This window comes from Miniopterus schreibersii (genome assembly GCF_964146895.1).
Source record: "Miniopterus schreibersii genome assembly, chromosome: 13".
Lineage (NCBI taxonomy): Eukaryota > Metazoa > Chordata > Mammalia > Chiroptera > Miniopteridae > Miniopterus > Miniopterus schreibersii.
This window is the reverse complement of record NC_138113.1, coordinates 61,844,669-61,988,847: the sequence shown is the minus strand read 5'-3', so window position 1 is coordinate 61,988,847 and position 144,179 is coordinate 61,844,669. Positions and strand designations below refer to the sequence as shown.

The following is a 144,179-nucleotide window of genomic DNA, read 5'->3' as shown; positions in this document are numbered from 1 at the left end:
AAACCCATTACACTTTTATTTTATTAGACTGCTTGCTCTGCTCTCACCCACTCGCCAGGACCCCTTTCTTCCAAAACCTGTTTGGTCCCTGGGGGATGGGGATCCTCAAGGCTACTCAACCCCCCAACTGCAGCCTCAAGAATCTCACTTTTAGTCCTGTCTTTCTAAGCCTCCAGATAATATAATTAAAGAAAAACTTATAAAAATAAGTCTCTGAAATGCTCCAAATCCTCCCAGAAGACCGGAGTTGCACAAGCTGCAGAAGCTGCAAAGAGGGAGGAGTGCCGCCCTCCCCTGGTAAAGGAGAGAAGTGTCAGCTTTAAATCCAAAGTGCAGGAGGCCTGGGAGCTGCAGCTCTGGGGACAAGCTGCCTGCCGGGCCTGTCTGCTCCTCCTCCTGCCTTTTCTTAATTTTCCAAAGTCTTTGGTAACTTAAAAGCTTTGGAGCATTGCTGGGTTAAATAATAAAAGTTATGAAACATCTAGATATTTTAAAATAACTGGAAATACTGAAACATTGATTGCTAGACAAGTTAAGTTCACCTGCTTTTAGCTTTTATCACACAAAATCTAAATGGATTTGGAACTGTTGATGTAATGTCTTGTGATTTTTTAAAGGTGTGCTTGAAAATAAGAGTATGTTTAAGTGTATTCATACATGTCAATCTGAGAAATGCTGGTTGTTTACTTTTTGGTTATCATTGGGAAATTAAGGTTTCTAAAAATTAAGAATTCAAATTAAATGGGAAACATTATATGAATTTAATAATAGAAGGCACAAAATATAAAAACACATATTTTCAGGACAAGGATTGAAATTAAGTTATTCTAATGATGGTTATTTCTGAATGGGTAAAATGTTTGTAAAAGGTTGTGAAGATTGTAAAAGTTTATGAAAGTTTGAAGTCTGACGGAAGACCCCAGTCAGGCCCCAGTCCCCTCCTCCACCTAATTTCTCTCTGGTGGACCTAGAGTTGCTTTCATTGCACTTTCTCTCCCACTTGTTGGTGTGGGGAAAACTTACCTGTCCCGCTATGGAGTAAGTCCTTTATGAATACACATGTCATCAATTTAGAAATGAAAGAAATCTGCCCTCTGGACATAGAGTCACCAGCCTCCATGACTGACACCTGGGTGACGAGGTCCAGTGAGCCAGGACCTGATCACCCCTGATATCAAAGGGACCCCTTCTCTCCTCGTATTTCTAACAGCCCCACTCTTGTCATGTCACATCTTAGGTCACTAGGGCTCTGACTTGTAAGTTTCCAAAGCAGCCCTGCCCGGGCTCTCTCCTGTTGCTTAAGGCCTTCGATTGAAGCCTAGACTTTCTTTATTTCCACTGCTCATTCACAGTGCTTTACTCTTACACTGAAAGTCTCAACAGGTCTTCCTGCTTGGTATTTAGGAACTTCTCTCCCCTTTTCTAGCCTTCTTAAATGTTATCGAGGCAAATGGAAAATCTTATGTCTTCTCTACAAAAATTAATAATTTAAATCATGTGTGTGGTCTTGGTGTATTTGTCTGTATGTGATATGTAATGTGTTTTCTGCCTCCGGATGGCACCACTAGGGTTTAATGTTTTATTGGCCTGCAGAGATTAAATACTTATATAAATTAAATAGGATCCTGTGGTGTAGACAAAATGTTTAATATTAAAACCAGTTTAAGTGTAATTATATCTTTTAAAGTTATTACCATAATATATATACATGTGTTTTACCTAGGTTTACAAAAGATTTATAATATAATCTTTTGGTTAAGTATATTTGACATCCTTCCTAAAGTTTAAATTTAAAAAGACATTTTTAAACAGAGAAATGACTTTGAGTTATTACAAAGGGCCCTGAAATGCCTCAAGGATTCATTCTCTCTCCTACATTTTTAAACCAATTAGGCCTATTTAATGTGCTTGAAAAATTACCTGGAAAGCTTTGCCAAATAAGAATTAACAATGATAACAATAATAATAATGATAATAATATATATATGATGAATATTCTAAAACTTCCAGTCTGCTCTAGGAAGGAACTTGCAAAGATTCAGAGCTGAGCTCAAAAAGGAAATTCTCAGGAGTAACAAGTATCCTGTCAGTGACGCCGGACAGGCCTAGGGCAATAGTTCCTTCTGGAAGGCATCTGGCAGTAGTTCTCCAGATGTTTGTAAACTACACATTGGGGTGTTTATGAATCATTTTCCCTGCTCAATACACACTTCCAATGAGCCATGTGCAATGTTTTAAAATCTTACATATTGTTTGTTCTTCATATATATTTTAGAACTCTACATTGAATCTAAGAGGATAAACTTTATATTTTTTCTTTATGTCATTTAATAATAGTTATTACTTACCAAGAAATTGTTATCTTGGAATATTATATCTTACAGAAAAGCAATTCTAAAACCATGTCATTTAACTTCGTCACTATCAGACCATCTTTGTTTTGCTTTGATGCATTTACAAATATGTGAGTTAAGTCTTTGAAAAATTCATAACAAGGACTCTGACTTACTCTATATTACAGGTTTCTAAGCCGGTCATCTCTTTAAAGTAAGTAAAAATTTATAGAACTCTGAAGAATGACTGAAAACATAAAGTACTGGCAAATATCAGGGGCAAACAAAAGATTAGTCACATGGACATCTTTCTTTCTTCCAGATATAGAAAAACTTGTTTTTATTTCCTTAGAACAGTTTGGTAAATTATACCCTATAAGCACTCTGGAAGCATTTGTAATTTCCTCCCTACCTGATCCCTCCAGAACTTGGCAACTCTTAGTGAACAAGTATTATTATTTTCCTGGCAACTTATTTCTTGGCATGAATTCAGTAAGACCAGTTTCCAGTTGAGGTTTTATTCACCGATATTTTGACTGAACGTTATGTCTGAGAGAGACATGTCCAGACTCTGGGTGTCACCAGAAAGCATTGTCAAAACTGATCAAAGCCAATCAAAAGCCACTGGCAAGAAGTGGCCTGATACGTTGCTTGGTCAGTGGTCACAGCAATTTTTCCACGTAAGGAATGAAAGTTGCTTTCCTGGAAGATGGCAAGGGAAGGACCTTGAGACATTTTGGGGATCACAAGAACTTGAGGAATTCACCTAAGTCTATAGGTATTGTAGGCAAACCTGGTGGCAACTAGGTGGCTCAGCTTTTTTGCCCTGAGGGGCTAATTAAAGCTCAACCATGAGATTCCAGCAAAGCAGATTTTTAAAAAGCCTATATAATCAAATGCTCTTCTTATTGTGTTCATGCAAACAATCAGACCAAATTGAAACTAGACTTAATACAGTAAACATATTGGTCTTAATTTGGCTCATTAATAAATATGAGGGTAATTTTAGGGGTAAGATTGTGTTTCAGTAGGCTCCATATACACAGTTGTAAATGTTAAATTCTATTTCAGTTCATTATCTTCAAAGTTTTATTTTCACCCCTGAGCTAAACTAAACTAGATCCTTTCTGTTTCCCAGCCCGGATAATCTTATATTAACTATCTCTAACTTTTTTGATTATTTCCTTAGCCAGTTCACATCTGCTGTTGAGTCCCTCTAGTGAATTTTTCATTTCAATTATTGTACTTTCAACTCCAGAATTTCTGTTTGGTTTTCTTAATCTTTTAAAACTAATTTCTATATTTTTATTGGTATTATCTATTTGGTGAGACATCATTCTTATACTTTACTTCTTTATAAATAGTTTACTTTAGTTCTTTGAACATATTTATAATGACTAATTTAAAGTCCTTGTCTAGTAAGTCCCATGTCTGGGTTTTCTCAGAGACAGTTTCTATTGATTGCTTTTATCTCTGTAGCTGGGCCTGTTTCTCTGCTTGTCTCATATACTTTTGGTTGAAAACTGGACTTGAAAATAATATAATGTGGCCACTCTGGAAATCATATTTCTTCCTCTCCAGGTTTTGTTCTCATTGTTGTTTGCTTGCTTTCCTGAACTGATTCTGTAAGTGTGCATTCTTTCTTGGGTGGGCCACTAAATTCTCTATCAGTTAGCTTTATGGTCTGTTAATGACTGGCATGAGATTTTCTTAAATGTCTTTTTTTAAGGTCTTTTGTTTATTTTTATTTTTAAATATGTTTTTATTGACTTCAGAGAGAGGAAGGGAGAGGAAGAGAGAGATAGAAACATCAATGATGAGAGAGAGTCATTGATTGGCTGCCTCCTGCACTTCCCTTACTAGGGACCAAGCCCAAAACCTGGGCATGCACCCTGACCAGGAATTGAACAATGACCTCCTGGTTCATAGGTCGATGCTCAACCACTGAGCCACACTGGCTGGGCTGTTTGAGTCTTTTTTTATTTATTTATCCTTATTGTTGAAAGTATTACTGGTGTCCCATTTTTTCTCCCTTTGACCCCCTCCATCTCGCCCACACCCCCTCCCCAGGCTTACACCCCATTATTGTCTGTGTCCATGGGTCATGTATATATGCCTATAACTTCTTTGGTTACTTTCTTCCCACCTCCCAACCCCCTTACTTCTTCCCTCTGAGATAGGACAGTCTGTTGCATGCTTCAATGTCTCTGGGCCTATTTTGTTTGTCAGTTTCTTTTATTCATTAACTTCTTAAAGAACACCCTTCAATATTTCATGTAGTACTGGTTTGGTGGTAATGAACCCCTTTAGCTCTTTCTTATCTATGAACCTCTTATCTGACCTTCAATTCTAAATGATAGCTTTGCTGGGTAGAGTAATATTGGTTGTAGGTTTTTGCTTTTCATCACTTTGACTATTTCTTGCCACTCCCTTCTGGCCTGCAAATCAGCTGACAGCCGTATGGGAACTCCCTTGTAGGTAACTAATTGCTTTTCTCTTGCTGCTTTTAAGGTTCCCTCTTTGTCTTTAACCTTTGGCATTTTAATTATAGTGTGTCTTGATGTGGACCTCTTTGGGTTCCTCTTGTTTGGGACTCGCTGTGCTTACTGGGCTTGTAAATCTATTTCTCTCTCCAGGTAGGGGAAGTTTTCTGTCATTATTTTTTCAAATAGATTTTCAATTTCTTGCTCCCTTTCCTCTACTTCCAGCACCCCCATAATGTGAATGTTGGGCTGCTTGAAGTTTTCCCAGAGACTCATTACACTATCTTCATATTTTGGGATTCTTTTTGCTTTTTGTTCTTCTGATTGGGTATTTTTTGCTTTCCCATATAACAAATTGTTTATTTTATTCTCAGTTCCCTCTATTCTGTTGTTTATTCCCTGTAAGTCATTCTTTATTTCAGTTCATGTAGCCTTTCTTTCTGATTGGTTCTTTATTATGTCATTGATGATCTCACTAGTTTCCTTAATAGTCTTATTAAGATCCTTGACCATCCTTATAACCATTGTTTTGAACTCTATGTCTAGTAGCTTGCTTGACTCCATTTCATTTGATTCCTTTTCTGGAGATTTCTTCTGTCTTTCATTTGTGACATGCTTCTTTGCCTCCACATTTTGGCTGCTTCCTGATGTTTGTTTCTATGTATTAGGTAGAGCTGCTATGTCTCCTAGAAATGGTAGAGTGGCTTTGTATAGTAGGTGTCCTGTAGGGCCAAGTGGCTCAGTTTCCCGAGTCACCTGAGTTAGACCTTCTAGGTGCTCCCTTGTGTGTGCTGTGTGCACTGTCTTGTTGTAGTTGAGCCTTGGTTGCTATTGGTGTCACTAGGAAGGAAAAACCCCCAGGCCAATTGGCTGTGAGGACCAGCTGCAACTACAGCTGAAGAGCTGCTGTGCTGGAGACTCCCCTATGGAGCAAGATTTACTTCAGTGGAGCTTTGGTGTTCACCAAATGCATCCCTTGAGTGTGTCACTCATGGATGTGGTAGGGTTGTAATCCAGCCTGGTCAAAGCTGACTGCTGTGTGCACTGTCTCTAGGGCTCCGGGGAAGTGCAAAGTCAGCCTCTGCCTGTGCCTTTCCCAGGGCCACCCAGCATGAGCTACACAGCAAGGTGTAGATGGCTGTTTCTTGTTCTGGGCTTAAAGGTGTCCAGGAGAGGCTTAGCTATGAACCAGTGCAGGCTGCCACTATTGGGGTCACTTATTGGGAGATATGGGGCATGCTGAGGCCAACTGTTACTTGTTTGAGAGATTTTAGGAAAGTCCTAAGCATGAGGCTATAGAGGCCACTGCATAGAAAAGCTACTGGAAATGGCTTGGATGAGCTTGCAGGTGGGGAGGGCAGGGTTTCTGGGAATCACCAGAGTGGGTTGGAAGGTGTTAGTCAGGTTGATGGAGATTCAGAAAAGGCACCTGCCTGCCAGCTCTGTGGGGGGAGGGTTCATGAAAGGAGCAATGGCCTCTGTCAGCTCTTCTGTGAGAACGCTGCCCTTCCAGCTCTTTCCCTGATTCCAGGCATGTTAGTACCTCCCCAAATGTCCCAGGTTCTTTTGAAGATGCTGCCCAGTGCTGGAGCTCAGAAGGAGCATGTCTGAGTTAATCCATGGGCCGGCCCTTTAAGAGCAGCTGCATGGGGCTCCCGCAGCCCCTGCTCACTCAACCACAATCTCCCCTGGTGTTCACAGCCTGCAACTGTGGGGATATCTCTTCCCAGTACTGGAACCCTGGGCTGGGGGGCCTGATGTGGGTCTAGGACCCTTTGCTCCTCCAGGAAACCCCCACCGGGGAGATAGCCTTCTGGGCCTTACCCCAGGGCAACTGGTGTGGGACCTGGGCCATGTCTCCACAATTCAGCCCTGATTCTGCCTCGAGTCTCTGCCCCTCCTACCCGTCTTGTTGCTTCTTCAGTTCCCTCATTGTAGAACTTCTGTGCAACTAGATTTCAGGAGGTTCTGAATGATAGTTGTTCTGCATTTTAGTTGTTATTTTAATGTGGTCATGGGAGGCAACAGGAACCACGGTTACCTATTCCGCTATCTTGTTCTCTCCACACTGTTTGAGTCTTTATAAAATAAAATCATCAGCTACTTTGAAGAATGTCATCCACATAGATGAATACAATAAAAATAATTGTTATGCTAAAACAAACAAACAAACAAACCCCAAACACTCATACTGTTTTGTTGTTCTCAAACACTTTCAGGTCAACTACATAATCCTTTCAAATGTACCTATTAAAAAGTAGCATTCATGTAAGATAGATTCAGAACATGTTTAGAAAAGTAATTAAAATGTTATATGATAACATGGGAAATATGAGACATAGTTGTGATAGAACAAATTCCTTTTAGCTCATGAGAAACTAAGAGATCAATGTCATGAACATTTCTTTTACTTTAGAAGGTATGACAGTCAGTGTCCAACTGGGAAAACAGAAACACTCTATACATATCAATTACAGAGGAACTTAAAACAAGGACTTAGCTCCAAAGACACTAAAAAAGCTGGAAGAGCCAAAGTGGGGTGGGGGTGGGGAGGATTGCAGAAGGTCCTGCTGCCTGGTTGGGGTCCGTGACTCCACACTTGAGGTATAGTTCTTGTAGTACCAAATTTAAATGAAAATTTGAATCACAATTTGATACTGAAAAATACATAAGCCTGTTCAGAGCATGGAAGCCTGGACTCCTAGTGGGGTGCCATGATGACCAGCTGGTGACTTTGGGCAAGTTTCCTCACATGGCAAAGAAAATGGGACCCCCCCCCCCCCCCAGGCTGCTGTGAGGACTCACCAGGCTCAGCTTGTGAAAGGCTAACATGGGCCTGTCACTCAAAATGTCTCCACTGCCTCAGAAGGTCCTTGGGTCTGACACCTCCTGCCTAAGTCAAGGCCATGCCAGTGACTGTCACTCATCTGAAGAGATTGAAAACTGTATGGATGTGACTGGGTTCTTCTTGAAACCCATGTCGATGTAAGAAACATTCAAACCTGTAGAGAATTTTTATGAGTTTATTTGAGCAAAACTGATGACAATTGCTGGGAAGCAAAATCTCAATGGATTGAGAAAATGCTCCTGAGAATGCCAGTTTTGCAGCTTATTTTATACATTACAATCAGAGGAGGAGCTGTAAAGAGTTACATGAAATCCCTGATGGTAGACTAGGGGGAGGGAGAAAGCAAAGCTGGGAAATCTCTGAGACTGGGTAAAGAGTAAAACTAATCAGACACACACTTCTTTTACATTGGTGGGTGCAGGGTAGTTAACAAAATTCACAGTTCACGGAGGTGGGATTTGGGGAACTAGATAACAATGGGGCTCTGTGGCCTCCTCTAGTGGGAGATTGTGCCCTGAGGGGTCTGGGGAAGGAGTAACTCTGATGTTCCAAAGGCATGTTCTCCTAGATGCAGAAAGACAACAGACAGGCTCAGTCAAGGTACAGACTGACCTTTGTCAGGGAAGGTACTGGCCTAGGACATGACTACTCACCACGACTCACTTTTACTTAGGAAGTTTTAATTTCAGATCATCTTATGTGGTGACTTTCAGCCTCTGAGTTTGTGAGGCTTCCCCTGAGCTGTCAGGTTTAGTATGTGGCCCCTTTTGTCCACACCTGTTAAAGAACAAAATCCAGCTGAGTAAATGTGAAGATCTAATTGGCTTCATTAAGTGATTCCTGAATGGGGCAGCATCCCATCCAGCAAGTAGAAGGGCGCCCTGAGAGGTTATACAAAATAGAAGGTTTTTACTGGAAAAGGGTGGGGCAAGGGAACTGTAGACAGAAGAAAAGAAAGAATTCTTTTTAGACCAGGACTTCTTCTTTCTGGGTAGAAGAGAATGGCACTGGGCTTTCATCTCGCCTCTTCTTTCCACGGGGGATGGGAAGAGTCCACAAGACAGATGACCTCATCGATATTGACTGGAAGAGTCCAGCTGGTGGATGCTGTTTCTGGGAGAGGCTGGAACAGCAGTCGGGTCAAGTATTAAATCCAGGCTTAGTGTCATGGACTTTTAGCACAAAGGTAAAGCCATTGTTGGCCTGCGGTTTTCTCTTTAACACCCCAAAGCATTAAGAAGAGGGAGAAGTTGGAATGAAACAGCCCTGGGTTTAGTCCCTGCTGGGCCTCCGACCTGGTCCTGCCCCCGGGGCACAGGTCTGAGAGCTTGCTGACCACAGGTTTCTCACATGGGAAACTGAACATTTCCTTCCTCGCACTGCAGATGTGAAAACAAGATGAGATTTTTTTTTTTAAGTATGTAAAATACTTAGGTTATTGCAGTTCAATTATAGTAACTGCTGTAATTAAATAGTTATGTGGTCATTTATCGATAATTCAAATATAAATAAATAATTTAATATAGCTAATTGAATATGCAATAAAAGTATCACTATCAAAATGTAATAAAGTTGTTGAGGAAAGAAAGTCCAAACCTATAGAAAAGTGTTATGAGTTTATTTGAGCCCGTGAGGGAGGACATGCCTGGAAGCAAGAGATCAGGGACTGAGAGAACCCTGTGGAGATGGCAGCTCTTCATGCTTTCAGCTGAAGGAAAGACGTCAGGGGTTACGTGGGAAAGGCTGGTGGTGGATTAAGGGCACAGGAGAGAGCAAAGGGGGCAGATCTTTAGGACTGGGTAGTAGAATGGAGAGCCGCACACTCCCCTACCCTGGCGGCACAGGACAGGTGACATTTAACATCTGCAGTAACAATGAGGGTCCAGGGTCTCCTGCTCTGGGGCCTGTGCTTGTGCCTCAGAGGGGTCAGAAAAAGAAAATTACTCCACTATTTCTCAGGTGTGTTATCCAGATGCATAAGAACAAGGGACATGGCTCGCTTAAGGCAAATGGTGACCTTTGCTAAGGACTCTATTGACCTGGGTCCCTACGACCCACATGACCTGCCCAGTTAGACATTTATGACCAGATCAGCCTCTGAGGTTCCCTTCAGCCACTGGGCTTGTCAGACCTTCCCCATAACCCCTTTTTCGCTCACAACATATTTGTGTTTGTCCTGTCGTGTGCTGGAAAACTTCTATCTGTGTACACTCTCGAAGGGGAGAGCTTGATGTGCATGTGTGTCCGATATGGAAACTTCATTAGAGGCGGTTCCCGGGCCCACAGATTCTGGCCTGGATGCCGGGTTCTGAGGAAGGTGAAGTTCCAGGGTGTAGCCACCAGGGGCGCAACTCTCTGCTGCGGCTCCAGTGAAAAATTGCCAGGTTTGGAAACCAGGAGGTTCTCTCAGGAGTTCAGGGAGGGTCAGCTCTCTATCTGGAAACGGTCAGGAGGGTAGAGGACGTCGGTGAGAGGAAAGGAGCCAGGGAGAAGATCTCAGCAGGAGGAAAGAAGGAAAAGTGCCCCTGAAAGGGGCCCACAGGGAGCTGGGAGGGGCTCTGGCCCAGAGCCCACGGTAACTCACCCATTCTTGCCACAGCCATTGCCCTGCCCTTACCATGAGCTCAAAAGCGAGGAAACTGAGAGTCAAAGGATTTACTGATTTCCCAAATTCACAAAGCTGAGAAATCCCAGTCTACCTGAAGGCCATGTTAGTGTTTTATAATCATGGGCCCGCTAGTAAAATGAGAGGAGAAAACCAACACGGCTCCTCTAAAGCTCATGACTGTCATTAGCGGACATGGTCCCAATCAGCCTCCCCCCTCCTCCTGTGTCAGGCCCCCCTCCCTGTGTCAGCCTCCCCCCTCCTCCTGTGTCAGCCTCCCCCCTCCTCCTGTGTCAGCCTCCCCCCTCCTCCTGTGTCAGCCTCCCCCCTCCCTGTGTCAGGCCCCCCTCCCTGTGTCAGCCTCCCCCCTCCTCCTGTGTCAGGCCCCCCTCCCTGTGTCAGCCTCCCCCCTCCTCCTGTGTCAGCCTCCCCCCTCCTCCTGTGTCAGCCTCCCCCCTCCTCCTGTGTCAGCCTCCCCCCTCCTCCTGTGTCAGCCTCCCCCTCCTCCTGTGTCAGCCTCCCCCCTCCTCCTGTGTCAGCCTCCCCCTCCTCCTGTGTCAGCCTCCCCCTCCTCCTGTGTCAGCCTCCCCCCTCCTCCTGTGTCAGGCCCCCCCTCCTCCTGTGTCAACCTCCCCCCTCCTCCTGTGTCAGCCTCCCCCCTCCTCCTGTGTCAGCCTCCCCCCTCCTCCTGTGTCAACCTCCCCCCTCCTCCTGTGTCAGGCCCCCCTCCCTGTGTCAGCCTCCCCCCTCCTCCTGTGTCAGCCTCCCCCCTCCTCCTGTGTCAGGCCCCCCTCCCTGTGTCAGCCTCCCCCCTCCTCCTGTGTCAGGCCCCCCTCCCTGTGTCAGCCTCCCCCCTCCTCCTGTGTCAGCCTCCCCCCTCCTCCTGTGTCAGGCCCCCCTCCCTGTGTCAGCCTCCCCCCTCCTCCTGTGTCAACCTCCCCCCTCCTCCTGTGTCAACCTCCCCCCTCCTCCTGTGTCAGCCTCCCCCCTCCTCCTGTGTCAGGCCCCCCTCCCTGTGTCAGCCTCCCCCCTCCTCCTGTGTCAGCCTCCCCCCTCCTCCTGTGTCAGCCTCCCCCCTCCTCCTGTGTCAGCCTCCCCCCTCCTCCTGTGTCAGCCTCCCCCCTCCTCCTGTGTCAGCCTCCCCCCTCCTCCTGTGTCAGCCTCCCCCCTCCTCCTGTGTCAACCTCCCCCCTCCTCCTGTGTCAGCCTTCCCCCTCCTCCTGTGTCAGGCCCCCCTCCCTGTGTCAGTCAGGCCCCCCTCCCTGTGTCAGCCTCCCCCCTCCTCCTGTGTCAGGCCCCCCCTCCCTGCGTCAGCCTCCTTCCTGGTCCCCCCTCCCTGTGTACTTCCACCTTCTGCTCACCCTTCACTCGCTGACCATGGCACCTGGCTCACTCCGAGCACCATCTTCTGGTCCCCTCGACTGCCATCCTCACAGCCACGGCCTTGTCATCACTGACCCTTGGCTCTGGAGACTGCTGGGCCCCGGCACAGCCTGCTCCCGGGTTGCTCGGGTACCCGGCTGCCGCAGTCCTTTGCTTGACTGGGTCCCCTAAGGTCCAGCCTCTCCTGGCATCAGCCTCTCTGCCTTCATTCATTTCTTTCCTTCTGCCGCCTTGTTCCCAGGACGCAGCATGTGGCTCACCCCGAAAAAGACACCCTGTCCTCCAGCTTGTCCCGCGGCTCTCCACCGCCCCCCTTTCCCTCCGACAGGCCTCGCCTTGCTCACCAGCAGGAGAGGAGGAGGACGGGGCTGCTAGAGAAAACCTGTGGGGCGCAGGGGCTCCTCGAAGGCTCTCCTTCCAGCTCCCTGAGAAGCACTGTTGCTGAGGGGCATGGGCCTGGGTGGGGGTGAGGCAGTGGAGAACCTGGAAAGGGCTGCTGAGGAAAGGGGGAGAGCCTGCGAGGGACCCTGGGTGGTGAGGAGGGCGCTGGGGGACGGGGGCCCGGGTCCGAGGTGAGACCGGTCCTGTGGTCGTGGCTTCTGTCTGTCGTGGTCTGGACATGAGCACTGGGTCTCCCAGGGCTGGGGCTGGCCTTGCGCTTCCCCCGGGGGGGGGGATGCTGAGGATCCCGGCTGCCGGGGCCAGAAGAGCGTGCGAAAGCCTGTTGTTTACTCATCGCTTACAAAACACAGACTTCCTGAGGGAGGACCTGGTCCTCCGCGCTGCTGTGGTCCTTGAGATAAACTTCCAGGCCCCAGACGGGGCCGCCCCGTCCAGCAAACCGAAACAGGTACCTAGGTGTGTCTGTAAACGCTGCCTCTCAGCCAGACGGCAGGACACCCGGCCAGCCAGTCCCCAAGGCCACGTCCACTCTGGGCGGTCGCTCGCCCCATTCGTCACTGTCCTACGCAGGCTTCCTGCCTTCGCCCCAGGTTGCGCTTCTGCGGGCTCTTGGGCACAGAGGCTGTCCCCGCATTGCATGTTTCCCTGTTATTGAGCGTATTGGGGTGAATTGGCGAACAGCATTAGGCAGGTTTCAGGTGCTCAGTTCCACACCTGAGGGGTAAGTAGCGTCGGTGTCACCTAAACTGTTTTCTTCGGCCACTTGAACACCTTTAGCAAGTGAATGGGATGCTGAGGGTGGGGAGCTGGGCTCTGGGTGGGTTGAGAGTTGTCTGGATCGCAGGTTCCCTGTGGTCAGCTCTGGGGATGACCTGCTAGGACACGGGGCCTGAGGTGGAGTGGAGGTGGGGTACCCAGTTCAGGCCTGTTTGCCGGGACTTCCCTGACCTTGCCCCTGAATGTCTCGTGTCCCAGAGCACCCTCAGCCCTGGGGAACCCGGCCCGACTGCCCTCCAGTTGGAGGAAAGAAGGCCCCTGGAAGCCAGTGTTGGCGGGTGGCTCATGGAGCTGCGGGGCTGATCACTCTCATGGGCGTGTGTCATTTTTTGCCATTTCTGTGACATCCTTGGCATGTTTTCTCATCGGTGAAATAGAGCTTTTTCATAGCCCTCAATTCTAGGAGTAACAGCTATGTTACAAATGGCAAATACTCGCAGGAGCGGGAACAGCACCGTGTGGCCAGGTCAGCATTTTCAAGCCTTCAGATTAAGTGCGTTCGTTGTACTCAGCCTTAAAAAAATCTTTATCAACGAAACTTGCCCGGCTAATTCTTTCAGTCCTGAAGGAAATTTAACTGCTGATTCATTGTAATAGTCTCAACTTTCTTAGAAATCCAATAATGTCAATTTGTAATATTACATGAAAGGACTGTATATAAATATCAATTTTATTTACTCGAGCATGGAAATCGTATCAGGAATGAAAGAGTCTTTGGTTAAACAAACAGACACATCTGATTGTGAAAGCAGATTCTATACTCAGCACAGACAGCTGACGGCTCCATCACAGCTCACATTCTAGAGGAACCGACTTGCTGCAGGAGCACTCAAAGGAGCCTCCATAAGCCATTCCAGAGAAGGGCAGTTTCAGAGCAATGTCTGGTGGCTAAGTTATTCAGCATGAAAGGCAGCCTTTCTGGACGTATTGCAGAAATAACATTTCAGCCAAAGAAGTAACTCTTCCAGGGGCAAGTCCGTGTGCACAGGCAACCCGAGACAGTGGAGTCAGAGTGACTCTCCCTCGGCCGCACGACGCCTGCGGTCACCCTCACACCACCTGGGGGTCAGGGGGTAGCTCTTTCACAGGAAAAAAGAATCCTCTCTCCGAATGGTTAGGGTGAGAGGACTGGAAATATAACGATCCACGGAGAACTATTATGCGCAGGCTCGGACCCTATGTACACCTGCTTGTGTCAGAAATGCGACGATATGGTCCCCTTCTAAGTGCCCCACATAAAATCCATGCAGGAGGTTTGCCGAGTTCTCATTACTTTGTGTTCAGTACTGAAATGGATGCCTTGAGAAAGCCCTTGAAGAAGCCTTCCCTCTCCTCACATGCGCACGTTCATGGCTAACAAAGAAAACGAATGTTCTCTGTTCTGCTACCTTGTGGCACAGAGCTCAGCTCTTTACTTCATTCCATCAGGAGCCAACAAGATCGGGCCTTATTAAGAGCAGCCTTAACTTTTGTTTACATTCAGCTTTTTACTTTGAGATAATTGTCGATTCTGAGATAATTGCAGATAATTGTAGATTCACATGCAGTTGTAAGAAGTAATACAGTGAGACCCTGAGTGACGTTTACCCAGTTTTCCCCGATGGCAACACCTTGCCAAACTATAGTCCAGTATCACGACCAGGATTCTGACATGGACCCAGTCAAGGTACAGCGTAGTCCCGTCACCGCAAGGATGCTCCTGTTACCCCTTCATGGTCACACCAACCTCTCTCCTCCACCCTCCTCCCTGGCAACCCTTAATCTGTTCCCCATTGCTAGAATTTTGTATTTCAAAATGTATGTAAATGGAATTATACAGTATGTAACCTTTGGGATTAGTTTTTTCACCATCATTCTCTGGGGGTGCATCCAGGTGTTGCTTGTACCAGAACTCATGTCTGTTGCTGATAGCAGTCCATGGCGTGGATATGTCACAACCTGTCTCACCAGCCACCCGCTGAAGGACATCTGGCTGTTTACAGTTTTTGAATATTATGAATAAAGCTGCTATAAACATTTGTGTACAAGTTTTTGTGTGAACATGAGTTTCTATTTTTCTGGGATGAATGCCCAGCAGTGCAACTGCTGAGTGGTATGGCGGTTACGTGGTTGAGTTTTAGGAGAAACTGCAGATGGTTCTCCAGAGACTGTTCCCACCTTGCCCTCCTGCCAGCTCGGCAGCTCTGCTCCGCGTGCTGTGCGTTCTTGCCAGCATTGGTGGTGTCGCTGTTTCAGCAGTTTGGGTAGGTGCACGATGGGGTCTCATTGTGGTTTCAATTTGCTGTTCCATAATGACTAATGATGTCAACTATCTTTTCACGTGCTTATTTGCTGTTTGTAAATCCTGCTCAGTGAAAGGTTTGTTCCTGTTCTCTATTTCCTAATTGGATTAAAAAATACCCTGTTGATTTTTAAGAGTTCTCCATGTATTCTACATACTAGTCCTTTGATGGAAATGTGCTTTTCAAATATTTTCTCCCAGAAGGTAGCCCATTTTTTTACTCTCTTAACATGTTTGTTTTTTTATTTGCAGAACAAAAGTTTGAAATTTTGATGAAGTCTAATTTACCAAATTTCCTTTTATGTATTGTGGTTTTTTTTATGTCAAGCCTAAGAACTCTTGTCTTATACTTAGGTCCCCCAAATTTTCTATGTTTTAAAAAAAGCTTTATAGTTTTATATTTTAAGTTTAAGGTTATGATCCATTTTGGGTTAATTTTTGTATAAGGTATGAAGTTTAGGTTCTTTTTATTTCCCTGTGGATATCCAGTTGCTTCAGCACATTTATTAAAAACTCTTCTTCTTCCAAAGAATTACTTTTGTACCTTTATAGAAATCAATTGCGGCCCCCCACAACCACATCAAAATTTCTACTAAGCCACGGAACAACTGTCATTCAGAACCTCCTGAAATCTGGCTGAACAGAAGCCCTAAAGCTAGAGGATTAAAGAAGTCACACTGAAACTGGTAGGAGGGGTGGAGGCGAGGAATGGCTGGTTAGACACCCACATGTGGCATTTTTTTAAATCAGGAGGGATACCTCAGCTGCATTGGTCCCCCATGAGGAGCAAGGGGTCCCAGCCCCACACCAGACCCCTTAGCCCAGGGTTCCAGTGCCAGGAAGAGCAGATCCTGTAACTTCAGCCTGTAAAAATCAGTGGAGATTGTGGCTGAGTGAGACGGAGGCTGCTAGAGTCCCAGGCAGCTCCTCTTAAAGGGCCCGTCCATGGTCTAACTCAGACTCACTCTGAGTTCCAGTGTTGGGGCAGCAGCTTGAAAGGATCCAGGGACATATGGAGAGGCAATAAAATGTCTGACATCAGGGCAAGAACTGAGGGGCACCTTTCTCCGAGACAGAAGAGCTGGCTGAGACCTCCCCCATAAAGTCGGCAAGCAGGTGCCATATCTCTTTCTATCAACCTGGCTAACACTGTTTGCCCCACCCTGGTGATTCCCTGAGATCCTACCCCACCCAACTTGCAGCCCCACCCAAGCTGTTTGCAGTGGCTTTTCCAAATGAATGTCCTGTCCTGGCTCAGTCTTCAGACTTTCCTAAACAAGCAGCAGCTGGCCTCAGCATGCCCCATACCTCTCAATAAGTAGCCCCAGGCCTGGCACTAGCAGCAGCTGGCCTTGGTTCAGAGCTTGGCCTCACCCGGGCACCTCCAAGCCCAGCACAAGTAGCAACCATCAGCAGATCACTCTGTAGCTCATGCCATGTGGCCCCAGGCAGGGTGCAGGCAGGCAATGGCTGACTTTGCACCTCCCAGAAGCGCCAAAGCATGTACATTCTGTGGTCAGCTTTAGACCATGCCAGATTAAAACCCTACCACATCCACAAGTGACACACACTCAAGGGGCGGACTCGGTGAACACCAAAACCCCACTAAAGTAAATCCTATTCCATAGGGGCGTTTCCTGCACAGCAGCTCTTCTGCTGCAGTCGCAGCTGGTCTGCACAGCCAGTGGGCCTTGGGGTCAATCCCTCCCAGTGACTCCAACAGTCAAGGCTCAACTACAACAACACAGCACACACAGCCCACAGAAGGGCACACCCAGAGTGCCCAGCTCAGGTGACTGTGGGGACTGAGCCACTGGGCCCTACAGGACACCTACTACACAAAGCCACTCTACAGATTCCAGGAGACATAGCAGCTCTACCTAATAAATAGAAACAAACACAGGGAAGTAACCAAAATGTGGACACAAAGAAACATGTCACAAAGGAAAGAACAGAAGAAATCTCCAGAAAGAGAACTAATTGAAATGTAAGCAAGAAAACTACTAGATACAGAGTTTAAAACAATGCTTATATGGATGCTCAAGGAACTTAATTAGAAATTCAAGAAAGTGAGAGCTTCAAGGAACTTAGTGAGAACATCAATGACATAAAAAAGGACTAGTCAGAAATGAAGGACACACTAACTGCAATAAAGAATAATTTACAGGGAATCAACGGTGGAATAGAAGTCACCAAGAATCAAATCAGTGATATGAAATATGAGGAAGCAAAGAACACTCAATCAGAACAGCAAAAAGAAAAAGGAATCCCAAAATATGAAGACAGTGTAAGGAGTCTCTGGGACAACTTCAAGTACACCAACATTCACATCATGGGGGTATCAGAAGCAGAAAAGAGAGAGCAAGAAATTGAAAACCTATTTGAAAAAATAATCACAGAAAACTCCCCTTACCTGGTGAAATAGTCATACAAGTCCAGGAAGCACAGAGTCCCAAACAAGAGGAACCCAAAGAGGCCCACACCAAGACACATCATAGTTAAAATGCCAAAGGTTAAAGATGGTGAGAGAATCTTCAAAGCAGCAAGAGAAAAGCTATTAGTTACCTACAAGGGGGTGCACATATGACTGTCAGATGAGTTCTCAACAGAAACTTTGCAGGCCAGAAGGGAGTGGCAAGAAATATTCAAAGTGATCAAAAGCAAGGACCTATGACCAATATCACTCCCCAGCAAAGCTATCTTTTAGAATTGAAGGTCAGATAAAGAGCTTCCCCCACCTCCCAGACAAAAAAAGCTAAAGGAGTTCATCACCACCAAGCCAATGTACATGAAGTATTAAAGGGTCCTCTTTAAGAAGAAGATGAAGGTTGAAAAAAAGATTAAAAATGTGAACAATAAAATGGCAATAAATACATATCCATCAACAATTAAATCTGAAAATAAAAATAAATGAACAAGGAATCTAATGAACAAAATAAACTGATGAATAAAATAGAACCAGAGGCATGGAAACATGGAACAGACGAACAAATCTCAGAGGGAAGGGGGGGATGCGGGTAAGAAAAGATTAACCAAAGAATTCATAGGCATACATGCATTACCCGTGGACACAGACAATAGTGTGGTGAAGGCCTGGGGCAGGATGGGATGTGAGTGGAGGAGGTCAATGAGGGGAAAAAGGGGGGGGGGGGATCTGTAATACTCTTAACAACAAAGATTTAAATAAAAAAGTGAATTGAGCATATTTGTACAGATCTATTCCTAGATTCTCTATTCTGTTCCATTGATCTGTGTGTCTATGCTCCAACCAATACCCAGTTGTCTTGATTACTGTGGCTACATAATAAGTATTTATATTGGGTGGAATAATTTCTCCCACTCACTCTTCCTCAAGAAGATTCTTTTAGCTATTTCAAAGCTTCTGCCTTGGACCTTTTAGAATAAGTTTGATTATGCATACAAAAACCTTGCCAGGATTTTTATAGAAATTGCATTAAACCTATAGATGAATCTGAGGAGAATTGGTATCTTTACTATTTGGTTTCTTCCAAACCATGAACATGGTATGTTATGAACATGGTATGTTTCTTCATTTATTTAGATCTTTGATTTCTTTCATTAGCTTCTTTCAATGTTCAGCATATAGATTCTGTACATGTTTTGTTAAATTTATACCTAAGTATTTTCTTTGGAGTGATTGTAAATGGTATTGCGTTTTTAATTTTGGTCTCCACTTTGTTCATTGTTAATATATAGAAATACAATTATATTTTGAGTGATGATCTCATATCCTGAGACCTTGATGAACTCACTTAACTAGTTCTGGGAGGTATATATATATATATATATATATATATATATATATATTCTTTAGAATATATATATATTCTTTAGAATATATATATATTCTTTAGAACATGGAAGAGACTGGCAAATCTCAGAGGGAAGGGGGGAGGGAGACAGGAAGACATTTACCAAAGAACTTATATGCATATATGCATTGCCCATGAACACAGACAATAGTGCAGTGAAGGCTTGAGTGGTGGGGGACAAGAGGGAAAAAAGGGGGGGCATCTCTAATACTCTCAATTATAAAGATTTAAAAAGAAAGAAAATGCATCTGTTTGAGGCTGATGGGCCCTTGCCTCAAATAGTTTTGGAAAATCTTCAGAAATTTACGTTGATGAAAATTTTAAAGGCTATATAGGAAGTTCTAGACATAGCAATAAGGCAAGAAAAATTTTTTTAAATGAATATAAATTTTCAACCTTCTTCTTAATCATCAAACCTGTTCAGATTTAATTTCCTGTTATTTGGATAATTAACTGTTAACATTCCTCAGGGGTTATTAATGGTACCCACACTGCAAAGCCCCTTGGGCCAACAGAGTGACCTTTATGAGCTAAGTGGAACCTGATTATAAAAGCAAACCTAGCACAGGAATATTATCCATAGGACAGGACCAGGAGGCAGTGATAGTCAAAGAATACAGCTTTGAGGTTGACTTGTGGAGTACATGGTTTGTTTTTCCAGTTTTTGCTTCTTACCTCTTAAATGGGGTTAGCAATAATTTTAAACTCTAAAAATATGAAATATTCTCAGTTACCTTATTCTTATATATTAAAATTGCTATTGTTACGAATTCTTGAGAACTGGTTTTTGATAGAGAATTCTGGGCATTTTGTTATGCTTTTATTAATAAGCACTTAAAAATATTTGGGGAACTCAAACTCTCTTCATGTCTCAATTTTGTAAAGAAAAGTGTAACCATTAATAACACTTTTATTTACTTAAAAAATGTATATTTCACATATAGAGTGATGTGATGTTTTATTTTATACAACATACCTAACCCACCAAAACAGTTTATAGCCATTGTAGAAAGACAGAAAACTGGGTACTGCTAGATGCTTTTTCGATGCCAATATAAGAGGTCTTAGATGTGTACACACAGGTCCATGTAGGCCTTAGATGTGTACATAGGTACAATGTAGTTTCTTGCAAACACCAAGTGCTCCTGCATATAATTTGTAGAAAATTTAAAATTTGTAGCAAGAATCAAATTTCACCGGCCGGGGGTGGCTCAGTGGTTGAGCATCAACCTAGGATCCAGGAGATCAAGGTTCGATTCCCAATGACTCTCTCATCATTGATATTTCTGTCTGCCTCTCCCTCTCCTTTCCTGTCTCTCAAATCAATAAAGATATATTTTTTAAAAAGAATCAAATTTCAGAGTCCCCCCAGACACCTTTAATTTTTTTTCCTGAAAGCAGAGTCCAGTCATCCACTGGCAGGTTAGTCATCATTTCGCTGATTTTCCTGGTTCAGTGACTACCTGTGCACTTCAGCAACTCTTGTTCTTAAAGCTGGGAACCTGCTAGGTTCCACTCTGTTCATTGTGATTGGTGAGGTCTGCAGTCAGACCTCAGGATGTTGACTTAGCCTCTCTGAGCCTCAGGTTCCTTGTCTGTTAAGTGGCAATGATAATATGCATCTCACTGTTGCAGGGCTTAAATGAGACGAACCTGTCAAGGGCCTGGCGAGGCCGGGCAAGGAGCATGCTTGCAGTTACTGACTTCTTTCCTTCTTCCTCCTACATGTTGCCTTTGCTTCCTTCCCAGGTTCACCTTCTTCTCCTGTGCAACACAGAATAAGGTGCTTTTTTATTTTGGATTTCATTCCTAGTGCCTAAGAGAAAGGAACCCTCTGTCAGAAGCATTAGCAGTGGGGACCCAGGGAGCTTGCTGCCGAAGCTGCCCCTCCTCACTAATGTACCTCTATGGCCTGTTTCGTAGGGTAGGGCTGTGGCAAAGCTCCATGTGTCCTCACGCGGCTCATCACACTACAGTGGGGCAAAAAGTTTCCTAAGTGACCAATACATTCTAGCAAGTGTGGCTTAATAATGCATTTGCAATCCAGTAGCATGATGAGGAATCTGTAGACAAACAGCCCTGCATCCTCACTGCAGGCACGAGACCATGGCTGCGGGATGCATGTGTAGTTCCTTTGTGGTTGCTGTGAGCTTAGAACCAAGGCACAGTTTTTGGCACAGCAAGCAACAAAACTGCTCTCACAACCCAAAGCCATCACGTTGTACATACAGGCCTTGTCTTGTCTTAAAGAATGTAACAGCGACTGTCTCGACATGTCACTTTGACAACCAGCAATGATCCCCAAGTAGGTGAGTCTGGTTGACCACAACACAAGCAAGGACAGTCCATGTGAGTCCGGGATTTGCAAAAGGCCTTAATCTGCAGGCTTGGCACAGGGTTCCCTGGCCACGCTCCCACTCTGCTGGACTGCTGTGAACCTTCCACAAAGAGACAGCAGTCAGCAGCTGTCTGGTGGCATCACTCCTAAGATTTCATTTTTCACAAACACGGAGGCTTCTTCTCAGGTCATCAGGTCCTCCCTGGAGCGGCTTTGAAATATCCCTCCCTCGACATGCCCAGTACTCCTCCACACCACTTTTGAAGCCAGACATGTTCTACCTTCATCTTCATAAGGAACCACTTGTGTTGATGAGGCCGCTTCCTCATAACCAGGTGCCTGTGAGAGCGAAGGGGAGAGAGTGTGACGAAGCTGCTCTTACCAGAGGCTGCAGCCTCTCGGAGCACCAGTCAGGACTCCAGTGTGCTTGGCCAGGTCACACGGCCCTCAGACTTCAGACCTCATTTGGTCTGAGACCTGCTCACACCAGCCAGGGGCAGAAGCCAGGGGGCCAAGGACGGGGTCTGGGACAGCCTTAGAAACGCAGGAAACTGTCCTTCCCTAGGGTGGCAAACAGCTCAACTCCGGAGCCAGGCCCCTTGGTTTGAATCCCAGTTTGACTGCTGATGAGCTGTGATGTGTGGTGGGTGGTTTGCCCTCTCAAGCCCTGGTCCCCTTCCCTGCCATGTGGGATGACAGCAATGGTGCTGAAACCCCAGGGCTCCGGGGAGCAAACAGCTAGGCCCACCTAAAGCACCTGCGTAGAGGGAGTGCTCAGCAACTGCGTCAGGAAGCAGGAGAAAGGCTTCATGCATCTCTGGACGCAATGTGGAAAGAAGTGGGAGCCGTGAGACAAGTCCGCTCATGGGAAGGTTTCCGTTCCTGCAGCCGCGTGGGCATGGCCGCCCCCCTCCTCCTTCTGCTGTTTACTGACTTGGCTTCCCCCACGTACGGTCCTACACACACACCCTTAAGGCGAGGGCTGTGGCTCACTTTTTAAAAACTTCATAAAAATATAAATTTTGTTTATATCTAAAAATCTTGTAAACAATCCAAAGTCCAAGTGCAAACTGGAAAACACACTGAGACAGCCAGTGTGTGGGTGGCCACACTGCCTCCCGAGGGCAGCTCAGACCTCTGCTCCTTACTGTGCATTTCTGGGCAAACCAACGTGAAAGCGCTTACAAACCTTGAACACATGGCTTGTTTGGCAAACTCTACTTCTTCTGAAGACACTGCAGTCACCTGGCAGGTGAGTGTTAACCGGGAGCATTGGGGCTCCTCTGGCTCCACGATATTTTTTCTGCATCCAAAGGACATTTTTCATATGTTAAAACAATGACACAACATCACCTGGAAATACTAAGGATTTTATTAGAAATTGAAGACAAAATAAAATAAAACCAGAGATTCCAATTGTTAAACGTCCCTTGATTCTGGCCTGGGCCACTGGAGCAGCTGCCCTGGCTGTGAGGAGTCGGCAGCGTGAAGCTTCTCCTGGCGGGGAGGCAAAGGGCCCCTCGGCCTCTGCCTTGGGAGCGAGGGGCGTGCACAGAGGCCCAGGCCCCTCAGGAAGCGGAGGGTCAAGGTTGGCTACTGTGCACTGGACTAGGGCCTCCTCGGGGGAGCAGGGGTTGGAGGCCATGGCCAAAGGGAGGTGCTATACTTGTCCCCTGTTACAGATGAAGGGATTGTGCCTTAGATGGTTTATGTGACGTGCCCAACATCACCATGAAGTTAATGGCGGCTGACCCTGCCCCAGCTTGGAGGCTCCACAAGCTGTGACCCACCAGCCCTCAGCCATCTGAGGTTCCCCCACCTCACCCATAAAACTCAGTCTCCAGGGCCTCTCAGCCCCATGGTGTCCAAACCCCAGGTAAGAGCACCCCTGGTCCTGGCGCACTCTCCACTCCTTGCCATGGTTTTCAGAGTGTCCCTTTTCCTCAGAAGCATAGTCATCCCTCCATCCACAGTTTTACCCTCTGTGGCTTCAGTTACCAATGGCCAACCATGGTCTGAAAATATTAAATGGGAAATTCCAGAAATCAATCGATCATGGGTTTTAAAGTGCAAGTGTATGAGTAACATAATGACATCTCGCACTTTCCTGCTCTGTCCCGCTCTGGATGTGACTCATCCCTTTGTCCAGTGGCCCCATGCTGTGTGCCCCTCCTGCTAGGTAGCCCTCTCAGTTCCATATTATCTGTGGCTTCAGGCTCTGTTGCAGCCTCAGGCGTCCCCTGAGGTCTTGGAACACATTACCCTAGGAACTGGGGACTGCTGTATTTAAAAGATTATTTTTCAATAAATTAACAAGGGCATAGTGCACAGAAGAATGGAAAATATGTATTCATTTTTAAGTGAAATATGAGGGTGGTCTTGGGGACTCGTGACGCGGTTGGCCAAGTGGATGCTGACAGACCTTGGCACGGACGGTGCACGTTATAAACGGGCTGCTGGGACGCACGACTCATTAAAACTCACTCTCACCCTTGTATTGTGAGAGTCCCGAGAAAGGTCCTCTGCCAGGCAAAGCACCTGCTTTGCTTATACTTAAGGGCTTGTTTTCACCTGCCTGGAAGTTACACATCCTGCTGAGTTGTAACAAGGGAACCTGAGGACGTGGCCACCTCGTTAAGTAAGTCGCTTCATGTGAGAACGTCTTGTCCTCTTTGAAAATGCCATCGTCGGCTGTGTTTTTGACATTCCAGAAGTGTAGCTGCGGAACTGAGGATTTTTCTTGTGAGCTAAGATGAGAGAATGATGGGATGCGACCCACATAAGAACTATAAAAAACCCGAGACAGAAAAAACTACCGAAAATAGTGAACGGAATGAAATTACGTGCACTAAGCAGATTGGTGTCAGCTGTGCCCAGTTTACTTCTTCACTGAATTGCTCTGTTGTGAAAGCAATGAAATTAGCGTTCAAAAAGCGAGACGTTACAGAATAAAGAATAACTGTACATGGGAAGCATCTGTTTCTCTACCAGTGGTGCTCACATACACCAGAAAAAGATTCTATATTTAAATAAGTAAACAGAAAACTTCATTTACACAGTGGGCAACCCAGCTAAACTCAGGGTCACTTCCTTCCCACCTGTGGTAGACATGACGGTGCCCCCAAGATGTCCCCACCCTAAACTCTGGAGCCCGCGACCGTGTTACCTGTGGAAGAGGGAAACTGAGGTGACACGGTAGCTAATTAGCTAGTTTGGGATCGGGAGATCATCCTGGATTACCCCGGGCCCAAAGCATTCACAAGGGTCCTTCACAGTGGGAGAGGGCAGCCGGGGAGCCTGCGGGCGGGACGGGATGTGAGAGGCCAATGCCAACGCTGGCTTTGAAGGTGGAAGGGGCGCAAGCAAGGAATGCAGGCAACCTTCGGAAGCTGGAAAAGACAAGAAGACGGATTCTGCCCTAGAAAGGAGCGCAGTCCTGCCCATACGTTGGTTTTTACCTAGTGAGGCCTGTTTGGACTTCTGACCTCCAGACTGTAACATAATTAATTTGAGTTGTTTTAAGCTACTAAGTTGTGGCCCTTTGTTTCAGCAGCACTAGGGAACTAGTGCCTTCAGAAGGGAGTTGGACTTCAGTCCCACCCTTAATTATGTGGGTGCGACATACCCGAGGGTACCCGAGGGGCTGTTTCACAAATGGTCAGTAAAGGCAACGGCAACCAGGACGGAGGACACCGCTTCCCCTGGGGACCCTGACCAGTGGCCTTTGACTTAGGGGGGCCCACTTGGGCGAAGAGAGGCCCTCCTCGTGGAGTCTTCTTTAGGCGTCCACTTCTCCATCACACAGCTCAGGGAACCCTAGCCTGTCCCAGGCCCTGAGGGCTGGGGTCACCCAAACCTCACAGCATATTCTGCTCCTTGGCATAGCGATGGGCTCAGGGATTAGCACAAGGGCAACGCTGGTCATGGAGGCTCAGGAAGCTGCACGCTGGGACCTCTGGGATAGCAGCCCCCTTGCTCTCCTTGGCGTCTACCTAGACAGGCGCTCGCTTTTGCTGGACACAAACAGGGAAGGTGCTGGCACCGCACTGGACCACAAGCAGGCCACCCTTAGGGTGAAGCAGACACCGGAGAAGGCAGCGTCCTTGGACGTGGCAGACTAACACGTTAGTTACGACCAGCGAGGCTAACTTGTTTGCCAATAGGATAAAAGCTTAGATTCTTCACAGTCTTGACACCACCTAAAAACATTAAGTTTGGCTGGGATTGAATTATTTTGGAATCAGTGAGGTAAACATATTTATAGCATGCTGATAAGAAGCTCTGGTTTGTATATATCTATCATCTGTCTATCTGTCTATCAAGCATTCATCGATCTATCATCTGTCTATCTATCATCTATCTATCCATCTATCTAATTTTTTCAAGTAATAAAAATGGGGATAAATTATTTTTAAAATGCTATAGAGAAAAATAATGAAAGAGGCCTTAGTGGTGCAAAGTTTGAAATCCGTTGGGCCCACGGGTCCATCCCCAGACTGGGGATGTGAGCAGCACTGGCACAAAGGGAGATCCCTCCCCTACCCGACCCTCCCCCAAGTCTGTCTGCATCCCTTGGTCTCATTTGGGCATAGCTTCCCAATCTGAACACCGCCTGCCGTTTCCTTATCTCTGACTCTAGCTTAACTCCATTCCTTGGCTCCAGATGGAGCCAGAAAAATATGCTCTATTAAAGAAACAATGACGGACTGCAGCTGGTTCTGAGTTTGGGCATCTGTGTGTGGTTGGGGTCGAGGGGGTGGTAGTGGGAGAGCTGCTCTTTTGTTTAGGAAAGCACTTTAATGAGCTTGATTATTGGGGCCAGGCCAGGTCCCCTCCCCCGTGCACCTCAGGCCAGGGCTCTTCTCAAACTGGAGAGGTTTCTTCCCCAGGGACCTGGAGAGAATTATGCTGAGCGAAATAAGCCAGTCAGAGAAAGACAAGTATCACATGACCTCACTCAGATGTGGGATCTAATGAACAAAATAAACTGACGAACAAAATAGACACAGAGACACAGAAGCATGGAGCAGACTGAGGGACCTCAGGGAAGGCGGGAGTGGGGGAGGGGTGGGGAGCGATTAACCAAAGAATTTATATGCTTATTTGCATAACCACGGACACAGACAATAGTGTGGTGAAGGTCTCAGGAGGGGGTAGGAGGGGGCAGAGTGGGTCAATGGGAAAAAAATGGGACATTTGTAATACTTACAACAATAAAGAGAAATTAAAAATATAAAAAAATAAAATGTATTACTTTGATAAACACATTAAAAACCATTAAAAAAAAGCAACTGGAAATCTATGGAGCTTCTTTAGTGTCACAACAACTGGGCTGGGGGCTCGACTTGCATTCAGCGGTCAGGGGCAGGGATCTTGAATATCCCGCAGTGCATGGGGCTGCCTTGCAGTGAACTGTCCCAACCCCACCCCGGTGAAATGCAACAGAGCCCCTGGACACCTGCTGAGCTCTGCCACTCTCGTGGGTGTATCCAGTCAGGTAGTGCACAAGGACAGCCCACACAGATCAGTGTTCCCTGCTTAACACTGGCACTGCGGACACCCATGGCTGGATGCCTGCGGCAGGGCCGCCTGTACACTGTAGAACATTCAGCAGCTTTCCTAGGCTCTACCCATAAGCTTGCAGTAGCACCCCCTGCCATCAAGTTGTAACACCCAAAGGTGTCTGCAGACATTGCCTAGTATCCCCCGGAGGAGGGGTCATAGGCCCCCTGGTGCAGATGCAGGGACATTCACAGCCTTAGTGAGGGAGAGGAGTGAGGTCCCTTAGTGGGTGTCCTAAGCAACTGAGAGAATGGAAGTAGGTTTGGTGTGAAATGACAGGGCGTAGGCATGAGACTGAGGCCCAGAAAGAGGCCTTCCTGGGAAAATGAAGGACTTTCTAGCAGTGTTGACAATGTGCGGGAGGATTTGTCATGAATTTAAAGTGCAGCGTCAGCCTGGCCGCAGGGCTGTGGCTACAATGCTGAGCCATCTGGGTGCAGTAACCGAGGGGGTGGGCACAGGGTTTAACAGGATTGGTGTAGCCAGCAGGAGCTCCAGAGGGAGGGGGCAGAGGAGGGGAAGATGGTCTCAAGGTGATTACAAAGATAGATCCCGGAGTTCAACCTGGGCAAGGAAAAGGGGGAGCTAGGAGGTGCTGGCAGGGGTGAGATGGTGACGAGGCAAGATTGACCGCATGGCCGGCTCCATGTGGTCCACGCATGTTGCAGAGGGCTACTCAGGCAAGAAGAGTATGGGGTGGGCCCTGGCCAGAGTGGTCAGCGGGTTGGAACTTCATGCCCTACACTGGTAGGTCGGGGGTTCGATTCCTGGCCAAGGCACATATCTAGGCTGCAAATTCTGTCCCCGCCATGATCGGAGCATGTGCGGGAGGCAACCCACCGATGTTTCTCTCTCACATGGATGTTTCTCCCTCTCTCTTCCTTCCACTCTCTCTAAAATCAATGGAAAAAATATCCTCCGGTGAAGATTAAAAAAAGTAATAATAATAATAAAAAGAAGAATAGGGAGGAATCTCAGAATGGAGATCTGGATGCGGTGCACTGGCTACCGAATCTGGGATGTGGCCATGGGAGCGGGTGGTGGAAACTTGGCTGGAGAAGCTAAGGTGCAGGATGGGCCATCCGCATGCTGCTGAGGGTGGGCAGGGGGCAGCAGAGAGGAAAAGGGGGGGGGCTCTCTAGCTCCCACCCACCAGTTTGCTTTGCCCTCCAGGGTAACCCAGAGCAATGAGAGCTCCCCTTGTCTGGGCTAGCCTTTCAGCTATCTGCAGGAAGCACTCATGTTGTCCTTAGGACTTTTTTCCTCTCAGCCTGGCTGCCTTAGGCTTCCTAGTTAGCCAGTATCCCTGTTACACGGTGGTGGGCGACCTGACCGCGATGCTCTCCAGGAGCGTGCGAAGTGGAGGAGGGCCGTCTTGTCTACCGCCCTCTACTCCATCTTGTAAATATTATATTTCAGAAGCATCTGTATTATAAATAAGTGCAATCACGGGTCTCCCAAAATGCCAAAAGAGCCTTAGCATATATTAGAATAAATTACCATTTCTATTTACACTCACAAATGCATTTAAACCAACACATCCGTCTGTTGTTGGTTGAATATGGCCCCCCAAAGATGCCCACGTCCCAGTCCTCAGAATGTGTGAAAGTTACCTGACATGGCGAAAGGGACTTTCAGATGTGATTAAGGGAAGCGTATATGTTATTTCATTTTAAATTTTATTTTATTCTTAATTTAATTTTAAATCATACCAGTATAATGCCTCATACTGTTCCAGTTAATTTTTTTCTTAGTTTTTTCAAACTTTCTTAGTACCACTATCCTGGTCATGGCTTTGGCTCCTCTTAACAGTTTTTCTCTATCTCCCAAACAGGACTCACTGCATTGTGCTCCCAGGCAGTGCAACCCAGAACCCCGCCCTAGCTCCCAGGTACCCCCACTTTCCAGCGCATTGCAAACGGTCAAGGAACCGGAAGCATCTTGCTTAGCATTCAGACTGAACCCGACCCAACTGCGCAACCCCTTGGGGCACTCAGCCAGCTGTTCATCCATCCACAGGTTCACACTCTTTGTGAAATCAGGTGTCAGAGAAACAAACAAATATCAGTCTACCAGCATTACTCTCCCCTGGTTCGTATCACTCTGCCCTGTTGAGGAGAACGTCACACAGTTTTTTTCTTCGATGCTCAGGGAAACCCACATACAGTGAGTACACCAGTTTCCTGGTTTACCACCAGAGCGAACATATCAGAGAAACGGGTGGCCGTTCTGATGTGACATGATCCCCAACCAGTATTGCCTGTAGCTGGTCACTTCTTCCTATTTTAAGGGCACGCAAACAATTTTTTAAAACAGTATATTCCAGAATAACTATGAAAGTGATTTGTGCTTCTCTACAGACCTCCCAAGCCTCTGATTCTTGTGATTCTGGACAGATTCGCTCATGTTCATGCCGTTGAGGCCTCTTCTACTCCTCAGGTCAAAGGTCCGATCCATGGATTCTCTGAGGCCCTTAGAATGAAATCTGTGCCGTGCAGGGGCCATGGATATATTTATTTAGAGGAAAGAGTGTTCCATTGCATTTCTTTCTTTTTTAATTTATTTTTTTCTGTCACCATGTATCCCCTGCATGCCCTCTTCCACCTCCATTGCATTTCTTTCCTCCTCCTGGACTGGGATTTCCTCTTATCCAGCATCAGATCTGTGATTCCATAAACCTGAGCTGGTCACACACAACTGGCAGGACACGCAGAGCAGGAGCTGGGAGCGGGAGCGCGGCCCTCTCCCAGGCAGGCAGACGCGGGGTGCCCGGGGCCGTCCTCGCCAACAGCCAGGCAGCTTAGCACCGCAGCTCCACTTACAACACTTTCTCTGCGGTTTTCACGCTTCTCTATCATCTTGATATGCTGAGAATGTTAAAATTTACAGTCATTAGTTGAATATCACATGTTTAAGCCATTTTAATATCTATATTTTAAAAACATCTATATTATAAATAAGTATAATCATGACTCCCCTAAAATGCTAAAGAGAGCCATAGCATACCTTAGACTAAATTATCGGGTTTCAATCTACACTTACAAATGCATTTAAATCGGTATATCCACCTGTGCTTTGTTGAATAATGTCCCCTCCCCCTTAAGATGGCCACATCCTAATCCCCAGAATGTGTGAATGTTACCTTATATTGCAAGAGGGGCTTTGAAGGTGTGATTAAATTAATGATCTGGAGATGGGGAGATTATTGCGGATTATCTGTTGGGCGCAATGTAACTACAAGGGTCCTTACAGAGAGACTCAGAGGACCAGAGTACTAGGTATAGGACAATGAAAAACAGGTAGAGTGATGCAAGGAAGAGGTGACACTCCAAGGAATGCGAGGATGCAGGGGGCCTCCAGGAGCTGAAAAGGGCAAGAAAGTGGATTTTCCTGTCAGAGTCTTCAGAAGGAGCCAGCCCTGCCCGCCCATGCCTTGATTGTAGCCCCTTAAGACTCATTCGGACTTCTAACTTCCCGAACCATAAGAGAAGAGATTGCACTCTCCTAAGCCACAAAGCCTGTGGCAATTTGTCACAGCAGCAGCAGAAAACAAATATACCATCCCTCAAGGGCCAACTCAAATACTGCATATATTCAGCCAATAAACACTTAGCCTCATTATGTTCAAGGCTCTGTGAATGGCGAGGGCCAGGAGAGAGGGAGGCCTGCGCTCAGAGGAGGAGGCAGACATCGGATGCCAGCCGGCCAGCGAATGCTTACGGCTGGGTATCAGGACCTGAAGGCTGCCCCTGCTTCCCGGCCCACAGCACAGGCCGGCTCCCGTGTTATCACGTCCGCCCGACAACCCGGGACAGGAGCGGGAATCAGTCAGGTGAAGGGGGCAGGGGACTCACCCCGACACAAGGACAAGCACCGGCAAAGGCCCCCAGGAGAAAAGAGCCAGAGGACAGCTGAGCCCGGGACAGGCCGGGGTGGTGGTGTCTGGGAGATGAGAGCTGGACACGTTGAGATTTTTAAATTTTATCCTAAGAGCAATGGGAAGGCATTGGAGAGTTTTAAGCAGCATGGTAAAATGATGAGACGTGAATTTTAAAAAGACCCCTCTACTTTAAGATGGAGAGTGAGTTGGAAAGGGGCAATCGGGGACCCAGGGGGACAGGCCAGGAGTACTCAAGAGCACAGGTGAGCAACAGTGAGTGAGGGACTGTGACACCACAGGCGGGCCGGGCTGCGGAGAGAAGCGAGCTGGAGAGACCAGCCAGCGGGCGAGCCGTGTGGGCGGCAGACCAGCTGAATCTTGCTGACCTGCTGTGAGGTGTGAGGAGAAGGTGTCACCTGGGGGCTGCTCCTGGCCAGTGGACGGAGAGCCTGCTGGGGAGGGGAAAGGCTGGGCTGGAGGTGTCCTGGAGATGCCCAAGCGGAGATGTCTAGGAAGCAGCCGGATTTGTGGTCCAGAGCTCAGATGAGAAGTCTCAGTTGGGAATGTACGCTTGGGGTCCCTTGGCACATAAGGTGGTGTTGGGGGTGGATGGGATTGAGCAGGGGCAACGTGCAGGGTGAGGAGACACACAGGCTCCCTCATGAGTTTCTCTCTCTCCATCGACTGTCCCCGGCCAATGTCTCCTAGAGGCCTTAGCACGCTCAGCTTAGGAAGGAGGCCCTTCATGTGTGTCCCACCCTCTTCCTCCCCTCAGAGGGGCGCTGGCACCTTGCATCTCCTCCTTGGCGGTGCTCAGCACGGTTCACTGCGCAGCTGATGCTGGAGCCGATGCTGTGCTGCCCACCCGAGTCTGTATGAACAGTTAGAACAAGGTTCAGGTCCTGCCTCCAGTGCAGCTCATGTGACGGAAACTGTGTTAGAACAACTTAGAACCACCTGGAGCGTGCCTCTGCTCTGCGTTCCGCGGCTTCTGGCTCGGTTCTCTCTGAAGGTGATTGGGGGGGTCGCTGCGCCCAGTGCTCGGCTCAGACAGGGAGAGGGGTGCCGGCAACAGCCTGGGCCGAGGTCCCAAATGGGACTGAACCCCAGCCCCATTAGCATTTGGACTGTGGGACCTTGTGCAAGTTCCTCACAACCTATTTGCCTCAGTTTCCTCATCTGTAAACAGGGCTACCAACAGCACCTGTCCCGTGAGGCTACTCTAAGGGTTGCACGTGCTCCCCGCAGTCGTTGGGAACGGTGCCTGGCACAGAAGACACGCCAGACAAACGGCTGCTCCTGTGCTTCCGAGATGTGCATTGTACACGGGCACTAGCAGTGCTCAGCGGCTCTGCTCGGAGGAAACGCCATTTATTAGTCCCGGCCCTGTGCGGGAGCCTCGCACCCACTGAAACAGGCATTCCCCAGCTCCCTTCTGAGCACGATTCCTCCCGCTTGAGGAGTAAAGAAACTGAGGCCCAGGCAGACTAAGCACGTTCTTCAAGGCCAGGCAGATAGGAATTGGGAGGCTGAGGACTCGAACCATGAGCTCGGAAGGTCTTTCCTCCAAGTCGTGGTTCCCACACTTAAGTGCTGTGCAGCTACCCGGTTGTTCCTCGACAGTGCAGATTCCAAGCCCCCATCTCCAAAAACTGCTGGAGGCCCGGACCTGCATTTATAAGCAGACCGGAGCTCTCCTGGTCGCAGGCTGCCCCCCGACATGGCTGAGTTACACTGCTGCCGCCAGAGGGTTTGGGAACACACTTCGGCCATGTGCCCAGGTCCAGAGCCAGAAGGCAAGTTGGGGCTGTGGGGCCATCAGGTCAATCTGGGGGCCCCCTTGGGCCATCCCCGTGATCTGGTGATCTTCTGGGCTGGGGCACGGGTGCCCTGGAAGCCCCTTACCGCCGGCCTGCGGGTCTCACAGCAGTGCTGGCCTCTGATTGGGTGCTACCTTGGAGCCAGTCCCGAGTTCCAGCCAAGCCCCCTCTGCCATTCTGCTGCCAAGGATGGGACCTTGCTGCTCAGCGCTGGCTCTGTCACAGCCCGATGGCATATGTCAGAAACGGGCCAGCGGCTCCCTGCGAGGCATGCAGAGACCGCAGGGAGCCCGCTTGCTCTGCCTTCTTCCTCATGCTGGCCTGCCACGTCTAGGAGTCATCTCAGGGTGACATGTAATACACACACTACCTAATGACGCCATCTGGCACGGCACGCTCGCTGTCCTTTCCAAAATCCTCCTGGGTTCGTACTTGGAGAAGCACTGCAAACAATGAACTGGAAAAGGGGAGCTGCCTGGGACTCAACTGCTTCATTCATTTGAAAGGGAAGGAGGGAGGGCAACAGACGGAGGGAGTGGGCCTGAGTCAGGGTCTGAGCTGTCTGCAGAAACCGTGCATGGAGAGAGCGGACGGTTATGGAAACTAAACACTGGACGAGGCCCTTTTTTGTGTTCCAGCTCTCAGCCCCTCTGTTTCCCGGCTGTGAAATGGAAGGCAGGGCTCTCCCTGGCTGCAAGTACTCCCACGTGGGGACACTGAGTGCCATCTTGGCTCCCAGGGAACGCTTTGCTCTTCGTGAGTGAAACTGCCTGCAGCCCAGTTAGCCTCAGCTGCGCCTGATCTGTGGGGAGCTGGGAGGAAAGGGCAGAGGGAAGTGGTGAGCGAACCAGGACCATCAGGGGGAGCATACAGACGCCCCTGTCCTGCAGACCAGGGCTGAGGTTTTCTTCTATCACTCAACGGTATCTTTTCTTCTTACAGGAACAGTTGTTTGAAAGATGGATGTGGGGAGATGAGTGCCTAAGAGGCATTTATATTTCTGGAATCTATTTTTCACACAGAAGCAGTGATTCAACTCAGTACCTAGTAATTTAGTTGTTTGTGCTAAGTGTTTATCCTGTACTCATGGCACAAAGGCAAACCAACCCTCCTTCCCGCACCCTCCCTTAGTGGTCCTGTCAGTGTGGCTATAAAATGCAGGGGTTTCTATAGGTCTGGGCAGGAATGGACGTCCAAGTGCACTGTCCCAAACACCCGGTGTGAGGACTCCTTTGGACGTGTCATTCTTCCACGCTGAGTGGCCGTTGCAATGTGCCTCCCTCCGCGCACATCATGCTGAGAGGTCGTGTTGAAGGGCTTGGATTCGATGTTTTATACCCACACTGGGCTTCAATCTGTTTACAGTCTGGCACCTTCCCTTCAGAAACTAGATTCCTTTGTAAACTAGTTAGTCTGTCCTCTGATGCCAAACCACACCAAGCTAACTGTGGTCAACTAGCTCTGACCAGAGCTGCTGTCCACTGTTTGGGCAGAGATGCCTTCACCCTGGGAGAGTAAAAGCGACTGTGACACGTGGCACTGTTCATGACAATCTTCATTAAAAGCCCTTTGGGGAAGAGGGAGAAAGTGTTTTCAGATCCCCTTTTCTTGATAATCAGCTAGATCTACCTAGAAACCCAGCATTTGTCCAAACTATCAACTGAAACTTTCTCATTTCAGGAATCCCTTTTGGTTCCATTTATTTCCAGATCTTCAAAATGAAAGTTGATCCAATGCCATCGAGCAGAATATCACTTGACAGAGCCTCCCCTGGTCTCAACAGCTTGCTGGGAAGATGAAAACCTAAAGCCCATGGTGTTCAAGCTCCGTAAGGAAAGACGTTTCAATGGAAGAGAAATTTCTTGGTGGGTTTTCTTTGTCAGTCGATATTTACTGAACGCCCATACAGCTGGGTCTCCAGTCTGAGCATAAATTCACGTAGTCAAAGGAGCACTGGTACATGCTAATGTGTGTTGAAGGGAGAGGAAAATGAGGGAGGAGGGGTTGCTTTTGTAAACTGAAATGTTATTCTCAACAGGTCATCTCAACCTGAGCTAGGAACAGATTCCCATCCCTAATTCATCTAATTAACTAAATGAAGTCACAGCACCCAGGAGTAAACAGAACAAGGGAATGAAACTGACTTTAAACAAACTAACAAAAACTAGGCAAGGCACATCTGTAGGTTCTGGTTGGGTGGATGTCGTGTCAGATGAGATGGAAAAGCCACTTTCCTATGTTTCTCAGACTGTAATTTTGACTACATTTGACAAATGGCACCAGCCAGTTCCCAGCAGGCCTTCCCTGGAAGCCCAGGCGACGCACAGAACACCCAGGAGATGTGCTCATCCTCCTGAGGCCGTGTCAGAGTCAGCCAGAGGCTCCTTCAGCTACGAACCCTGATTCCTTAAGAGGTCGGGTCCTTGTGCTGGGGGAGGGGCAACACTGTCCAGGTCATTATGATATGACCCTCTCACCCTGTCTCCAAGAAACTGGCAGTCCTGCACCACTCTGAATTTGGAGAGTTCCACTTAATAACATTCCCATAGCAATCCAGATGTGCTGTGCTCACCTGCTCTGTCTTATTCTTGGAGTGTCCTGTCTCCAATAAACCTCAGAGACAGGAGGTCCTCAGATGGTGTCCCCTTCCCTCTCCAGGTCACCAATGGCAAAAAGGAGGCACTGAGTGGGTCAGGTAGTTCACTATATTCCAGAAACTTCTCGTGGTTACTTTGTCTCATGGAAACCACTAACCTAGTCATTTTCAGAACTGGAAGGCACCTTCTACTTATTATCTGTTCACATTTGTTTTCCAAGCTCTCTCCTCCGGGAAGAAGGGAAGAATAATAGCAGCCAATTCAGTATGCCCTGGGATGTGAGTCAGGACAATTGGGTCCAATTAAACCCTAGTAAAAAACAAACAAATGGGACTACATCAAACTAAAAAGCTTCTGCACATCAAAAGAAATCATCCTCAAAATACAAAGGAAACCCACAGTCTGGGAAAACATATTTGCCAGGGATGCATCTGATAAGGGGCTACTTTCCAAAGTGTACAAAGAGCTCATTCTACTCAACAAGAGGAAGACAAACAACCCAATTAAGAAATAGGCAAAGGACCTGAGTAGACACTTCTCCAGAGAGGACATACAAATGACCAAGAGACACATGAGAAAATGCTCAACATTGCTAATTATCAAAGATGTAAATTAAAACCACAATGAGGTGTCACCTCACACCTGTCAGAATGGCTCCATCAACAAATCAACAAACAACATGTGCTGGCGAGGGTGTGGGGAAGGGGAACCTGGTGCACTGCTGGTGGGAATGCAGACTGGGGCGGCCACTGTGGAAAACAGTGTGGAGGGGCCTCAAAAAATTAAAAATGGAGCTGCCTTGTGACCCAGTGATCCCACTTCTAGGAGTATATCCTAAGAATCTCAAAACACCAATCAGAAAGAATATATGCACCACCATGTTCTTAGAAGCATAATTTATAAATAGCTAAGATCTGGAAACAGCTCAAGTGCGCATCAATAGATGAGTGGCACATTGACACCATGGACACTACGCAGCTGTAAAAAAGAAGGACCCCTTACCCTTTGGGACAGCATGGGGGACCTGGAGAGTATTAGGCTGAGTGAAATTAGCCAGGCAGAGAAAGCCAAGTATCACATGATCTCACTCATATGTGGGATCTAAAGAACAAAATGAACTGATAAACAAAATAGATCCAGTGACAAAGAAGCATGGAGCAGACTGACGAATCTCAGAGGGAAGGCAGGGGTGGGGAGTGGAGGGGAGAGATTAATCAAAGACTTTATATGCGTATATGCATGACCCACAGACACAGACAACAGAGTGGGGAAGGCCTGGGCGGGGAATGGGTGTGGGGTAGGAGGGGTCAATGGGGAAAAAAGGGGACATCTGTAATTCTTTCAAGAATAAAGATATATTTAAAAAACAAAACAAAACAAACCCCTAGTAACCTTATCGTGAATTTTAGGGAAAGTTCAGGGACTAGAGAATCAGGGTAATGAAAATTTTGGGGGAAAAAATCTAAAACTAGGTGGGACAGACTATCCCAGGTTGAATTTTACAGATTCACTTAAAAACTCTTTTAAGTCCCTATAATCCTATAGAATATGCTGAAATATTTCTTCCTTTCATTATTCTCAAGATATTGGCTTCTCCCAGCTTTAGTTAAGGAAATGACACCTGCTGTGTTTCCTTCCTCCCAAAACTTTTTCACCCAAATCGATTTGGATCTAACTTCCTCCTGAATACACTGGCCAGTTAATGGCCCTAAATATCATTTTGAGGAGACATGATACGTGTCAATATACATGTTACTTAGTGTAAAGCTTTTCTTATACATACAATGGAATGTTACTCACCCATGAGAAAGACAGAACTCCCGCCATTCATGACGACGTGGATGGAACGTGAGGGCATTGTGCCAAAGCAAGTCAGAGGAAGCTGAGTTCACATGATCCCACTCAGATGTGAAACCCAAGAATCCTGGACCTGCTCAGTGAGTTGCATGGCAGTCGTCAGGGCCGGGGGTGGGGAAATGAGGAGACGCTGGTCGAGCACAAACTCGGTGGCTGGAAGAGCAGAATCCTGCAGACCTGACGCACAGCGTGGCGATCAGTCAATAGTGCTCCATCTGAAATGTCCTCACCACAGAAAAGGAATTGTAATTACGTGGCATATAGAGGTTTAGCGGATGTGACTGTGGTAATCACATCGCATTATACAGATGAATCAAAACAATACTTAAACTTATATAAAGCTCTACGTCGATAACTGGATCACAGTAAAAACAGTATTTCTGAACTACGTGCAAAGCACATGTATCAGCTTGGACTACAAGCAGCTTTCCAGCTAAAGCTCCCAACTTAATAAAACCAGGGCACAAATCAAATATTAAGTCAATCAGCAAAGAGTCAGGTGCTATTATCTATTTTGAGAGGGGGACAGGCACCCTGGGGTGCAGCCCCTCCTAGACCATATTAAGGATTTTATTTTTCCTAATGAAAGAGTTGAAGCTAGGGAATCCCAGAATCTGACTTGGGTTTTGAAAGATTACTTCACTACTGGATTGAGGACAAATTCAAGGCGATGAAGAGTGGAGCAGGATCAGGTGGGGGCAACTGTAGTCTGTGTTCTTGAATAAATAATAATCTAACATGTGAAAACACACACACACGCACAAGTCTGTCATCCGTCCATCCATCGTCATCTGCCGCTCTGCGCATTAAACACACACACCACGCACGCAGCTGTCCCGGACGCCCAGTGAGGCTCTGGGGTGCAGAGGCCCGTCCAGTGGGCTCTCACAGGCGACCGAGACTTGCATTCCTCTCCCCCATGGGCCTGAATTGTGTTTGGCCCTTGTTTATTGGGGGGCTTCCTTCTCACGGCTGGGTGCCCAGGCAGGTGCTTGTTGGGGCAGTTCTGAGCCCCGGACATTTCTACCTGATGCCGTTACCCTCCGGGGCCAGAGCCGCTCCTGCGTGGCCTTGCTCAGGGCCCTGGGGTCGGCCCCTCTCACTGGTTACGTCTCTGTGCTCAACATTATCAAGATTCTGGAGGGAAACCCAACATGTAGTGGCGACCTTGGAATGTGAGCCTCACGTAGGCGAAGCCACCTGGGCTTAAGCGGCACATGGAAACTGGTGGGCTCGGGGGAGCACAAGCCCATGGTCTGGGAGCCTCCGCTTTGGTGCTTACTGAGGCTAAGCTTAATTCTGTAGCTATTTAAGTTATATTTTAACACTTCAGAAGCTTAAACAGTGCAAGGGGTTGGAAGTTCTGAGAAGCAGAGTTTCACGTGAGGATGTAGACACTGGGGTGCCAACAGGCGGTGGCCCATCCCCCCTGTTCCGGGGCAGGATGCCAAGTGTGCTGAGACCCTAATGCCCTCGGCCGTGGACCTGCCCCAGCATGCCGCACCGATGTCGGTGCTTCCTGCGTGTGGCCACGAGGGCAGCTCACACACGGCTCCAGGCTGCAGGCGAGCAGGCCAAGTTCTCATGGATCTGGCACCCTCCAGAGGACGCCTGACAGCTGGATGTCCCCACTCCCAGCCTCCAGCCCCTGCAGCCTCGGCCGGACCTTGCAGCAGACAGTTCCCTCTACGACGCGCGCCGCGGCTTGGTTCCCTGCGCTGTCCTACAGCCCGTCTCCAGGGCAGGCGCGCTCTGCGCTCTGGGGCCAGCAGGCTCCAGCAAGAAGGCTGCTCTTGGACACCTGGATCAGGAATACCTCAGGCATCCGGAAAGGTAGCCTGGGAATACACTTCTAGTGACAGCAAGTTCGACTGGCCAAGAACAGGGGAAATATTCCATGAAAAAGCAAGCGTTCCCTTTCCCACCTTCTTACCATTCCCAATAGAGCTGGGTCAGTGGCACCGTCTCCAGCCTGGTGGAGTCTCTCATCATCAGCGTCCCAAGGGTCAGCGACAGTGTTTTCCCAGCCTGCGGTTCACAGGGCATTGTTACTCTCATTGTACCACATCCTTCTCAAAGAGCAAATAGATTTGTTTGCTTAACATGTTCTTCATGCTTTGTTTAAAACATATTAGAATTCTGGAGCTGGGATGAATCTTATGCAAGTGTCTAAAGTGTCACTACATTTTACAAGCGAGCTGACTGTGGGGTTAAGCAGCTCACGCGAGGCCACCGGCCGCCTCTGCTGCTCCTGCGCGTGCGGGGAGGCCCACCCGCAGCCCCACAGCAGCTCAGGACAGACACCTCCCTGGCAGGATTTGATTTCAAGCTCTACATTTTAAATTTGGATGAGAGTGTTGGATCAGTGTTCCATTTGAGCTGAAGTATCTTTTCTTTCAGACAGCTTTTGAGAGAGTACATTAAAGGAGTCCAGGTCTTTATTGCACATGTCTCTCGGGGGGGGGGGGGCAAAGGGGCACAGGCAGTAATTTGAAAAATACTGCATGTGCCTCAGAGAAAACTACTGTGGCACTTCCTTCAACAACCTCCTCGCCAGCCCCGTCCCCACCCTTTCCTAATAAGAGCTGCCAGTTACCCACCAGGTACTGTCCAAGACACTTTGTAAATATTTCCAACCCTCATATAAAAAAGTGATAATAATAAAAAGAACCACTTAAAATAGAGCCGGAGCTGCTGCGTCAGAGGAACTGCCTTTAACGTCTTCAGTCTCAAGTTTTTAATGTTAAACAGGGGAAATCGCCTTTGGACTGGACCTAAAGCAACACTGTCCCAAAGAACTGTTTGCAAAGATAACAAGAAAGCAGATATGACAGCTCCTGGGCTGAAAATTAAAGACATTGTTTAGAGTTGGCACCTCTGTGCTGTGTCACCTGCACCAGCAGGAGTGTCTTCCTTCTCCTGACGCCACTGCTCCCCTTCCCTTCCTCCTCAGTCCCCACTGCCTCTGTCACCTGCCGGAACACAACCTGGGCTGAATCAGTGCATCCAAGTGGCTATTTTTATTGATCTCAAGAAATGCTTCTTGCCTTTCACTTTGAAAGTCCGTTTTATTTTTAGGTTAACACTCCCAATAACCCTATAAGGTAGAAATTATTAGTCCCATTTTACAGATAAGAAAATGAAGACTCCCCAAGGTAAATACATTACCTGACATCACACAGTTTGGTGACTGGTGGAATTCTGACCTGATTTCAAGGGCACCGGGCGCTTCCCTCCTCATGTAGGTGAGGACATCGCTTTGCATCTCAGGGCCCTATTAAAGTCACTGACCCAGAGTGCCCCCCCCCAGCCTCTCTGCTTTATGCAGAGGACCTGTGGGGGGGAGGCCAAACCCCTGTCTACCTGCAGAACTCTCCTTCCAATTCCAGCAGCAGGAGAGACGCCATGGGGTTCTTCATCAGATCGGCCACCATGGGGTCCTTGGGTGTCACACAGAAGAAAGAAACCCAGTGCCGTTGTTCAAGGGGCCGTCACTGATGGGCACACAGCTCCCAAACGGCAGTCCCAGCATCTAATGAACACCAAGAAGAGGCATTTTCAATGCAGGGTTGCGGACCGCCCTGAGCTGAGAGCCGAGCCTGTGCCTCTGAGCAGGAATTACAGGGCCGGGGATGTGAAGGGAGCCTGCATCACCCTGTTCTGACGGGACAGCTAAGGCACAGTGGTACCCATCTGCCCAATTCACTAGTGATGCCTCCAGAATTCCTACAGAGGAGCTTAGCAGTGACATTCTGTTTGGGGGGGGGACGGTCAGGAGGTTAGCCTTGAAGCTGTGAGTACATAGCAAACACACTCACTTTATTACATTGGCAGTTATTTTGGGAAGGGGAGATGACATTTATGGAGGTTCTACTAAAACCCTTCCCACAAGCTGCCCCTGGGAACCCCACTGACTTCACTGACTCCCCCAAGTTTTCGGCAACTTTGGGGAAAGGATTTAAGTCTCAACTTTGACGTCTTACCTGGTCTTTGGATTGCAGGAACTTTCTGTTATTGTTCCTTTTAGGGCCACACCACTTTCTCAGGGATTAGTCATATTTTTATTTTAATCAATAATATCTCATGGCCCCACCGGGGTAGCTCAGTTGGTTAGAGTGTCCTCCCAATACACCAAGGCTGTGGGTTCAATCCCCAGTCAGGGCACATACAAGAAGCAGCCAATGAACGTGTAAATAAGTGGAAAACAAATCAATGTCTCCCTCTCTCTCTCTCTCTCTGTCTCTCTCAAATCAATTTTTTAAAAATTTAAAAAATTGGTTTCTCATCCTTTTTAGCTTAAAGGAAGTCACAGGACTGTGCTATGCTGATTTTTATTCATGATCACCTAGCAGAGTGGTGAAGTTCTCAGACATACATAAATATTCCTCAGGTCTTCCCCGGCTCTGCTGGGTCCAGCACCCCCATGACTCCCCCTGACTCAGTGTTCTCATTGCCCCTTACCTCAGAGCTGCGGACAATGGTGTGTGAACTGTGTTAAGGGATGACTTGACTCTTTAGGAAAACAAAACGTTAAAGGGCCCTTCAAAAGGGCAACACCAGTCCATTCACAGACTGTGTTTCGGCTGGGCACAGGCTGCCTAGCATTGCACTCTGCACCCATGGCAGGCCCTGGTAAACGTTCTCTGAGTTCACTGTTTGGATTAAATATCAATGTTGGAAAGGGCACTTCTAATGAAGCTAAGAAAAGGGATGTCAAATGTCAAAATGTCTTTAATACACTGGCACCAGATTTAATTGCTTGAAACGATCTGTGTTTTAAACCAAGATCAGCTTCATACTTTAGCTTCGTATCTCCCTAAGGTGTCTCAGGAGCATAACATATACCTGTGGAGAACCACCTGGGTGCTGTGAAAGAGGGGGGCTCGTTGCCATAACCAGAATGAGGCTGCCATTTAGATAACGTTTTTAAGCCAAACAGGACCTTCAAAACTACCTAGTCAACCACTTAAATCCATACATGAGGAAAGCAAAGCGAACCCAGTGGTTGGCCACAGGCGCAGAGCCGGTGAGACCCCCGCCTGGGCCAAGAAACTGCTCTCTGGACAATGACCTGGGAGCTCCACACGCGGTTTTTTTGGTCACCAAGTAAGTAGGAGTTCACATTAGCACCCTGCAGAAAACCGCTCACATCCCTCAGCCCCGAGGGCCTTCTGGAGAGCGTGAGGATGGGGCCTGGGGACGCTCAGCCCTCTCACCCCGGCACTCCAGCCTCAGGCGCTGGGGTGGGACCGGTGAGCGCACAGAACCGGGCAGGTAGCAGGCGTCCCAGCCTCCACACGCTGCACGATAAGCTCCTTCCCAGAAAACTTCTTGGGTTCCATTTTTTGTTTGTTTTTCTGTTTTTTAAATGTAACTTTCCACCCGGCCCAGGCGACCTCTCCGTCCCAGGCTACTTGGCTCTGCGCTGGGAAGTGACCGCGCTGTGCGCCGGGGGCTGGTCGCGGCTGCTGGGTGGCCGACGCCGTCCAGCGGTTCCTTTCGGCCAGGCCGCTGGCCAGGCGCTGGCTGTTCGTCCCGGTGACTGCGCTTCCCGCCCCGTCCTGGCGGGAGGCCTGGCTGCAGCGCCGCGCCCCTGCTCTGCCAGGCAGACCCAAGCACAGCCCCGTTGGTTCCGTGGTGCCCGCGGCGCCGACGGCCAACCAGCCCACTGGGCGCGGCGTTAAACCTGGGTCCGAGTGCCAAGCGGTCGCCAGCGCCCCCCGGGAACCCCTCCCCCAGGGCGCACGCGGCGGCCGGGCTGCGCGGGGCCGGCGGGAGCGGCGGCAGGCGCGGGTCCTCCCCACGCGCCGAGGTCCGAGCTCCGCAGCCGGAAACCGCCGAGTCCAGCGGCGCGGGCAGCGCCCCTCGGCGGACGCGCGGCCCAGGCCCCGCGCACCCCGTTGGGGACGGCCCGGGACCCGTCCTAGGATCACGGAGCAGCGGCCGGGACGGCGGGGCCGCCGCACAGCAGCCGGGAGACGCGGGTCCCGGGCCGCCCGCCGCTGGCCGTGGCGCGCACATCTCGCGGAGTGGCCGGCGCGAGGGCGGCAGCTCCGCGGGGGGCGGGGGCGGGGAGCTGGGGCTCGCGTCCCGGCCCCAGGAGCCCCCGCCCGGGTGCCCTCCCCGCAGCCGCCGCCGCTGCGCGAGGCTCCGTCGCGCCCCAGAGCCGCGCGGCCCCGGTGCGCTCCCCCCCCCCGCGCGCGGCCCCGGTGCGCTCCCCCCCCCGCGCGCGGCCCCGGTGCGCTCCCCCCCCCGCGCGCGGCCCCGGTGCGCTCCCCCCCCCCCGCGCGGCCCCGGTGCGCTCCCCCCCCCGCGCGCGGCCCCGGTGCGCTCCCCCCCCCGCGCGGCCCCGGTGCGCTCCCCCTCCCCCCCGCGCGGCCCCGGTGCGCTCCCCCCCCGCGCGGCCCCGGTGCGCTCCCCCTCCCCCCCGCGCGGCCCCGGTGCGCTCCCCCCCCCCGCGCGGCCCCGGTGCGCTCCCCCCCCGCGCGGCCCCGGTGCGCTCCCCCTCCCCCCCGCGCGGCCCCGGTGCGCTCCCCCTCCCCCCCGCGCGGCCCCGGTGCGCTCCCCCTCCCCCCCGCGCGGCCCCGGTGCGCTCCCCCTCCCCCCCGCGCGGCCCCGGTGCGCTCCCCCCCCGCGAGGCGCGGGTCTGCCTGGCAGCCGGGCCCTGGGCGCAGCGCCTCCGGCGCTTTCCCGCCGGCCACCCGGCCGCGTCCCCGTCTCCGCTGCGCCCCAGGTCCTCCCTGGAAGACGAAGAAAGGCGGCGTTTACCTCGCGGGGGTGACGGGCAGGACTAAGGGAGTGAGCGTGGGGAGCCGCTTAGAGCAGCGCGTGCACGGAGCGAGCTTGTCCTCTGGAGACGAAGGTGGGGACCGTCACCTCACTCAGCAGGGCAGGGCAGGGAGCCCGCGCCGGTCCCCGAGGACACGCCGCCCCGCGCCTCGCCGGGACAGGAGGCCTGGCCCCGGTTCATCCAACAGCAGAACCAGGATCTGCATTCAAGCTAAATAGAGGCTAACCGACCGGGGTGAAGGGGACGAACTGTAGAAATGCACCGCAATTTTCAAGTCTTATTGATGGAAACTGAGGCTGTTTCCAATAGCGAAGTTCTATAGATATCCACATAATTTTAAAGAATTGATACTTTTAAACCTTTGCTTGTGGTATTATAACCTGGCCCACTAGGAGACATTTTCTGCTCTAGATTTTCTACCTAAAATGTAATAGTCCTACCTCAAACTTGTTATGGATGAAAGTAACTTGAACTCGCACTAGAATTTTTTAGGTATTTTGGCAAGTGTTACATTCCGAGGGGCCAGAGGACCCAGCCTGCCCCAACCCCACGCCACCTGGCTCCTCCTGGGCCCTGGATTCAAAGCCATGTATCTTGAGAAAGTCTACTTACTCCTCTGTGCACTCCTGGCTGGTCCCGGTCCCAGCCCACTGCCCTTTCCAGGATGGCCTTTTCCGGGATGGCCTCTGCCGAGCTTTTTTCTTACTGGAGCCTCCCACAGCCTTCCCTTAGCGACCTTGCCCCCGTGGGGCCTTCTCTTCGGGCGGCTGCACCTGCCCAGTCTCCTCCGGAGCCCCTCTGTCTTCCCCGAACGTTGATTCTCTGAGGGCGCCCTGTCTCCTGCCTTTCTCCTTGCCTTCTCTCTCAGTGATCTCATTGGCTCCTTTGGCCCTACCTTCCTTTTACGCTGCTGAGCTGACAGCCTACATTTCCCCCAAGTACCTGTGCTGCTTTCTCCCTGACTCGCCCCAGGACGGTGTGTCCTATAGTGTGGGAAAAGCCGTCTAGTAAATCATTAAAAACAAGGGCTCCTGAATCAAGTGAGTCCAAACCCTGCTCTATCACCTATGATCCGTGTCTGTAAAACAGCTCAGTCGCGTGTTTCCTGGGGGCCTAGGAGGAGCAGTGATGCTCACCACAGACCCGTCCCTTCATGGGCTCTGTGGGTACAGGGAACCTGCCACTGACTGCTTCCCCCCAGGGCTCCGTCCTTGGCCCTTGGCCGCTGGAGGTCACTTCTTCCTTGGAGGCTCTGGTGGAGGTGGCCGTCCTCTCTGCCAGGCCTGTAGCTGGTATGAACAGTTAATGTCCATTTTTGCTGTTCAGGTTTCATGTGGAATCACAGGTGCAGTGAGAGGTACTTGATCAGGGTTTAGCAGGTTTAAAATGAAGTGCACACTCTTTCATTATCTGGTTCCATTAAAAGCAAACTAAACAAACAAAACGAAACAAGAAACCCCCACAGCCACCAACTGCACACAAGTTTCGAGAGGAACCCAGCCTGCTGTCTCAGCCCTGCAGGCTCTTTTCTCTCCTGAGTGGCCTGTCCAGTGGCCCTGCTGCCTGCTGAGCTGCCTGCCCCCGAGGACGAGAGCGCTTGCTCTGGTCTGTATGACTGAGGAGGTAAGTTCCATGGCAGAACCCAGCAGGGGCCCTAGTTCATCAAAACCATACCAGTTTATCTTAAGCTCTCCGATTCTTGTGCTTTATTTCCCAATAAGATCCAAAGTCAAGGGGTACTTAAGAGGGTGAAGATTAATCCCTCCAAACCCATCACATAACATGTGCAAGAGATAGTAATATCTAAGGGGTCCTTCATGCTTAACTTTTGGAAGACACTTCTCTGGATTTCTTGCATTCCTACAGAGCCTGAACCTGTTTGGATACTCCTGAAAAGCTAGAGCTAGCGTGTGCTTCTGGAGAGACTTAGCGGCCTATTTCCCCCAAGACATCCCAGGTAGTAAAATAAAGCCCTTCCCTTCCTCTCCCCAGACACATTTGCTTACGTTTCAGGGTAATAAACCTCGAGGCACCTGGAGATTCGCTTAAGTTGCAGGGTATGGCCAGGCGCCCTGGGAAAAGCTCAGCATCTCAGCATCTCAGCGTTCCTCGCCAGGCACGGGGGCACGCAGGGCACAGCCTCGTCGCCACGTCCTGCGGCAGTCTCCGGCTTTTGTACTCTGAGTAATAAGTGGGCCATCTCTCTGACCCAGGAATCCTGAGTCTCCTCTGCACACACGCACGCACACGCACACACACGCCTGTGCAGGTGGAGGTTGGTTTGCCCCTTCAGTGCTGGGCGCCCTCGCAGTCATGTCCTCCTTCCCAGGCACTGCTCCTCCCGCAGCACTCACCCCCATGCGTGGCTTCAGCACCAGCCATGCACCTGGTCCTGCAGAGCAGCCTCGTGGTCACCTCGTGGTTGAAACACGTGACCTCACTCACCCAGCCATTCACCGGGCCTGAGTGTTTTGTCTCTTCAATACTTTTAATCTCTTAACATCTCTTCTTTTCTCCATGCTTTCTCCCACTAACTTGGCCCAATCCCTACATTTTCTCATTGGATTTCTCATTCCCATGCTGTAAATTCTTCAATGGCCTCTCAAAGCCAGCAGGAGACGCCAAGCTCCTTAACTCAGCATACAGGCGCTTTGTAACCGGGCCCCTGCTCTTTTTCTCTATCCCATCTCCTAAATATTACACATCCCTAAATATTATAGATTAGTTGTATCTATTTTGAACTTCATGTAAGTAGAATATCTATGTATTTTTGCGTCTTTGTACTTTCAGTCAAAATTACTGTGTGAAGAATCATCTCCCTGTGTTGTTTGTGGTGGGGGCACAGTTGAGTACTTATATTTCCCCCGTGTCTGTCAATGTTGAGCAGCTTTTCATGTACTTACTTTTTGTCTCTCTTCTTCAGCAAAGTATCTATTTAAATATTTGCCTTAAAATATTTAAAAACTTTTAAAAATTTAAAAGTTTTAACACTAATTTGAAAGACTATATGCACCCCTATGTTCACTGCAGCATTATTTCCAGTAGCCAAGCTTTGGAAAAATCTGGCTGCATGTCTTCTTGTAATTGAGTTGCCAGTGAGAGTTATTTTGTATACTCTGCATATTAGTGCTTTATCAAATGTGTGTTCCACAAGTACTTCTCCCCAGCCTGTGGCCTGCATTTTCCCTTCTCTCGCTCTTTCTTTTCCAGCATCACCCATCCCCGCTATGCTCTCTTCCACCTCCACCCATCCCCCTTGCCCTGCAATCACCACGCTGTTCTCCACATCCACAAGCTCTCGCTCTTACTTTTACTTTTTTTGCTCAATCCCTCCACCTCCCTAAACCCCCACCCCCACCAGAGCTGTCTGCCTGCTCTCTATCTATAAGTCTGTCTCTATTTTGCACAGTAGTTCAGTTTTCCCATTAAATTCCACATATGGGTGAAATCATTCGGCACTTGTCTTTCTCTGACTGGCTTATTTCACTTAGCATAGTGCTCCCCAGGTCCCTCCATGCTGTCTCAAAGGGTAAGATTTCCTTCTTTTTCACAGCTGCGTAGTATTCCATGGTGTAAATGTACCATGGCTTTTTTATCCATCACCTACTGATGGGCACTTGGGCTGCTTCCAAAGCTTGGCTACTGTAAATAATGCTGCAGTGAACATAGGGGTGCATATAGTCTTTCGAATTAGTGTTTCTGGTTTCCTCAGATATATTCCAGAAGTGGAACATAAGGCAGCTCCATTTTTACTCTCTTGAGGACCCTCCACACTGTTTTCCACAGTGGCTGCACCAGTCTGCATTCCCACCAGCAGTGCCCTAGGGGTCCCTTTTCTCCATATGCTCACCAACACTTGTTTGTGGATTTCTTTTTTTTTTCTGGTGAAAGTGAAGCGTATCACTTTCAGCTAGAAACCTGTATTTATTTATTTGTATCTTTATTGTTGAAAATGTTACACATGTTCCCTTTTTACCCCATTGATCCCCTCCACCCCACTTCCCCCCACCCCAGGTCTTCCCCAGACCAATGTCTATGTTCATGGGTTATGCTTATAAACATATAAGTTCTTTGATTAATCTCTCCCCATCCACTCCCCCCTCCCCACCTTCCTTCTGAGATCCCTCAGTCTGCTCCATGCTTCTATGTCTCTGGATCCATTTTGTTCATCAGTTTATTTTGTTTATTATATTTCACATATAAGTGAGATCATGTGGTATTTGTCTTTCTCTGCCTGGCTTATTTCACTCAGCATAATACTTTCTAGTTCCCTCCATGCTGTGCCAAAGGATAAAAGATCTTTCTTCTTTACGGCTGCATAGTATTCCATGGTGTGAATGTCCCACAGCTTTTTATCCACTCACCTCCTGATGGGCACTTGGGCTGTTTCCAGATCTTAGCTATTTATAAATTATGCTGCTATGAACATGACGGTGCATATATTCTTTCTGATTGGTGTTTTGAGATTCTTAGGATATATTCCTAGAAGTGGGATCACTGAGTCAAAAGGCAGCTCCATTTTTAATTTTTTTAAGGACCCTCCACATTGTTTTCCACAGTGGCTGCCCCAGTCTGCATTCCCACCAGCAGTGCACCAGGGTCCCCTTCCCCACACCCTCGCCACTATGTGTCATTTGTTGATTTGTTGATGGAGCCATTCTGACAGGTGTGAGGTGACACCTCATTGTGGTTTTAATTTACATCTTTGATGATTAGCAACTTTGAGCATTTTCTCATGTGTCTCTTGACCATCTGTATATCCACCTTGGAGAAGTGTCTATTCAGGTGTTTTGCCCATTTTATAACTGGATTGTTTGTCTTCCTTTTGTTAAGTTGTATGAGTTCCTTATATATTTTGGAAATTAACCCCTTATCAGATGTGTCATTGGCAAATATGTTCTCCCATACTGTGGAGTTCCTCTGTATTTTGAGGATGATTTCTTTTGCTGTACAGAAGCTTTTTATTTATTTATTTTTTTAATATATCCTTATTGATTTCAGAGAGAGGGAAGGAGAGGGAGAGAGAGAGAAACATCAATGATGAGAGAGTCATTGATCGGCTGCCTCCTGCACCACAACCCGGGCATGTGCCCTGACCGGGAATGGAACCCCGATTGCCTGGATCCTAGGTCAATGCTAAACGGCTGAGCCACGCCCGGCCGGGCCAGAAGCTTTTTATTTTGATGCAGTCCCATATGTTCATTTTCTCCTTTGTTTCTCTTGCTCTAGGAGATGTGTCGGCAAACATATTGCTAAGAGAGATGTCTAAGATTTTGCTGCCTACATTTTCTTCTAGAATTTTTATGGTTTCACATTTTACATTTAAGGTTTTTATCCATTTTGAGTTTATTTTTGTGTATGGTGTAAGTTGGTGGTCTAGTTTCATTTTTTTTGCATGTACTTGTCCCATTTTCCCAACACCACTTATTGAAGAGACTGTCTTTACTCCATTATATGTTCTTGCCTCCTTTGTAAAATATTAACTGACCATAATGGCTTGGGTCTCTTTCCGGGTCCTGTTTTCTGTTCCACTGACCTATATGTCTGTTCTTGTGCCAGGACCAGGCTGTTTTGATTATAGTGGCTTTGTAGTATAACTTGACATCTGGTATTGTGATCCCTCCAACTTTGTTCTTTTTAAACAAGATTACCATGACTATTTGGAGTCTGTTTTGGTTCCATGTAAATTTTTGGAGTATTTGTTCTAGATCTGTGAAATATGCTGTTGGTATTTCAATAGGGATGCATTGACTCTGTAGATTGCTCTGTGCAGTATGGACATTTCTATGATATTAATTCTTCCTATCCGTGAACATGGTATATTCTTCCACTTGTTTATATCTTCCTCTATTTCTTTTTTCAGTGTCCTATAGTTTTCTGAGTACAGGTTTTTTATATTTTTGGTTAAGTTTATTCCTAGGTATCTTATTTTTCTGTTGCAATGGTAAATTGTGTGTTTTTTTTTCAGTTTCTCTTTCTGAGAGTGTATCATTGGCGTATAAAAATACCATTGGTTTCTGCGTGTTAATTTTGTTTCCTGCTACCTTGCTGAATTCATTTATTAAATCTAGTAGCTTTTTGGTGGAGTTTTTAGGATTCTCTATGTACAATATCATGTCGTCTGCAAATAGTGATAGTTTTACTTCCTCCTTTCCAATTTGGATGCCTTTTATGCTCTTTTCTTGTCTGATGGCTGTGGCAAGGGCTTCCAGTACTATGTTGAATAAGAGGGTGAGAGTGGACATCCTGTCTTGTTTCTGTTCTTAAGGGAAATGGTTTTAGTTTTTGCCCATTGAGTATGATGTTGGCTGTAGCTCTGTCATATACGGCCTTTATTATGTTGAGGTATGTTCCCTCTATTCCACTTTGCTGAGAGTTTTTATGAAAAATGTGTGTTGGGCTGGTTGTGGCTCAGCAGTTGAGCATGGACCTAGGATCCAGGAGATCATGGTTCGATTCCCTGTCAGGGCACATGCCCAGGTTGCAGGCTCCATCCCCAGTTAGGGGCGTGCAGGAGGCAGCTGATCAATGACGACTCTCTCATTATTGATATTTCTGTCTCTTTCTCCTTCTCCCTTCTTCTCTCTGAAATCAATAAAGATTGTTTTTTTAATGGGTGTTGGATTTTATCAAATGTTTTTTTCTGCATCTGTTGATACGATCATGTGATTTTTTTGTCATTCATTTTGTTTATGTGATGTATCACGTTTATGGATTTGGGAATATTGTACCAGCCTTGCATCCCTGGAATAAATCCCACTTGGTCATGATGTATGATCTTTTTAATATATTGCTGGATCCGGTGATAGCCATTCTGACAAATGTGAAGTGATATCTCATTGTGGTTTGAAATTTGCATCTCTGACGATTAGTGACATTGAGCATCTCTTCATATGTCTATTGACTTCTGTATCCCCTCTTTGGAGAAGTGTCTATTCAGGTGCTTTGTCTGTTTTTAAAATTGGACTGTTTGTGTGTTTTTTGGTGTTGTGTTGTATAAATTCTCTATAAATTTTGAATATTAACCCCTTATCAGATGTATCATTGGCAAATATGTTCTCCCATTCAGTGGGCTGCCTTGTCATTTTGTTCACCGTTTCCTTTGCTCTGCAAAAACTCTCTGGTTTGACATAGTCCCATTTGCTTACTTTTTCTTTTGTTTCCCTTGCCTGAGGAGATGTACTAGAAAAAATTCGGCTATGATAAATATTCAAGACTTTACTGCCTATGTGTTCTAGGATGTTTATGGTTTTGAGTCTGACATTTAATTCTTCCAATCCATTTTGAGTTTATTCCTGTATATGGTATAAGAAGGTGGTCTAGTTTCATTTTTTTGCACATATCTGTCGAATTTTCCCAACATCATTTATTGAATAGACTGTCTTTACCCCATCGTATGCTCCTGCCTCCTCTGTCAAATATGAATTGACCATAAAAGTGTGGCTTTATTTCTAGGCTCTCTGTTCTGTTCCATTGATCTATATGTCTGTTTTTCAAACTCATTTTTATTTTTAAATTATAGTTGACACACAATATTATATTAGTTTCAGGTGCACACCCTGGTGATTAGACATTATATAATTTTCTAAGTGGTCATCCTAAGAAATCTTGTACTCATCTGACACCATACATAGTCATTATAATCTTATTGACTATATTCCCTCTGCTGTACTTTACATCCCCGTGACTATTCCGTAACAGATAATTTGTACTTATTAATCCCTTCACTTTTTTCACCCAGCCCCTCAACCCCCTCCCTTCAAAATGTTCCCTGAATCTATGAATCTCCTTCTGTTCTGCTTGATTGTTTATTTTGATTTTTAGATTCAGTTGCTGATAGATTTGTATTTATTGACATTTTATTTTTTAAATTTTTTATCCCTTTTCCCCCTTTCTTCTTCTTAAAAAAGACTCTTAACATTTCATGCAATAGTGGTTTGGGGGTAATGACCTCCTTTAGCTTTTTCTTGTCTGGGAAGCTTGATTATATGTCCTTTGATTCTAAATGATAGGTTTGCCTGGTCAGTGTGGTTCAGTTGGTTGAGCACTGTCCCATGCAACAGGAAGTCACAGGTTGGATTCCCAGTCAGGGCACATGCCCAGTTGAGGGCTCTATCCCTGGTCGGGGATGTGCAGGAGGCAGCCAATCCATGTTTCTCATCAATGTGTCCATCTCTCTCTCCCTCTCCCTTCCTCTCTCTGAAATCAATAAAAACATACTTTTTTTAAAAAAATTAAATGATGGCTTTGCTGGATAGAGTAATCTTGGTTGTAGGTCCTTGCTTTTCATCACTTTGAATATTTCTTGCCACTCCCTTCTGGCCTGCAAGGTTTCTATTGAGAAATCAGCTGACAGTCTTTTAAATATATATCTATATCTTTATTGATTTCAGAGAGAGGAAGGGAGAGAGAGAGAAATGTCAATGATGGGAGAGTTATTGACCGGCTGCCTCCTGCACACCCCCTACTGGGGATTGAGCCTACAACCCTGGCATGTGCCCTGACCAGGAATCGAACCTCTATCTCCTGGTTTATGGGTGGATGCTCAATGGCTCAGCCAGGCTGAGTGGGCTCAGCTGACAGTCTTATAGGAGCTCCCTTGAAGTTCACTAACTGTCTCTCGCTGCTTTTAAGATTCTCTCTTTGTCTTTAACCTTTTGCATTTTTTATTTTTTTACTGTTTTTTTTTTTTTTATTGATTTCAGAGAGAAGAAAGGAGAGGGAGAGAGATAGAGATAGAAACATCAGTGATGAGACAGTCATTGATGGGCTGCCTGCCTCCTGCATGCCCCCTACTGGGAATCAAGCCCGAAACCAAGGCAGCATGTGCCCTGACAGGGAATCAAACTGCAATCTCCTGGATCATAGGTGATGCTCAACTGCTGAGCCACGCTGGCTGGGCCAACATTTTGCATTTTAATTTTGATGTGTCTTAGTGTGGGCCTCTTTGGATTCATCTGTGTGGTACTCTCTGCACTTCCTGGACCTGTATCTCTGTTTCTATCACCAAGTTAGGGAAGTTTTGTGTCATTATTTTTTCAAATAGGTTTTCAATTTCTTGCTCTCTCTCTTCTCCTTCTGTTACCCCCATTATGTGAATTCTGAAACTCTTGAAGTTGTTCCAGAGGCTTCCTGCAGTATTTTCTATTTTTTGGATTATTTTTGCTGTTCTGATTAGCTGATCAAATTGCTGATTTAATTTTCAGCATCATCTACTCTACTGCTGATTCCCTGTAAATTATTCTTTATTTCAGTTAGTGTAGCCTTCATTTCTGACTGGTCCTTATTTATGCTGTTGAAGTTCTCACTATGTTCTTTGAGCATCCTTATAACTTTTGTTTTGAACTCTGTATCTGGTAGTTTGCTTGCCTCCATTTCATTTTGTTCTTTTTCTGGAGATTTCCCCTGTTCTTTCATATGGGACCTGTTTCTTTGTCTCCTAATTTTGGCTGCTTCCCTGTGCTTGTTTCTATGTATTAGGTAGAGCTGCTCTCAATGTTTCCTGAGCTTTGCAGTGTGGTCTTATGTAGTAGGTGTCCTGTAGGGTCTGGTGGCATGGCCTCCCCAATCACCTGAGCTGGGCACTCTAGGTGCAGCCTTTGTGTGGGCTGTGTACGCCCTCCCCTTGTAGTTGAGCTTTGATTGATGTTGGCACGTCAGTGGAGGGATTTATCCCCAAGCCAATCACCTGCGAGAACTGGCTGTGACCACCAAACTCCTTGGAAATTATCTGTACAAGGGGCCACCCCACAGAGCAGGTCTTACTTCACCAGGGCAGTGGTACCCACTGAGTCCACCCCATGAGTGTGTTGCTTGTGGAGGTGGCTCGGTGATGCTTCCACATGGTCTGAAGCTGTCCACTGGGTGGCTGGCTCTGGGGGCCTCCTGGGAGGTGCAGGCCAAGGTCAGGCACTGCCTGTGTTCTGCTTGGGGCCACAAAGCATGAGCCACAGAGCGATCTGTAGATGGCTGCTACTTTTGTTAGGCTTGGAGGTGCCCAGGTGTGGCTAAGTTGTGAACCAATGCAGGCTGCTGCTAGTGCTGGACCTCCTGCTACTAAGTGAAAGGTACTTGGCTCACTGAGGCCAGATGCTGCTTGTCTGAGAAACTTTAGAAAAATCTGAAGCATGAACCAGGACTGGAAACAGGTTGGGTGGGCCAGAAAGTTAGGTGGGTCAGGGCTCTGGGAATCACTGGGACATGGCAAACAGTGTGAGCCAGGTTGATGGAGACTCAGTTATATTGTCCACCTGCCAGCTTTGTGGGAGAAGGCTCAGCAAAGGAACAATGGCCTCTGCCAGCACTTTTGTCGGGAGAAAGCTGCCTGCCTTTCCCTTGTCTTGAAGCTAGACAATTTTGTTCCTTCCTGTATGTCCCTGATGCTGTTCGAGGTGCTGCCTCAGCGCTAGAGCTCATAGGGATTGAGTCCCAGTAAGTCTGTGTGCTGGCCTTTTAAGAGGAACTGCCTGGGACTCCAGCAGCCTCCTTGTCACTCAGCCACAACCCCCACTCATTTTTACAGCCAGAAGTTACGGATTCGTCTCTTCCTGGCACTGGAACCCTGGGCTGGTGGGCCTGGTGTGGGTCTGGGGCCCCTCACCCCTTACGGGGCACCTCTGTAGCTGAGATAACCCTCCCGATTTTAACCACTACACATGGAAATGGGACCAGTCTATTCTGCATCTCTGCTCCTCCTTAATTCCTTAATTGTAGAACTTTCATTCAGCTAGATTTCAGGAGGTTCTGAATGATGATTGTTCTGTAGTTTAGTTGTAATTTTGATGTGGTTGTGGGAGGATTTGAGTACCATGTTTACCTACACTGCCATTTTGACTGGACTGAAATTTTTTTTTTAAAGAAAAATAATTCAAGCATTTGTTTTGTTTTTCCTCTATGAATTATATGTCAGGGTAACTAAATCATTGATGAGGGAAGAATTTGCTTTCTAGAAGAATTTTAACTAATATATCTAGAAGGAATGATAAAATTAGAAAAATAATTATTTTGCAAATCCTAATGAAATAATCAATATAGGCAACAACAATCAATACATAAAAATACTATATAAAACATTGACGTGGAGTCTTATAATGGATAGATCACCTGAGCCCACTTATCAATCTCAATTCTTAATTTCACCAAAAGTGGGACCAAGGACTCTTGTAGTCTGTTTGGGTGGCTGTAACAGGGTGGTGTCAACAACAGACACTTATCTCCTGGTTTGGGGCTGGGATGTTTAAGGTCCAGGTGCCAGCAGGTTTGATGTGTGGTGAGAGCTCTCTTCTTGGCTTGTAGGTGGCCTCCTTGCTGTGTTCTCACTTGGCCTTTTGTCTTTTTCTCATTTTATAAGGACACTAATTTAACCACAAGCGTCCCATCCTCATGACCAATATTAATTTTCTCTCAGAAACCCCCCTCCAAACACCGTCACATTGGGGCTTAGGGCTTTAATATACAGATTTTGGGGAAAATATAAACAGCCCATTACAGGGACTTTAGATATTTCCTAATGTGATGTAGTTGAATGTGATAGGAAGTGCACACATAAAAGGCTTTTACAAAAAATTCAGCCTGAATCCACCCAAACTTCTAGGTTTAACTTTAAGTGCACAGAAATACAGAACACAATGGAAAAGTTATATGACTTAGAGTACAGTACATTCCATAGCACAACAAACCCAGTTTCTTCAATATATAAATGGTATTAAAAATCAAGGGCATAGAGTTGCAGATATGAAAATATTTAGGATACATAAGATAAAATGCAATTATCTCATTATTGAGATAAGTAAAGAAATCTGAATACAGACCAAGAATGTTGAAACGTTAATTAGGTGTGAGGAAGGAATTTTGGTTAGGAAAGTAATTCTGTTACAGAGACATACTGAAGTATTTACCTTTACAATTTTTGCAAATCATGTACCTGACAAGGGACTTGTATCTAGAATGTCCAAAGAACGTTTGCAATTCAGTAACAAGAAAATAACCCAATTAAAAATTGTACTAAGGACTCAAATAGACATTTTTCCTGAGAAGTTATGCACATGGCCAGTAGCACATGGAAAGATATTCAACATCATTAGTTATTAGGTAAATACAAAATTAAAAGTGTAATGTGATGCCACTTAACACCTACTAAGAAGCCCATAATCAAAAAGGCAGGTGATAAAAATTGGTGAAAATGTAGAACCTTCTCACATTTCTGTGGGAATATAAAATGGTGCAGCCGCTTTGGAAAACAGTTTGGCAATTTTTGAAAAAGTCAAACATAGAGTTACCACATGAACCAGCAACTTCACTCCCAGGTGTATATTCTGAAGAGAACGGAAAACATACGTCCACACAAAGCCTTGTCCACAAGTGTTTATATGTATAGACATCACTCAAGCGGAAATGGCACTATTCATGTTTTCCATTATGTGAAAACAGCCTAAAGGGCCATCAGATGATGAATGGATAAATAAAAAGTGGTGTATCCGTACAACAGAATATCACTTGTGGGTAAGAAGTGGATGCCGGGGGCTAGAATGACAGCTGTCCCCTTACTCACACGCTCAGCAACTTCGTTATTCCTGGGGGTGGGGAGCAGGAGCACCTCGCTTCTGCTCCCCCTTCCTGAAATGTGCAGCCCTGTGGGTATCTCAGTTTAGAGGTCCCACCCTAGATGGGTCGGGTGTTTGACTGTTGTCCCTTTCACGTTAGGAGAAGTCATCCAAATTGCGTGGGTCGGAAAGAGTAGCCTTGGTGCTTGGTCCATCTGGCCATATCCGATTCTGACTTGGAGATTTTCTATCTTGTCAGCTTTTCGATGCTTTTAAAATGACATTTACATATTTTTTCCCACATGTGTAATTGTTTTTACCTGATGAATTGGTTCAAATAAACGAGCTTACCATATTCCTGGAAATCAGGGATTTTAAATCCCTCAATCATTTAAAAGTCGTGGCCCTTAATGTCGATGGGCCTGGGGCGGCCGGGTGGTCGGGTAGTGCTGCTCCACTTGTCTGGTTGGTTCTCCCCCCCTTCTAGAGGACTCTCACACCTTTCTTTTCTCTTATTTTTTTTCAGATCTCTTTTCAAATTATGCCTTGGGAGAGAGACCTTGCTTAAAAACCCGGCATCCCCATCACTTTCTATCTCCCTTATTGTGTGCCTTTTTTCACTCTTACACTTAGTAATCACCACCTAAGATACTAGGCTTTTATTTGTTGATCGGTTCAGTGTCAGCCTTCTACTTGGAATACAAACTGCCTAAGGACATGGATTTGCCCATTTGTTCATTGGTGACCCTTGATATTTTAAGACTACCCAGCAAAAGGAAAAATACATGACAAATAACTTTGGAACACACTGCTGTACAGTTTAGATTGAATATCTGGTTTTGGATATTTTGCTGCCAGAATGTTACTGCGCCTCCACTAACAGCACCATGAGTAAAGCGACATTCCAAGGCCTCTGGGCGTAGCTGTTATCAAAGCAAAGAAAATCTGAGCTGCTTCTCTTTCTGCAAGAGCTCCGCTGGCAACAGGAATATGCCCTGGCAGGTTCGGTTTGTACAGAGTCTCATTATTATTTCTCTTTCAAGCTGCTGTTTCGGAAAACACTGTTACCTTCATGCAAAATCGAGGGTCAGCTGCCCAGTTTCGTGCCGTTGGGCTGCGTGGGCGGCCAGTGCTGCGACGGTGTCACAGAGAATGATGCCGTGGGGGACTGGGGTCTGCCTGGTGCTGCCTAGATGGCCTTGGGCAGGTCGTGTCCCCCAGAAGACTGTTTCTCTAAGGGGACATTTGGGATAATGATTTAGACATTGTATTGAGTTGAACTTGATCAGGTAGATTGAAATCAGTGACTGCAGTTGCCTGACACCTCCCTGTGTCCACATCATGTCCTGTGTTCACATCTTCTCTGCTTCGCTTTGGTCAGTGGGACAGGAACACACTGTTACAAGCAGAAGCATGAAAACGTGCTTGTGTGTTTCCACTTTCGCTCTCTGGGGCCCCACCTCTGCCATGGCAGTATGCACAGGCTAGCCTGCTGGAGGGATGTGGGGTCACACAGGGAGAGCCAGTCATTCCAATGAGGCCATCCTAGACCATCCAGCCCCCAACGAGCCTGTCAGGGGAGCAGATGGCTGAGCAGACCCAGCTGAGGTTCACCAAGACCAGTCTTGAGCAACAGACTGCCCAAGCATCCTGTGGTTCGCTGAGGAGTCATAAATCGATGGTGGCTGTTTTAAGCCATCAAGATTAGCTTGCAATGCCGCAACTGTGAACCCATAGATGGTGCAAGCAGAAAGCAATCCTTGCACCTTCTCTGTGGATTATTTATGGCTCTTAGACAAAAATCCAAGTTTGGGGGAGGGTCTACAGGACATTCCTGTTCACGTCATGTTCACTTTCAAATATAGAACACTACCAGTTACTTTCAATCGTAAGAGCTGTCTCTGTTAGTAATTAGAACTTCCAGCCCAGTGTAATAAAAACGTCAAACTTTATTCAAGATAAAAGCCTCTCTCTTCTGCTGGCTGAAAGTGTGCTAGGGCTTGAGGCCTGTGGTTGCTCGGCCTCGGCCTCCGCCCATCAGCTGGGAGGGCAACACAGAGACCCGGGCGGCAGGTGCAGTGCCAACCTCACCCCAGTGCTTGCTGACCCTGGCGGCTCATCAGGCCCAACTCACTTTCTCTGGGAACCCTTCTGAGTGCTTCCCAGCCCATCTTCCTCCAGGGACCTCCAAGACAGTCCCCATAATGTGCACAGTGCCTTCCATTTTAAAAAATACATCTTTGATACATAAATGAAACCCTATTGGAAGCTCTGGGACACATTTTCACAAGCCGAGCACGCTGTATGGCCGCCCCCAGATAAAGAACTGGAGTGCTGGAGGGTCTGAGGCCCATCTGCTCCTGTCACCCCAGCCTCATCTCCTCGCCGAATTTCCAACCCCACAGACAAAGAATTAAATTTTCTTTGATAAACAGGTTAGCTTTTTCAAGGACAGAATGCCCTCTGCTGGCTCTCAGGTAATCAGTTTACCCCAAAATATGCAACAAAATCTCACTGTTCCCACACTGACAAATCTTGCCTCAGTCCACCACCCGTCTGCTTGCCTGTGAGCAAACAAATGATGTGCAAAGTCAGGCAACAGTGACCCAAGGACACCTCTGAGTTATTCTTTGATAAATAACGACCCCTGGACAGCTTAAGAAATGAGATAATATATTAAATGTACAGGGGAAGGGCTCTAAAACATTACTTTTTAAACCATAAGGACAAATAATGAATCTAGCACAATATATAGCTCTTATGTTTTTTTAAAATTTCCGAGCATTTGGGGAAATTTAATCCACTTGTTTTGTAATATGAGATGAGTAAACATTCTCCCTTACTTCCATTTATACCAGAAATCATGCTAAGCATGAATTGTTCAATTTCTTTTAAATATTATAACCAGTTACATAAAAATGGATCTGGTTTAACAATGACCTGTTCTTAGTTTCAACATTTTTTTAGGATTTTGTTACAAAGAGGTAAAAAGTGATTCAAAGAAGGACATCCTCATGCGATGCCGAAGTTGCTGGATTCAAAGCTGTACCGCGCTCTCAGGCGGCCGAGGGGTGAGCCGAAGGGAGCTGGGGAGGCAGAGCGACCAGCGAAGGGGTCTAACGGCACCGTCGTTTTTTTCGTTCTTCACTCTCTGAGATCTTTCTACACATTCTGTTTTAGTTGGGGCACTACCAAGGGGAAGGACAACAATATTACCACTGGCCATTTTGTATTCCTCTGGAAATATATCTGTGGTGGGCAGTTAGACAGATGTGAGCAGAGCAAGGACGGGCCAGGCACAGAAGGTCACCAGGGAGGAAAGCCCCAGGTGCCTAGCAACAGGCAATTGTAGGGTGGGACCTCGCCTCCCCTAGCAGATGGCTGGTCATGCGGTTTGGACCCCCTGACCTTTCCTCCCTAGAGATAACATCCAGGCCTCACCTGTATTTCAGCTCCAGGCCCAGAAAAGCAGCAAAACCAGCCACAGCTGACCTTAGGCCCAGCTGCATTGGATAATGACCCTGCCCTGGGGCTGACCAATCAGTGGAGACCCTGACTCAAAGGACACACCTGGAAAACTGCCGAATATTCTGGAAAACTGCCGAATATTCTATTGCGATCTTCCCCGGGGACCTCCCCAAAGATCTCCACCCTCAGAACCCTTAGGACAGAGGACCCAGCGCTCTCCCTCCCAAGAGGACACCGGCACCTTTCACTTCCCCCTCCCCCCCAGGTGTGTTACCATTAGCTCCCTTACTCCTAGGCCCTTCCTTTGCCTCTATAACTTCTTTCCTAAGCCCATTTCTTCTACAAATTACTTTTTCTCTCTCTGTGGTTTTCTGAATAAATGTTCTCTTACAGTTTGATCCTTGCCTCTGAATTCTTTCCTAGCCAGAACCCAAGTACCAAGGTTGCTGAGCCCAGGTCCGGTCTGACCCCACCCGTCTAACACCACTGCTATTCCCACGGCCCACAACATATCCATTTCTTTACTCCCAACACGATCTCTCAGATCTCTCTTCTGCTAAGTCCTCAAATAGAAATACTTGGAAAACCCAAAAGAGAAGCAACAGAGGCCAAAATTATTCTCCAAATCAATTTATATATTTCATCAAAATCAACTCCTTGAAATACACATAAATATAAAATAGACAATGCTACATCTCTTATGTACATAAAATCTTTTTTCTTATCAATACAAAAGTTTTGAAATTTTATATATTTTTAAGAATCAAAATCTATGTTTATTCATGTCCTATTCAAATAAATAACTTTACTTATTAGCACTGCTTTCCCTGAAATGACTATTTTCAGAGCTTTGGGGTACATCTGATATGTGAATCACAAACTTCTGTCCATTTTTTAGGGTGACGAGGGCCTCTTGTCCCACAGGGAGGCTGAGCTTGACGGTGCTTTCGGTGGCCTTGTCTTCCAACAATACCTTGACGAGCTGCAAGAGGGAAATGTTCAAAGCAAAAGATAAAACGTTACACTGCTTCCTGCTGCAGGACTCACCACTTGAATTTTCCTACCCGACCTTGGGAAGCTTGTGGATTTATTTCTGCTACAGGAGATCCTAATTTCTCAGGGGAACACAGGGTCTGGTGAGGACTTTCTGGAAGGAATCTTCACCCCCCGACTGGACAGGGCAGGACAGGCCGTGGGGAGTGGGAGCAGGTGGACCGACTCTTTAGGAAAAGGAACGGGGGCCTGCCTGCCAGTTTGTGAGACACTGATTGAACAACAACACTCTCCCGTTGCAGATGGGAGAGCGGGGCTCCGTTGTGAAAATCAAGAGGAAGCCCGTGAAATATCCATGGGCTTCCGTGTGGCCCTGAGGGCTGGAGCGCACATCACTTTGGCTGCCTTCCAGGCGGACACCAATCCCACATTCTTGTTGGTTCTGGGCTGACATGATTGGGTGAAGCTCTCACATAGACCCTCCCTCCACCATCCATCAATTATACCAGGAGGTAAGGACGGAAAGATCTGTGAAAACAATCATCGATTAAATTGACACACAGCTGCGTAGTGCTGGCTTTGAGAGGGTCGCAGATTCTGAAATGAACTGAGGTGCCAGCTCTCAGATAAGCCATCTGACTTGCCCGAGCAAGTCTTCCTGTCCTAACAAGGGTAAGACCCCATCTTCCCTTAGCCCGAGGGAAGACTGGCAAATCTTTGCACTTGATTACTTTAAAAAACCAATAGATATATATTTTCTTGGTCTGATTCCATTAATAAGCCCCCAACACTCTAATATGTTTTGACAAAGATGTGCGCAAGATGACCTGGAGCGGAAGCTCTCGAAAGCACGTTTCTCACCCTTCCTCTGTGAGTTCGATAATAACCATCGTCACCCAATGCAAAGATGTTTTTCTTTTCTCAAAAAAACCTGTCCTGACCTTTACCCTCTATCTGGAGTCCTTATTTTTTTATTCTTTTGCTGTGCTTTAATCCGTGAGCCACACGGCCTAAGTGAAAATTGTGTGCTCTATTTCTCAAAAGGCTATTCTTTACTTAGTATCAGTGTAATTTTTTACTGTACTTTAAAACCCCCTGGCGTCTTAGTATTTGAACGTTGCTAGAATGCAGGAGTGACAGCTGGCCATGGCAGTCAGTGCTGACCTCGGCTCTTCCCGCGGGTGCAGGACGGCGCTAATTGTCCCAAGAGGCGGCCGGCACAGATGCTGCTCGGCCGAGGAGCGCAATGGGCTCAGAGGGTGGATGATGGGCTGAGGGCGACGCTGAACAGTGAATGACATTTAAATGAGCCTAACTTTTTGGCATCCAATTCGGTCATTATGGCTAATTCAGCAGGCATTCACCAACCGAAGCAGGCTTAATTAACCTCTAATGTGTAGTACCTTGGCTTATCTGACATTCATCTGTTTGCAAAGCTTTAATATCCTCTCTGTTGTTTCCACCAATTAAATATACAGTCATGCGCCTCTTAACTACAGGGATGCGTTCTGAGAAATTTGTCGTTGGGCAATTTCATCATTATTGAACCTCATAAAGTGCACTTACACAAACCTAGACGGTGCAGCCTTCCACACAGCTAGGTCTCGCGGGCTGGCCCAATGCTCCCAGGCCACGGGGCTGTACAGCGTGTTACTGTGAGATTAGCCCAGGCACGAGAGAAAATCTGCGACGAGAGGCGCTGTGTGAGGCCGCAGCCCGCGTAACAGGGCGCGCCGTCTTATAGCACACAAGTGTTGTAAGTGGAAAGAGTACACTCTAACGTAATGATAAAAACACAGTATGGTAAACACATAAACCAGTAACAATCACGTATGTTCACTGGCAAGGATCACGTCCTGGGCGCGGTGGGTGCGCTGCGCTTTCCTACAGCTGGCGGCGCAGCGGTGTGCTCACACCATCCCCGCACCCAGTGAGGATGCGTGCGCTGTGCCAGGACGATTCTGGGTGACGGAAATTTTCTGCTCCATTCTGATCTCATGGGACCACCGTGTACACACCCGTCAGGGTCTGCTCTCCACCCACTTCCAACTATGGCCGAAGAGGTGAAAGTTTATTCCCAGTTACCTTGGTGATTAAGGGGCATGTCAGATTGTCTAAGGTCCTAGCTCTTGCTCCAGCCAGTGAGCAGAGAGACCTAGACCTGCACTGTTGGAGCTGAAAGCCCAGCACAAATGCTTGTCTTGCTAGGGCTGCACGGAAGGTTTCAGAGTTACTCAGAGGAGCTTCCCACCGGCCAGCCCTTGCGGGCCCTGTTGCTAAGATGGGGCATATTCTCCCGGGGGTCAGGGGGCAGCGAGGGACATTCTCCTGGGCACAGCCCAGCTAACTAGTCCCTTCTTCTTTTTTCCCCACTTTATTTTTACTTTTTAAATTAAATTTATTGGGACGACAATGGTTAATATGAACATATAGGTTTCAGATGTGGGTTTCTATGTTACAAGATCTGTATATTGCTCTGTGTGCCCCCCAAAGTCATATCGTCTCCTGTCACCATATATTAACTAGGTAGTCCCTTCTTCAGATCTCACTGGGCCTCTCTCTGCCAAGAGCCCTGAAACACCAGCTGGTGAGTGGTGCCTTAACGGCCGCCAGCTGTTCCTCTTCCAAGGAGGCCCAGTTCCTCCCACTCCCACCCCTTCTCCCATTGGGTCCCTGACTTGGGGGTCAGTATTTCACTCTTTCACGCCTCCTCAATCAAGTCTGCTTCACACGCACTAACACTCCCAGAAGAGGTGAGTCTCTTATTTACAGACACATGTCTGAATCTACTGCACAAGGTCACTGAAGACAGCCGGATACGTGAATTAGCTATTGCAAAGTAAGACCAAATACAGACAGAGAATTAGTAAACCTGAGAGATGCATTTCCTTTGCTCCTGGTCATATTATTTTTGTCCAGCACAGTGTTCTTTAGAGTTGTGCTCAATAACGGCATGTACAGGTTCTCTGCACTCTGGAGAACTTGGAAAGAGCATTTGCTCAGGAAGGAGAGGGCCCTGGAAGGTTCTGGTTATTTTGAGGACTATAAGGCTTGAACACTTTCAGGCTATGACGCATCCCATGGCCATGACCACTATTAACCCCAGTTAAGGGCAGTGCCCTGCCTTTAATGGTCTCCTACTAAGGACCTCTCATCTACTCAAAAGGGGAACTCATGGACCAGAAGAGATACTATGTAAACTGGCTAAACTTCCAAACATAGGCATAGAAGTTTTAAAATTGGTACCAAGACAATTGTCAAGACTTTGTAAACCAGCTGCTCCCCTCAGTCAGTGGAAGTATTCCGGTTGCTTCCTGCATCAGTCTGGCTCCCCGTTTTGGCATTCAATGCCCGATCTCTGACCCTGGCAACCTGCGGTCTCCTTTTCTCGGGCATGACTCCGCCTCCTAGTGCTGTGGGAGCAGACCAGGCAGGCCAGAGCTCCAACCTCTGTGTCACAGTTTGCTTACTGTATGACTGATCAAGTCACCTGCCTTCTCTGAGCCTGTTTCCTCATCCCTGACATGAAAATGATCAGAACAGACACTCTGTAGTATCGCATGGCTTCAAGATAATGTATGTAAAGGGTATATGTTAGGTGTTGAATAAACAGCAGTCCTTAATTTTATACCTTTCAATATGTACCTAACTCCATCTTTTCAAAATCCTTTCTGTTCATTCTACCCAACGTTTCCTTTGTTGGTACCAGAGGCCTTTTCAGTGCAGCTCCCATGCGATTTCCTTCTCAGTCAGCCCGACCATGTCAGGGAAGCTCTGGGAAGGCAAGGCCCAGGCCATGCACATATTCCACACTTCAGTCATGCCAGGCTCACAATAATGCACCCCAAACTGAGCCAAGCAGAGATCAACAGGTAAGCTATTAAAATCACTCCTGTCAAAACCACCTAACGCAAAGATCACTCATTTGGACAATGGGTCTTTATGGGTTTCCTAACCACCTGGTGGTTCTTATTGCCCTTGAAAAACTGGCCAGGAGTTGGCACCTGGCATCTGTACCTTATTGCCCGTGGCAGTGTCCACCAGGAAGCCCAGGACCCTGAGGAGCACGCTGCTCACTCCCACGGGACACTGGCTCTGGCTCACGTGTTCCAGCATCGCCCGGGGGGGATCTGCGCTCGGGCTTTCACGTTCCTGAGAGGGTGAAGAATCTGGAGGTTGGCAAGGGGCCTGGTCTGGCTGGACAGGAGCCTGGTGCTCTGGAGGCATCCCCTTGAACTCTCCCCCGCCGTTTTCCTCCGCTTCCTCTTCTAGGCATGACTGCAGAATATGAGTAACGTATTCCAAAAGCAGCAGGTGAAACAGATGCCAGGACCCTACATTTAAATAACAACCAAAGTGAGTAACTCGGTAGACAAGTAGACAGATCACCGTGAAACTAACAACTTCCTGGGGCTTTTAACTCCCGTCCACTAGAGCCTCACTCCCATAGCTTGTCCTGGGGTCCTGGGCAGGACGTCACCCCAGCAAGGTGACTTCTGGACAGAAAGCACAGAGAGCTAACTAGCCCGAGCCACAGAAGGGAACTTAAAACCCATCTGGTGTGAGATGGGGGAAAAGCAAATCCTACAGAGAAATGGGTGCCACTCTCAGAACAGCAGAACGTGCCCTTCAGCCTCCTGTGGTTGGCGCAAGGGGAAGCAGGGAGAGGGTGGCAGGGGAGGCGCAGGCAGGGCGCAGAGGGGTCCTGCTGCCATTGCCATCTGTGATGCTCGAAATGCAGCCCTTTCCCTGCTGCGCTGTGTGGCTGCATCTCCCGCTGGGGCCGTGGGTGAGGGAAGGTGGCTGGTGCTCAGCAGCAGACGTTCTCCCACGTGGGCCTGCAAGGACTGTCACAAGGAGAGGCAGGAGGGCTCGCTGCCTCAGCTGACTGCTCTAGATCCTAAGGCCTTTGGTCTTCCAAAAAAAAGAATAATTAATGTTCAGCTGAGAAGCAGAGGGGCAGATCTGGCCTAGTGCAATGCTTAAAAAATAATTTTTTAATTCAGGGAAAAGCACAAATCTTATACAGATATAAAATGAACCGTGTCAAAGATGTGTAACTCATGAATGAATGAGGGAACTGGTAAGTTGTTGCAAACAGTTCAAAGAAGAATTCAAAGTACCAAACGTATATAGACAGCAGAGAACGCTGGCATCAAGTTACAAACAGGTGCGAGAGGGTGGTAATCAGTTGCATCCGCTGGCACCAGCTTGCGTCTCTGGGGGGACATCAGTTTGACACAAGGCTCAGAGCTGTAAAGCAGCTCTAAGGCCGACAGGCGGAGACGCTCAGAGGGGGCTGAGCCTTTTTGCCCGTTTCAAAGCCCGTTACTGCATGTGGCTCCTTGCTGGCCCTGTGGTGACAGACGCGGGCTGGGGGAAGGCATGGCCTGGTCTGGAATGAGCCTGACCTAGAGCCCCTGGCGTTTAGCCTCGGGAGCCAGGGTCCACGCGATGAGGAAGACGCCGGCGTTAACACCGTCACTTCCCGGGGGCAGCAGCAAGAGCGGCCGTGCGGGACCGGCCGCTCCCGTGGCCGCAGGAGTCTGCTCCCGCGTTAGCCCGGAAGGGCTCTGGCGCACAGCAGCCATTTGGACCCACGGAAGGGGAGGTCTCACGACAGACAAACGGTTGTCTCCGTAAGCGGCCACCCTTGAAAGAGCTGCAGAGTGTTTGCGAAAGTGACCCAGAGCAGGGTTTGTCTCGTCCTCCCTGCCCCCCTGCCCCCTGGGGGGCGTCGGGCCGCCCTTGGAGCGGGGCTCCTCGCCCTGGTTAGTGGGCGAGCTCACTGTGGCAAAGGCTTGGCCTGTCCTCCACTGCTCCACGCCCGGGGCCCAGGAAGGTGCCTGGGCTTTTCGGGGACACAGTCAGCGTCTGTCGCGATGACTCATCCTTTCCGTGGGGTTGGAGGGCTCTGGTGAGCTGCCCTTCCCTCAACTCTGTTCTGCCGCGTCTGCGCCACGGAGGGGACAGGCGCGACCTTCGACAAAGAAAGACCGTCTGTGCCACCAGGAAGCTCGCAGGATGGATACTGCTTCACTCTCTCCGCCATCTGCACGCACGGGTGACTGTCCCGTTACTCCTGAAAGTCATATATGGGTGCCCCCGAGAACTCATTTTTTTCTCCGTGTGACTTGTCTCACTTGGTGCTTTTCTCAAAATGTCCCAAAGCACAAATTCAAAGACAAGGGGATGCTTCCGGCACCCAACGGTGAGGAGCGGGAAGCGAGTGCAGTTGGACGGTGTGGTGGCCGCTCCCGTTGCCACTTTGGAAAGCGGCTCCAGTTTTGTGCCTACGTTGCACTTTCCATAGAAAGGCTGCAGGAGGCTGGCTGGGCCCCCCAGCCCTGTGAGGGGTTCCCGCGGGCAGAGTGCGGGGTCGGTCGCACTCACCGAAGCTGTCTCTGTGGCGCAGGGTCATGGCCCTGCTCACGGCCGTGAGGGCGAAGTTCCAGTTCAGCTGGAAGCCGGCAGCCAGCCGCACGAACTCCTCTCTGCTTCTGCTCGGCTGTTGCATTTTTGTGAGAAAAAAAAAAATCTGGGTTTTATGACAAAATGAGGAGCAGGTTTTCAAATGCGCACACCAGTCAGGCCTTTCGAGAGTCAGGCGAGAAGAGGAAGCGGGAAGGAGGGGAGCACAGGGCAGCCCCTCTCCTCTAGGCCGCCTCCAGGGCAGCACCTGAGAAGCCGGCCTCCTTCCCTTCTCTTTCTCTCCGAGAAGGAAGCCGAGGGCACGGTGCGCCCCTGCGTGTGAAGCGCTCCTCCGCGACCTCCTTGGCCGGAGGCCCTGCCCTAGGCCTCGGCCGCCGCACGGCCACAGCCAGCCCTGTCTCCACGGCACCGGCCTGCTGTTCCCCTGGCTCCTTGAGCCGACCGGACTTAGGTGGCTTTGGTGTCCAGCACAAAGGGCCTCCGCCGGCCTGACGCCGACCGGGCGCCTGGGCTCCGGGGGAGCGGCCTGACCGTCCAGGGCAGCCCGGGGGCAGCAGGGCCTCCCTCCCAGGGCCCCGCGTAACTCCGCGGCCAGGGGAAGAGCCCTTTTCCTTTTTTTAAAACAACACCCAAGTTTTAGAACACGGTCACTTGTGAAGTGTGACAAAGAAATACTTCAGGGACAGCCTCACCGAAGTCCAGCTGGCCGCTGCGGTGAAGGGGGTGGGTGGGTGCTCGACCTCTGCCAAGCCTGACACTGGAACAGGGATGCAGGACCCCTGCCCATGAAAAGGAGCGGTGCTGGCTCTGGAAGCACAGGGCTGGCCGCCGCACCGCGTCACTTATCTGAGGACTGGAGGGTCTACTTGTGTGTCTGGCAGAGCCGAGGCCATCTGACAGCCTGAGTGGAACCAGCCCGGCACCAGCGAGAGGCTTCTACAGACAGACAAAGAAACTCCATGGAGAGTGAGAGTAGCCTTGGGCCACTCTGTGAATGAATTACAAGCAATGGAGTCGTATTAATTTCACAGGCACATGTTGGGATGAGTGGCCTCGAAGCCCCCCTAAGTCTCATCATATGCGTGTGGACCACCCACTGGCTCAGCCCGAGTCTCCGAAGGAGAGATGGAGCGGCTGGCTGAGCATGGGGACATGTCCCTTCTCATCTTCCCTCCTCTTCCCTTCTGGCCCCACTGAACCCCCCCCCCCCCCCCCCCCCACATACTGAAGGCTTGTCCTGAGCTCTGGGCGCCTTGAACTTCCTCAGCAGCAGCAGCCTCCCCACCACTCTGACCACGTGGGCCGGTGCTTCTGATCACCCCAAACGGAGCTCCTGGAGGGAACCGTGGTGGTCAACAAGCCCAGGACACCCTCCAGAAACCCGGAGAAGTAGCTCCGGGTGGCTGGCACTCTCCGCACGAATGTTTGACATGAAGCACAAACACCAAGCCTTCCTCCGCTCACCACCGGTGTGGCTCTCCCGGCTCCTACACCTAGAAATTCCCGTGGGCCCGACTGCGTGGGACCCGGGAGAGTGGGGCACAGGGCACGGCTGGGCACTTCCCCTGCTGGCTGCTGCCAGGTGCCAACACTGAGCCATGAGCCACCTCTGACAAGCCCAAGGTTTTACATCTCAACTGTCTGAATATTTTATTGACAGTAGCCTGTGGTGTTTTTTTGTTGTTTTTTTTTTATCAGCCAACCTGTTTTACAAAAACAAGCCCTTCAAAGGCGTGCAGTGAGGAGACACCATTTTTCTAACATGCCCCTTGGTAAAGGCTGAATATATGATGATGGAGGCTTGGGAGGCACGTGGCGTTACACGGTTTAAATGGAGCTCGGCCTGTTGGCTGCTTCCAGGGAGGGCTGCTCTGGAGGGTCTCGGGCTCAGCGTGGTGAAAGGTAGCGGCTGAGTGAGGAGCGAAGCTACGCTCGGGGACAGCCTGTCCAGTGACGAGCAGGCACATCGCCTCGGTGCCAGAGAACCTTTGCCAATTCCGCACCGGGCAAGGGCACCATTCAGACCTGCGGTGACGATCTTCCTGAAGCAAAGCCTGGGCACAGGCTCCTTCCTGCGGAGCTCTGTGGTCCGTCTCGATGAGGTTTGCGACCCCACGGGCCCCCCCCAGTCTTTGGGAATGAGCCCGGTTATTACCTCAGCCCTTTCTCTTCCCCTGGGAGGACAGAGATGCAGACAAGGCCAGGTGGGGAGTGAAGGGGAGAGAGAGAAGTGTGACCGAGGCCTGAAGGAGAAACCCCCCAAGTCCCGTTCCCAGCGCCACCTCCAAGCATCTGCTCTGCTCCAGATGCCCTCTTCTGACCCTCACGGTCCCCCATGCTCCACATGCCCACTCTGCCCGGGGCCTTCTTTCTCGGACGCATCCTTTTATGTTATTTTCATCTTATCTACCCTTCCCGTCCCATTTAACCCCCCCCCCCCAGGGCCCTTCAGAACTGCCTTCCTGCCTGGGCTGCCTGGCTCTGGTCTACATTTCCATGCACAGCCTCAGCTCCCCCCGCGCCCCCATGGGCCCACTGGGCGGAGGGCGCTGTGGTTTTCTCTGATGGCATTGTCAGCTCAGGAAGTGTGACTGCTGAGGCAGATGGTGCTGACAACTGAGCCGAAGGGCCCTGTTGAAATAGCCCCCGAAGGAGCAAAAGATTGCTAGCCTTTCAGAAGGACCAAATCCACCCACGTTCAACACCAATTCATCTTTGATTTTGCAAAATCGAGCCTGATGCTTTACTGGGATGTTTCTGCAAAATACACAAACGAGTACTGTTCTCCCAGACAGAGGAAACCGCTGCCCCTCCTTCGCTCTCCATGGCGCACACACTCACCCATGGTCCCCACGCACACGCTCACTTACCCTCACCTGCATATACAGGCTCACTGCACACACACACCTGAGCTCACATGCTCACCACGCACACGTGCGCCCCCCTGCACACACACCTGCCTGATGTGCCAGCCTCTGACTCCCACTTGCTACGGGAGTGAGACACTTCCCTGCCCTTAACACCCACACCAGCCTTGGCACATTTCTGGCCAGAGAATAATCTTTCTCATTCCACCAGGTCAAGGGCACTTGGTGCTGTTGTGTAGCTAGAATGACCAACACCTACTTCTTCCCTTTAAAAAAATATGGTTTTGTACCTGGAAGACAAATGTTTGGAGATTTGAAGACAGACAATTCAGGAATACGTGGAGGTCTGTCGATGTCCCCAGCAAAGAAATTAAACTGCTTAAACCTATGAAGAAACAAAACAAACAAAAAGATTGCTAGCCTTTTGGAGGCAGCCACAGTCTGTGAAGCGGCCCCAGGAGCCGGAGCTGTCGTATCCCTCCCTTTTCCACTCCCTGTTGCAGCCAATAAAGGCCATTAGTACTGTTGTTAAAAAAAAAGTTTTCCAGCAATGCAACCGAATTTTGCTGTAGGCATTTGTGTACCAGGTAACCAGGAACACCATCTGCGCAATAGTTCAAAAGCACTCCCAGAGGCTGCGCTCTCAGTCTGCACACACAGCTTGCATTCTAAGTCCAGATTTGTCACCTCTGTGGCCACACAGCTCAGAGTTGTATGGTCTTGCCTCCTAGGAACCACCTCTGCCACTTGTTGAATTGGAAAGAGATATTTCGAAATAATAACTACACCTTGTAATTAATTACACAGAGCTGGCTTCAGATGAGCTCATTGCATGATACAGACATGACCTCGCCTATCCTTGTCATTTTCATTAAAGGAGCAGTTTATTCAGTGCCTTCTGGGGTTACAGACTCAGTGCAGACAGGAGGGGTGGAGACGGGGCATGTGTGACATGGGGACCTGAACCCTCCACCTGCATGGGCAGCACTGGAACCAATGAGCCAGCCTGTGACCTTCCCACCTTTGGGTGCCGCAGGGTCCCAGAAGAGTTTAGAAAACCCAGTCGGTCTCCTTGGCCCCGGCCGAGGTTCTGTCATTGTTCACCTGACAGATCTCCCAGGAACACCCTTCACGTTTGCCTGCCATGTGTCAGCAGTGGCTACCAGCACGCCAGGCTCCCTGCTGGCTCTGTGTCCTCTTGGAAGGACACCCAAGGATGCCAACAGGCACACAGGAGCTTTGGGCAGGCTGGTGGGCATCCTGGCAGAAACCTAGGAGAGAGGCCTCATGCCCTCCCTGAGGGCAAGAACAGGGTTTGGGCAACCACCTGGTATTTCTGGGGAAGCCAGTAGCCCAGGAGGGTGTCCTTTGGGTTCCTACTAATAGGCATTGCTCTCCATAGCTTTGAAACCTGCTCGCTTAGGTGCTCACCTTTTCGTTGCTGGTTTGGTCCACAGGGTAATATCTAGGAGAGGAGCTGGGATTTGGGATAGTGACAGAAGCAGGGGAGATAATCGAGGGACAGGAGGTGGGGTGGGAAGGGAACAGGTGAGCAGAAGCTGCTTACCAACAAGAATGGACCTATTTCAGTATTTCAATAACTGGTACAATCGACCAAAGTCAGCCTTATTTCAAGATCAAAGAAAGACAACAGGGTAATTTGTGGTGCTTGCATGCTTTGCTGAACCCCTGTGTCTATCAGCTCATGAAATACTGAAATGCTCCCATGAACCAGCACTGTGTTGGGTGGACAAAGATGCGTAAGATGCAGCTGACACTTGAAGGAGCCCACAGGTACTGGGGAGGCAGTTTAGGCGCAGCTGAGTGTCCCAGGGCAAGGCTCGGCCCACAGGAAGAAGCTGCTAGACCTTCCGGGGGCATTCTGGCAGGCATATCTGGAAAGGGCAGAAATGGGAGCATAGTCCCCATGTCCCCCTCTCAGCAACCCTCAGACAAAGGCCTAGAGGTTGGTCTGGAGTCTGGGGAAGGGGCGTCAACATTCTGCAGCTCTCTCCTGAAACAGCTCTCAGGTTGTCCTGTGCCCCCGCCCCGCCCTGCCCCAGGGATGCAACAACACTGTCAGCCAGCTTGTGGAGCTCTTTGTGGAAGAGATATTTTTTTGGTTTTGAAAAATAATGACAATTATCAGGTAGTAAAGGGCAAGAATATCCACATGCTTCATATCACTTGTTTGGAAAGTAGTGAAATACAGTAGAAGTACAATGGTTTGCACTGTTAAAAAGAATTCTTGCTGATGCTAACAGCAGTGCCAGCGGAATCTGCTGAGCAGAGAGCTGACTCAATCCAACTCAGACAGGAGAGAAGTGACACTGTGGACTCCGCAAGTACAAGATTGGTGCAGCCCTTGCCCCCCAAAAAGAGGCCCCAGGCTGATTTCCAGAAACAATCCTTATCAAGCAGTACCACTCATCTGCTCATTTATTCACTCAACAAACGTGTGTTAGCACTGACTTCTGGGTGGACACTTGGGGACACTCTGGAGCATTTCTCACCCCCTGCAAGAGCAGATAAATCACAATATCAATGAGTACATTGTGTTCTACCTCTACTAAGAAATTCCTAAATTAGTGTAGGCTATGCCAGCCCCAAATATATGCCACACACTCCAAAAAAGAGGAAGGAAGGTTACATTTCATCTCTGCGCTTTCTGGGTCATCCGTGCTGCTCGGGGTGCCTGTCTGGGCTTTCTTAGGAACCTTCACGATGGCCAGCAGGTCTGACTTCAGAGTGTTGACTCTCCTGTTATTTTCCAAAACCATTCTCATAGTCTAAGTATAAGGGGGAAGCATAAAACTTCATTAAATCTTGTCATTTTACTTTGGCTTAACCCCCTCTCCAAATTAGCAAGATGTTTTTGTTGTTGAGAAGAAAGAAAAGTGGATTTGGGTATTACCCATTAAAATAGAATCCTCAGGGACAACTAAAATGTGCGAATCTCACACATTCTAGAGCTGCCTTCCTGAAAAGCAGCACTTAGAATGCTTCTGCTCCTAGGCAGGTGAGCTTAAGGCTCTCAGAGCCCTGCAGCTCTTCCTCTGCCTGGACTGCACCCACTCCACTCACTCCACTCCACTCCACTGCACCCACTGCACCCACTGCACCCACTGCACCCACTCCACTCCACTGCACCCACTCCACTCACTCCACTCCACTGCACTCACTCCACTGCACCCACTGCACCCACTGCACTGCACCCACTCCACTCACTCCACTGCACCCACTGCACCCACTCCACTCCACTGCACCCACTCCACTCACTCCACTGCACCCACTGCACCCACTCCACTCCACTGCACCCACTCCACTCACTCCACTGCACCCACTGCACCCACTCCACTCCACTGCACCCACTCCACTCACTCCACTCCACTGCACCCACTCCACTCCACTGCACTGCACCCACTGCACCCACTCCACTCCACTCCACTGCACCCACTCCACTCCACTGCACTGCACCCACTGCACCCACTCCACTCCACTCCACTGCACCCACTGCACCCACTCCACTCCACTCCACTGCACCCACTGCACCCACTCCACTCACTCCACTCCACTGCACCCACTGCACTCACTCCACTCACTCCACTCCACTGCACCCACTGCACTCACTCCACTCCACTCCACTGCACCCACTGCACCCACTCCACTCCACTCCACTGCACCCACTCCACTCACTCCACTCCACTCCACTGCACCCACTCCACTCACTCCACTCCACTCCACTGCACCCACTGCACCCACTCCACTCCACTCCACTGCACCCACTCCACTCACTCCACTCCACTGCACCCACTCCACTGCACTGCACTGCACCCACTCCACTCCACTCCACTGCACCCACTCCACTGCACCCACTGCACCCACTCCACTCCACTCCACTGCACCCACTCCACTCACTCCACTCCACTGCACCCACTCCACTCCACTGCACCCACTCCACTGCACCCACTGCACCCACTCCACTCCACTCCACTGCACCCACTGCACCCACTCCACTCACTCCACTCCACTGCACCCACTGCACCCACTCCACTCACTCCACTCCACTGCACCCACTGCACTCACTCCACTCACTCCACTCCACTGCACCCACTGCACTCACTCCACTCCACTCCACTGCACCCACTGCACCCACTCCACTCCACTCCACTGCACCCACTCCACTCACTCCACTCCACTCCACTGCACCCACTCCACTCACTCCACTCCACTCCACTGCACCCACTGCACCCACTCCACTCCACTGCACCCACTCCACTCACTCCACTCCACTGCACCCACTCCACTGCACTGCACTGCACCCACTCCACTCACTCCACTCCACTGCACCCACTGCACCCACTCCACTCCACTCCACTGCACCCACTCCACTCACTCCACTCCACTGCACCCACTCCACTCCACTGCACCCACTGCACTCACTCCACTCACTCCACTCCACTGCACCCACTGCACTCACTCCACTCCACTCCACTGCACCCACTGCACCCACTCCACTCCACTCCACTGCACCCACTCCACTCCCTCCACTCCACTCCACTCCACTGCACTGCACCCACTGCACCCACTCCACTCCCTCCACTCCACTCCACTCCACTGCACTCACTCCTCTCACTCCACTCGACTCCACTCCACTGCACTGCACTCACTCCACGAGCCTAAATTGCTCTCCTGGGGAAAACAGGGAGGGAGGGTCTGGGAGGAGAGTGCGGCTCTAAAGGAGCCACAGTGCTGACCAATTGGGGGTGGCTGCTGGGCTTCAGAAGCTGTCTCTGTCCTCTCCTCTCGGGAGGCTTGGACAGTGAATATAGCCCCTGGGAGCTGATATTATCAGTTGTCCACTGGGGACAACCCAGTCCCCTACATTTCCAGCGTCTGTAGGTTGTCCTCACACCCCTGGAGCCACCTCCGTTTTGCAAAGGATAAAGCAAGGGCGCCTGTGGCATTCAGTAAATTTCCCCAAGTGATAGAAAGTATGAAGATGGATCCGAGCTGGCCACCTGAGCTGGGCTGGGCTGCCGCAGGGCCATCAGCAGCTGATCCAGTCAGGAATGGAGGCAGTTAAACGGGAGGCTCAGCTGAGCCCCTCTGAGCTTGGACGGGTTTGGAACAGGGTGACAGTCCCTGACTCTGTCCTGACCGGACGCCCACGGGATTTCCGAGCAGATTCCTGAGTGGCCCACCTCCAGCATCTAACGCCTTCTCCTCTGCCTTCCTCTAACACTGAGTAACATAATCACCCCAGGGGAGGCACCCAGCAGCAGGGACAGAGCGCCCAGGGGCCATGCGCAATGGGAGGGGCTCTGTCTGTTCTAGGCTCTGCTACGGTGCCCTGTCACTTCTGACGCTGGCTGCCCTGGCTGCCCCGTGGGGTCTGCCTCTGACACTTTAGAACGGTGGCCGCTCACCCTGCTTTCTGTCCTGAGCGAGAGCTGGTGAAGGGCCCCCTGAGGAGGGAGGCGAGGGTGGGCTCTGGCTGCATGTCGGGCCCAGCGGGCAGCCCAGCCAGGGGCCAGGAGGTCCTCCCGGCTGCCCTCTGGGTGGAGGCAGCAGCCTCCCTGCTCTGAGGACAGACTTGCAGCTTTCAGTTTTCACTTCAGAAAACTGCTCTGTTCCCTCCTGTCTGGTCGGCAGAAACCTACCTTTGCCATGTTGGAAAGGTATGTCTTTCTTCTTAGTCTTTTCACAAACACAGTAACTTCTGTTAAGAACAATAAATACATGGCCGTTACTGATACCACAGCGCCGCGTCCTTCTGTGGGGTCGCAGGAAGAACAAGACGCGTGCCTCGGCCGCCTTCACACAGGGAGGCCTCCACGCTCCTGGTCTTCCCCCTGCCCACTGGCTCTTTCCCAGGTGCCTAGGAGATTTCGGCAGGGGAATTTGACTAAAGTAGTTCACAACCATCCCAGAAAAATTATGTAATCCCAGCATCTGCCATGCCTGCTTAAAGAGTTGGGATTTTTGCCTGGACACCGAGGCCCCGAACTTTCTCATTTCTACGGGGACTGCCTCAGAAAATGACCACAGGACAATAAAGGGTGAAAAGAGAAAACAGAGAGGAAGGTGCTCTAGTCTTGAATGTATTAATTTTGTCATGTGACAAAGATTTCTATGGGACACTTGTAGTGTCTGCCCCACAGATGTTTGCTGGCTGTTTGCTGAATTGTTGGACGAAAGGAGGGCAGCTTCCACCCTCAAGGGGTTCACCCTCTGAGGATGGGCCACCAGATGTGCAAACGACTTGCCAGCTGCAGGTAAGTGTGTGTGTCTGTCAGTCCCCCACCCCCGCCCTGTGTAGGCTGGGAGGAAGGGGAAAGGAGAAGGGGAGGGGCCAGCCTATCTGGAAGATGGTGTCGGAGAGAATTGACTGAGAAGGTGACATTCAATCTGGGCTTGAACGTGTAAGTTAAGAGTCAGCCGGGGGACGGGCAGGGAAAGCAGCAGGAATGGCCTCTTTGGGGACAACCAGCCTTGTGCTGCAGAGGGTCACCAGTAGGAGCCCCTTGGGGAATGGGGCTGGAGGCCAGCGGTGAACGACTTTGCACAATGAATGAAGAAGAGCCGGCCCTTCAGGGGGCGGGTTTATGGAAGGTTTTAATTGATCAAATCACTGTTTTAAAATGATCACTGGGTCTGGAGGGGCATGTGACTGAGGTTGGGGGCAGGATGGTCAACAAACTAGGAAGCTACAGAAGCAAGCCAGAGGAGGGACAGAAACCGAGGCGAGTCGGGGCAGGTGGTAACATCACCCCAGGGAGCTGGAGCGGCTTCTTCCTCTCTCACAGTGGGACCTCACTTTCTCTCTGCGGTGCCCCCACCCTGCTGCCTTCTTGGCTGGCAACCACATGCACCCATGGGCCCAGCCTGGCCAGGTGAAAATTTTCAAGTGGGTCAAACTGGGATCAAGATTCCCAAGGTGTCATGCTACAGGGGTGGTGGGTGAAAATTAGACATGGCCCCTTATTCTGTGGGCCCTCTGAGAAGCCAGCAAAGCTGTGCAAAGAGGAAGGAGGTAACTGGGGAGGGCCTGGTGATAGGAGTGGCCCTGAGCTGGCCCAAGAAAAAGAGGCCTGGGTGGGGTCTGCTGGAGGGTGCCCCTCTAGGCAATGAGGGGGAAAGCTTCACAAAGGCAGGAGGAGGAAATGGCTGTTTCCAGGAGCACAGGCTTGGCATCCACACTGCAGGTTGGAAGCCCTGGTTGGCCTTAAATGGACAGGTGGCCTAGTGAAAGTTGTTTCAGGGACCATAGCCGGGCAGCCAGACAGAAAGAAAAGTATTCTAGAAAGTCAGGAGGGAGAAGGCACTGAGAAGCTGCCAGCACCCTGGTGGCCCCACAGGTATGAGAAAGGGAAGGATGTGGGAGGACTTTCTAAGGAGAAATCTGTTCTTTGAAGGCTTTCTGGGAGGTCATAGAGCACAGAGAGGAGGAAGGATGTTGGTGCCTGAGCCCTGGTCAGCCCTGCTTGAGGGGCAAGGAGTGAGGACTGCGGGCTGCCCGGGGAGCTGGTGGAAGAGGAGTGGTGTGCAGGGGGCGGCCTGGCTGCACCAGCAGGCTCTCCCTACCTTAACGGCAGTCAGGCTTCTTTTCTACATCTCCACCCCTTGACCTGCCCAGATTCCTTGTTATTATTCATTAGGGGAACGGGTAAAGGCTGGGGTGGACCTGCACAGGAATGCACCGTGGGCACTGGAAAGCAAGCCCAAGGTCTGAGCAGGGTTGCATCCTGCTTGAGGGAGAAGAGCATTACACAGCCAGGAGTCCTGCTCCGTCTCAAAGTCAGGCTCTGAATCTACCCCCGGAGCTTATTTATTCCCCACGGAAGCCTACCTTTGAGTTTGGAGATCTGTAAGAGGGCTGGAAAACCTTCCAAGGCATTCAGTAGCCACAGCTTAAACTTCTTACTGAATAACCGGACAGCTTTCAGGTACTGAATAGAAACATCTTCCAGAAAATCTTTAAGGAGGACATCCTCAATTCCCTAAGAGAAGTGTGGAGAGGGAGTGACTGCCAGCCAGTGCCGGGGTCCGCTGGTTACCAGCAGCCAAAGGTCACATGCGCCACAAGCTCAGAGAGAAGGTCCCACCTGGTCCAAGAGGGCAGCCACCATGCAGCCCCTGAAACAGCCCACTGTGCAGGAAAAGACTCTGAATTTTTTCAAAGAGCTTAAAATATTGATAACTGATCCAAAAATTAAAAAAACTCTATACTGGCCAACACTAGGTGGGTTAAAGCAAAATATTTTAACAGCTGAACCCAGGGGCTGGTTTTCATCCTTTGTGTTAAAAACTTAGAAGCACAAGATTGTTTCCTAAAAAAATAGAATAAAAAGTGGCCTTGGCCCGATGGCTCAGTTGGCTGGAGCATCAGCCAGTAGGCCAAAATGTGGTGGGTTCGATTCCCGGTCAGGGCACATACCCAGGTTGTGAGTTCGATCCCTTCCTCTCGCTCTAAAAATCAATAAAAACATATCCTCTGGTGAAGATTAAAAAATAAGTTCATAACCAGCTTAAAAAAACAACAGATTTTCACCACAGAAACTGTAGAGAAAATATAACTGACCCCCGAACTATAATAATCACTCTAGAGATAGTTTAAAAACAAAGAAACAAACCCCTTGGCAGTTATGCATATTTCAAAGCAATTATTCCAATTACTCATTTTTTAAAATTTATCTTCATTGTTGAAAATATTACAGATGTCCCCCTTTTTTCCCCCATTGACCCCTTCTGCCCCACCCCCACCCCCCGCCCCAGGCCTTCCCCACACTTATTGTCTGTGTCCATGGGTTATGCATATAAACATATAAGTTCTTAGGTTAATCTTTACCCACCCACCCACCCCGCCTGCCCTCTGAGATCCCTCAGTCTGTTCCATGCTTCTATGTCTCTGGATCTGTTTTGTTCATGAGTTTATTTTGTTCTTTAGATTTTTAATTACTCATTTTAAAAGTCTTCTTTTGCTGAAATTCCCAGAGAAAGAACTTTGGCTCAGTTTGGGGTTCCCTGGTCACTGAAGCCATAGGCTACCATGTGTATTAGCTTTTCTTTACATGAGGTAGTACAGACTCTCACTGGTTCAAAACGAAAGCTGAGTGTCAGGAAAGGACCACAGCTTGTGACCCATCAGCCCCACTGGTCACCCCTCAGAGGCCTGACATCATGGAGCTGCAGGGAGGAAGGGCTGTGGTCCTAACCCTGCATCTGGACCAACTTCTGGGAAGGGTCAAACCGGCAACTAAAGGAACATCTTCTTACCTTGTACATCTGGACATCATAGCATTTAAAAAGCTGGCACACTTCAGGCAATGACATGAGCACAACTGTGTCTTGCGGCAGAGATTTCCAGAAGGAAGTAAGCAAGTCCTCCACCTGAGGTAAGGAACCGGACAGATCTCTGAAAACTCACTTTGTGCCTGGTGAGACTAATCCCCCATAGATACCTAACCAGCCCCAAGTGATAGTGGGGTGAATTTCATTCCAGTTAATGGAAAGCCTGACCCTTCAGCTCTTCTAGCTGGATGGAACCTATTTTCATGTGGAAGTTTTCTGGAAGGAAAGATGTTTTAACCACAAGGGGGCCCCTGTTGATTATAATAGGGTGAGAGGATGGCCAGAGGGCACAGACCAGAGTTTAGGAGAAATGTTCATGGACTGTCCAACCTTCAGTTATTTCTCAGCTCTGAAAGGCGGTAACAGCGTGCAAGCAAAGAGGCCACCTCCTTGACAATGACTTAGAATTCGCCTAAGGACTGTGTAAGCCAGAGGGGCCTGGGCTCACTCTGTGCAGGAGCCTCCCGTAAGGCTGACATGAGCAGCTTTTGTTGAGGAACAAAGTGGCAGCTTCTTTCCTTTTCTTTATTTTCCCCCATTTGACTTTTCAGAGCCCACGACTGACCAGGTGGCCAGTCTGAGTTGCCAGTTAATAAAGTCTCTTGACTATTGGGGGTTTCTGCAGGCTCAAGTACTCTGAGGCATCGCAACCCTGACAGGGACCCGCCAGTGGCTGCGGGCAAGGCACCCGCCCCTGCAGCTGTCCCGGAAGTTAGGGCCGACTCCTGAGCGACCTGAAGCTGAGCCATTGCCAGGAGCATGAATTCCGGAGGAGGCATCTCCAAGGAGCCTCACAGACAGTCAACAAAAAATAGAGGGTGGGAGGGGCGGGGAATATTAATCCTTTGCCTCTCAGGTTGGTGAGTTGGAAGCACGGCCTTTGGGGTTGGTGGGTTTGAGTGAGGCAGCAGCCACAGGCTCATCTCTGCTGATCCCTCACCACCATGTCCAAAGTCACCAGATCCTGCTGCATCTGCTTCAGAAGCATTTCTCTGTGATGTCATTGTCACTGCTCCAGACCTGAGGGCCCTCCTGAGGCACTTCTGACCCTGCCCAGAACAGAACCCTCTCTGTTCCAATAGGGCGATCGGGTCGCTGCCCCAGCCTGTCTTCCCAATAACTCAGACCCCTCCCCAGGGCAGGCAAGGCCCTTTCTAGCACCAGCCCACTTTCCTGCCTCCCCTCTGGCTTCTCTCCTTCAGAGATAATAAAATCTAGTCTGAGGACCCTTTTGTCATGTGCCTGTGAGCACCCTGGTGCACGCTGGGCCCGCACCCCCTGTTCTACCTGACATCCCTTTCCCACCCCACTTAATCTGGTGAACCTCTGCTTTCCCATTAGAGCCCAGCTACAGGGCCTCCCCTGGGAGCACTCTCTCGCCATCTCTGCTGCTCCACCTCTGGGCACCCAGGATTGTTCAATCATACTGCTACTCTAGAACTTTCCATACCATATCATATGTATTGACTTATAGTGCTCCTTTTAGTACCAGACTATCAGTTTATCAAGCCTTATGGAAAATACCTCCCTAGTTCCAGAAAAGGTACTGGTCACAGGGTAAGAATTGAGTTAATATTAATGAATGAATAAAGGGGAACTAGATATCCAACGTGGGTGTATATTTTAAGCATTACATCAATAAAACAAGGCCCTTCCGAAGACATCTTGGTCTCTATGTCACTAGCGTGCTTTACACTGATAAGCACTGAATGTACTTAGGCTGAATGAATCTTATCGCCCAGAGTTAAGTATTTAGAACACTAAGGCACTAGAAAAACTTTTGTTCAAATGTATACTCGTCTCCCTAGATTTCCACTTTTGCACTGCAAACGATAAAACTCAGAGTGGTTAGAAGACGTATTCATGTTTCCGCCATCCAATCATTACAATATCCAGGTCAGAGCACCCGTTCCAGCCTTGCGTCTTTCGCAGTTGGCACGTGGCAGTGGAATGACTCTGGCATCATTGAAAATCCCAGGGCAAATAATATTACCAATGCTTTATTCAAAACCAGCTGGAATTAGGGGTCTAGAAAATAGCTGAATCATATTTATTTATTTTATTGACTTTAGGAAGAGAGAAACATGGATTTGTTGTTCCACTTATTTGTGCACCACTGGTTCTTTTTTTCTTTTTTTTAATATATCTTTATTGATTTCAGAGAGAGGAAAGGAGAGGGAGAGAGAGAAACATCAATGATGAGAGAGTCATTTATCGGCTACCTCCTGCAGCCCCCAACATGGGCATGTGCCCTGACAGAGATTCGAACCCCGATAGCCTGGATCCTAGGTCAACACTCAACGGCTGAGCTATGCCCTGCCGGGCTGGTTGATTCTTGTATGTGCCCTGACCAGGGACTGACCCTGCAACCGTGACTTACAGAGACCGTGCTCTAACCGAGTTACTTGGGCAGGGTATAAATATATATAAAGCATAGAGTTAGCTATCTTAGCACCTTGGAAAATTCCCAAGTGATTAAACTGAATAAAAATGTCACCCTCAAGAGCTCATTCATTATAAAATAGCTGAATTCTAAGCCTTTTAGTGCAGTTACCACAAGACATCCCTTGAGGTGTCTTTTCAAGTAAAACGGTTAACAGTGAGTCATAAATGTCTGTATTTTATAGGTAAAATCCTACCCTCTCAAGTTCTTGGTTCCTCACGCTTTGTAAAATGTCTTGACAGTAGTTGCAGTATTCATCAGCAAGAAAGGCCATCTAGGAAGGAGATGGAAAAGTATCTCATTTTGCAGGCTGCTCCAGGAGTTAACTGCTCCGCGAAGGCCTCTCTGAGGTCCTTGGGCTCAGCAGTAGCTGAGTTCCTCCTCTATGGAGTGATGCATACTCTATCGGCCCAATGCTGAGGTAGCTTCAGGTTTGATGTCATAACTCCAGGGTCTGTGCCAATCTTTATAAAGGTCATCAACCATCAACATCTTTCTCCCTAAACCCCAATTTTTCCTCTCCATATTACTTAGTCCCAGATTCTAGAAAATCCACATATTGGTTGCCTTCTCGGTCATGGGAGGCCCTCACTCTAGAAGATGACAGAGTGGGCCTAGGTGCAGCCTTTTTATAGGACGAGGGGAAGACCTGAATGTCCTGACCACCACCAAGTCCAGGAGGAAATGCTGGTCCTCATGGGTCTGGGAGAAGGCAAATATCACTCCATCTGGTACAACAATCTTAACAAGCAAGTAAGAAGACACGCACTGCCTGGGGTATTAAAGGTGTGAGAAGTTGGCCCCCCAGGCATGCAAACCTACCATTCTATAGGAGTTTTTCTTTGCCAGTCTTTGCTCTCAGAATAAACATATCCTGAATTCAGACAAAGGCAATCCAATTGGGTCTGTTATCAGTGAATGATTTTCACACTAGAAAACCATTTGCGCAATGGATTATTTCTTTAAAATGCTTTTTCTCACATATAAACTGTGCAATAATCATATTGCTATTATGTAGTCTTTTATCCTTACCTCTGCACACATTATTGATCTCAGCAATGTTTCCCTTCATTTCATTTCAAAAGATACTAACCTTTCTTTATAATTCTATGAACTATGGTCACCAGGGAAGAGTTAGAACTTAATATATTACCCAAAATTATCACTCTTGTGGTCATTTATTACAAGGGCTATATAGTAACGTGCAATAAAAAATACTATCTGTAAATAGTTTAATGCCACCAATAAATTTTACAACCCTCGTTCACCTAATTGTCCCTCCCTGAGTCACCCCGTCTGTATTATAAAATGGCTAGTTGTATCAGAAACCTTGGGCCCTAACTACCATGGAAAATGAAAGGTGTAGACTTTTCTTTAGAAGAATGATTTACAGAAAGGTAAACTGTTTCTATCAAGGAGGAAAAAGGTAACCTTAATGATCAAAGCCAATAGTTCTTAAGTGTGGTCCTGAAACTATCTATATTAGAATCCCTGGGGGTGCTTGGGATTCATCTCTTTAGGGCCTTAGTAAGTCAAATGACACCAGAAATCTGTCATTGTAGGTAGCTTCCCAAATGAGCCACATGTACACTCAAGTTGAGAGCATCAGCTCCAAGCAGACTGTTCTTTGTCCAACTCTGCATAAATCTCTATATTGCAACATGGCAAATGCATCACAGTTTCACCTGCTCAGAAGAAGTCATCTGAAAATACAGTATTGTAGTAATTATTACAGAAATTATTACAAGGAGAATATAAGGGTAAGCTATTCCAAAATAAAACAATAAAAGTAAATTTATGTGTTTTTTGAAGTCAATTCCCTCAGGCCATTTCCTGTGAAAAGAACTGATCTTTTGGTAAAAAAAACTTTAATCATGCACTGAAATCTTCTCTTCACATATAAACAATCAGAAATCTTAAAAAGTGTAGTACAGAACTCTACTCAAGCTTGAATTCTGCAGGAGGCATTCAGGAAAGAACCAGAGGGATTCCCAGTCTGGAGAAGTCATTCGGCAAAATAACAAAGAAAAAAGAGAAATTCTATTTAAATTTTACAGGTATATTAAATGCAATTTGGGATTTTCAACAGATCCAAGAAATGTGATTGGAATTATTGTCATTCATTTATTCCACCAACCTTCAGTGCACACATACCATGTGGCAATCCCTAGAGATACAATAAGGGGACTTCCTGACATGACCCAACCCTCTAGGAACCACCTGCCTCCCCTGATTACTCCATCAATTCTCCTCAATGCCTTTTGTTCTTCCTGCATCCTTGAAGACACTACTCCCAGAATTATCACTTCCAAAGCAAATGCATCTCCTTTTGAAGATGCCTCAATGGATGAAATCCAAATTCCTCAGCCTGGCACTGACAAGCTGTCGACCATCTGGACCTCACCCAGAGTCTCCTGCTCCCCAGCATCCTCACCTCTGGCTCCTCACTGCCCACATACCTCCCAGCACAAATTCAAGCTACGCCCTCAAGATGAATAGCTCCTAAAGAAGGATCCTTGTGACCATTCCAGAACCATTGCAAGGGCAGTGTGGCAAGCAGAGTAATGGCCCCCAAAGATGTCCACATCCTAATGCCTGGAACCCTACCTGGCAAAAGGGACTTTGCAGATATGATTAAGGCTAAGGGCCTTGAGATGGGGAGATTATTCTGGATCATCCAGGTGGCCCCCAATATAATCAAAAGGGTCCTTAAAAGCAAAGAACCTTCCGCAGGTGCAGAGAATCATAGAGGTAGCAGCATGGAGAAGGACTGCCTTTGCTGGCTTTGAAGACTGAGGAAGAGCCACAAGCCAAGGAACAGGGCAGCTTCAGGAAGCTGGAAAAGTCAAGGACCAGATTCTCCCCTGGGTCCCCCAGAAGGAACGTAGCCTTGCCAACCCTTTGATCTTAGCCTAAAGAAGAGGAGAAACTGTGTTGGACTTATGACCTGTAGAACTGCAAGATAATAAGTTTGTGTTGTTTTAGGCTATCAAATTTGTGCTAATTTATTACAGCAGCAATAGGAAATGAACATGGGCTTCCTTTCCCAGGAAAACCCAAACACAATCTTTTTTCCTCCCTCCCACTTTGGGGTTCCCACACCACTGATAGCATGCATTGCCCATTGAATAGAACACAATTGTTTCATGTCTATCTCTGCTCCCCAATTATAAAGCTGTATTCTTTTTTGTTAATTTTATTTTTCAATTACAGTTGACATGGGATATTATATTAGTTTCAGGTGTCCACTCCAATGATTAGACATTCTGTAACTTACTAAGAGATCATCTCAATAAATCTCATACCCATTTGACACGATACATAGTTATTACGATATTATTGACTATATTCCTTGCGCTGCACTTTACATCCCCAAGACTATTCTGTAATAATCAGTTTATACTTCTTAATCTGTTCACCTTTTTCACCCATCCCCCCAACCCCCCTCCCATCTGGCAACCACCAAAAATATTCTCTGTATCTGTGACTCTGTTTCTGTTCTGCTTGCTCATTTATTTTGATTTTTAGATTCAACTGTTGATAGATATGTATTTATTACCATTTTATTGTTCATATTTTTTATCTTTTTTTTCTTCTTGTTAAAGCAGACCCTTGAACATTTCATGTAATACTGGTTTGGTGGTGATGAACTCCTTTAGCTTTTTCTTGTCTGAGAAGCTCTTTATCTGCCCTTTGATTCTAAATGATAGCTTTGTTGGGTAGAGTAATCTTGGTTGTAGGTGCTTGATTTTCATCACTTTGAATATTTCATGCCACTCCCTTCTGGCCTGCAAAGTTTCTGTTGCAAAATCAGCTGACAGTCTTATGGGAGCTCCCTTGGTGGTAACTAACTGCTTTTTTCTTGTTGCTTTTAAGATTCTCTCTTTGTCTTTAACTTTTAGCATTTTCTTGGTGTGGGTCTCTTTGGGTTCATCTTATTTGGGACTCTGTGTGCTTCCTGGACTTGTATGTCCATTTCCTTCACCAGGTAAGGGAAGTTTTCTGTCATTATTTTTTCAAATAGACTTTCAATTTCTTGTTCTCTCTCTCCTCCTTCCAGCACTCCATGAAGTGAATGTTGGTACTTTTGAAGTTGTCCCAGAGGCTCCTTATACTATATCTTCATTTTTTTAACTCGTTTTTCTTTTTGCTGTTCTGATTGAGTGTTTTTGCTTTTTTATATTCCAAATCACTGATTGGATTCTCAGTGTCATCTACTCTATTTTTATTCCCCGTAAATTATTCTTCATATCAGTTTGTGTAGTCTTCATTTCTGATTGGTTCTTTTTTATGGCTTCTGTGTTCTTTTTAAGCTGTTCAAGTTCTAAGTTCCTTGAGCATCCTTATGACCATTGTTTTCAGCTCTGTATTCTGTAGTTTGCTTGCCTCCATTTCATTTAGTTCTTTTTCTGGAGATTTCTCCTGTTCTTTCCTCTGGGGCCTTTTTCTTTGTCTCTGCATCTTGGCTGCTTCCCTATGCTTGTTTCTATGTATTAGGTAGAGCAGTTACATCTCCCTGACTCAGTAGAGTGGCCTTGTGTAGCAGGTGTCGTGTAGGGCCCAGTGGCACAGCCTCCCCAGTCACCCAAGCTGGGCACTCCAGGTGTGCTCCTGTATGGACTGTGTGCACTGTCCTGTTGTAGGTGATTGTTGCTGGCATCACTGAAACGGATGGACTCTCAGGCCAACTGGCTGTGAGGACCGGCTGCAACTACAGTGAGGAGCTCCTGTGTAGGAGTCAATGTAGTCTCAATGTGGCTTCTTCTTTAAATCCCAAGTTGTAGTACTTCCATTCAGCTAGATTTCAGGAGGCTCTGAATAATGGCTGTTTTGTAGTTTACCTGTAATTTTGATGTAGTTGTGGAAGAATTTGAGTACTTCATTTACCTACGCTGCCATCTTGACTGGAAGTATCCAAAATTGTATTCTATTCAAATATAGGGAGAATAGTTTTTTCATTAGTGTTTTCAGTTTTCTTTCATACCTCATTCAGTCTTCAAGAGTGCTAGTCACAAGACAGGTTCTTAAAAGGTTGTCCATTCCATGACACTTGTCAACAAGACAGCATCAAAGAGCTATCATATTGTTTTGGACAACTAAAATTGAACTTGTGATGGCATAGCTATTAATAGTTCTTGTTTCCTAATTCGAAGAGCTATAACTGTAATATAGAGACACTTAACACATATTTATTGTTCACAAGATATACAACTTTTTTAATTATAGTGAAAGAAACACATTAAACAGCTGATGGGCAGCCACACAGTATGCTCCTTGATGACAAGGACCTCATCTGTCCCAGCAGTATGTGTGGCACACAGTGGACACACAAAAATTCTGGTCAAATGGTTGAGTGGTTAGGGCTACACATAATAAGAACATTACACACAAGGAAATAGGTGCATCTAATTAAGCAATTACTGAATATTTCTGGGGCTATTATAGTAAATCTATTTTATTCAGCACTCACTGTTCCGTCTTGTTGGGTGATGCTGTCATAATTAGTAGATTTTTCAAAGGCAATGATGTCTCCACTGTGACAGAACAGATAACAGAGCAATAATTTTAGTAAGACACTTATTTCTGAGCAAAGAAATAAAGTTTCTTTTGCAGCGAGGTTATTTGTAAGGGGTACAACTTTTATTTCAAAACCATCCTTCAAGTTTATATCCACAACCAGTGATTATCTCCTCATTTCAGTTATAAAAAAATCTATTTCTATAACTAGGACAACCACATATTTATTTTTAAAGGTTTATTCCCTATAGAAGGAGGATATGATGTCATCATGGGTAGAGCTTGCTCCTGTGAGAAATGAAAGCTTATTATGGACATGAAGTCTCATCTTTTCTGATCTGGGGTTTTAAATGATCAATTCAGAAACAATGATAGGCTCTGCATTGATGTATATAGCAGAGTACCTTTGAAGAACAAGGAAAATGAGAGTAAGATAGAAGTTCCACTTGACCAAGCCTCTTGGACTTCTAGGTTATATTGGAGACATAAATGTGTCATGGAGAACAAACTCAGTTTTATCCATGTGGTATGGTATCTTTTCCCTTTAATTGTGGACATTTGAGAAACTGGGAACCCAGGGACCCCAGCTTTGCACAGGGAATGTGCATTCTTCAGATGCCAGAGGTGGTGGCATCTCCTTCCCAGTTCCCTCACTATCTTCAGAGCTGTGGCAGCTCTGTTCCTCCAACATATGTCCTTCCACCTGATTGTTCCAACTCTACATAAACACACAAAGAAAAGAGGAAAGGAGCAGACTAATGCTCTGCTTCTGGAAGCAATGTCTTCAAGGAAGAGATGGTCTGGGAGGGGGTGGGAGTCAGAAAGGAGGTGAAAGGAAATAGCTTTCGTCTCACACATAAAGGTCCTAATCCCCTCCCAGCCTCTCCAAAGTCCTGGGAGCTCTCTTGTGAAGGTTTGTGTCAGTTCACTGTCTAACTCAAGTCATGGAAAACTGGGCAGAATACTTGATACCCCCCTGGTCAATGTTTCCATGTAACACTCTATTCAAAACAGGGCAGAGAGATTCAGGGTCTGGAAACAAACCCACTAAAAAGCCATTCTCCTTTTATCACTTACTAAGAGTTATTATCACAACAGGAATTGAAATTTGAACTGTTCAGGACATAGGATATGTTCAAACTGGAAGGGATACACACATACACACACAAATATATACACAGTTGACCCTTGAACAATGCTGAGGGTCAGGATTGGGTGGGGGTTGGTTGCCCATCACCTTCGAAGTTGAAAATCCATGTCTAACTTAAGCTGGCCCTTCGAATACTGTGGATTTCTAACCACCTGTTTACCCTTGAACAACTAGATTTGAATTGCACAGGTCAATTGAACTCATTGGGTCAATTTAACTGAGCAGGTCAATTGGAAAAATCTACATATAAGTGACCTATGAAGCTGAAACCCATGCAGCTCAAGAGTCAACTGTATATCACCACATAGGATGATACAAGAGGAGCCAAAGGGTGAGAATTTGAAATGCTTTAGAATTCTATTTGTCGTGTCTCAAAGGTATCTTCTTGGATAAGTATGGACAATGGTGGAGTTTCTCTAGGTAAAATTTATAAACAATCGACAATAAAACAATGAATAAAAGAAGACAGAAGAAACTGTCAGAAAGGAAGTTTCACTGAGTAAAGGGTGGTCATCAACCTTTATGAGATGCCGTAAAAACCACTTGAGAGTTTCTTCAACTAAGTTGGAAGGAGGGTGATTTCTCTATCATTCCACATTGTGTTAATATGCTACTCATAATATGTTTTTTTTGGAAACGAATGCAAGACCATAGTAGAAATATATTCAACTGCATCCATCAATCCATCCACCTGCCCATTTCTTATTCATTCATCTAATAGTATTACGTGCTTACTCTATGTCAGGCATTGTGCTAGGCCTTCATAGATATAGCTGTGGCAGACAAGGCCTGTTCTCACACAGGTTATAGCCTAAGATGTTACACAAATAATTTCAAAGATATTGAGGGAAGGTTTTGACAGCTGAAATATAGGGTATTGGCCAACACATTCTATGTGGGGCACCCTATTCTATTATTAGAGCAACAGTTTACATCCTTGTAAAATGGCAGCTGGATAAGCTCAAGAGAGCTTCAGTGGGATTATTTGTGTGCTTTGGCCGACACATATCACAGCACCATACTTGGACAACACTTATTAAGCTCTTTCCATGATGACAATAATCTTCATGGGTCATGCCTTTGAATACTCAGAAACAAATCTGAAAGCTAGAAGGTCTAGTTTTTGATTTGAAGAAATCACCTATCACTCCCCTCTCTCCCCAACCCTGACCCTGGTCATTTTGGAGGCCAATTGGCTGAGTGATGCTATCAATTATTTTGGATTTTTAAATGAAACTCCCAAGTTTCTACCATGTGTTCAATGTAGAATGAGTTTAATTCAACAGCCATTGAAAGGAGAGTGGTATCACCCTCTTCACTGTTATAAGGAAGACTGAAAGGGAAATTCCTGCCATATAGAGGTTTATGTGTAGCAGACAAGGGGGCACAATCCCAGCATAGGGGAGCTATGTTATTTTTGTAGTTTCAATAATTATTGTTTCAATGCTACATAGGGACTTTATTCATTGAAACAACAATGGGAAAAAATATTTATCAACCTCATGGAGAGAGGAGGTCATCTGTAAAACACTCCCCATCACTATCTGCCCAGGCCACAATAATTGAAATGCCCTAATTCAGATGAATGGCTCATCCCAGGGGGAAGACATGTAGGTTTGGTGATAGCCTAATTTATTTATTTTAAAAATTATCTCATCTTAGAGCATGTATGCAAACAAAGATCCATGAAAATATGCATGATTAGAAGGTGAGTGGGAGGCAATATTAGAGCCAGGCTACAGAGCAGCTGAGCAGAGAATCAGTGCTGGAGACCAGCCTCAGGCAAGAGGGTGGTAGAGAAGGGCCCAAGTCAAGGGCATCAGAACCTAGAAGATCTGGCCAACTAGGTGGAATGGGCACTGCAGGCAATGGCTGTGCTTTAACCTTGCAGGCAAGGCTGGGCTGGGCTAGAAAGTGAGACTATGTAGACAGGTGGTCCACCAATGGTGCCCCTTCTGCACACTGGGGTCTACTCCGCAAGAGGAAGGGCAACTAGGGCCAGAAGGTCAAAGCAGCATCAGAGCTAACAGTTTCAGCTCTCGGGGCACCAGCCAGGATGGCCTCCTGCTCTGGGGTCACCGCCTCTGTGTCATTTCTGTATGTGGTTCTGAGTCAGTCCTACAGGACATTTATCAGGTTATGACCAAAAGCAGTCATTAAAAAATATGGCTCTGGTGCAACCACAGCAAACATCCTGAGCTGGTCTTGCTGTGAAAGGACTTCCAGTCCACAAAGAAGTCTCCCTCCATGGTCCTCTGAGGGCCTGAGATGCTTTAAGGCGCCACATCATGATGACAGAGAAAGGCCCATGGCACACAAGTGAGTGACCTGAGGTGAATCAGCCGAGGGAGGTCACTTGGGTTCCTTGTGAGTTGTCCCCTCAGCATCTGCTCCACAGGGCCCAAGCCAGGTGGGTACAGGATGTTAAGATTCAACTACTGGGGGGAAGGGCCAGGGCCAGGGAATGGAGGGAGAGAGAGCAGGACAGGGTGGCCTGGGGGGGGGGGGGCAGGCCCAGGACAGAACAAGCCTCCTTGTCCAGCTTTGCCACTAACTTGCTATGTGGCCTTAGGCACACTGCTTGCGCTGTGAGGGCCTCAATTTTCCACCCCTCAAAAGGGAGGATGGGATCTGAGGACTCCCAAGACCCTTTCTAGTTCCCAGAGCCTGTCTGCTGTGAACAGGTGGCCTCCGTGCCCTGCAGGCCTATACGGTGGTTAAAGATTCCTCCTGGGCCTTGCGCAAGGAGAATGCAGAAGTGTCTCTCTGGGGCCCTGCAGACACAGCAGGACAGCCACATCTTACTTTAATTAGCTTTATGATCAATTTGGCTAAAAAGGTCCAGTGTAAAGAGGATTGAGAAATGATTATATGGCACACAACTCATCTTTTTCCCCCATAAAATCTTTCAAGTGTAGTGTTAGCTTGATATGCTTTTGGCATGTAACTTTCTTTTAGCCTAACTACAGTCTGAGTCCACATTCTCAGGCTTTGACATCATTTGTCATTAATCCAGACTTTCGTTTACATCATTTTGGCATTGCAATTTGCCCTCTCAGATCACTTGAACAGCAATGAAACAACTTGAAGCAATTATCAAGGTAAGAGGGTAAAAATGTAATAAGACCTAGTTCAGGCCCCATGCTTGTGAAGTGTCAGGTTGCACCACAGAGGTGCGTCGTCTGCCAGTCGTTAAAGGATCTCAGTTCAATTTTTACTCAAAGCACACTAATTATTTTGGTTTGTATTAGGAGAAGATACCCTTAGTTTAATGAATATTTTTATATCCAAAGTTAAAGTAGTAAATACATGTATTCATATAAGGACACGTGTCATTATGATTGCAAAACACTGTATTTAATATCATCTTGATTACACTAGTACTAATCACTGAAATATGCTGAGCACTAACTCGTTGCTAAGTGCTTACTTGGATTACCTTAATTCTCACGATAATCCATCAAGTAGGTAGACAGCAATTCACTATTACCTCCTTTTACGTACAAGAAAAGACAAATGGAATTTGTAGGTCTGGAAGCCCAGCTCTGACTTCAGGGCCTCATCTCTATTACTCACTCCAACGTGTCTTGTAAAATATGCGTGTGTGATGAAAGTAATGTGTACAAGAAGACAAAGGAAGACAGCTTTGGATCTTAAAATAGGAAAGAACAACCTTATTTTTAAATGTGGTTTGCTCAGAATTGTGGGTTAGTCATTTTCTGCATTGCAGTGGGTGTTTTTATACTGTTTAACTCTATCCTAACCCATTCAATTCTCTGAACAATTTAATTGCAAAATGATGACCTAGGGGGACACCTTTGGAAGTGTTGAAAGTCAAGCTCATTCACATTCACCTTGAGCAGCTGGAGGTCAGGCCTCGCCAGTAGACAGCAAACAGAGCATTGCTTTGTAGTGGGTGTCTCTGGGCTGGAGATGGGCAAGGGAGGGACGCTTTGAGCAAATGTGATACTCCCTGTGAAGGGAGCTTAGGAACATCACCAGCTTTTTAAACCATTCCCAAGCCAGGGTCACTCTAGGGCGTAATTCTCCACACACCTGTTTTCTGAGCTGCTAGAAAACAAGTTGCATATTTTTTAACCTTAACAAGTTCTCACAAGCCTTGAACACCACAGGGTGGACAGGGCCAAACAGTGGGTCGCCACTTGGACACCTGACTAATATCTGAGAGTCTGGCCCTCTGGGGCTCCTCAGAGCCCTCGCAGGGAGGCTTAGACCCAAGAAGGTGAGGTGCCACAGTTGCACAAACAAAGGAAAAGCAGCTCTTCTTGGGGAGGAAAGTGCCTCGGAAGGAAGGCTGGTGTCTCTCTGACATCAGCAGGCCTGGAGTGGCCACCATGGCCAGCTGACTCCCCTGTCAACTCCCTCTCCTCCACCAAGGCTGGGCCTGAAGATAAGCCCTGTGCCTTTCTGCAGCACAGCCAGCCAGCTGTGGACCCACAGCCCAGATTCCCCAGGACCCGCCGAGGCCAGGCAGCCCCTGAGCTCATGAGCTGGCAAAAGAACAAAGGAATAGAACAAAGACACAATGTTAGAGGCACAATTTTAGAAGCTTTTTAAAGGTCTTTAATATGTTAAGTTGAAAAAGCTGTGCATGTGCATGCCCGTGCGCATTGAGGGAGTAGGAATGAGAGCAAAGGTTAGTTTCCATTTATCCTAAGAGACATGAGACTCTGTACAGTTAATTTTAGAATTTACATTAGATAGACTGGGGATTCATCTATTTGGAAAACAACAAACAAGTTTTCTTTGAAACATATTAACCAGGGATTTTGCCTAAGTGGTAGTTAAGCAGAACTATTTTCCTAGATGTGACACACACACACACCCCACTCCATTCCCCTCTTCTCCCCAGACAATAATAAAGCACTTTCTACACTGGCCTCAATTCCTCAGTAAGTTTCTAGGTCAGCAATTGTACCAGGGTCCAAGTCTCAAGCTGGCTGCCAGCTACACAGGACAGGAATCTGGGAGGTCTACTCCCTGAGAAATGATGTTACCCTGGAGAGGGGAGCAGAGAGGCAAAATGTTCTAGGTTTTATGAAGGGGTCCCTTTCATATGGTGCACACTGCATATTTACAGTTATTTTCCTTTAAAAACACACACACAAAGCCTCAAGCTTTTCATTTGTTTTAAAAATCGAGCCTTGGTTTCTCCTTGGTTTAGGGCAGATGCTGCCTCAGCACTTTTTAGTGCCGTTCCCCACAATCCCCCACACCAGTGCCACCTAGGCAGGTGGGAAGTTTAAGGGGATCATCAGTGCCATGGTCCCTGGCTCAGGACCATGTCTACCTGCTGCTTCTGCTGGCATAAGATAAGGTGGTGGCATAGATGGTGATAGAGACCTGGGCACAGAAATTCTATACTGATGTGGCATAAGAGGGGCAATATGAGAGAAATAGGGAAGAGGTAGGGGCTTACTTGAGACTAAATTTATTTTAATTAGAATATATGCTTCTTTGCAGTGCCTAAGGTGGTGGGTGTAAGGAAGCAAAGCCCCCCAATGTCCCCCAAATTCACCTCTTTGCCATCAACCCTGGTTTCAGGCCAGGTCTCTCTATGCTCTTAGTGGTGTTTCCATTTCTTTCCTTTACACAAGGTCCAGAAAAAAAAGAGAAAAAAAAACACAAACAAGATGGCAGCAGAGTTGCTGGAAGTTACATTCACCTTCTCCCAGGACCAAACTGGAATTACAACTAAAATATAGAGCAAGAAACCTGAATAATCAACTGAGGACTAGCTAAATAGAAGTCTTAAAACCAAGGATTTACAGAAGAAGCCACATCGAAACTGGTAGGAAGGGCAGAGAAGCCAAATGGGCTGTCCCTGCACCTATGTGCTGTGGATGAGAATCCAGAGGGAGATCTCAGCTGTAAGGAGTTCCCACTGAGAACTCTGGAGCTTAAAACCCAAGCTGAGCTCCCCAGCCCAGAGCACCAAGATGGGAAAAGGTGCCCACATAACGTCTCGCTGTGAAAATGAGTGGGATTTCTGTCTGTGAGGGAGAGATAAGGTAGAGACCTAGGCGCCCTTTTAAAGGGCAAGCACACAAGATCTCACATGCAACCACTCACTCTGGACTCTAGTAGAGGGAAGATGGAGCCCACTAGAGTCGTGTGAAAAGAGACTAGGGTTTGTGGCTCCAGAGAAAGAGCTGAAGCATGGTCCCTGTGCTGAGTCCCCTCCCACACTGCAGACACCATCTTTCTTGTGTAGAACACTACCTTCCATTGGCACCAGCCTGGGAGACTGCATTAGCCCCACCCACGAGACTCCCTGTCACTCTGCCCTTCAGAGATCATACCTTGTGGAAGAGCCAGCTGCCAGAGGTGTAGAGACTCAGGGGATGCCAGTGATTGAGTTCTGTGACTCTGAGGTGGAGGCCATTCCTCTCACCTTCTTGTGAGCCTGACCAGTGCCTCCTCATTATGGGAGTTAATACACTGTGGTCAGGGTCAATCTTCAAAGTCAGCCAGCCTGAGGGTCGACTCTATGCACAAATGGGCCAAAAGCAATCAAGACTCAATTAGAAGAGGAAGGCTCACATAACCCATACAAGGGACATTCCTAGAGCACCCAGCTCAAGTGATCAAAGAGACTGCACCTCTGGGTCCCATAGGACACCTACTACTTAAGGTTACCCCATGAAGACTGGGAGACACAGCACCTCTACCTAATACACAAAAGCAAACACAAAGAGGCAACAAAAATGGGGAGACAAAGAAACATGCCCCAAATGAAAGAACAGGAGAAATCTCTGGAAACAGAGCTAAGAAATGGAGGCAAACAATCTACCAGATACAGAATTTTTAAAAATAGTTGTAAGGATTCTCAAGGAACTTTGTGAGAACTTCAACAGTATGAAAAAGAACATAGAAATTATAAAAAAGAACCAGTCAAAAATGAAGAATACAATATTTGAAATAAAAAATAAACTAGAAGTAATAAACAGTAGGTTAAATGAAGCAGAGGATCAGTGATTTGGAAGACAAGGTAGCAGGAAACTCCCAATCAGAGCAGCAAAAAAACAAAATAACTTTTTTCAAATCTTCACCTGAGGATATTTTTTTCATTGCTATTCAGAGTGGAAGGGAGAAAGAGAGAGAGAGAGAAACACGGATGTGAAAGAGATACATTGACAGGTTGTCTCCCACATGTGCCCCGACTGGGGCCAGGGATCAAGCCTGCAACCAAGTTACATGTCTTTGGCCATAATTCAACCTGGAACCCTTCAGTCTGTAGGCCGATGCTCTAACCACTGAGCAAAACTGGCTAAGGCAAGACAAAAGAAACTTTAAAAATCACAATAATATAAGAGACCTAAGGGAAAACATGAAGTATACAACATCTGCATCATAGGGGGCCAGAAGGAGAAGAGAGAGAGCAAGGGATTGAAAACTTATTTGAAGAAATAACAAATAAAAACTTTCTTAACCTGGTGAAGGAAATAGAAGTACATGTCCAGGGAGCCCGGAGACTCCCAAAGAAGATGACCCAAAGAGACTCACACCAAGATACATAATTAAATGCCAAAAATTAAAAACAAAGAGAGAATCTTAAAAGCAGCAAGAAAGCAGCAGAAAGTTATCTGCAAGGGAGCTCCCTCAAGACTGTCAGTTGATATCTCAACAGAAACATTTCAGGCCAGAAGGGGTTGGAATGAAATATTCAAAATAATGAAAAGCAAGGATCTACAACCAAGACCACATTACCCATCAAGGCTATAATTTAGAATTCAAGGAGAAATAAAGAGCTTCCTAGATAAGAAAAGACTAAAGGAGTTCATTATCACCAAAGCAGCATTACAGGAAATGTTAAAGGGCCTTCTTTAAGAAAAAGAATGAAAAAAAGAAAAAGAGGAACATAGTTATAAAGAATAAAATGGTAAAAAATACGTACCTATTAATAATCACTTTAACTATAAATGGCTTAAATGTTTCAATCAAAAGGCATAAGGTAGCTAAATAGATAAGAAAACAAGACCCATATATATCCTGTCTACAAGAGTCACATCTCAGAACAAAAGACTCATACAGACTAAAAGTAAAGGGATGGAAAAAAATACTTCATGCAAATGGAAATGATAAAAAGATAGGTAGTAATACTTATGTCAGGCAAAATATACTTTAAAACAAAGGCTATCATAAGAGACAAAGAAGGGCACATAGTGCTAAAGGGATGAATACAAGAGGATATAATTTGTAAACATTTATGCACCCAACATAGGAGCACCTAAATATATAAATCAAATTTTGATGGACATAAAGGGAAAGATTGACAGGAATAAAGTCATAGTAGGGAATATTAACAGCCCGTTGACATCAATAAATAGATCTTAAAGACAGAAAATTAACAAGGAGATGGCAGCCTTAAATGACATACTAGATCAGGTGGATTTAATTGATAGCCATCTTCAGAACATTCCACCCCAAAGCAGCAGAATATACATTCCTTTCAAGTGCACATGGAATGTTTTCTAGCGTAGACCACAGGTTAGGACACAAAACAAGTCTCAATAAATTTAAGAACATTGAAATTAGATCAAGCATCTTCTCTGACCATAATGGTATGAAACTAGTAATCAACCAAAGGAAAAACTGAAAAACACACATAGACATGAATGCTAAATAACATATTTTGAAACAATTATGGGGTTAACAATGAGATCAAGGAGGAAATCAAAAGTTACCTTGAAACAAATGAAAATGAAAACACAACCACCCAAAATTTATGGGACACAGCTAAAGTGTACAAAGAGGAAAATTCATAGCATTACAGGCCTACCTCAAGAAATAAGAAAAACTTCAAAAAACAATCTAACCTTACACTCAAAAGAACTAGAAAAAGAACAATGAAAAAATCCCAAAGTGAGTAGAAGAAAGGAAATAATAAAGATCAGAGGAGAAATAAGTAAAATAAAGTCTAAAAGAAACAATACAAAACATCAATAAAACCAAGAGATGGTTCTTTGAAAAGGTAAACAAGATTGATAAACCTTTAATCATACTCATCAAGAAGAAGAGAGCACCCCAATAAATAAAATCAGAAGTGAAAGAGGAGAAGTAACAACTGACACCACAGAAATACAAAGGATTATAAGAAAATATTATGAACAACTATATGCCAACAAATTGCACAATCTGGAAGAAATTAATAAAATTCTAGAATTATAAAATCTTCCAAAACTGAATGAAGAAAAAACAGAAAATCTGAAGAGGCAAATTACAACTAATACAATTGAAGCAGTAATAAAAAAAAAACTTCCAACAAACAAAAGTCCTGGACTGGATTGCTCCACAGGTGAATTTTACAAAACATTAAAGTAGAAATGACACCTATTTTGCTCAAACTTTCCAGAAAATTCAAAAGGAGGGAAGATTTCCAAGCTCATTTTATAAGGCCAACATTATCCTGATTCTAAAACCAGATAAAGACACTACAAAGAAGAAAAGTTATAGGCCAATATCCCTGATGAACATAGATGCAAATATCTTCAACAAAATATTATCAAACTGTATTCAGCAATACATTAAAAATATCATATGACATGATCAAGTGGAGTGTATTCCTGGGATGTATGGTTGGTATAATACTTGCAAATCAATTAATGTGGTACACTGCATAAACAAAATGAAGAATAAAAATCATATGACCATATCAATAGATGCAAAAAAACTTCTGACAAAATCCAGCACTCATTTATGATAAAAACTTTCAGCAAAGTGTTAATAGAGGGAACATACCTTAATATAACGAAGGCCGTATATGACAAACCCACGCTAACATCATACTCAATGGGGGACAACTAAAAGCATTTCCATTAAAATCAGGAACAAGACAGGGATGTCTGCTTTCACTACTCTTATGCAACATAGTACTGGAAGTCTAGCCACAGCAACTAGAAAAGAAGAAATAAAAGGCATACACATTGGAGAGAAGGAAGTAAAACACATTATTTGCAGATGACATGATACTGTATATAGAGAACCCTAAGTATTCCACCAAAAAAACAACTGGAACTGATACATAAATTCAGTAAAGTAGCAGGATACAAAATAAATATCCAGAAATCAGTTGCATTTTTTATAATTAACTATCAGAAAGGGAAACTAAGAAAACAATCCCACTTACTATTGCATAAAAATAAATAAAGTGCCTAGGAATAAATTCAACCAAGGAGGTAAAACACCTGTGCTCAGAAAATTATAAAACACTAAAGAAAGAAACTGAAGATACAAATAAATGGAACCTTATACAATGTCCATGGATAGGATGAATTAACATTGTTAAAATGTCCATACTACGTAAAGCAATCTACAGATTTAATACAATTCCTATCAAAATACCAATGGCATATTTCACAGAACTAGAACAAATATTCCAAAAATTTATATGGAACCACAAAAGACCCCAAATATCCAAAGCAATCTTGAGAAAGAAGAACAAATTTAGAGAAATCAAATTTGCTACCTGATATGAAACTATACTAAACGCCATGGTAATCAAAACAGCATGGTGCTGGCATAAAAATATGCACGTAGAGCAATAAAACAGAATAGAGCACCCAGAAATAAGCCCAAGCCTATACAGTCAATTAACATCTGATAAAGGAGGCAAGGGCATACAATGCAGTAAAGACAGTCTATTCAATAAATGGTGTTGGGAAAATTGGACAGATACATGCAAAAAGAAATTAAACTAGACCACTTTCTGACACCATACACAAAAATAAACTCAAAATGGATTATAGACTTAAACGTAAGACTTGATACCATAACATAGGCAGTAAATCTCAGATGTTTCTCTTACTAATATTTTTTCTGATGTATCTCCCTGGGCAAGGGAAACAAAAGTAAAAACAAACAAATGGTACTACATTTAAGTAAACAGTTTTTGGTGCAGCAAAGGAAACCATCAACAAAATGAAAAGACAACCTTGAATGGGAGAACATATTTGCCGATGATACATTTGATAAGGGGTTAATATCCAAAATTTATAAAGAACTCCTGCAACTTAAAACCACAATGAGGTGTCACCTCACACCTGTCAGAATGGCCCCATCAACAAATCAACACATGACTCGTGCTGGCGAGGGTGTGGGGAAAGGGGACCCTGGTGCACTGCTGGTTGTGTATGACTGTGCAGCCACTGTGGAAAGCTGTATGGAGTTACTACAAAAAATTAAAAATGGAACTGCCTTATGACCCAGTGATTCCACCTTTGGGTATATACCTGAGGAAACATTAATTCTAAAGAATACATGCGCCCCTATGTTCATCGCAGCATTATTTCCAATACCCAAGATATGAAAACTGCCAAAGTGCCCATCAGTAGAGGAGTGGATAAAAAAGCTGTGGTGCATTTACAGGAGGGAATACTACTCAGCCGTAAAAAAATAAGGATATTTTCCCTTTGTGGCAGCAGAGATGGAAGTGGAGAGTATTATGTTAAGTGAAATAGGCCAGTCAGAGAAAGACGAGAACCATATGATTTCATTCATATGTGGAATTTAATGAACAAACTGAACTACCGAGCAAAATAAGGAAAGACTCTTAGAGAGCAGGCAGACAGCTCTGGTGGTGGGGGAGGTGGTGGGGGGCTGGGGGCTGGAGGAATTGAGCAAAAAGGGAAAAAAGAGAGAAAACTCATGAACACAGACAATTGTGGTGATTGGGGGGGTGAAAGTGGAAGAAGGTATAGGGGGGATAAATGGTGATGGAAAACATAAAATAAAATAAAATAATAAAATAAAATAAAATAATAAAATAAAATAAGAAAAAAGAAAATCACTCATAAGATACATAGAACAATGCAACAGAATAGAGAGCCCAGAGGTAAACCTATGCCCACATGTTCAATTAATTTGCAACAAAGGAGCCAAGAATATACAATAAGTAAGGGCAGTCTCTTCAATAAATGGTGCTGGAAAAACTGGATAGCCACACACAAAAGAAGGAAACGGGACCACTATCTTACACCATACAAAGAAATTAATTCAAATGTTTTAGGACTTGAATGTAAGACCTGAAAACTTACAATCCTAGAAGAAAAGATAGGTGGTAAGCTCTTTGACATTGATCTTGGCCATGACTTTTGGATTTGACACCAAAAGCAAAAGCAACAAAATAAGAATAAGTAAGTAGGGCAACATCAAACTAAAATATTTCCACAAAGCAAAGAAAGCCATCAACAAAATAAAAAGGCAACACACTTAGTGAGAGAAAACAGTCGCAAATCATATATAAGGGGTTAATATCCAAAAATATAAAGAATTTATACAACTCGAGTAAAACAAAAACAAAAAAAATTAAAAATGGCAGAGCATCTGAATAGGTTTTTTCCGAAGAAGACATACAGATGGCCAGCAAGCACCTGAGGGGTGCTCAACATCGGGAGTCCTCCAGAAAGTACAAATCAAAACCACAGTGAGATGCCACCTCACACCTGTTAGAGTGGCTATGAAAACAAAACAGAACAAAACAAAAACAAGAGATGACAAAGGCTGGCAAAGATGTAGAGAAAGGGGAACCCTCCTGCACTGTTGGTGGGAATATAAACTGGTGCAGCCACCATGGAAAACAGTCTGGAGCTTCCTCAGAAATTAAAAAGAGAACTACCTTACGGCCCAACAATTCCACTGCTGGGTATTTATTCATAGGAAATGAAAAAACTAACTTAAAAAATACATGCACCCCATGTTCACTGCAGCAATATTACAATAGGCATGATATAAAAACAACCTAAGTGCATATCCGCAGATGAACGGGTAAAGAAATTGTGGTACATACACACAAAGAAATACTGTTTAGCCATGAGAAAGAAGGCCGTGTTATCATTTGCGAAGTCCTGGAGAGCCCTCGAGAGCATCGCGCTAAGTGAAACAAGTCAGGCAGCCTACTGGTCGCAGAGCCAGCCGTTTGCTCCAGAGCCTGGCTCGTATCCCCGGGCAGCGTTGCATACACCACCCGCTTTCGGAGAGGATTATATTTAGGCCAGTGAGGAATCTCAGTGCCCCTCTGCCAGGGCTGGCGCACAGCCTCCCCCTGCGGCCTCTCGGGGCCCAGTCTCAGCAGGCCTGCAGGGGGCTCCGCTTAAAGCGCAGTCACACTGCTTCACCCCCAGCTCGGGGCTCCCCTCTCACTCAGAATAACACCCTTCTCCTCCCTCAGACCTCCAGGCTCCCGCCTGTTTTCAAGCTCCTTCCCTGCCCTCCCTCCCCTCTGCTCACTCGCCACCCACCTCCGACTCTTGCTGTGCTTTGAACTCATCCCCCTCAGGCTCTTTCCTCACTCCTTCTGCTCCAATGGCATCTTCTCCGGGAAGCCGTCCACGACTCCATTTAATTTGCTCAGATCCATCTCGCTATTTTTCTTTTTTATTGTCTTTCCTTCACCAAAAGTGACAAGAGGGGGCCTCGTTCACCCTGTTTATTGCTGCACCCCCAGCAGCTAGAACAGGGCCTGACTTATTGCAGGAATTCAAGTATTCGTTGAATGAACAAATAAATAAATGGATGAGTTATGCAGTTTTCATTATCTGAAAACTAGACATAAAGTTTGTATTTTGAGACCTAATTTTTAAGAGGAATTTGTCACATGAGTCCTTATACAAAATATGTAATAAAATAGAAGACATTTTCATTAGTATAGCTCATAAAATTAACAACAGAATACCACTTACTGTGACTCTGCCTTCTAAAATAGATATTTAATATTTCTTAAGATGTGGAATTGGCAAAGAAGTTACCCTTAAATCTTGATTCTTTTTTTAAAAAAATCTCTTAATTGGCCAAGACTTGCGACTTTATCAGTTATCAAGCCAGCGCTGAGCAGGGAACTTGCAAAGTGTTTGCTGCTGGGCTTATCTCATGGATAAGCAATGTCACCTTCCCTCGTCGTCTGTTACCGACAGCCCTGCCCTCCTCTTCCTCCCTAAGGATAGAGCCTATTTTCCCCCAGCAAAGGCTGGTGCCAGCCCTGCTCTCTGCGACATCAACCCAGAGACCTGGTGCTGGGGCCCCCACCCGGGCACAGCGCGGGCCTCACCTGCTTTACCCTGACGAGTGTGCGCAGGCCCCGCACCCGCCTGCCGGGCTCGGGTGGTAGGCTCCAGGCCCAGCCTTTCAGGGGGCGCGGGCCAGCCAGTGAGAGAATACAGCTGCCCAAGGAAAGCTCTCACTGTCACTGAGATACATTTCTCTCCCTTAACTTCTCCGTTTCAGTGGATGTAATTTTTCCATCGTAAAACTAAGGGGTGAAGAGGAGATTGAAGAGGAAGGGCTGGCTGGGAGCCGAGCACAGTGACTCTATTTAAGGTGAGGCTAAGGCTTTGGTGGGACAGGCTGGGCTGAGTCGCCTGTTCCCTCCCATGGACACTGACGCGGCCAGCTGAAGCCCTGCGCCAAGAGGTCTCTCCGACCGGCCTCCTTTTTGGTTCGGGCGCTCAGCTGAGTAAGTGGGGCCGCCTCTCCGCCCTTTCTCCTTACAGCCCAGTCTCCTAAACCCCAATTCAGACCTCTCGGTTCTTCCTCGGCTGATTCAGTGCCCCAGTAAAACTCCAGGGTCCCTGCCCTTGTGGAGATCCCCATGGCGATACCACCCCATTTCTCAAAGGAAGGCTCGAAGGCTCATGGACACCGGGGCCGAGCCTGGGGTTCAAGGCCCTCTGAACTCACCCCCAGGTTTATCCTGGGCTGCAGCTCCACTGCTCCCCACGTAGCAGGAAAGCTCCGCCTTCCCTTCCCCGCGTCCTTGCGCACACTCCTCCCTACGCCTGGACAGCCTCTGCACCCTGCTCCCTCTCACTCCACCTCCCACCTGTCAACACTCTAAACTGTCCTCCAGAGCTTAGCTCAAAGCGAGACCCTCGCAGGCCCCTCATGACCCTGCCCAGGACGCCTGCTCTCTGAGTTCTCACGGGACCTTTCGTGTACTTCCGATACCCATCGCGTTGCGCTTGGTACCAAGTTCAATGTGCATCTAACTCTGTTATTAAGCCATTGGAGAGAAGGTCCCGTGTCTTCTCCATGTTGGTGGCTCCACCTCAGCAGCTGCTTCCCACACAGGGTACCTTCTACAAAAGGTGACCATATAGTTTGTTATAATTTATTGTCCAAACTAGAACACTTTTGAGAGTGAAAGGGGACACTCTTAATAATTATGCCGGGCTACAAGTAAAACTAAAATTGTCCCTGGCTACTTGGTCACATGTGGTCTCCATATGGCAAGGCCTCGGGGAGCAGTTTCTGAGTCAAGTGGAGATGCTTACAATGTAGTCAGCAGTGAACAGCGTGAAAGGGCGGAGCTGGTATTGCTGGGGGTGGTTCCACTGGGCAGGTGCTCCCTGGGGTGCGTCTGGAGGGAAGGAGCAGGATTCAGGAAGGTCCAATTAGACAGAGGGAAGAAGAAATGACATCGCGGAAGGATAGGACGGCGGCCGCGAAGACAGAACCACGTTTGATCTACGCAGAGTAAGAGTTTGTGGCTGAAGTTGATGGTTTATATGGAGAAGAAACAGGCAGCATGGTTGGAGGAAACTGGAGTTATCGCCGGTGTGTGTCGGGGGAGTCTTTACACAGGAGGGAAGAGCGGCAAACACTGCGTGTTTCTGAGCAGAAAGGAGACGAAGAAAATGCAGCAGTTTAGGGAGGTTATTCCCATGGTCGCGTTCAGAGAGCGGGGAGGCTGAGCAGAGGGAGGCCGCCGGGGCCCCGGAAAGAATCTGTCAGGTGACAGGAATTCAGGGGCAATACTGGCAACCGGAATGCGTGAGCCAGGAGAACGGAAAAGGCCGAGTTAACCGCACTCTGTGAGCCCAGGGAGCTGGGCACAGTGTGGGGCGACGCCGCGCAGATGCGACGTGGGCGCCACAGACTGGAATAAGGAGGCAAGCGGCAGAGGTGCTTTGGACGGAGACGGTGCCTTTAGACTTGCACGCGCCGGGTGTGAGGCACCGGTGTGCCCTCTGCACGGAAGCGTCCGGCAGACCCCGAGGGGAGCCCTGGCGGTGGGAGAGCTGGGCCAGCGCCCACGTCCAGGGGCAGGGGCCCGGAGCGAGCAGTGGGGGAGAGAGCGGAGACCTGTCCCGGGCCGGCCAGCCGGGGAGCGCGCTGAGTGCCAAGGGCTGCAGCTCAGCAAAGCGCGGACCGAACGGGGAGGGAGCCCCCCGAGGCCAGCAGGGACCGCCGTCCAGGACCTGGCAGCGGAGATAAAGACTAAGGTGAAAAATATTTAAGGAAGGAACCGGAAATGAGTTTCCCTGGCCCGTGATATTGCCAGAGACTGATTTTCTGCCCATGCCAAAGGCATGTGGATGTGATGTGTGTGTTTCCACCCTGAACCAGGATTAATGGCCGAAAAGCCAAAAAGCCAGTTAGATTCAACAAAAATATGAATTCTTCTGATATTAACAGAGCTGTGACCGATGACCAAAATACTTAAACAATAGCTACTAACCTCTGATACCTTTTTTCACCCAGAAGGTAGCAATACTGGCCATAAAAGAAAGAGCTCTTCTTCATACAGATTCCATCATAATGACACCTGAAAAATGAAGTTGTCTTAAAGATCATGTCAAGCCACTGGCATGCTTTATAGAAACTCAAACGGACTAGCTAATGCACACATGGGCTTCTCCAGGCTTTATCATTGGTCCCCTTTATTAGGAAAAGCTAACAGTCACTCAGCCTGACCAAGCTCTGGTAGGTCAACAATTTCATACTATTTCAAAAGCATCAGCTTTTAACAGGGCCTGTGAATGTTCTACTCTGCGTTCTCAGTATATGAGGCTCATTCTAATGGGGGGACTCAACAGGGGAGGCCTCCTGCTGCTGCGGCCATTAACCTCTTTACAGTAACATGAAGCTACACCCAGGTTCTCTTCTGTTGGGCGCTGGGAGCTGGGAGCTGGGAGGTGGGAGGTGGGAGGTGGGAGGTGGGAGGTGGGAGGTGGGAGGTGGGAGGTGGGAGGTGGGAGGTGGGAGCTGGGAGGTGGGAGGTGGGAGGTGGGAGCTGGGAGGTGGGAGCTGGGAGGTGGGAGGTGGGAGGTGGGAGCTGGGAGGTGGGAGGTGGGAGGTGGGAGGTGGGAGGTGGGAGGTGGGAGCTGGGAGGTGGGAGCTGGGAGCTGGGAGCTGGGAGGTGGGAGGTGGGAGCTGGGAGGTGGGAGGTGGGAGGTGGGAGGTGGGAGCTGGGAGGTGGGAGGTGGGAGGTGGGAGGTGGGAGCTGGGAGGTGGGAGCTGGGAGGTGGGAGGTGGGAGCTGGGAGCTGGGAGGTGGGAGCTGGGAGGTGGGAGGTGGGAGGTGGGAGGTGGGAGCTGGGAGCTGGGAGCTGGGAGGTGGGAGCTGGGAGGTGGGAGCTGGGAGCTGGGAGGTGGGAGCTGGGAGGTGGGAGGTGGGAGGTGGGAGGTGGGAGCTGGGAGGTGGGAGCTGGGAGGTGGGAGGTGGGAGCTGGGAGGTGGGAGCTGGGAGGTGGGAGGTGGGAGCTGGGAGCTGGGAGCTGGGAGGTGGGAGCTGGGAGGTGGGAGCTGGGAGCTGGGAGGTGGGAGGTGGGAGGTGGGAGCTGGGAGGTGGGAGGTGGGAGGTGGGAGGTGGGAGCTGGGAGGTGGGAGGTGGGAGGTGGGAGGTGGGAGGTGGGAGCTGGGAGGTGGGAGGTGGGAGGTGGGAGGTGGGAGCTGGGAGGTGGGAGGTGGGAGCTGGGAGGTGGGAGGTGGGAGGTGGGAGGTGGGAGCTGGGAGGTGGGAGCTGGGAGCTGGGAGCTGGGAGGTGGGAGGTGGGAGCTGGGAGGTGGGAGCTGGGAGCTGGGAGCTGGGAGGTGGGAGGTGGGAGCTGGGAGGTGGGAGGTGGGAGGTGGGAGCTGGGAGGTGGGAGCTGGGAGGTGGGAGGTGGGAGGTGGGAGCTGGGAGGTGGGAGCTGGGAGGTGGGAGGTGGGAGGTGGGAGGTGGGAGCTGGGAGGTGGGAGCTGGGAGCTGGGAGGTGGGAGCTGGGAGGTGGGAGGTGGGAGCTGGGAGCTGGGAGCTGGGAGGTGGGAGGTGGGAGGTGGGAGGTGGGAGGTGGGAGCTGGGAGCTGGGAGCTGGGAGGTGGGAGGTGGGAGCTGGGAGCTGGGAGGTGGGAGGTGGGAGGTGGGAGCTGGGAGGTGGGAGGTGGGAGGTGGGAGGTGGGAGGTGGGAGGTGGGAGGTGGGAGGTGGGAGCTGGGAGGTGGGAGCTGGGAGGTGGGAGGTGGGAGCTGGGAGCTGGGAGCTGGGAGGTGGGAGCTGGGAGGTGGGAGGTGGGAGGTGGGAGCTGGGAGGTGGGAGGTGGGAGGTGGGAGGTGGGAGCTGGGAGCTGGGAGGTGGGCGCTGGGAGGTGGGAGCTGGGAGCTGGGAGGTGGGAGGTGGGAGGTGGGAGCTGGGAGGTGGGAGCTGGGAGGTGGGAGCTGGGAGGTGGGAGGTTTGGAGCTGGGAGGTGGGAGGTGGGAGGTGGGAGCTGGGAGGTGGGAGCTGGGAGGTGGGAGGTGGGAGGTGGGAGGTGGGAGGTGGGAGGTGGGAGGTGGGAGCTGGGAGCTGGGAGGTGGGAGCTGGGAGGTGGGAGGTGGGAGGTGGGAGCTGGGAGCTGGGAGGTGGGAGGTGGGAGGTGGGAGCTGGGAGCTGGGAGCTGGGAGCTGGGAGCTGGGAGCTGGGAGGTGGGAGCTGGGAGGTGGGAGGTGGGAGCTGGGCGCTGGGAGCTGGACGCTGGGAGCTGGCCCTGGGAGCTGGGCTGGGCCCTCTGCAGCCCAGAGGCTCCTCTGCTGAGCCGCAGCTGGTCCAGGCTCTTAGCAGTGCAACTAAAGTTTTCAAATGAACTGTTGGGCAGTACTGAGTTTGGCAGACTCTTCCCCTGTTTTCCACTCACTGCTTCAAGCTTGCAGGCCCCTCTCCTAACTCGGCTTCCATTTCTTTCCACCGATTTCCTGATATCTCCTGATTTTTCTTGTTTTAAAACAAACAACAAGTAACAATGATAACTGAGTGACAGTTATAACACCATGCACCATATAACACTGAAATTTCTTTTTGTGTTAAAAATATAGCCTGGGTACCTAGTCTCCTGAATATAGTTCAAATATGCTAATTAGATGAATACTTGGAAGCTTTAGCTCAAACAGTAATTAAAACAGTTCTATTATTCTGTGTGTGTAATTATTTAAATATTTCAACAATTAGACATTTACATCTCTAAGTATTTAAGTTGCTGAGACAGAAAAATATATATTGCGACTTTTGTATTTCAACAAAATTGCTGAGAAAACAGACATTAATATTTGGTTCTAATATTACCTGAATCATTTTAGGCACTAGGATCTCCATTTGAATTGTGGGAACTCTCTGATAAGAGTTGATATTTATAGTTTGTTTCATTTTGAACTTTTTTAGTCACTTAGTTTGTGATTTTTTTCAAAATTTTTTTAACATTTAAAGTAAAACAAAAATGACAAACCTACCTGGCACTTCCTCTCGTGCTTGGCTTCGGGGCAACAAGACCAGGAAAAACCAAGTGCACAAGCTAAAATAATAAGTCAGATTTCAAGTTTTAATTCAAAAATTTAGAAATAAAACTTCCGATTTCTCCTCTCACACTACATAAACTATACTTCCTCTGTTCTGATGATAAAGAAAATATGTATAAATGAAATTTGAAAAATATCAGACAAGTATAAAGAAGAAAACATACCACTCAGAGGAAATCACCATTTGCACCCCGATGTGGTTCTGTCTAGTCTTTTATCAAAGTCTCCATAGGTGCCCGTGTTCTATGCTACATACATGAAACAACTGACACCACACGAGCATGTCTGCAGTCTTGCTTTCCACTTGCTTCCCTCCACGTGGAACCACAAACATTTCCTTTGGTCATTACGAATTCTCTGAAAACAGGGGTTAACAGCTGCATAATAGTCCATCGTGTGAGTGCCCCATAATTTTACTGTTTTCCTCTTTTTCCAACGTGATCATTTTCACATTTTATTATTCATTTGTTTACCTAATTTGTTCCTTGTACAGGTTTTGTTAGCAAAGGCTATTACAACTCTGAATAACATAGCTACTTCTGACTCCGCTTCTCACCTCCCAGTTACCATTTTAATGCACATTGTTAAGTAGCACTGATATTATGTTTATGATCAATAACATTAAAAAAAATAGAAGTCTGTTCTGTTTCCTCGTTATGAGAGGGCCAGGGCATGCGTGGGCCAAGGGCATGCCTGCTGACAGTGAGGCCCTGCGGCCTGGTGAAATTGCACAGACGCGGGGCAAGGAGGCGCGGTGCTCCCAACAGTCAGGTCAGGATTTCTGCTCTTCTTCTACACCCCTCCACAATCACTCAGCCTCCGCTTCTGGTGGTTTCCTGCTGCACCCCTCTTTTTTTTTTTCCTTAGCTTCCAAGCAGCAGGATTTGACAGTGTCATAAAACATTCCTCTTGTCTGGCCCCAGGTCCTACGTCTCCCTACAGGAGCCTCCCAAGTCTGGGTGTGGGGGAGGAGAAGGAAGGAACAGGGAAGGCAAGTCCTGCACAATTAAACGTCAAGGTCATGAGGCCAAATTGACAGGTTCCTTCAGGGAAGGAGACCAAAATGTACACATGAAAAATAAATGATAGGAGATCAAAGAAAAAGTCAGTGAAGTCTAAGTGCAGAATTAGAAGCCAGAAATTTTACTTTCAACAACAGATTCTTACAATTTCATCTCCTCTTAAGAAGATCAATTAAAACCTTCCCTATGTGTCTAGTTGTAAGATAGTAGGTACCTAATGGGATTATTACAGAGCATACAGCAGGCTCAGATTCAAGCCCTGGGAAGTAGTCTGGTGTTCTGGAGGGAGAAGCAGAAATAACTTGCCTAGTTGTCTAGAGGTGTAATAACCTGTAGTTGACTTTATTGAGCACTTCCAACCCCAAATGACCCCGTGACTTCATTTTATGATCAAGCACACCACAGTTAAAATTTAAAAACCAACTGAGATGATTATTTCCAAAACATGTAATAAGTAAAAAATTTACATACTTAATATAGAGAGAGCTCACATAAATCCATAGGAAAAACACTGACACACCAACAGAAAGTGGTCTGGTGGTGTCACGTGTACACACAATGCACATGTGGCCAGAACACCTGCCACAGTGCTTACCTTCCTGACCACCCCACACGCACGCGGAGACAGCGAAACACAGTCCTTCACCAGCAAGTGTTCTAGGCTAAGGACATTACAGGTTTGGGTAAGAATGCCAAGACGGCCACGAGCGGTGTGAATTGGCTGTAATTGTCTAGAGTCTCTCCTGGGGAGATGACCAGGCAGTTAATGTTACTTATAACAGAGAAAGATCTTAACCTAAGTTTCCAGGAAAGAGGATGGTTGGAAGAGTTCTGGAACATCCAAAAAGGATCTTTAGCCATTTTACAACGTGCGTGGGAGAATGTGTGTGCGTGTGTGTGTGTGTGTGTGTGTGTGTGCGTGTGTGTGTGTGCGTGTGTGTGTGTTTTTAATATGTCTTTATTGATTTCAGAGAGAGGAAGGGAGAGAGAGAGGGAAACATCGATGATGAGAGTCATCACCGATCAGGTGCCCCCTCCACGCCCCCAGCTGGGAGTCAAGCCCCCAACCCGGGCCCGGGCCCTGACCGGGAATCGAACCACCATCTCCTGGATCCTAGGCTGATGCCCAACCGCTGAGCCGTGCCTGGCCGGGCGCACTGAATATTTTAATGTGAAAGTTTAAGATGTTCTGGATGAAAATAGGCATATAATTATCATAGTTAATGTTTCTTGGGTGCTTCCCATGCACCAAGATTATTTAATTCTCTTTACGTGTGCTTTCTCATTAATTTCTTAAAAGCATGTCATGATGTTAGTACTATTAACATTATGAATACTCTCATTTTACAGATGACGAACTTGAGGCACAAAAAGGTTAAATAACTTGCCCAGGGTTATAACCTAATTAGTCTGATTCTAGGCTTAGTGCTGACAAAAAGTGTGCCAAATTGCATTCTGTCTATCTGTCAGCCCACCTGTCTGTCCGAATACCAGTCTGTCTGTACATCCATGCATACATCCTTCTTTCAGTCCATCCACCTACATAGTATCCGTACAGCAGGATGAGCCATGAAGACCACAGGAAGCAGAGTGACCTGTGAGACACATAGCAGGGGCTCACGCTCTCAGGCATTTAGCAAAAATTTGGTTTTAAAATTCCAATCATCCACAAAGAGGTAGAGAGAAGAGGAAGCGTGAGGGCATTTCTTGTGGCAAGACCACTCTCTTACCTGGGAAGGGTGTGTGCCATGGGCCTGGCAGAAGGGGATTCATGGACTCACTAGAGAGTTACTGTGAAGCTCCTGCAGTCAGTGTCTGGCTGTGGCACAGGAGTCCTGGCAGATGAGGGACAGGCTGGCCAGCGGCCTTGGTGGACTGGCAGAGGAGAGTGGCTACTGCCCTGGTTTCAGGGGGCTTACCCATAGTCCTCTCACGTCAACAATGGCTGAGGAGTTTCCGTGAAGAGCTGCCGTGTGGGACAGCCCGGGCTCTGCCTCGCAAGGGCCCCGGGACGGGCAGTCAGGCTTCAGAACGAGTCAGTCACCCAGGCAAGGGATGCGTGTGCGAACACCCCCGGGGGCTACTCTGAAGGAGCCACAGAAGGGACCAGGAGATAAGAGTCTGCCTAGTCCCCAAACATGACTGGGGAAGCTGTGCAGGAGGAACCTCCCAGCCCCTTTCACCTCCCCTCCTGGAGGGGTCAAACCAACCCCCAGTGAGGGGGGGCAGGAGAGGGGGGAGGGAAGAAGCAGCCCCACACCTAGTTCTTTGCTGGCAAGAAACCACACTGGAGGAGGTGGGAAAAGCTTCCACCTTGACCCCAGTTCAGAACGTGGAACAACATTCTAAGCAGCAGACTGACACTGTTGGATAAATTAGAGTGACAACAGGGCTTTGCAGCACCCAAGGATTTCCAGAGAGGTCCCGCTGCCGGCTCCAAGGCTCATTGGGGCCTAGGAAGGGCCACCCAAGGAGCAGGTTCAAACTCTCTGTGTGATCTCTCCCCAGCCCCGGCGGGGCACGTGTGTGCACATGCGCATGAGCATGCACATGAACCACACGCAGGCTACATCTCTGGATGGCAAGGCCATAGCCGGTATTTATTTTCTTCTTTTTATACACTTTTCTCTAATTCCCACATTTTCTCTAAAGGGAATGTGTTACTTTTATAATCGGAAAAACATGAGTAAAAGTTATTTTTAAAAGGAAGTCAGTGTTACGGAAATCCCCTCGTCCAGTAAGGTTATCACTTGCAGCAGGAATGAGTGTCGCCCTCACATGCCCAGCACTGCCCAAAGGAATGAGAAACCTTCTCACATCTGCACAGGAACCGCTGTGGAGCCAGGAACTGACTCCGCTCCCAGGGGAGCGGGGAGGAAACGGGAATTGGGTATTTTGTTGTTTCTCTTGTAAACATGCTTTGGGATCATATCCTGTCCCCCTTCCTCTCCCTTCTCTGTTGTCACAGAGCCGGCAGCAAAGGCTCCCTTCCCAATCCCAGCTCCACTGGACTGGCCCACTCTTCAGGCGAATTCCCAAGGAGAGCTGCAAGCTAGTGTCTTGGGGAATGGATGCTAAGGCAGGATTAAGATGAAAAATGCTAATGAAATGCCCATTGTACACTGGAGTCTCTTTTTAACTTGTCCTGTGGAATACTCTGCAGTGGGACTGAAACAACTTCTAAGAAAATCTAAAACAGATTTTGAAAAACAGTCTTTGGTTTCTTAGAAAAGGAAGTAAGGATCCTACAGAACCAAAGCATGTCAAGTGGAAGTCACCCCACTTCCACCTGACAAGACAGCCAGGCAGGCAGCCAGGAGAAGGCTGGGGCCTGGCCCAGCCAGTGCAGCGCCGCAGAGCCCCGGCCGCCCAGGGGTGCTCCGGGGGAGGGAGGAGCTGCCTGGTGACCCACCATTCACTGCGCTGACCCAGATGGGAAATACCAGCCACATGTGGCTGATAAGCACTTAAAGTGTGGCTAGTCTGAATTGAGATGGGCTTGCATGTAAAATACACTGGATTTGGAAAATTTTGTTGGAGAAAAGATTGAAAAAATAACTTGGTGATTTTTAATATTGATTTCCTGGTGAAAAGGTAATATTTTTAATATTTTGGATTAAACTTAAAAATTATAAAATATTATTTTCACCATTAAAAAACTTCAAAAATGAGGATAGTAAAATATTTAAAATTATGTCCATGACTCCCATTGAATTTCTATTGGACAGCACTGGATTAGAGTCTATGAGACCCAGTCAAACTTGCAATTGGACTGGACAAGATATCTCTTTCCTCTAGAGTCCTAGCTCTTTCTGTTCTGTATTCTGCCTTGGCATTTATCCCATCTAATATACTATATATTTTATCTAATTTCCCTGTCTCCCCCAACCATAATACAATAAGTTCAGTGAGGGTAGAAATGTCTTTTTCATTGTTGTATCCCCAGCATCTAAAACAGTGCCTGGCACACAGAGGCTGCTCAATAAATACTTATTAAATATGGAGGGTCTCAGAAGACTATCCTTGTGTTAACATTGTCTGAATATTATATGGTCTAAACAAAGTTCCTGACAGGGCTCTTAACTTTCAGAGGAAATCTTTAAGAGTCAATGAGTTCTCTAAGTAAGACCAAATTGTGGGAAACATCAGTTGTTTGATGCGACAGAGTGGCTCCTGGAGCTTATGTGGAGCTGAGGTTGGGCATTTCCACACAGGGAGTAAGGGCCCAGCAAACTCAGGTATTTGGAGCTGCCACAGTGGCACTCTTGAGGTGTCACCCCATTCCTTACCTTCCTGGGCCCTCACTATGAAGCTTGGGCAAAGAAAGGATGGCTTTTCCATGGAGATGCAGTAGTGTGTTGGCCAACTGGTTGGCTTCCCCAAGCAGAGCCAAATTATACCCATTGAGAACCCATTAGAGCCAAACAAATCCTAATGTTGCCTCATCAATTCATGTGGGTACTTCTTTTTTTTTAAACTCAATGAACACTGTACTTTTATCTTCACAACTTACCTTCCCAAATGTGGCTGGATTGACTTGGTTCTGGGCATTTTGCCCACAGGTGTCCATGTAAATCTCATACATGAGGCAGCGAGGCACACTGTACCCTTCGCAAACACAAAAATTGTCCACCAACCTGGGCAAAGAAGAAGAAGAGAAAATTGGCATCCATTTTCCTAGAACAGGACATTTTGATATATGTTTAATTTACTAAATGCAAAGGGTCACCAATCAGTAAATGTATTATACCCTTCTGCTCTCAGCCCAGAGTTCATGTAGGGTGGGGCAAAGTAGGTTCACAGTTGTGAGTATTTGAAACACAGAATTAATTCTTTTACTATTATTTATTAATTATTGCATGATTTCCCATACGAACAACTAAACCTACTTTTGCCTCACCCTGTGTGTTGATTTTGGGCCATTAGATTATCAACATGGTAGATTTTGCTGTTGTTGTTTTATATTTTTGGCCTGAAGCCATTCCGAAAAGAAGTCCAAATTACTGGGCTCAGCAGACACTGTTTCATGTACCTTTATAAAGGCTGCAGCCGAGATCTCTATAAGTATGGAGTGGAAAATTATTTCTTCTCTAAGACACCAAGCAAGCCCACTCCCAGAGTCTACCACCCTACAGGTGGCTGTAGGAGCTGGTGCGGCTTCCCAGTCCCCCGTGTGCCTGTACCCAGGCACCAGTGCATAGCCCTCCCCTCCCCTCCCCTCCCCTCTCTATCCCTGAGGCAGTTGCTTGCATGATTTTCAAATCCAAGTGATTTGGAGCAGTCCACTATATTTTGATTCTTTAAATTGCAATGAGCTGTAAAACGCAGGACACCAAGAGACAGAAAAGCAGCACACTTCACTCTCCTTTATTTCCTGCCGGGGACAGGACTACGTGGCACTCAGGGTGTGTGCAGGCCCTGGGCCTCTGCTCTGCTTGGGTGGGGCCTTTAACTGCTCAAATGTTCAGGCCCTGGGGCTGGTGGGGATCCCCTGGGAATGGAGGACTCTGCCAGTGACTCACAGCTTATAGCCGGGCCCACAGGTTCACCCCTAGGGTGCCTCTTCCAGCAACAGGCATGTGAGTGTGTGGGGGCAAGTAGTGAGGGTGACGGGGGTCACAAAGTGTGGTCCACAGTGACATCCAGTCACAGCCTTCCCTTCCTGGTGAAGGACACACTGCCTGGTTCCTCCTCAGGCTCTTAAAGAAACACATAAAGCCAGCCAGCACAATTTCTAAGCACGAGAATTGCTTAGCATTCACCAGCCACACATCTTTTCCCTTCTTACTGATGAAATGCTGCTTATTTTTCTGGGATGAGGCACAGCGAGGCAGAAATTTACTTCCCTAGAGAGCTAAAGACCAGAGTCACAACTGTCGATCCCATGGACTTCCCGGAAGAAAGGAAAATCAACACGTGGGGGGGGGGGGGCAGGGGTACCTGGCCCTGTAACAAATTACCACAGGCCTGCGGCTGAAAACAGCAGAAACTTCCCGTCTCAGCTGTGGAAGCGCAAGTCCAACACCGCGGGGTCCCGAGGCCCGAGGGGAACCTGTTCCATGCGCTCTCCCAGCCCTGGGACAGCCAGGACCCTTGGCTCCTGTGTCTTCACCTGGCCTTCTCCTGAGTGTCCTCTCTCCTCTTCTCAAGGACACCAGTCATCTAGGCAGGGCCCACCCTAACCTGGTGTGATTTCATCTTAATGACCCTATTTCCAAAAAAGCTTACTCTCTGAAATCCCGGAGGGCCATGCCATTTGCGGGGACCCTTCACACTGTGCAGCCCAGGGACAGGATTTTCTAAGATTCTGCCATAAAATCACATGGGGTGGGACAGCTCAGTGTTGCTCATGGTTTAAATACTGTTATGGCACCAATTATTTGGCTCAAGGTTGGATACAGGGAGACGTCTACTGCAGTGGGGAGTAGCAAATTCATACGTAGGTGGTATTTCTCTTTCTTTGGTGAAGATGCCACTTGTTGATGTGTGAAAACCTACAGCTACCGTGTCCCAGAAAGGCGAAGGTTCTGGCTAAGCTGGGGAGCTGGGGACTGCGGCAGGGGCAACGGGCAGGGAGCGCAGGCTCACTCTTTATTCATAGCACTACTGGTGTAGTCAGGAAGGGTCTCCTGAAAAAGCCATCCACAAAACAGCCGCTCCTTAAAATGAACTCCGAGTTTCTGTGAGGTGCCAGGGCAATTCTTTTGCTCTAGGCTCAGCGAACTGCTGTCCTCCTGCTTCTCCACGGGAATAGCAGTGAAGGCCGTGACAGTCCCTCCTCCCACACACGTCAGGGAAGGGCGCCTCGGCGTGCAGCCTGCGTGGCCGCGTGGTCTGCCTGCTCTGACCTGCCCCGTTTGTGACCGTGAGCCTGTGGTCCTTTCCCCAGAGTTCCCGGCCTGACCTCAGGGGCTGGTGTGGTAGCTGCAGGCATCCGTTAAGTGGGCCAAGGGACGTTTTGAAAGTGGGCTTTGGTTTGCCCTGTACGAGAGGAGCGCCTCCCCTCGGAGGCGGGCCTGGACTTCAGCTCAAACAGCAGTTGCTTCCCCACCCTGTCTCCACACACATAGGAAACTATGCTGGTGATGATCACCCAGGACTCTGAGACAACTCACAGTTTCTACGATTAGAAAACAAGTATGCAGTGTGCCGAGTACACTGGCTGGCACACAGAAGCTCATGTTATCATTTTTATGTCTACCTCCAAAATCCTGAATGGAAGCAAGAAAAATGTCCATGTTAGCAGGCTGGCAGCGCAGAAGCGCCTGCGGCCAGTGAGCCTGGCTTTCCCCTACGTGTGGGCCCAAGGAGAGGCGCAACGGGAAGGTGCAGGCAGGAGGGCTGGGCAGATCCACTGGCAGGTGGGATTGGCCAAGGCTTTTCCACCATGCCCCCAAATGTCTTTGGGTGATGTGCCATTATAAAGCTGTCCAAGTTTGAAGTGGATTGATCACCCAATTCCTTGCTTAGCTGCATAATGACAGGGTTTTCCCGGCCTCATTGTCGGGTGAAGTTGTTGGCTAAGATCTTGGGAACATGCATGATGCTCTCCTTATTTTGAGTGATGGACAATCTGTTAATAGCCATCTTTAGAGTCCACACACCCAGTCCCGCGGTTCTCACATTTTCTGGGTATAAGTACCCTTTGGTTCAGCTTGATCAAAAGCTACTAGGAAATCTATTCCTTTCAAAATAAATTATTTTGAAATTATTTTCTTAATTTCAGCAGAGTCTGCAGAAATCTGAAAAAGTCTTATTTACATGCAGGAGACAGTTATCCAGCCCACAGCCAGGCTTAGCATGCACAGGGATTAGAAGACTCTCAGAGCTTCACTTGAGGTCTGAAGCCAGGGCGCCAACCAGTCACACCGCCCAGCAGGGGAAGTCAGATCACTGGTCTGTAGCCCTGTGTGCTCACCAGAGGTCTGACCACTTCTGTCCCCATTTCTACAGTCCTCCCTGTCCGTGGAACAGAAAACTACTACTTCTGTTTCCAGAGCCTGTCTGCTTCTGGCAGGACCTCTCTTTCTCCCTGGAGAGTGCCTCACATGCTGATAACAGTGGCACTGAGGCCTCTGAGATGTGGGTCCTACGTAGTGACTGACTGGAAAAGTTTACAGCGAAGTAATGCTGAAAATGGAGCATTTCTTCCCCGGGACAGCAGTCTGTCCCTCCCTGGTCTTTCACTCAGAAGCCCCAGCTCGCCTGCCGGTACCCTCTGCTGCTCTGCTAGGAAGCTGGGCTCCCTGGGTGTCTCCTAACACCGCCGGGATGCCGAGGCTCTGGGTTACAAACTGAGGGGCTCTGTTCTGGTTTGTTTGTTTTTAAAAAAAAATGTATTTCTTAATTGTGGTGAAACATACACAGCATTAATGCTACCATTTAGAAATGTACAATTCAGAGACATTAAGTACCTGCACATTGCAAAGAACTCATCTTGCAAAACTGACCCTCTGTACCCATTAAACACTAGCTTCCCACCCCCTCTTCTCCCAGCCCCTGGCAGCCACCTCTCTGCTCTCTGCCTCAGTGAATTTGGCTTTAGGTACCTCGTATGAGAGGACTCACACAGTGCGTGTGCTTCTGTGACGGCTTATTTCACGTGGAACAGCGTCTGCGAGCTTCGCCCTGGGCAGCGCCTGTCAGACCCCTCCCTGCTGAAGGCTGGCTGAACACCTTTAGTCTCCCCGCTCACCTGGGGTGCAGGTTCCCGTGCCTTTCGCCCTGGGCTATTGCGAGTGATGCCGTTATGAACACGAGGATACAAATACCAGTTTGAGTCTCTGCTTTCAATTCTTTGGGGGTACATACCCAGAAACAGAATTGGTGGATCATATGCTAGTTCTACTTTCATTTTTTTGAGGTACCTCCTTACTGTTCTCCATAGTGGCCACCACTTTACATTCCCACCAACAGTGCCCAAGGGCTCCAACTTCTCCACATCCTCGCCAACACGCCTTATTTTCTACTTCCTTTCGTTTGGTAACGACCACCCCAACGGCTGTAAGCGGTGGGGCCTGTGTTTTTAGTGTTGGTGCTAATGCCAACAGTCAGTGATCTGTTAAACACCCTCCTAGACTGGATGCCTAAGAGCAGTCCTCCAAGGAAACTAAGCCCCTCTCACCTCCACTGCCCCTCCTCCTTTTTCTTTTTTCTTTTTAAAAAATATGTCTTTATTGACTTTTTAGAAAGAGAGGAAGGGAGAGAGAGCATGCGCAAGGGATCAAACCCACAGCCTGGGTGTGTGTCTTGACTGGGAATCAAACCAGCGACCTTTGGTGCAGGGGACGCACTCAATCAAATCAGCCACACAGGCCAGGACCCCACCCTCCCCTTGGAGCACAGGAGCCTGGAGGGTCGGTCAGAGCCTGAAGGGGTAGGAATCTGTGGCTTAAGCCTTGAATTGTGACTGCAACTCACACCATCCCAAGTGACTCAGGGCACCCACACTTCCTCAGTGCACACACAACTTTAGGAGTGTGCAGGTACTTTTTAAACGCAATCATTCTTTTAAATCTCTGGAACATAAGAGCAAACCCCAGAAACTCTAGTTGACTAAAGGTGACCTGAAATAGTTGACAAAGGCGTCCTCAGAGCCTTTCCTTCTGAGAAGGTGTCGATACGCCAAGGGGTCTGAGGTAGTGAATGCAAAAGTAACAGGGCATCGCTATGTAACACTCTGAAAACACTGTGTTTTAATATTTATTCTTTTCTCTTTTTTTCTCTTACGCAAGACAAAATACATCAAAAATTTTTCTTGGGAGGAAAGGAATAACCATGTAGGCATTTTGGGGTTATAATCACAAACTCACCCTTCCTTTTTCTCTCACTCACATAACTTTTTCAGAAAGTCTTTCCTGAGAACTATTCCTTAAAGCTTTTTTTTTAAAGTAATTAGATTTCCACTAGTTATTCACCTTATAAAACTGAGGTTTCAGGACTGGATTAAATTATTTTCCTGCTTATGAAGTGTTACAAACCCACAAGCTTCATGTGTCCCAAGGGCTAATGGTATTTTCCTTCCAGTTTTTTCTGCCTCTATTTAAACAGCCAGAAGAGAATTTCACAAAAGATGTGGAATCCATTGTCACAGCTAAAAATTTCTTTGCTTTAAGTTAGGAAACATCCTGTTCTGGATCTCAGACTAAGAAAACCTTTCCTGTCCTGGACAACATATACTTTCAGAGGTATATGTGAGGGTCAGTTCAACCAACAAGGCCCAGCCCACGCTGCCCACCCGGCGGGGCAGGCTGGACTGATTCCCCAGAAGTGTGGCCCCAGGGAAGTCCCGAGGTACCTGGGCCTGGAGGCCTTTCCTGAGTGTGTGTCTGTCTGTCCAGACCTGGAGGCCTTTCCCGAGTGTGTGTCTGTCTGTCCAGACCTGGAGGCCTTTCCTGAGTGTGTGTCTGTCTGTCCAGACCTGGAGGCCTTTCCTGAGTGTGTGTCTGTCTGTCCAGACCTGGAGGCCTTTCCTGAGTGTGTGTGTGCGTGTGCGTGTCCAGACCTGGAGGCCTTTCCTGAGTGTGTGTCTGTCTGTCCAGACCTGGAGGCCTTTCCTGAGTGTGTGTCTGTCTGTCCAGACCTGGAGGCCCTTCCTGAGTGTGTGTCTGTCTGTCCAGACCTGGAGGCCTTTCCTGAGTGTGTGTGTGTGTGTGTGTGTGTGTCTGTCCCCAGTCTGTCTGTGGCCCAGGCACCCAGCATCCACAGTCGCCGGTCCTGGGTGTCACCGGCCGTCCTTTCAGACCTTTTCCTGGGCTGAGAGCAGGTGGTCGGTCTGCACTGTGGCCTGAGGCCCCCTCCTGACCGCCCCTCCTCCGGGGTGGGGTTCAGAGCGACGCCCCCTCCCCCCGCCCCCCCACCTGGAAGCCCCGCGGTGGGGGCGCGGGCCGCTCACCACTGGAGGATGCCCCTGTGCGGGCCGCGGCTGCCCCAGGCCCCGGGCGGGGAGGCCGGCGCCCCCTGGGCCATGGCGGGGACCCCCGCGGCGCCGTCGGACCGTCGGCTTCTGGGCGTTGACTTTAGAGGCGGGCGCAGGGGGCACGGGGGGGGGGGCACGGGGAGGGGGGCGCGGGGCGCAGGAGCCAGGCTGGGCGCGCGGGGCGCGCGGGGCGCGGGGGGCGCGGGGCCTGCCCTCGGAGGGCGCCTGGGCCACGCCCTGCACCCCGTTGTGAGGGTTGGGGGCAGGGGTGGCCCCCCTTGGGTCTAAATATAGGAGGACAGAGGCGAGGCAGCCCCCCCCCCCCCCCCCCCCGTCCAGCGGCCTCTCGCTGCCTTGGCCCCGGCCCCGCCCGCTGTGGGATGACCCTGGTCACCCTGAAACTACCGGCGCCCACGGCGCCCCCCCCCCCGGAGGTTCTGACGTCATCGAGGGGCAGCCGGGGCCCTCACGAGCGCCCCCGGAGTTCAGTGATGCCGACTGGGGGGCATCGGGACTTTGGAGGCGACACCCCAGGGGGCTCCCGCGGCAGCTGGGGGTGCGGCCGCTGCACCGGGGTGACCCCCACCTGCAGCCAGGACGGCGGCCCGCCCCGCGCCTTGTGCCGGTGCCCGCGCGGTGCCCGCGCCTTGTGCCGGTGCCGGCGGTCAGAGCCCCGTCGGCCGGGCGGGGTGCGGGCGCGGCGCTGGCCGCAGGGGGGCCCCGCAGGACGGCCTGGGGAGGGCAGAGACACGCCCGACGACCGCGCAGCAAAGCCCCGGGCCGGAAGCCCGCCGGGGCGGGAGCGTCTGCTCCGGAGGCTCCGCGCCGCGGGCCGCGGGCTGCGGGCTGGACGCGCCGTCGGGGCGCAGACGGACCCGCGGCGCCCGGCTGCCTGGTTCTGAAAGGAGGAGGGACGACGGCAGGGGCCGGGGGGCTGGGGCCGCGGGGAGGCGCAGCCCTGTGGAGGGCACGTGGTTCCCCCCAAGGGGAAACGGGGTGACTGTGCGGCGTCGGTGGTTGGCCCCGCGCGGGCGCAGCGCGGCCCGGAGCCGAAGGCGGGCGGCCGGCCGGCAGCAAGGCCGAGGGGCGGCGGCGCCCGCGAAGGGTCCCGCCTGGCCCGAGGAAGGAGCCTCGGCACGGCTCAGCCAGGGCGGACGGCACGCCGGCCAGGGGCGAGGCGCGAGGCGGCGACCCCTCCGGGCCCAGGACAGAGCCCGCAGAGGCGGGGCCCGCGCGGCCGGGAGGGGCGCTGTTTCCCGGCGCCGCGGGCTTGGCCGGAGGCGATGGCAAAGCTCTGCAGACTGATAGCGGCGATGGCTCACCACAGTGTACATGTACTTAATGCCACTTAATGCCGCGGTAAACTTAAAAATGGTTAGAATAGTAAATTTTCTATAACGTACATTTTATCACAATTTTTTTAAAAAGCAGGGTGGAGATTCATTCAGCAACAGCAGATGGCCTCCATGTGACAGCGTGGACTGTGGCTGCCCTGCCAGCGCCGGGGCCAGGGCTGGCCTCCTCCCTGCGGGGTGCGCAGGGCCGCGTCTCCATCTCTTGCTGGTGGGAGTGGGCTCTTGGTGATATCCTGAGAAAAGGAATTTTCTGAGACTCGAACAGGAAGATGAGACGTTATACAAAGCTTTAGTTCTGTGAACGCAAACCCCTGAGCTTCCAAGATCTCATTTCCCTCAGTCACACCGTGGAGGAGTTCCGTTTCGCCTTGAGCGGGGCTATCGTCTGAGCCAGGGTCCAGAGTTTCCATTCCATTTTGCATGCTCCAGTCCAGCATCAGACCAGCCTAGCTTGTGTTTTCAACTGCTGTCCCTTAGCCCATTGTGTGTGGGGTCCGAGTGGCTGTGGGTCATACAGGCAAATGCAAGGAGGTAAGATTGAGCCACAAGCCGAGAGTCACAAGAGAGCAACAAGAGAGCGAATTCTCTTGTTTAGGGAATTATGTATTCCCAAATTTTCATGGGTTTGCAGTGGTCACTCCCAATCTGGCCGGTGATCTCTGTTCCCAGATTTGACTGACGGCAAGCACCTTCCCTATGTCACCCCAACATCACTATGCACGTGTCTCTTTCCCCGTTGGTGAACTCCTTTTCCCACTGACCTGTGGGGAATGGGTGGTGGTTCCCTGGGGACTGTGAAATTGAAGCTTCCTGGTGAAGCTGCCCAAACGACATGCCTATAATGTCTCGCCTCCCTTTCGATCCTTTCCTATGATTAATAACTAGCCAGTTACATGGTATCACCTTCCATGGGGACATCATCATCAGGGCTCAGGCAGGCATAAAGCTCAAAGGCAGTGCAGAGGAGAGATCACAGGGTATTCATTGAAGAGCCTCAGTCTTCAAGTTTGATCAGGTAATGAGAGCCAAGCCTAGATAGCATCTAGCTCTCCTTTGAGGAGCTGTGTCAAGGATCAGCCTGGTCCTGAAGCTTGGGCAGGGTTTTGAGGGGGTATGCGATGGGGTGGGGTGGGTGCGTAAGTGGGAAGGACTTATAATCAACAAATGATGGGTGCCTCCCACAGTGGGGCAGGTCCTTCTCCATAATCCATGGGTGCTGAGAGCACAGTTCCTTTCATCCCTCATGCTGGTCCTGCAGCAGCTCCCTGCCACCCAAGAAACTTCCCAAGAATCCCACACATTTCCACCGACACTAGAAATAACCAAGAGAAGAGCCTACTGTTATTTGTTATTTACAGCTGACCTGAGGTCTTACCGTGCCATTGCTGATTACGTAATATTTTCATATTTACTGAGCCCCTGTCAGTACCAGGCACTGGGACACACCTTGGAAATACAATGGAACACCATGACCCTCCGGTTAACCAGTGGTCTCTTTCATGTCGACTATATGAAATATTAGGTGCTACGAAATGCAAACGTCACCTCCCCTTGCTGCAGAGCTGTTGAGGCCTGTTGTCTAGAGAACTATAGAAATGAAGCCATGAGGTCAATTTCACACCCTCCACCCAAAGGCCCAGTTAATTTCTTCTATGACAGGTGACAGCTGGTGTCCTCAGTTTGACCAGCCCCCTTACAGATGATGACTCTGAGCAGATGTGTGCTGATGCAATGACTCTTAGTTCCTGCAGCTGTGCCACACTAACATGCTTAATCTGCAAAGGACATTCACCTCTGCACGTGACTCCTAGTAGCAGCATAACTGAGGCTTTCATTTGGGTTGAGCATTTAGCCACATAGACTGCTATGTAGAATTAGGTATAAAATCCATTTTCTTTTCAAAGGGTGTTTAATTATAACTGACATTTAAAAACATCATTTTGTGTATTTGCTCTCCGGTACTTGAAAAGTCCAGCCTCCCTATCTTAGGTCCAGCATCTTCCCTTTAATGTACTATACCATTATAAGGGGAAAGAAATCCTAGTTTATCAAAGAGAATTTCAATGCCTGTGTCACATCTGATGCACACAAGGTTTTTCTCCCTGTGCCAGAGAATATATCTCTTTTAGCTGATCACTGGCTTCTTTTGCCCACTTCAGCCTAATTGGCCTGGAGATTATCCAATTAGTCTCGTTTCACCTTCTAAAAGGGCACCAGATGTACTGCATTCTTGCACAAAAGCGTTTCTGATTGGGGGTGCCTAATTTCCCTCAGTCCTTACCATCATTCACTTTCTGTGGGTGTACCAGGTGTCTTCAGGCAACAGACGTATTTGAAAATAAAGCTAATGAGTGTAATGCACTCAGCCAGGAATGTAGAATGTAGTTAGCGTTTGCCCGGGCGGAGCGTTGCGGAGGACAGATTTACGATGTACAGCATTACAACGGGACTGTGTGTTCTGTTTGCGCCTGGAAGAGACACTAAGATCATTGGGCTCTTAACCAATAAGCCATGGAGGCTTTCAAACTACACTAGAGCAAAACAATCTCCCTGGAGAGATTCCAGGTGGCTATCACGCGTTAAGGTTTTCCTTGGTCTAGGTTCACCTTCTGAGTGTCCAGCTCATGCTCTCCTTGAAGCTGACGGGACGCCACAGTCGCAGGGGTGTGTGGGGCGGGAAAACCCGGCTCCACACGAAGCGCCTCTCGGCCATTTCTTGACCTGAAATCCACGATCCGGAGCGTCTGAAGACACGCCGTCCTGTCGAGGCCGTTTTCCCCGCCCGCCCACAGCTTCCCTGTCTGCAGAGGTCAGGTGGAAGGCGCCCACGGGCGGGTAACAAACGGTGTTACCGGCAGAGAGCCCCTGAGCATGTGGGGAATGGAGAGGTGCAGCCTTTGCTCCCCTCAGAATGCTTGCCAGCTGCCATTCGCAGAGTCGCACCTTTGAACTCCTTTGTTCCATTAAAAGTGGGATTTTTCTGGAAGTGATAGAAAACTAAGCAAATCCAAAATGAAATGTGGTTTCTCCTTTTCTGCAAAGGAGAGTAAGAATTAAACGTCATCTTATTAGAGCTGTCACGTAACCTCTAAGGGCACTTGTCCAAATAACGATAGTGCACAACTTCATAAAGCATGCCCTAGCTCATTTAACAGTGTTTCAAGAGAATGGGCAAAGGCACACTGAAGCACTTACCTTTAAAGGTGTTTGTGAGTGTGGAGGCACCATCTTTTAAAAGCAGTTTTTAAATGGTGGCATTAGCTGAGTTTTTGGTGGGACAGAAAGTCATGCCACGGTTCATTCTTCTTTGGTAAAAATATTCTCCACCAGCTGCCTGCTGCCCGCTGCTCGGCATGGAATGATCTCCTGATGTCATCCCTACCATGAAATGAATGTCACTAAAGCATCCCTAAACCAGATACGCGCTGGACGCATTACCCGAGAGCAGCTGAAGCGTGGCCGTGTGGCCTTTCTGCTGGCAGCGCAAAAGCAGACACAGCCCGACAGAGGCCTGAAGATAAAGAAAAGCACTTTATGAAAAGAACCATGTCTTCACTTGGTTAAAAACTACTGACATTAAAACCCCAGAGCGCCAGTCCAAGATGCCCACAGCTGTCCAGTTGTCTTTTTCAAGTGTAATTTTCACGTGTCATCCAAGTGCACGGCCCAGACGCTGCCCAGCGCCTCGCACCCGCATCTACGTGCAACTGAGCGGTCCAGGTCGTACCCCTCTCGCCTGCCTCCTATAGTTCCCTGGCCAGGCCGCTCAGCTTGGCAACACTTCTTAGAGCCCTGCAGAGGGGGCAGGTGAGCCCAGCGAAGCTGAGGTGGGAGCCACGGAGCCTGGCGGGAGAGCTGGAGAGGCTGGGTGCCTGCTAACCTTCTAGCTCCCGAGGGGCTTGGGCGTCCCTCCTGAAGCTGAGTTCCGTAGAATTCCTCTGTGCTCTCCAACAAACTACCTCTCCACTGTGCTAGTTTGAGCAGATTTCCCTTTTTTATAACAAATAGATGTGTTTCTAATACTTGTCATTTGTCTTCTGGAAGGATTCTGGGAGAAGCAGGTTGCTCCCACCAGCCTGGAGGTGACCGTTTGGAAGTGTACTGAGTGGTCCGTGGCTAAGCAGAGAGAGAGCTGGATTAGAGCCACTCGCTCAACAGGTGTTTACGAAGTATCTGTATGGGCCACATGCATGCAGGGGCTGGGCAGCCATCAGCGAGGACACTGCAATGGCACCTGCCCCTGTGTTACCCACAGCAAAGATGTAGGAATAAAAATAGGGCTATTCCAAAAGATCCTGTAAAATAGAACACATTAGATAGTGAATGCAGGTTAGCAGGGACCTCATCAGCACAGTCATGGCTTTCTGGGCCACAGGGTGGGCCTCCTGGCAGGGAACATGGGGTGGGGGGACATGGCCAGACCTCAGGGGCCACAGATCCATCAGGAGTAAGAGGAAGCAAGTCCTCCAGGGAAGGTGACTGAGCCATGGTGCCACCAGAGGGAGCAGCACCCCGAGGACAAGGGCATTGCTTAGCACCAGGGCCAGGGCAGGCCTGAGAAGAGATCCATGTGGGTGGGTTTGCTTGGATTGTGCCACCTTATGCCTACTGCCCTTGTGAGCTTGCTTCTGGCTCTCTTTTCCATTCTCCAGAGTTCCTTGGCTTAAACCATGGGTATGTGGTCCTTCCTCGGGGTTAGCCCCCCGTCTTCCCATGTGGCCTGGGGCTCTCTTGGGGAAAGACAGGAGGGAAATGAAACAGAGATAAATCACGTTTCCCTGAGGAGACTGGGCGTGATCTCAGAGGACTGACTGAATCATTACATTGGGCTCACTCTAGTAGATCAGACTAAGCTTCAGATGCTTCCCCTGGCACCAGCCTGTGCAGAGGAGAGCAGTAACCCTCAGGGTCTTACACAGGAATCTGTGTTTGATAGAATGGTTTGCCTCATTCCACAGGGAGCAAAAGAAGATGTGAAGAGACTTGGAGTGACCTTGTCCCAAGTCAAACAGCCAATAAGTCTCAGAGCACAACAGGCCCAGGCTCACCGCTCTGCAGGGGATGTCTAAGCGGCGGTTTCCTTGCTGTAAAATGGGGCACTGAAGTAGCTACTGCCGAGTACAGCTGTGAGGCAAAAAGGAAGTCCGTAAGCTCTGCCCACAGCCAGTGACTGGCGCATAGTGAGTGCTCAATAGACTTTTGACTGTTGATTATTTTATAACTTCCCTTGAAAAGAAAGAGTAAAAATGATTTCAGTTATTTCAAAATTTTTGGCATAATGGTAATATTATGGTTATGTTTTTATAAAGAATCCTTTTCCACTCTAGAGATACACATGCAAATATTTCCAGATGAAATGAGATGATGTCTGAGATTTTCCTCCAAGTTGGTACGGCAGGGGCAGGGGGAAGGAGGGGGGACGGTAGAGGAAACAAGATCGCAGGTACTGAGGATGGCGGAGCTGGGTGTCCGTCGGGTCTGGGAGAGCTGTTACACCCTGCTCTCCACTGTATGTGCTTGAAACTGTCCATAATAAAAGGAGAGAGCGCGCGTACATCTGTATCTATATCATCATCCATATCTCTATATATTATATAATATATAATGTTTATATACATATATATATATATACACACACACATATATATAAACTTTATTCTGGGGGTAATGCATAAAAGATACTTGAGCACACATAGACACACACACACACATTTCGGGTCTGCCTAAACGCCGTCTTCAACATGAGAATGCCCCGAGCAAAGTATGTCATTAACAGTGTAATTAGGACTAGGGCGTTACCGGTGTGGCATTATTAGGCCTCTGCTTTCGTGTTCTGCAGAACATTCTTGCAACTAAGTGTTCTGGGGGGAAAAATATATATTAAAAAGTTCCATTTTTGGAAACTCCCAAATACTATACCTATGTCTTGGTGATTCCCAGCTATATTATCATATTAAAGGGCCTGGAGGGCCTGCAGTAGACAAGCCTGTTTAACTCCACCGAAGTTTGGGGTTTCAAGTTTAATTGTTTATAAAGCTCCACCCTCCCCACTTGTTTGCCTATTTGTCTGTTTTTGCATAACCTTGCCCATCACTGATGGGCGGCTAGAAGGATGCCGGGTTCCATGGAACTCAGTTTGACCTGAGTTAAATCACATAATAAGTCAGATCTTACGGGCTGTCCCGGGACTGTCAGCTGCTGTTAACAAAACGGCTTCCAGAGGTTTGAACAGGAAGCGTAGTGTCCCTGTGCCAGCCTCAGGCCTCCTTTGCCCACTTTTCTTCTCGCTTCTCTCCGTCCTCAGGGGCCCCCCCTGCGGCTGCCACAGGCCTCCTCACCTTCCCGGGCAGCACCCGCGACTGGCGGACAGGCGGCTACAGAAACATTTCGGGGTCCTCGGGCGGGGAGGCTGGGCTCCCACCCCCCGCACGCTGCAGGCGGCTGGGCTTCTGTGGAGCAGGATCTTCGCCAGGGCTGGGCTCTGCTCTGGGAGAGTGACAGTGAAATCAAAGATGCGTGCAGCCGTGCTGCCAACACAGCTCTGGGCACGACGCAGTTCAGTTTCCTCCGATTCTCCTCCCAGCCAGCGCGGGAACTCATGCTTTCCCTGTGCACGGAAAAGCACCGCGAGAGCTGAGTAGTGTGATCAATTTAGGATTTCTTTGCTCTGGCAGTTTTATTAAAAAAACAAAGAGTGTGATCGTAACTGGTCAGGAAATACCCTGAGGGCCGTAGAACATTAATTCATAGAGAGCACAGGAGAGGGAAAAAGCAGCATCGATGTCCCTGACCGGGGGCTCGAACCCACAACCTTTTGGAGTAGGCACGATGCTCCGGTCCACTGAGCCACGCGGCCAGGGCCACAGGCTCACCTTTTAACTTACCTGTCCCCCGCACCATCAGCGACTCCCCCTTCCACGCCTCCCGCAGCCCCCGTGGCCCGCGGCTCCGCGTCACCCTGCAGGCGGGATCGATTCCTCAGATGCGGGATCTTCCTCTCTCCCGCCCCGCGCCTCCGCTGTGCTTCCCTTTCCACCCCTGCTGCAGGACGCGGGGAAGAGTTATCAGCCTCGTGATAATGACGCTAAATACGGTGTTTCTTAACACAACTGTCGTTACCGTTGCATCACGTTTGCTACTAAAACTCATAAACACTTTTGTGTCTATCCATCTAGGAACAGATATTTTTATTGTTTTGTAAGTTAAGAAACTCAGTCCTTAGAGAAATTAAGCAGTTTGCTTAAGCTCATAGTTTTGGTTTTGTTGCAGCTAAATCTGTGACCTGCCTAAATTTTACTGTCACTCACATTTCTGTTATACTCTGGATCCTCAGTTTACCCAAAAACGACTGCAGTGACATGGCCACACACCCAAGGACTGCTTTTCTTCTTCACAGGTGTAGACCTATAGTTTTAAATGTTCGTGTTGAAATTATTCAGATTTGAACAACTGTTTCTCTCGCCTCATCACAGTCACATCCCGGAGCACAGAGTTTACAGTGCCTCAAGGAGCCGCACGCTCGCCTGGCTCGGGGCCTTTGCAGAGCTACTCTTGCCTGGAATCTCCACACTTCTCATCTTCTGCTAGCTACCTCCTGTCCAGTCTGCTCAGCTTAACCTCCCCTTGTCCCAGAAGCCTTTCCAGACCCCCCTCTTCAACCAGTTCACCTGGGGGTTCCCCAGTGTCCTCCCATGCCTCCTTGGACTCAAATCCATCCTAGCATTGCCCACAGTCTGAGTGCTTGGCTGTCCTTTCTTTATGAAGTGGGCTCCTTCCTTAAGGCAGGGGCTGACCGGCATAGTGCTGGACAGATGCTGGGAGGTGCTGAATAAATGTTTATTGACTCACTCTACTAATGAGAAACTTTCTCTGAGATGATAGAAACTTGAATTTGTGTTTCTTAAAAGGACCGTGTCTTGCATTTTTTGTGTGGCATCACAGTTTCTATTTCATAAGGTGGGGGTGGTGTTTTTGTTTGGACCCAGCAAGGATCCATCACTTGAACTTCCGGACTTTGTTGCCTCTGCCACATCAGACTCAGCCCCCCACAAGGAGGCCTGCTGCACATGATCTCCTCTGAAGGAAGAAACAAAACCAAACAAAGGTCTCAGTGTGTCCCAACACCCAGCACAGGAAAGCTTGAACAATGGCTCCCAATCTCAGCTCCCAGTTCCTCAAGTCCAACAAAGGCCACTCTTCCTGGATAAAGCAGCTGTGCCAGGAATGAGAGGAACAATCACAGCGCAGGTTGGTGGGCAAGTGACTTTTGCAAACCAGCAGGCTAGTCACTGGAGGAGGCATCCGCTGGAGAGTGGATCCACTTAGTTTTGAGGATGAGAGGGGCAGTAGCAGAATTGCAGCATCTTTGGACAATACACTTTTAAAAACACACCAGGAATATTAATTATATATCCTGCTACTTTGCTGAATTCATTTATTAGATCTAGTAGTTTTTTGGTGGAATCTTTAGGGTTTTCTATGTACAATATCATGTCTTGTGCGAATAATGACAGTTTTACTTCCTCCTTTCCAATTTGGATGCCTTTTATTTCTTCTTTTTTTCTTTTTTTAATTTTACTTTTGTTTAAAATATTACAGATGTCCTTTTTTCTCCCCAATGACCCGTTCCACCCCGTCCCTTCCCCCTCCCCAGTCCCTCTCCCCACCATTGTCTGTGTCCTTGGGTTGTGCATATATGCATATAAATTCTTTGGTTACTCTCCCCCTCCACCTACCCACCCGCCTCCATCCCTCTGACATTCATCAGTCTCATCTATGCTTCCATGTCATTGAATCTATTCTGTTCATCAGTTTATTAAGTTCTTCAGATTCCACATATAAGTGAGATCATGTGATGTTTGTCTTTCTCTGCCTGGCTTATTTCACTCAGCATAATACTCTCCAGGTCCCTCCACACTGTCCCAAAGGGCACGAGATCCTTCTTCTTTACAGCTGCGTAGTGTCCATGGTGTGAATGTCCCCCAGCTTTTTATCCATCATCTACTGATGGGCACTTGGGCTGTTACCAAATCTTGGCTATTGTAAAGAATGCTGCTGTGAACATAGGGGTGCATATAGCCTTTCTGATTGGTATTTTGAGATTTTAGGATATATACCCAGAAGTGGGGTCACTGGGTCAAAAGGCAGTTCTATTTTTAATTTTTTGAGGAAACTCCATACTGTTTGCTACAGTGGCTGCCCCAGTCTGCGTTCCCACCAGCAGTGCACCAGGTTCCCCTTTCCCCACACCCTTGCCAGCACATGTCGTTTGTTGATTTGTTGATGGAGCCATTCTGACAGGTGTGAGGTGATACGTCACTGTGGTTTTAATTTGCATCTCTCTGATGATTAGTGACTTTGAGCAGTTTTTCATACGTCTATTGGCATCTGTGTGTCCTCTTTGGAGAAGTGTCTATTCAGGTCCTTTGTTCATTTTTTAACTGGATTGTTTGTCTTCCTGGTGTTGAGTTGTAGAAGTTCTTTATATGTGTTGTATATGAATTCTTTATCAGATGTATTCTTGGCGAATATGTTCTCCCACACAGTGGGCTCCCTTTTCATTTTGCTGTGCAGAAGCTTTTTAGTGTGATGGAGTCCCAATTGTTTATCTTTTCCTGAGTTTTCCTTGCTTTCGGAGACAAAACAGCAAAAATATTGCTGTGAGAGATGTCTGCGGTTTTACTGCCTATGTTTTCTTCTAAGATTTTTATGGTTTCCCAACTTACGTTGAAGTCTTTTATTCATTTTTAGTTCATTTTTGTGTATGGTTTAAGTGGGTGGTCTAGTTTCATTTTTTTTTAACGTACCTATTTAATTTTCCCAACACCATTTATTGAAGAGACTATCTTTACTCCATTGTTTGTTCTTGCCTCCTTTGTCAAAAATTGACAAAAAAGGCATGGGTTGTATTCTGGGATAGCTGTTCTGTTCCATTTGTCTATATGCCTGTTCTTATGCCAGTAGCAGGCTGCTTTGATTACAATGGCCTTGTAGTTTACTTTGATATCCAGTACTGTGATCCCTCCAACTTGCACTTCTTTTTCAAGATTGCTAAGGCTATTTAGGGTCTTTTGTGGTTTCACATAAATTTTTGGAATATTTCTTCTAATCTATGAAATACACCATTGGTATTTTAATAGGAATTGCATTGAATCTATAGATTGTTTTGGTTCGTATGGACATTTTAATGATGTTAATTCTTCCAATCCATGAACATGGTATATGCTTCCACTTATTTGTATCTTCCTTGATTTCTTTCTTCAATAGTTTTTCAAGTACAGGTCTTTTACATCCTTAGTTAAATTTATTCTTGGAAACCTTATTTTTTTTGTTGTTGCAATAGTAAATGGGGTTGTTTTCTTAGTTTCTCATTCTGAGAGTTCATTATTGGTGTACAAAAATGCCATCAATTTCTGGATATTGATTTTGTATCCTGCAACTTTGCCAAATTCATTTATTAGATCTAGTAGTTTTTTGGTGGAGTCTTTAGGATTTTCTATATACAAATAATGACAGTTTTACTTTCTCCTTTCCAATTTGGATGCCTTTTATTTTTTCTTCTTGTCTGATCACTGTGTCTAGGACTTTCAGTACTATGTAGAATAAGAGTGGTGAGAGTAGACACTCCTGTCTTGTTCTTGATCTTAAGGGAAACGCTGTTAGTTTTTGCCCATTGGGTATGATGTTGGTTGTTGGTTTTTTTGTATATGGCCTTTATTATGTTGAGGTTTAATTCCTTTATTCCCACTTTGCTGAGCGTTTTTATCATAAATGGGTGCTGGGTTTTATAGAATGCTTTTTCTACATCTATTGATATGATCATATGATTTTTATCTTTCAGTTTGTCTATGGGATGTATCACATTTATTGATTTGAGGCTATTGTACCAACTTTGCATCCCCAGAATAAATTCCACTTGATCATGGTGTATGTTTGTTTTTTTAATGTATTGCTGGATCCAATTTGCTAATATTTCATTGAGGACTTTAGCATCTATATTCATCAAGGATCTTGTCCTATAATTTTCTTTCTTTGTTGTGTCTTTATCTAGTTTTGGTATTAGGATAATATTGACCTCATAAAGAGAGCTTGGAAATCTTCCCTCCTCTTCAATGTTTTGGAATGGTTTGAGGACAATAGGTGTTAGCTCTCCTTTAAGTGTTTGGCAAAATTCGGTCGTGAGGCCATCTGGTACAGGACTTTTGTTTGCTGGTTTTTTTTTTTTATTACTGCTTCTATTTCATCAGTTGTTATTGGTCTATTCAGATGTGCTGCTTCTCCTGATTCAGTTTTGGAAAATTGTATGTTTTTTTTAAGAATTTGTCCATTTTGCCCAGGTTGTCCAATTTGTTGGCATATAGTTGTTTATAATATTTTCTTACAGTTCTTTGTATTTCTGCGGTGTTAGTTGTTACTTAGTCTCTTTTATTTCTGATTTTATTTATATGGATACTCTCTCTTTGTTTCTTGGTGAGTCTGGCTAAAGGTTCATCAACCTTGTTTATCTTTTCAAAGAACCAGCTCTTGGTTTTATTGATTTTGTGCATTTTTTTAAGATCTATGCCATTTATTTCCACTCTGATCTTTATTATTTCCTTCTTTCTGCTTACTCTAGGCTTTTCTTGTTGTTCTCATTCTAGTTCTTTTAGGTGTATGGTTAGATTGTTTACTAGATATTTTTTCTTCTTGAGGTAGGCCTGTAATGCAATGAACTTCCCTCTCAGGTCTGCTTTCTCTCTATCCCATAGATTTGGGGTTGGTGTGTGTTCATTTATGTTTGTTTCCAGAGAATTTTTTATTTCTTCCTTGATTTCATTGGTAACCCATTCATTGTTTAATAACCTTATTTAGCCTCCATGAGTTTGAATGTTTTTGAGAGTTTTTATTGTAGTTGCTTTCTGGTTTCATGAAATTTTGATCCAAGAAGATGCTTGATATGACTTCAATCTTTTTTTTCTTTAAGATCACAGTATTTTGTTTTATTTTTTATTGTAAATGACTTTTCTTTTTTAAAAAATTTATCTTTTTTGTTGAAAGTATTATAAATGTCCCCCTGTTTTTCCCTCATTGACCCCCTGTACCCTGCTCCCCCTCCCCCCCTCCCCAGACCTTCACCACTTAAGATTTATTTTGTGTGCTAACATGTGGTCTACCTTTGAGAATGTGCCATGTGCACTTGAGAGGAATGTATATTCTGTTGCTTTTGGATGGAATGTTCTGTAAATATCAATTAAATCCATCTGGTCTGGTGTGTTGTTTAAAGTTGCTGTTTCCTTCTTGATTTTTTGTGTGGAAGTTCTATCCAATGATGACAGTGGGGTGTTAAAGTTGGAGATTATTTTTATCTTCCTGAGACAGACCCTTAGCTCACTAAATGTAGGCTTTTCTGTCTTAGATTTAAATCTAAGACTAGAAATTTTCATCTAAGTACTGTTTTAGGTGCATCCAGCAAATTTTATTATTTTTGTAGTATTTTTATCATTTAGTTCAAATAATTTCTACCTTATATTATGATTTCTATTTTGATTTATAAGAAATGCATTTCTTTTTAAAATATGTTTTTAATTGACTTTGGAGAGAGAAGAAGGGGGAGAGAGAGAGAGAAAAACATTGATTAGCTGCCTCTTGCATACTGTGGATCGAGTCCACAATCCTGGTATGTGCCCTGACAAGAAATCAAACTGGTGACCTTTTGGTGCATGGGATGATTTCAACCAACTGAGCCACACCAGCCAGGGCAAGAAATACATTTCTTGATTCCAAACATATGATAATTGTGAGGTTTTTTTGTGATTTATTTTTTGCATTGTTGCACTATATCAGAGAACAGAATTATGAAACACTTCAATTTTTTGAAATTTGATGAGATTTACTTGATAGCATAGTAAATCATGTGTACTTACAAAGAACAAATTCTGCAAGGTATTCATATTTTCTATTTCTTTCTTTATAAAATCTCATGCCACATTTGTGGACTTATCTATTTTTCTCTGTACTTTTCAAATGTTTCTTATATATTTTGATGTCATGCTATTAGGTGTCGCATGGTAAAACATGCATTATTATTAACTAAAGTCCCATAGCTTACAATAAGGTTTACTCTTTGTATTGTATAGTCCTATGGGTTTTGACAAATGTATAATGTCATGTATCCACCATTACAGCATCATATAGACTATTTCATGGTCCTAACTCTCCCTCCTTTCGCCTGAGCCTCTGGAAACCACTTGATTCTGTTTCTACAGTTTCCAATTACCTGCAAAAATTTTCAAGCTTTCATTTCTTTGAGCATAGTGAGCCTGGTTGTTCTATAATCTGTGTCTGGCAATTCCCAGATCTGAAGACCCTGAATCTAAGGTTTGCTGTTTCTGCAATTTCTCATTAATATCATCTGTCTCTTGCATGCCTTGTAACTTTTTGTTTACTAGTTTCAAATATTATTAATAGTTTTTATTGTGATAAAATACATTAACATGAAATTTATCACCTTAACCACTTTTAGATGCAGTTATGTTACGTATACTCATAGTGTTGCACAACCATCAACACCATCCATTTCCAAAACTCTTCATTTCACAAGACAAATGTACTTATTAAACAATAACTCTCCCATTCGCTCTTCCCCCAGCCCCTGGAGACTACCATTTTACTTTCTATCTCTATGAATTTCACTACTCTAAGGACCTCATATAAGTGGAATCATACAGTATTTACTTTTTGCGACTGGTTTATTTCACTTGGCGTAATGGCCTCACGGTTCGTTCATGTTGTAGCAGGTGTTAAAATTTCCTTCCCTTTCGAGGTGGGATAATACTTCATTGTGTGTATTACCACATTTTGTTTGCCCAGCCATTCACTGATGGGTGCTTAGATTCTTTCCACATTTTAGCTGTTGTGAATAATGCTGCTATGAACATGGATGTAGAAAGATCTCTTGAATTCTTGGGAACATACCCAGAGGTGGAATTTCTAGCTCTGTGGTAATTCGCGTTCAGTGTTTTGAGGGTGTCCTGCTGTTGTCCACAGGAGCTGCGTAGTGTTGTGTTTCCACCACCAGGGCGCAATGGTTCTAATTTCTCCACATCCTATCAACACTTCCAGTTTTCTGTACTGTGATACTAGTCATCTTAATGGGTGTAAAGTAGTACCTGAATATTTTGTACTATGTGCTTGACATTAATTTGAGAAATTATATGTAGAAAAAAATTTGAAGTTTAGGATAATGTTATCTACTTTTATAAAAGTTTTTATTTGTTTCTGTCAGGTGCATGGGGACTCTATCAATAGACTATGACCTTAATCTGTCTTCAGAGTTGGAGATTTTCTGAGTTACCAAAGGACTCGAAATCTGGCTGTAGTCATGCTAGGGCTGATGTACTTTGGTTTACTTTCTTCTCAAGATCAGACTTTGTGACCCCTACTGAGGTAGGAAATTAATTTAGCAGGGTACCCACCCTCAACAGGCTCTGGGCTCTGGCTTTCATGTCCCTATGTCATCGGTCTCTCAAAAGTGCAGCTTAGCCTAAGTCACTAATCTCAGCTCAAGAAATACACCCACAGCAAGGTGACTATAAATGCATGGCCCACCCTTGGATGCCTGGCCTTTCCTGGATCCTAGCCTAGTAACATTTCACTGTTGTATTAGTTCCTTGGTGCTCTTAAGTTTTCTTACAAATTTTTTTGTCTATTTTTTTTGAGTTGTCTTCATCAGGCCAGTTGGTCTGAATTACTTGGTTGTTATCAACTGTATATCAACTATTCACTTCTCTTTCCTTACTAGATTTAGAACATATTAAGGGCAGGGACTGTGCTGTATTCATTTTTGTGTCCTCAGAACCTAGGGCTTATTGTCAGTGCCTGACATAATTTTAGAAGCTTGCTAAATATTTGTTGATTGAATGAATTCTTGGGATGGGTTAATGCATCCTGGTCTGGGGGAAGATATCAGAAGAACCCTTGAATAATGTCAAAATCAAGTTTGTACATGCAGCAAAAATAGATTTTAGGGACATGGCCAGGGTCAGATAGCAAAGTACCTATGCAAGAAATATCTAAGCTAAGCAAATGAAAAAATTCAAATTATGGGCAAAACAAACAGGAAGAAGGCACAGGCTATAGCATAGCAGTTAGGTAACATTATCGTTCAGGTTTCAATAAACATGGTTTTGTTGATTATGATTTTTCTTTTAAAAATGCTATGTATCATTACAATATTGCTTATGAGATAAATAAAATAGTTAAGAAAAATGTTCACTGATGTCAGGCTACACATAATTGATTTGATGGCTCCCAGTGGACTCATTGGTGACCATGCGGCTTAAAGGAGCATGAACTTCGGAGCTGATTAAACCAGAGTTCAGATTAGCGTCCAGCTTGGCCACTGTGTGGTTATAAACAAGCTTCTGCGTGTTGTGAACTTCACTTCCTGGCCTGTAAAGGGGATGAGAACAGCTTCTCTTTGCAGCTCTTTGTGAAGGTTAAATGCCCTGAGATGGTGTCAGTCACTGCCTGGCAGCAGGCGCTCACTGAACAGTGCTCTTGCAATGACTGATCAGGCCGCTGCCACTCCTCAGGGTGTGTAGCACAACACCTTCCAGACACCGGCATTTAAAATATGTATTATTATGTTGCCTTGGAAATGAAAGAAAGTGTGATAATTTCTCTGTTTCCAGTCCAGGGGCCAAGGGCCTTCACCTTCACACTGGCTTCCTCGTTCTCCAACCTCTAAATTAGTGCCTACTAATTATTTTTATCTATGTAATTTAAAGTAATTATTTAATTAAATAATAATCTAATTAAATAAATATTAAGTTATTAAATAATTATTTTAAAAATCATTCCAAATACAGTGACATCATTCTCTGCAAGGGACTACGTGCTTCCTCGTTGGCTCCTAGTGCTTTGATTGTGCTAATAAATGTCTCTAACTAAAAACTGCTTCATGTTTTTCTAAATAAAAATGGCTACCTCCCGACCTCTTCAAAGATCAAGCCTGTTCCCTGTCTTTGGTAAGTTGAAACCGTTCAGTCTCCTGGGGTGATGTGGAATAGCTGTTCTAAGAACATCACTAGGGGAGCTTTGCTGTAAACAGAGTGTCAGATGCTCACGGGCAAGATCAAAGACAAGGTCCCGGGGAACTGAAAGGTTCTATTAGATTTCAGGTCTGTTAGCGTCACCGAGTGATGCTGACACAGACCTCCCAGCGTCATGCTCCCTGCAGAGCAGCCCCGGGGATGGGGCTTCTACCCATCGCTTTCCAAAGCCTGGAGAAGCCTCAGTTTCCCTCGCCCACCTGCCCTCTGTAAGCACAGCCCATAGACACAGGCGACAGTGTGGTGATGGCCAGAGGGAAAGGGGGAGTGAAGCTGGGGGGCAAGGGGAGATGGGGACATCTGTCAGAGTATAAACAATAAAAATAGAGTAAATAAAAAGCCCTTCAGGGCTTGGGCCCTTCAATGGCAAATACCTGTCAGTTCCCTTTGACCTAAAGTAACACAAAGAAGGGAGGATGACTATCAGAAGGAACTGGAAGGAGGCTGGCTACAGGGCACTGAAGTCCAAGGACCAAAAACATGGAATCAAAACTGATGAGAACATTGGCTCACAACATTCCGGTTGATACCAGTATGTTTTCAGATGTGAAAAGAGTTAACAGGGAACATTTGGAAATGAGCTCAGATGGCGCGGACTTGAATTTCTCTTGCAGATTGATTAATATTATTTAACTGACTTTCTGTTAGGGTGCTTGGTTTTTCCTCATTAGATTGGTAACAGCCCTTCCTGTAATAAGAAATACGACTTGGTTGTTAACCATGTCAGCTGGATATTTTGCGAGTATGTCCTCTGCCTTTCCTTGAATTAATTTGGTGAATTTTTGCCATGTGCAAGTCTTATATTTTAAGGTAGACCTTGGAAAATGTAATCTGTGATCCTAGCATCAAGGTAAAATAATATATACACTTTTTTAAAAATAATTTCTTAGAAGTTAGGACTACTGTTACATTCTTATTTATATTCTGGATATTGTGGAAATTAGGCAGCAACAAATAGGTATGTAAGAAAAAATCAATTACATAGTAACACATAATGGCAGGCTAAGAAAAAATGACTTTACCAGAAAAAGAAAAGACTGAGAAGTTCCCAACAATGTCCTTAAAAGAGAAAGAAAAAGTCTACATGTGATGCAACGGGTAACGGAAGTAACAGCTCATTACATTCTGGATTTTTTCACAAGTGTAGTTGATCTTTAAAAAGTTGAAGTCCCTGGAAAAAAAATAAATGGAAAACAAGATAATTTTGTGTAAAATGCATGAGGCCGATGCTTTTTGATAGTGTAGCATGGTTGGGAAAATGCCAGAATTGAGACCCAGCCACCTGAACAAAGCTAAAGTGATATATGTCATGAAATGAAATGAAAATGTTAAAAGGATACTTTCGGCAGCTTCACGGCCGTGTTCCAGGAGGTTGGTTACGAGCACGGGTCTGCAGCCGTGGCCAGGCATTCCCCGGGCTCCCCGCCGCGCGGCGAGACACAGCGGGCGCAGGGCGCAAGAACAGTTTAGGAACTGCAGCTATGAAAGGTTAGCAATCTGCCTTTAAAAGAGTGTGAAACGGAATTTTGTAGTCTTTTCTAAAATCCCCATTACTGAGAAGATAAAGTTTTCTTGCTGCTGTTGCCACGCTCCCCTAGAGCTGCGGAAGGTGGCCAGCGCCTCCGACGCCGGGGCCGTCGGCCGCAGCCCCCGCCGGGCGCCCCGAGGTCTCGGCCAGTCTAGCTGTCCCCGACCAGATGGCCATGCCACAAAGCCCGGAATTAGCTTGGGCTTCTCCCTTTTTCTTTCTCTGCCTTTACCCAGATGGCGGAGAGACGACCTTCCTCCTTCCCAGGACGTGCCCAGCCCCTGGGAGAAGGCTCTGGACGGTGCTGCGAGAAAGGGGCGTCCCGGTGAGGAGCTCATCACAGCTGCTTTGCCCCAGAACGTAACAGGTGCTCACCATGGTTTCCTGAGTTGAAATTAAATCCGGGAGGGCCAGTCACCCACAGGATGTATTTTCTTTGGCCCAAATGAGCCTCGCTGGTGTGTTATCATTCTGCTCCTTAATCCTTGAGATTCCGTGTCTATAATTTTTACGATAATTCCTCTCTGGCCCAGTACTCACGGGGATTTTTGCAGCTGTTAGTAACTGCCTGCAAAATTCTAGACTGTACCCCAGGCTTGAATGAGGCTCTGTAAACTAAAAGGTCACTGTGCTCCCTTTCTGCTTCCAAATCAAAGAGCCACCTGTGATGCCAGGTGTTTTGTAATCTTGGGGGGAAATATTTCTGTAGGTCACTCTCATGCATCCCATGAGTGACAAAATAAGAATATATATTGCTTTTTCTAAAAATAATTCTTCCTTTTAGTCTATTTGCTGAAGTAGCTTTCACATAATTTTACAAAGTGCACTTTAAACACTTCTGTGCTTCACATGCCGAAATAGTGTTACTTGAGATGAGCTTGAAAACAAGCTGGTGGAGCCAGAGGTTAACCTGTCTGTCACCTCTGAAGAAACGTGTTTAATTCAGCTGTCAGAACCAGCCAGCTCCCGGTAAGGTGAAAACCACAGTGATGGGAAAGCTGGATAGATGGGTGGTCAGTTATAAGAGACCAGTGAAGCAGCTCCAAAGAGCAGGCAGTTGGTCCAAGTCACTGTTTCCTTCCAGAGTAACTGCCCACAGAAGGCCCTTGAGGCAGTTTACTGGTTTTGAGATAGGCACAAGCTCCCCTCCAAACAGAGGCTGCTCTGCGCTCATTTTCTTGGGGATGGACATGACCATTCAGAAGGCAACAAAGGGCTCCAACAAAGTATTTGGGAAAAATAGCAAGAACACAATAGATTTCCATTAATGCAAATTAAAATCACAATGAGATATCACCTTATGCCTTTCAGATAGTTATTATCAAAAAGTCAATAAATAAAAGGTGTCAGAGAGAATGTGGAGAAAAAGGAAGCCTCCTACACTGTTGCTGGAATTGTATATTGGTGCATTCACTGGAAAACAGTATGAAAGTTCCTAAAAAAATTAAAAAGAAAATTACTGTACTACCCAGAAATTCCACTTCTGGGTATTTATCTGAAGAAATCCAAAACACTAATTAGAAAAGATATATGCTCCCCTATATTCATTGCAGCATTATTTACAGTAGCCAAGATATGGAAGCAGCCCAAGTGTTCATCATTAGACAACTGGATAAAGAAGAAGTGGTAACATATGCTCAATGGAATATTACTCAGCCATAAAGAAGAATGAAATCTTACCGTTTGCAACAACATAGATGGCCCTGGAGGGTATCGTGCTAAATGAGATGAGTCAGACAGAGAAAGACAAGTACCAAATGATCTCACTTTTATTTGGTGTATTCCAAATACATAAATCTACAGAGAGAGCAGAGGTGAATGGTTGCCAGGTCTGGGGGCAGGGGGATGGAGTGACTGCTAATGGTAAGGAATTCTACTTTCAATTATTGAAAACGTTTTGTTACTAGATAAAGGTGGTGACTGTGTAACATTGTGAATATGTTAAATGCCACTGAATTGTACACTTTAAAATGATTAAAATAGCACATTTTATGTTTTGTGTATTTTTCTACAATAAAAAGTTGCCCAAAGCTCATAAATGGCTTAAATCGTCAGCATTTAAAGCAAACCATATAAAGCTATAATGGGCTGCGTGACGGGTAACTGCAAAAGTTTGATTTTGAAGAAGTAGAAACAGACTTTCTTTCAAAAACTGGTAACAGTTTGCTTCTCACAGGTGACAAAATGGGGACCAGGCAGAAGCTGGTGGCAAAAACAAGCCCCACAAACAACTGCGAGGGCTGGTGGACTAGGACATGGTGTTCAGAGTATGGTCCCTGGACCAGCAACAGCGCTGTCTCTAGGACAAACCTGTTAGGATTGAGAATTCTCAGGCCCACCTCGAACCCTCTGAGTTTAAAATTCGGGAGCTCAGGTTCATCAAACTGAGTTTTAACAAACCCTACAGGTGATCATGATGCACACTCAAGTCTGAGAACCACTGTGCCGGTGCTGGTGCTGGTGCTGGTGCTGGTGCTGGTGCTGGTGCTGGTGCTGGTGCTGGTGCTGGTGCTGGCCTGGGAGCCCTGGTTCCTGGGCCCACGTGATAGCTGGTGTCACCTGGGGGAGCTGGGGCTGAGGTCCAGCTTGGCAGACAGGACCCCAGCATGTGGCCAGGCCTACACTGGCCCGTTTGCCAGGACCAGGCCTCAGCCCCCTCGGAAGCAGACCCCTGCCCTCCTCCTTCCCTTTCTTCCTTCCTCCAATGGGCCCCTTTTTTTCCCAAATTCTCCTCCCACCTCCCTGCCTCCTCTCAATCTGAGGAAAAGGCTTCTCACTCACTTGTCTTATTTCCCTTCATTTCTTTACTTCTGCTTTATCCTCAAACAGGTCACGAGGAGTCCCTTTCCTCACAGTTAAGGCTTCAGTCCCCCCGCTGGAGGGAGCAGGGGACTGGCGGTGACCCTTCTCCAGGTGACGCTGCTGCTGCGAGACCAGCCTGGAGTCCTGCGCAGTCCCTGCAAACACCCTTCAATCAGCCTCCCTTCCCAGGACCCCATCCGAGCGTCCCAGTGTTCCCTGCCAGGAACCCGAGGCAAAGCCGTTATAATCGTCATATCATATCCAAATATTTTCTTATTTTTCAATTACAGTTGACAGACAATATTATATTCGTTTCAGGTGTACAACCGAAGGATTCGGCATTATATAACTAAGTGACTCCCCCCACCCCAATAAATCTAGCACCACCGGACCCCATGCCTAGGGATTACACCGTTGCTGACTGCTCCTGTGCTGTGGGTTACATCCTCGGGGCTTCCCCGTAGCTGCCAATCTGTGCTTCTCAGTCCCTTCCCCTTTCACCCAGTCCCCCCTCCCCGGGGTCAGTCAGTCTGATCTCTGGGTCTATGAGTCTGTCTCTGTTCTCTTTGCTTGTTTATTTGGGTTTTCTGATTCCACCTATAAGGGAAATCACATGTCTTCCTCTGTCCGACCTATTTCACTCAGCACAACACCCTCTGGGTCCATCCCTGTTGCAGAGGCAAGGCCCCCTGCAGCTTCGGGCTGAGTCATGCTCGGTTGTGCACACGCACCACTTCCTCACCTCTTCACCTACGAATGGCACTAAGGTGCTTCCATGTCTTGGCTGTTGGAGATGCTGCTGCAGTGAACATAGGGACGCATGTGTCTTTTCAATTTAGTGATTTGAATTTCTTCAGATAAATACCCAGAAGTGGAATTGCTGGGCCTTTCTTTGTCTCTTGTTACATAGCCCTTGTTTTAAAGTCTGTTTTGTCTGATATCAGTATTGCTACTCCAATGTTTTATACCTTTATTTCTATTTTCATGAAATATCTTTTCCATCCCTTTATTTTCAGTTGGCATGTTTCTTTGGATCTAAAGTCGACAGTGTATGTAAGGCTCTTGTTCGTTACCCATCCTCCATGTGTCTTTTGATTGGAGCACTTAACCATTTGCATTTACAGTAATTGTTGATAGATATGCATTTATTACCATTTTATTCATATTTCATATTTTTATGTTTGTTTTCTTCTTTTTCTTAAAGAGAACCCTTTAACATTTCTTGTAATACTAGTTTGGTGGTGATGTACTCTTTTAGCTTTTTCTCATCTGGGAGGCTCTTTATTTGTCCTTGGATTCTAATAATGGTTTTGCTGGGTAATCTTGGTTGTAGGTTCTTGCTTCTCATCACTTTGAATATTTCTTGCCCCTCCCTTCTGGCCTGCAAGGTTTCTGTTGAGAAATCAGCTGAGAGTCTTATGGGGGCTCCCTTGTAGGTAACTAACTGCTTTTCTCTTGCTGCTTTTAAGATTCTTTCTTTGTCTTTAACTTTTAGCATTTTAATTATGGTGTGTCTTGGTGTGGGCCTCTTTGGGTTCATCTTGTTTGAGACTCTCTGAGCTCCTGGACTTGTCTATTTCTTTCACCAGGTTAGGAAAATTTTCTGTCATTGCTTTTTCCCATATGTTTTCATTTCCTTGCTCTTTCTCTTCTCTTTCCAGCCCCTATATTATGCGAATGTTGGTACATTTGAAATTGTTCCAGAGGCTTCTTGTATTATTCTCATTATTTTTGGATTATTTTTCCTTTTTGCTGTTCTGATTGGGTGTTTTCTGCTTCCTTGTCTTCCAAATCTCTGATTTGATCTCCCACTTCATCTACTCCACTGTTGGTTCCCTGCCATGTAGTCTTCATTTCAATTCATGTATTCTTTGCTTCTGACTGGTTCATTTTTATGTTTTCTAGTTCTGTTTTTATGTTTCCTCTCTCTTTGTTGAAGTTCTCTCTACATTCATCTACTCCTCCCCTAAGTTCATTATAACCAGCATTTTGAACTCTGCATCTGGTAGTTTGCTTGTCTCCATTTCATTTCATTCTTTTTCTGGAGTTTTGTGCTGTTCTTTCATTTGGGACATGCTTCTTTGTCTCTTCATTTTGTCTGCCTCCCTGTGTTTGCTTCTATGTATTAGGTAGAACTGTTTCGTCTCCCGAGCTTGGTAGAGTGTTCTTCTGTAGTAGGTGTCCTGTAGGGTCCAGGGGCACAGCCTCCCCAGTCACTCAAGATGGGCACTCTAGGTGTGCTCCTCGTGTGGGCTATGTACACTCTGTTGTAGTTGAAACTTGATTACTCTTGGCACCACAATGAGATGAATTTACCCTCAGGTCAATTGGTTGCCAGAACTGGCTACAACCACCGTGGAAGATCAGCT

The 144,179-nt window shown here is 47.4% G+C and overlaps 2 protein-coding genes and 1 long non-coding RNA gene across 3 annotated transcripts; all 3 read right to left on the bottom strand.

Moving 5' to 3' along the window:
* Positions 1-21,474: 21,474 nt before the first annotated feature.
* Positions 21,475-40,531, bottom strand: CREG2 (cellular repressor of E1A stimulated genes 2; the record flags this gene model as incomplete). The annotated part of the gene is given in 4 exon segments (XM_081156448.1): positions 21,475-21,622; positions 22,473-22,586; positions 40,363-40,465; positions 40,468-40,531. Coding segments are annotated over 4 exon segments (429 nt in total).
* Positions 29,485-39,023, bottom strand: LOC308566138. Its single transcript, XR_014000130.1, has 3 exons — positions 38,933-39,023; positions 36,943-37,214; positions 29,485-29,712 (listed from the first exon to the last, which is right to left on the bottom strand). It is a non-coding gene; the product is annotated as an uncharacterized lncRNA (long non-coding RNA).
* A 20,073-nt stretch (positions 40,532-60,604) lies between the features above and the next one.
* On the bottom strand, positions 60,605-120,084 carry RFX8 (regulatory factor X8; the record flags this gene model as incomplete). The annotated part of the gene is given in 16 exon segments (XM_081156447.1): positions 60,605-60,781; positions 64,810-65,126; positions 67,186-67,300; positions 70,382-70,476; positions 72,742-72,880; positions 75,755-75,813; positions 77,944-78,094; positions 79,371-79,484; positions 82,085-82,162; positions 82,711-82,746; positions 82,750-82,818; positions 87,359-87,422; positions 105,030-105,116; positions 108,029-108,090; positions 113,630-113,753; positions 120,011-120,084. Coding segments are annotated over 16 exon segments (1,761 nt in total).
* Between the last annotated feature and the right edge of the window lie 24,095 nt (positions 120,085-144,179).